Source organism: Pelophylax lessonae (genome assembly GCF_965119305.1).
Source record: "Pelophylax lessonae genome assembly, chromosome: 3".
NCBI lineage: Eukaryota > Metazoa > Chordata > Amphibia > Anura > Ranidae > Pelophylax > Pelophylax lessonae.
In genome coordinates, this window is record NC_138770.1 from 241,722,574 (window position 1) to 241,844,469 (window position 121,896).

General features: G+C 44.4%; 1 protein-coding gene across 1 annotated transcript; it reads left to right on the forward strand.

Moving 5' to 3' along the window:
- The first annotated feature begins 60,466 nt into the window (after positions 1-60,466).
- On the forward strand, positions 60,467-111,103 carry LOC309551873 (cysteinyl leukotriene receptor 2-like). The gene is made up of 2 exons (XM_082252587.1): positions 60,467-60,523; positions 109,857-111,103. Exon 2 carries the CDS (start codon positions 109,857-109,859, stop codon positions 110,892-110,894), a length of 1,038 nt encoding a protein of 345 aa, XP_082108713.1. The 5' UTR covers positions 60,467-60,523; the 3' UTR covers positions 110,895-111,103.
- The last annotated feature ends 10,793 nt before the right edge of the window (positions 111,104-121,896 follow it).

Sequence of the window (121,896 nt, forward strand, 5' to 3'; positions counted from 1 at the left end):
TTACTTTTGGTCCCTTAAAAAGTGGGAGGCACATATACAAACTGTTGTAATTCCTACACCGTTCACCTGATTTGGATGTAAATACCCACAAATTAAAGCTGAAAGTCTGCAGTTAAAGCACTGTTTCATTTCAAAACCATTATGGTGGTGTATAGAGCCAAAAAGATTAGAATTGTGTCGATGTCCCAATATTTATGAACCTGACTGTATACCAGGTGGGATCACAGGCTTTAGGAACGTTCGAAGTTAGAGTGGTACAAACTGCGCTATGATCTGACAAAGTGATAGGAATAATCGTAGAAGAATGGATTTCAGGAGCCATGCCGGTAGAAAGGAGGATATGATCTATCGGAGAAAAGGAATTATGTGGATGTGCAAAATGAGTATATCTCCTTTCGGTTGGATTAAGTTCCCTCCACGAGTCAACAAGGCTGTATTATATGAGTAATTGAGCTAAAGAGAGTCTTTTGGAGTTCAACGAAGGAGCTGCTGGGGATTTGTCGAAAAAAGGTGAGATAACTTAGTTTGAATTACCAGCTAATATTAATGTACCAATTTTATGGGAGTCAACCACCTGTAAAAGATGAGGTAGAAAGGGTGCAGGATTTTTATTGGGGGCATAATAAGATACAATGGTGACCGCCGTGTCCATGAGATGTCCAGTGAAGATCAAGTACCATCCATCAGGATCTTTTATCTCCCTCAGGAGCGAAAAGGGAGTGTTGCGGTGGAAGGCAATTAGTACCCCACATTGTTTGGTATCGGCTGAGGCCATATAAACCTGTGGGAATTTGGGGCTGAAAAATTTGGGGGTGGAGTTAATCAAAAAGTGGGTTTCTTGTAGACATAGAATTTGGGCCTTCAAGGAAGAGAATGTACGGAAAGCCTTAGTGCATTTATGGGGAATATTAAGATCTTGGACGTTTAATGAAAGAATCATCCATGATAAGGTGTCTGGAGACGTGCTATTAAAGGGTAATACCCTGAAGAGGCAAGCCCCATTCCCAAGATCCAAAGAAGAGAGAAAGGCAAAGTAGAGAGAAAAGTGGAAAGCAGGAGAAGAGTTAAGACACAAAATAAAAATAAGCTATAAGACAAAGACATATGTAAAATCATACATAAATGGTTTCCGTTGGTGGGTAAACAAGGGTTCCCCATCAAGGGAAGAAAAGTCAGCGTCAAGAGACCCATGTCTCTATGTTGAATGGAACTCTCAAGGGCAACCGGTGGGAGTGCATGGAGCAACCCATGAGGGAGCAGACAACCAAACTATATAGTAATATCATATAATAAACCAGAAGGGCAGAAGAGCCCGAACTATGCCCGCAGACCCCCGATACACCTGGCGAGAAGCCCAGGGGGGACCCAACCAGCCAGCGGAGGGTCTAAAGGCATAAATTAAGTAACTATAGGAAATAGTCATGAGAGTAAAAAAAATAAAAATAAAAATGAGGCTGATTAGTATGCAAAAAAGAAAAACTGAAGTTCCCAAAGCATTTTGACAGGAAGGGGAAGTCTGTCATAATAGCAAAACAGCATAGTGAGTTGAATATACGGTGGGTCCACGTAGTTGGTGAGGTCAAACAGGCATAGTAGTGTAGTAAACCCAAAGAGAAGGGAGAAACCACAGCAAAGTGGGACTGAAATATATACCGCTGGTGGTATCAGTCCATAGAGTCCGCCAGGTCAGGAGCTGGAGAGATGAAGCGACCACGTTTATGTGGGCTTTGCCTGTCTTTTCTTCCGTTGATTTGTGGATGTTTCTGTGGAAAGCCGGAGGTAGGTTTCAGACAAGGAGTTTTGTTAACTTGTGGAAGGTCTGTAAAATGTAGGTCCTGAAAGGTGGACTGTAGGTCCTCCGCCAAGCGACAGATGTACTTGGTGCCTTGGAAATGAAAGCGGAAGAAGAAGGGGAAACCCCATGGGTAGGAGATTTGGTGTTGCAATAAAACTTGGAGTAGAGGTTTCAAAGCTCTGCATTTGTTGATGGTGAGAGGAGAAAGATCGGCAAAGATTTGATAGGTATGACCCTGAAAGTTCAAAATATTTTTCTCTCCAGCTGCAGATAGGAGTTGCTCTTTCGTGCGATAGAAATGGAATTTAGCTATAATATTGCGAGGTGGACCGTCAGGTTTCTAACCGATAGTGCACGATGGACCCTGTCCATTTCTAATCGCTCAACTGGGATAGCTGGTTCCAGCTCTTGAAAAGTGCAAGCATGGTGGCATGTACTGTAAATCAATCACAGTTTCAGGTATGCCCCGAATGCGTAAGTTAGACCGCCGTGCACTATTTTCAAAATCTTCCAGGCGAGAATGTAACAGAAGGTTTTCTTCTTTAAGATTCTCTATTTCTGCAATGTAAGTTTGTTTATTATTCTCAATGCCATCCACTCGTGTTTCAAAGTCAGATAGTCTTTAATAGGGGTGATCGAACGGTTCGGGTCGACCATCGGTTCGGCCCGAACATTGGGTGTTCGAGGTTCGGCCGAATTTAGAACTTTTTGCCCAAAAAGTTCGGAATTCGGCAACCAGAACCGCCCAAAATGCAATGCTTCAGGAAATGGGCTTTAAAAGCCCGTGATTGGACCAGAACCATTAGCAAAAGCCAATTGAGGGGGCAGGAGAATTCTAGGAATGTGATTGGAGTGACTAGGGGGTCCCTAGACCAATCATTAGTGAATACGCCCCCCAGTATATAAGATCGCCCCCGCCATATTCCTAGCATTGTTATACTGGACATGGAAGAGAGTGGAAGCAGTTCTGTTAATTTTACTTTAAAAGTGTCATTTAGCTATTTTTAGTGTGAGGAAAGGGATATCTAGTGTAGTTAGAGTGCTCCTTTACACTTAAGTTAGCTTCAAAAATTTAGTTTCTGTAGGGAAAGTGTTAAGTGTAAGGGGACCGTAGTGTAGTGTAGGGTTAACTGGCAGTGACTGCTATGGCAGGGTGACAAAACCCTTCCATAGCAGGGTGACCGCTATAGAGAAATGATAATTTCTCTGAATTGCTTCGGCACACCCATATGGCTTCTCACCAGCCAAGCATTTTTTATGCTGCAGGGGCTGCCACTGCCAGTGCTTTTTTGAGGAAATGTTTGATGTCAGACATCTGAACATGTGTATAGGGGGTATATATACACATATATGTCTGAATATATATCCCTAGACATATATAGGTGTGATAGTAGCAGAAATAAATGCTTGCGCTAATGAAATCATTTACAGTAATATATTTCTGCTACTATCACACCTATATATGTCTAGGGGTATATATTCAGACATATATGTGTATATATACCCCCTATACACTTGTTCAGATGTTTTGCCTGACTCAAAAGAACCCAAAAAAATGACAAAAAAAACGCTAGCGTCAAAAAAAAATGCCCTGGTGTGTTTTTGCTGGCATTTTTGGGGGGTTTTGGAGGCAGGCAAAACATCTGAACTTGTGTATAGTGGTGTATATACACACATCCATATATTTATATACACACCTAGACATATATAGGTGTGATAGTAGCAGAAATATATGCTTGCGCTAATGAAATCATTTACAGTAATATATTTCTGCTACTATCACACCTATATATGTCTAGGTGTGTATATAAATATATGTATGTGTGTATATATACCACTATACACAAGTTCAGATGTTTTGCCTGCCTCAAAAGAACCCAAAAAAATGCCAAAAAAACGCTAGCGTCAAAAAAAAAATGCCTAGGTGTGTTTTTTCTGGCATTTTTTGGGGGGTTTTGGAGGCAGGCAAAACATCTGAACTTGTGCACAGTACCACTATACACAAGTTCAGATGTTTTTCCTGACTGAAAAGAACCCAAAAAAATGCCTGCTTTGAAACCGGCAAGGTGTGAAAACCGAGGAGAGAAAGTTTTCTAATACACACAATCCTTTTTTTTTCTGGTTCTGGACATGCTACAGAGCTGAAACTTCACAGGTACACCTTTTAGACCCACCAGACACAAAATCACACAAAAAAAGTTCTTAAAAATTGTAATTTTTGATAAAAAAGCCAATTATTGAAAAAATTAAAAAAAAAAAAAAAAAAGAGATTTTTCGATTTTTACTTTGGATTTCAGATCTGGGGGTCTAAAAAGTGTACATGTCAAGTTTCAGCTCTGTAGCATGTCCAGAACCATAAAAAAAAAAAAGATTGTTTGTATTAGAAAACTTTCAGATCACCAATATGGCTTCTCGGTTTTCACACCTTGCCGGTTTAATAGCAGGCATTTTTTGGGGTTCTTTGCAGTCAGGAAAAACATCTGAACTTGTGTATAGTGGTACTGTGCACAAGTTCTGATGTTTTGCCTGCCTCCAAAAACCCCCAAAAAATGCCAGCAAAAACACACCTGGGCATCTTTTTTTTGACGCTAGCGTTTTTTTTTGGCATTTTTGGGGGTTCTTTTGAGGCAGGCAAAACATCTGAACTTGTGTATAGTGGTATATATACACACATAATTATATGTATATAGCCACCTAGCTGATCAATACGTGCCATTGCCAGAAGGTTTGATGTTTCTCCCAGCACAGTCCAGAGCATGGAGGTGATTCCAGGAGACAGGCAGTTACTCTAGTAGAGCTGGACAGGGTCATAGAAGGTCCTTAACCCATTAGCAGGACCAGTATCTGCTCCTTTGTACAAGGAGGAACATGATGAGCACTGCCAGAGCCATCCAAAATGACCTCCAGCAGGCCACTGGTGTAAATGTTTCTGACCAAACAATCATAAACAGACTTCAAGAGGGTGGCCTGAGGGTCCGACATCCTCTAGTGGGCCCTGTGCTCACTGCTGGGCACCGTGGAGCTCAGTTGGCATTTGCCATTGAACTCCAGAATTGGCAGATCTGCCACTGGCGCCCTGTCCTTTTCACAAATTAAACCACTTTCACTCTGAGCACATGTGACAGACGTGGAAAGGTCTGGAGAATCTGTGGAGAACATTATACTGCCTGTAACATCAATCAGCATGACCGGTTTGGTGGTGGGTCAGTGATGGTCTCAGGAGGCATATCCATGGAGAAATGCACAGACTTCTACAGGCTAGACAATGGCACCCTGACTGTCATTAGGTATCGGGATGAAATCCTTGGACCCATTGTCAGACCCTACTGGGTCCTGGGTTCCTCCTGGTGCATGACAATGCCCAGCCTCATGTGGCAAGAGTATGCAGCCAGTTCATGGGGGATGAGGGAATTGACAGTTTGACACTATTGTATATCGCCTGACCTAAATCCAATAGAACACCTCTGGAACGTTATGTTTCGGTTCATCCAACGCCACCAGGTTGCACCTTAGTCTGTTCAGGAGCTCAGTGATGCCCTGGTCCAGATCTGGGAGGAAATACCCCAGGACACTATTAAGAGCATGCCCCAATGTTGTAATGCATGCAAAAAAGTATGTGGGGGCCTTACAAACTACTAAGTACAATTTGGCATTGCTGCAACGAAATTTCAGCAAAATGCACTAACCTGCTGCATCCTTTTTTTACTTTGATTTTTGGGGTGTCTTTGAATTCAGCCCTCTGTAGGTTAATAATTTTAATTTTCAACTGATGTGGCATCCTTTCGTCCCTAACACATTACCCAGTCCATATAAGTAAAGATATCCAGCATGATATGTTTTCCCATTGCAATCTGATGTGCTTTCAAAGTGTTCCTTTAATCATCTTTGAGCAGTGTATATACGTTGGGTTAGATGAACAACCCGTGAATTAAACCCAGACACGTCTGCTTATTCCTAGTACTGTACACAGCTTCCTGCAAACATCTCTGCAGGAGTTACGCAGACTATTTGCTCAGTGAATGTTAGTCTAGAGCAGGGATCACCAAACTACGGCCCTCCAGCTGTTGCGAGACTACACGTCCCATGAGGCATTGTAAAACTCTGACATTCACAGACATGACTAGGCATGATAGGAATTTTAGTTCCTCAACAACTGGAGGGCCATAGTTTGGAGACCCCTGGTCTAGAGAATTGTAAGTTACCAGGCAGGCTTAATTTTCATACATACTGCCCTAGGTAACACCCACATGTAATGCTGAGACTCTACTAAAGAACTAAAATCCAGTAAATTGAAGGAGTGGGCCAGGGACAGTAGTAGGGTAGATGATGCTTGACGTCTTTCAGACAGGAAGTGGTCCTATCTGACTTGTTGCAGCTTATAACACTGCAGGAAGCTCAAAGTAATCATTGAAATTAGAATAGGCTATTTCTGTAAAGGATGGGAACTTGAACAACTGTGTAAGACTGAAAGTAGTTCTAAAGGTAAAATTTTTGGACTTTAATTCATTAAGTAAAAAAAATAAACCCTTCTGTGTGCAATACCCCCCCCCCCCCAATTCATACTTACCTGAGCCCAATCTCCATCCAGCATTGTGTCCAAGAGCAGCGTCTCGCTCTCTCTCACTGGAGATTGAGGCAGCAGTGGGATCCATTGGTGCCTGATGCTGTCAATCACAAATAAACGTGACTGCAGCACCAAAAACAATCTGAATACAAGATGTGCTAAAATATGTAATCCAAACAAGGTGTGCTGCCCCTTCAAGTGTCACTGAATCATCTTATATTTTATAAACATGAAAATACATATTCCATATAAAGTATCTAATATACATCCTAAACATCAATCAAGCAGAGATATAAAGAAAGAAGAACAAATCCCATCGCCATTTCCACTGATGATGCCTGTTTAGGAGAAAAATGTTGGGCAGGGCCAGATACGTGACATCATTACGCAAGTCGATGTTGTATGTGGCATGGCTGGTCATTGTATTTACAGTACATGCTGATTTGTCTCTGTTCTCGTAAGTGCAATTTTTAATTAATCTGTATCTTTTTTTTAATACTACATTATGGGATTTGTTCCTATTTTTTATATCTCTGCTAAGATTGATGTTAGGATGACTGAGTAATCGTGGGGTCGAAACTTGTTGTAGCTGCACGGCAGCTAGGTGCATGGTGATCTCTTTTTGAGATCTATCAATTTGTAAACACCAGCAGAATGGTTCTTGGAGCACATTTATTTGCTGTGTCAACATAGCAAATGATGAAGTTGGTGTAGATTGCCAATGAAACGCGTCAGTTTTCCCATCACCAGCACTGACGTGACCTCGGGTTATGAACGGCCAACATATACCCTTGCAGCTGTTTGAGCGGGAGGTGGTTACTGGATGGAAGAGAGACGGCGGCAGCATCAGCACAACACGGCTCTTGGAGACAAGCACCAGTGTGGCACTTAGCGGAGGTCTATAGGGGAGAGTGGTCACCTACATGCCTGCATTACCCTGATACTCTGAGATCCACATTTGTTCTCTGAACATGTTATCTACTAGGGACTATTGCCCACTTGTACAGTGACCCCCCCCCCCCCCCCCCCCGACGCCAAGCCTCTCCTGCTGACCACGAGTGTTCTCCATATATATATGCTGAGTGCTGATATGCTAACCTATTACTAGCCACTGGTTTGGTTATCACATAACTGAGAACTGTTATCCATCATGAGCGGATGGATGGATGATAGATGGATACATAATCTGCTCCAAATTCTTACATTGTGGCTGAAGTATCTTCCTTGTTACTATCTATGAACTGCCTGCCATCCACAATTCTGGGATTCTTATCCATGAGCGGATGGATGGATGATTAATGGACACTTAATCTGATTATTATCTACATGTTGTAACTGAAGTGCCTCCTCTGCCACAATTTTTGGACTACTTGTCATCTGCTACTATGGTAAGTTGTCATTATCAGCAATTTCAATAATTAACTGCTCAGATATTGCTCCAGAGGGGGACCTCCCCACCTCCCAGTGACTGAACAGCTACCTTGTTCTACCTACATCCACATAATCCAAGACTGTTTATATGTTTTATCCAGATTCAGATTATATTGGCCCATACTGCGGTGATTGGTCTATGTATGGACTTGGGTAAAGTATGAGCAGCTGCTGGTCTTTCCCTTATCCCTATTAGACAACGTTGTCTTTTTTAACTTCCCTGGTTCACTTTGACATGCTGTGGTTGTGTCTTTTATTATTCAATCAAGGTTTCAATAAAGGTCTGTTTTAAATGCTCTGTGTGTCAGCTATCAACCCACTTTTTCTTGTGTACACCCTTTTTTCATATAGCAACGCTGGATTTTTTATGCTGATCAATTGCAGGATTTTTTCTTCACTTCTGGGGACTTTTTGTTCACCCTATTTTTATTTGTGCACATTGCATGATATATGTGTAATAGATACTTGATATGGATTATGTTTGTTTATAAAATATGAGATTATTTAGTGACATTTAAACGATCAGTGCACCTTGTTTGGATTACTTATTTTAGCATATGCTGTCAATCACAACCATTGGGAAGAAAGGGGGTGGGGGGCAGGGCCGAGCCACACTGTGTGTGTCAATAGACACACACAGTGTGGCTCAGGAGCGAGCCTGCTTGAATGTCCCCATAGGAAGCAGCTTGCTATGAGGACCCTCAGAAGGCAGTAGGAGGCAGGAGTGTTGGCAGGGGAGGATTGGGGCTGCTGTGTGCAATTCATTTCACAGAGCAGGTACGTATATCATGTTTATTTTTAATTCATTTTTAATTTTTTTAATCCTGGAGTTCAGGTTTAGGCTTATTTTCCTTTATTTTTAACTGATGATTCTGCCAGCAACATATTTCCTATATTAGGGTGACAACATTCACTCAACATGCTGTATCTATAGACAAATGTGTTGTCACCCTGCTCTCCTGATTCGTACTAAATGCACCCCTCCCTCTCCTCATCTTAATTATTTAGGAGAAGATGCTTGTAGTTCCAGAGTTGTATAAAGTACTCGAAACCCATACTTGAGTAAAAGTACAAGTGCTCGATCAAAAAGTGACTTGAGTAGAAGTGGAAGTGCTCGATCAAAAAGTGACTTGAGTAGAAGTACTAAAGTATTCAACATTTTTTGTACTTAAGTATTGCAAGTAGTTTTTTTAAAAATTTTGCTACTCAAGTACTGAAAGTAAAAGTACAAGTACTGTGTTATGTAGTTATTAAAGAAAGAAGTCAAAAGTTTGAACATCATATGGTTTTTTATTATTTCAAATGCAGCTTTTATTTATGCATACAGTAGCATTTATTTTCGTATGCGCTGATAATACACATGTTTTGAGCTTCATGAAACCTGCCATCTACTGTTCCAGCAGTGGTAATTTTTATAATTGTAACGAGTAACTATGCAGCACAAAAAAAAAATATCGGAGTAGAAGTATTGAACTCATTGAAAAAATGTAGTGAAGTAAAAGTGGAAGTAGGAGAAATAAAATTCTACTCTAGGAAAGTACAGATACCGCCTTTCGGTACTTAAGTACAGTAGTGAAGTAGTTCTACTTAGTTACTATACATCTCTGTGTAGTTCACATTTAATAGTTAGGAAGGTCAATAAGATTGTTTGAGATTTAAGTTCAGTACACAGGAGGTTACAAGGACCTAAGCTTTCTAGAAGGATTAACTCAATGAATGTTTCATGTTGACCTTTGTAGTATGTAAAATGACCACCAGCAAAAAGTAGAAATTATTGTATCAGTCTTTACGCTTCTCTTCTTGGGGCTGTCTAAAATGACTAGATCAAACATTTCACCATTATATGGGTAAGGCAAAAAAAGATCTGTTGATGTTGTTTGTTTTATAAATTGTTATTAATTTTCAATTCATTATAAACAAACAGGTATAAAAATACTACAAAAATGTCAGCAAAGACCTTTTCCCCCTGAATTTCTTAACCCCTAAACCCTAGACATTGCATATCTAGATTTTAGTAAGGCTTTTGACACTGTCCCACATAGAAGACTTATCAATAAACTGCAGTCATTGAGCATGGACTCCCATATTGTTGAGTGGATTAGGCAGTGGCTGAGTGACAGACAAGAGGGTTGTAGTCAATGGAGAACATTCAGAACAAGGTCATGTTACCAGTGGGGTACCTCAGGGATCTGTACTGGGACCAATTTTGTTTAATATCTTCATAAGTGATATTGCAAAAGGCCTCGATGGTAAGGTTTGTCTTTTTGCTGATGACACAAAGATATGTAACAGGATTGATGTTCCTGGAGGGAAACGCCAAATGGAAAAGGATTTAGGAAAACTAGAAGAATGGTCAGAACTCTGGCAACTGAAATTTAATGTGGATAAGTGCAAGATAATGCACCTGGGACGTAAAAACCCAAGGGCAGAATATAGAATATTTGACACAGTCCTGACCTCAGTATCTGAGGAAAGGGATTTAGTAGTAATTATTTCAGAAGACTTAAAGGTGGGAAGACAATGTAATAGAGTAGCACGAAATGCCAGCAGAATGCTTGGATGTATAGGGAGAGGTATAAGCAGTAGAAAGAGAGAAGTGCTTATGCCGCTGTACAGAACACTGGTGAGACCTCACTTGGAGTATTGTGCGCAGTACTGGAGGCCATATCTCCAGAAGGATATAGATACTCTAGAGAGAGTTCAGAGAAGAGCTACTAAACTAGTACATGGATTGCAGGAAAAAACTTACCAGGAAAGGTTAAAGGACCTTAACATGTATAGCTTGGAAGAAAGAAGAGACAGAGGGGATATGATAGAAACTTTTAAATACATAAAGGGAATCAACTCGGTAAAGGAGGAGAGCATATTTAAAAGAAGAAAAACTACCACAAGAGGACACAGTTTTAAATTAGAGGGGCAAAGGTTTAAAAGTAATATGAGGAAGTATTACTTTACTGAGAGAGTAGTGGATGCATGGAATAACCTTCCTGCAGAAGTGGTAGCTGCAAATACAGTGAAGGAGTTTAAGCATGCATGGGATAGGCATAAGGCTATCCTTCATATAAGATAGGGCCAGGGACTATTCATAGGATTCAAATATATTGGGCAGACTAGATGGGCCAAATGGTTCTTATCTGCCGACACATTCTATGTTTCTATGTTTCTCACCCCCCCATTTTTTTAACCCTCTTTTCCTTTAAGGCTCGGTTCACATTTATGCGATGCGGGAAGGCTACGAATTCGCAGCCTGTTCCCGCATCGCACACGCACCCCCGGCAGTTCACACTGCCATATGCGATCCGCTGGGGGTGTCAATGTAATCTTAACGACACCCCCAGTTTGATCGCATATCGCTGTGCGATCGTGCAGTTCGCACAGGATCGGATCGCACAAGTGTGAACTGCTGTGCGATCCGATCCTGATGCGGCTGCAAAAATGCCTCCTGTGCGTGTTTGCTGCGGGTGCGATGCGAATTTAGCCATACAGTTTGTATGGCTAAACTCGCACCGCACAGCCGATCGCATGTAATGTCGGAGCAGTGCGCTCCGACATTACATGCGAACCCCGCACACGCACAAGTGTGAACCGGGGCTTAGTGTACCTCTTCTCCCATTTCTCCAATTGCCCAACTTTTCAATTTCACCCCTGATCTACCCCTCTTTTATGTATTTGTTGGTTTTATTTTAAATCTGCCCATTTTCTCCATGTATCTGAAAAGCTCACTACTTGTTCCTTGTCTCTACTACTAAGGTACTCCATATTGTATATATATATATATATATTCGGTTCTTTTAAACCTCTCTAGGTGTGGGACTTTTTTTTTTTTTTTTAGTATATCCCCCTTTGCTGCATTTAGCAGGTTTGGAACTATAGTGTTTTTATACTGCTTTTGTGATTTATCTGTTTTGTGAAAAAGGGATGTCCAAGCATCATCCGTGATGGTTACTCCTGTAATTTCCCTAATAAACTGTTGTACCTTATGCCAGTAATCACAGATCGTAGGGTAATCCCACCAGATATGATACATTGTGCCCAGCACATTGTATCCCCTCCAACCCAATTTTGATTTCTCTGGGTGGCATTTACAGTCAGGTCCATAAATATTGGGACATCAACACAATTCTAATCTTTTTGGCTCTATACACCACCACAATGGATTTGAAATGAAACAATTACAACAGTTTGTATATGTGCCTCCCACTTTTTAAGGGACCAAAAGTAATGGGACAGATTAACAATCATAAATCAAACTTTCACGTTTTAATACTTGGTTGCAAATCCTTTGCAGTCAATTACAGCCTGAAGTCTGGAAGGCATAGACATCACCAGACACTGGGTTTCATCCCTGGTGATGCTCTGCCAGGCCTCTACTGCAACTGTCTTCAGTTCCTGCTTGTTCTTGGGGCATTTTCCATTCAGTTTTGTCTTCAGCAAGTGAAATGCATGCTCAATCGGATTCAGGTCAGGTGATTGACTTGGCCATTGCGTGACATTCCACTTCTTTCCCTTAAAAAACTCTTTGGTTGCTTTCACAGTATGCTTTTGGTCATTGTCCATCTGCACTGTGAAGCGCCGTCCAATGAGTTCTGAAGCATTTGGCGAATATGAGCCGATAATATTGCCCAAAAAACTTCAGAATTAATCCTGCTGCTTTTGTCAGCAGTCACATCATCAATAAATACAAGAGAACCAGTTCCATTGGCAGCCATACACGCCCACGCCATGACACTACCACCACCATGCTTCACTGATGAGGTGGTATGCTTTGGATCATGAGCAGTTCCTTTCCTTCTCTATACTCTTCTCTTCCCATCACTCTGGTACAAGTTGATCTTTGTCTCATCTGTCCATAGGATGTTGTTCCAGAACTGTAAAGGCTTTTTTAGATGTTGTTTGGCAAACTCTAATCTGGCCTTCCTGTTTTTGAGGCTTACCAATGGTTTACATCTTGTGGTGAACCCTCTGTTTTCACTCTGGTGAAGTCTTCTCTTGATTGTAGACTTTGACACACATACACCTACCTCCTGGAGAGTGTTCTTCATCTGGCCAACTGTTGTGAAGGGTGTTTTCTTCACCAGGGAAATAATTCTTTGGTCATCCACCACAGTTGTTTTCAGTGGTCTTCTAGGTCTTTTGGTGTTGCTGAGCTCACTGGTGCATTCTTTCTTTTTAAGTATGTTCCAAACAGTTGATTTGGCCACACCTAATGTTTTTGCTATCTCTCTGATGGGTTTGTTTTGTTTTTTCAGCCTAATGATGGCTTGCTTCACTGATAGTGACAGCTCTTTGGATCTCATATTGATAGTTGACAGCAACAGATTCCAAATGCAAATAGCACACTTGAAATGAACTCTGGACCTTTTATCTGCTCCTTGTAAATGGGATAATGAGGTAATAACACACACCTGGCCATTGAACATCTGAGCAGCCAATTGTCCCATTACTTTTGGTCCCTTAAAAAGTGGGAGGCACATATACAAACTGTTGTAATTCCTACACCTTTCACCTTATTTGGATGTAAATACCCTCAAATTAAAGCTCAAAGTCTGCAGTTAAAGCACATCTTGTTTGTTTCATTTCAAATCCATTGTGTTGGTGTATGGACCCAAAAAGATTAGAATTGTGTCAATGTCCCAATATTTATGGACCTGACTGTATGTGCTTTTACAGGCGTTACGTACCATCTCAATAGGCATTTGTAATTAATTTCATTAGTGTTTTCATCTATCGCAGAATGATGTGTGGCTCTCAGCACAGCTGTTGCTTGGGACAGTCATATTCAGTAAGGCCATGCAAAGAACCATGACAATTTCCAAAGTGCAGTAACCTAATCATTTAATTGGAAATTGTGTTTTAATTAACTAGTTTAAAAAAAAGTTAAATCTAATTATTATTTATTTTTTATTATTTTTTTGCACATAGCCCATACCATATACTTGTGGTACTCTTTAGTACCTACACAGTTTCAGAGATGAAGACAAGACAACAGACAAAAAAAACGATTACTTTTTAAAATTATATGTTTTTTTACTTACTATGTAGCAGTGTAAAGTGGACACACCAAAACATTATTTGGCTGATACAATTTCAGTAATGTCAGAAAATGTTTCTGTATTTCTTTAAAATTCATGTCAGATTCTAAAACCCTGATCATTGTGAGTTCAAATAAACTGTGTGTTACGCAAGCTGTTATTTAAAATGTTTATTTCCTTCCCTTTTCTGTTATTATTTTGAAAGTAAATTCAGTTTCTCATTTTGCTATAATTAACTAATTACAAACTTAAAACTCTCATTGTGCAGGGTTAGACTTAGAAAATGTAAATTCTGAACTTGATTTTGTCCATATTCCATCCATTTAGGAGAGTATGGATCCTTTCACACAAAGCGGTCCACTCGGCAGACTCTGCTTTGCTCAGCAGGGGATCACTTCGCTCACTGTGAAAAGCGGAGACAGACAGAGTCCTGCTCCCCCTATCGGGATATTGGGTGAAAACCAACTGCCTGTCCGTTTTCATCTGATCTTATCTGATCTGTTCCTCCAGACAGATGGAAAATAGGGTCACCATCCATCTGGATTTGGGGGACAGGATTGTATCAGATAGCAGTGGCTGTCAGCGGACATGTCACTGCTGACATCCACCGCTCCAAAGGGGTGAATGGGGGGGTCCGATCAGGTCCGCCTAAAAAGCTGACAGGCGGACCTTATTGGACTACCTGTGTGAAAGGACTCCAAAAAGAGGAGATGACATTTTTAAGCAGCACTTATTGCTGATTTACCAGGCCTGCGCTTGCAATCTAGACAGAATAAAGCATCATTTTTCATTGCCCCATGTTCTATTTGTATATTTTGGTGAAACTCCTGGTAGGCTAAGGTCTGTGGAAGATTAGAGTCCCACTCCAGGCTGCTGTCACTCTCAGAAGGTGGGCAGGCATTTGGTGTCCTCTAGCACACTGAAGGGCTTTGGTGGAAGTGATGATGTCAGTATAGCTCCCAACTGTCCCTGATATTGAGGGACTGTCCTTGATTTGGAACAAAATCCCTCTGTCCCTCTCTCATCCTCATTTGTCCCTCATTTTGGTTTGATCTACAGTATCTCACAAAAGTGAGTACACCCCTCACATTTTTGTAAATATTTTATGATATCTTTTCATGTGACAACACTGAAGAAATGACACTTTCCCGCTACAATGTAAAGTAGTGAGTGTACAGCTTGTATAACAGTGTAAATTTGCTGTCTCCTCAACACACAGCCATTAATGTCTAAACCACTGGCAACAAAAGTGAGTACACCTCTAATCAAAATGTCCAAATTGGGCCCAAAGTGTCAATATTTTGTGTGGCCTTCATTATTTTCCAGCACTGCCTTAACCTTCAGGTTGCCACTGGAGTCCTCTTTCACTCCTCCATGATGGCATCACAGAGCTGGTGGATGTTAGAGACCTTGCACTCCTCCACCTTCCCTTTGAGTATGCCCACAGATGCTCAGTATGGTTTAGGTCTGGAGACATGCTTGGCCAGTCCATCACCTTCAGCTTCTTTATCAAGGCAGTGGTCGTCTTGGAGTTGTACTTGGAGTCCTTATCATGTTGGAATACTGCCCTGCATCCAAGTCTCCGAAGGGAGGGGGTCACGCTCTGCTTTGGTATGTCGCAGTACATGTTGGCATTCATGGTTCCTTCAATGAACTGTAGCTCCCCAGACAGCCATGCAAACCAATTAGTTTGTACATTAAGCGTTTGTGCGGAACTGTATTAAATGACTTTGCAAAATCCAGATACACCACATCCTCAGGCCTTCCTTTATCTAGATGGCAGCTCACTTCTTTATAGAAGGTTGATAGATTGGTCTGGCAAGAGCGATTTTCCATGAATCCATGCTGATTTCTACTAATGATATAATTTTCATTACTAAAGTCTTGTATATAGTCCCTTATCATCCCCTCCAATATCTTACAGACTATTGATGTTAGGCTAACCGGCCTGTAGTTCCCAGGGATATATCTCTGTCCTTTTTTAAATATTGGTACCACGTTGGCTTTTTTCCAATCAGCTGGTACCATTCTCGTCAGTAGAATATACATAAAAATTAGTAACAATGGTCTGGCTATCATCTGGCTGAGTTCTTTAAGGACCCTCTGGGGTAAGCCATCTGGTCCCGGTGACTTATTTATGTTAAGTTTTTCAAGTCTAGTTCTGAGTCTGCCTTCTGTTAACCATGAGGGTGCTTCCTGTGACATGTTATAAAATTTAACATTACAAGCTGGGTTAATGTAGCCCCCCAATTCATTTGTGAAGATTTAAGAGAAGAAGTTATTTAGCACTGGGTCTGCAACTAACGATTATTTTCATAATCAATTAGTTGGGCGATTATTGTTTCGATTAATCGACTAATCGGATAGAAACCTCAACAAAAAAAGGTTGGTGTATAATTTAGTTAATGTTCTTGAATATCTAAATGCAGTGGTAAATATAAATATCCAGCTATATAGTTGGATATTTAATCCACTCGGAGACAGAAATATGTATTATTGGAGATTTAAATTAGGGTCGACCGATTATCGGCAAGGCCAATATATCGAGGACTGATATTGATTTTTGCCAAAGTATCTGTATCGGCCCCCGGAACTGGCAGATATTGCCAATATTCCAAATATTGCTCACGTAAGGGTAAAATTATGTCACATAGCATAATTCTGTTTACAAATGTTATTGAATATGCCACCCACATATGTACAAATTAAAGATATAAGCAATTCCACATTAGCAGATCTGCTGGCAGATCGGTATCTCTCATCCACTTGCCATAAGTGATACCTGGGTAATACCGCTTTGTTCGGCATCCACTCAATCCTGCTCTGTCTCTCACCAGCTCCATCTCCCACCCACCCGATACCGAACCGATATATGTCTGGCATACGATGAGGATCTCAGAGGTCACGTGGTCACGCTGGGCGTGACCACGTACGTGACCTCCAAGGTCGTATGCCGGACAAACAAATCTTCAAATAGTGTATGTGGTTTTTTGCTCAGGAGTTATATTCATTTTAAAATTGAATGTTAAATGCAAGTGGAATTTTCAAACAACACTTGTCCATTCAACAAATATACAAATAATTTTTGTATAAATATAGATGCAAATATTTTTGTCCAAAAATCCAATACATTTATGGGCAGCATAAGACATTTAGTAGCAGCAGCATGCTTTTTTTTATCACCTGTCATGATGGGGTAAAAAAAAAAAAAAATAGCCCTTTATAGTAAAAAACAAAACAGCAGATTATCGCTACTGTAAAATAATTATAATTTCTACAGTGATACAATGTGTATGTATATAAAAAAAAATATGCCCAGAAGTCGGATATGCAGGATATTTTAACTGGGAGTCAAACATGAAGCTATATGAAGGGTGGAGGGGGAAAAATAACATTTATATATTAAAGTAGTACTAACAGCTGAGACTTTTTTCATGGATATAATAATAATAAATATAATGCACAATACTAGTATACTAGTAAACTTTTACTCTAAATGTAATTGTAATGCCTTATATCACCTCTAGTCTATTAGCCTCCATCTTCTCTGGGTTCAGATGCTGATCTTCCCTGCACAGAGCCCTTAACGTGATTGTAAGCAAGGTATATGCAAGGTAAAAAAAAAAAAAACCCTCTGCCTTTAGAATCACTTGGTTCCTTCTCTTGCCCAGGACTACATTTCCCATGAGGCATTGCTTCTCACACATTCACAAGTTCTCTGCCATCTACTGACATATATGGACCGTGTACTAAGCTGTATATGCATTCTGTATGCAGGACAATCAGCTGACAGATTAATCGATTACAAAAATAGTTGACAATTATTTTCATAATCGATTAGTTGTTTCAGCCCTATTCAGCACCTTAGATCTGTCCTTTGTAGCCACATTCCCTTTGTCATCCTTTATGGGGCCAATGTGTTCTGGCCTCACTTTCTTACTCTTTATATACTTAAAGAATTTCTTGTTTTTTTTTTTACTCTCTTCCTCTATATGCTTTTCATGTTCTATTTTAACTGCCCTGATTTCGCTCTTAAATTTCTTATTGCATTCTTTGTAATTCTGGAATGCTGCCAATGAACCCTCAGCCTTGTATTTTTTGAAGGCCTTTTCTTTCGTTTTTTATGCATTTCAACATTGGAGTTTAGCCACCTGGGGTTTATTTTAGCTCTTTTAAACGTATTCCCTGTTGGAATGCACTGGCCAATACCTTTATTTAGGATGTTCTTAAAGCACTCCCATTTTTCCTCCGTGTTCTTTGTTCCTAGGATTTTATCCCATTTAATATCGTTTAGCATAGAGCACAGTTTAGGGAAATTGCCTCTTTTGAAATTCAGTGTCCTTGTATTACCCTTGTGTTTCCTATTCCTATGATTTATACTGAAACTATTTGACGTATGGTAGCTGTTTCCTAAGTTGCTCTATATTTCTACATCCGCAATCAGGTCTGTATTATTCCTAATCAGTAGGTCTAGTAATGCAATGTCTGTCGTTGGTGTATTCACCATCTGACCTATGAAATTGTCCTGCAAAACAATTAGGAAATGGCAAGCCTTAGATGTATGCGTGGTTCCTTCTGCCCAGTCTATATCCGGATAATTGAAATTCCCCATTATAATGACATCCCCCATCCTTACTGCCATTCCCAGCTGTGATAGGAGGTCCGCCTTCACCTCCTCTCTCTGGTTGGGGGGCCTATAGCAAACACCCAATATTACTATCCCTGAAGTATCTTCCCTTTGAAGCTCTACCCATAGGAAATCCACCTCCTCCCTAGCTCCATTAGTGAATAGTGATATCGTCCCTCATATTCACTTGTAGATTGTTCTTGATATACAGGAATACCCCTCCTCCTATTTTACCCTCTCTATCTCTGCGATAAAGGGAATACCCCTGAATAGTTGCCAGCCAATCATGAGAGCTGTCAAACCAAATCTCCAAAATTCCCACAAAATCAAAATCCTCCTCATACATTACCAAGAGGGGGTTTGTTTTGATCCTGTAGCAGAGCAGTAGTTTTTTGCCTCCGTCCCTATGTATCTAAAATGGGGGAAATTGCTTGGTGCCTCGGGCCAAGAAGTGGGGTGGGACTTTTACGGGCAAGTGAGTTACATACAATGTATAAAAGATAATCAAAAATATTTATTTATGTACAATGTTAGGATACATTTATTTGTACTTATATCCAGTGCATAGGTGTTTGGGTTATAGACCCAAAGTGTGTTTAGAGGAAGGTAAAGTTTTGGAAAAATATCCGTGACATAGGTGAAAAAGGGGTGACTTTTGTTTTTGGACGTTTGTTCTCTGTTTTTTCCAGGCTTGTTGCTTGGAAAAATCTGTTCACAGAGATCCAACTATGGGTCCAAAGCGTGTTTATCCAACGCGTTTCGGCTACTGGGTAGCCTTTTTCAAGGATTATATGGTTATCACCAGTTCTGTGGAAGTAGTGATAAATATTATTTTTATCCTTTATATATATTTATTAGTATATTTATTGTTTATTTATTAGTATATACATACTTTCTCTGTCTATTCTTGCGAGCCTCTTTGTGTCTGGATGAGTTTGCAGCAGGAACCACTATGGTGCAGCCTGAGGGATATATATATATGTATACATTATGTATAATGTATTTAGTAAGTTTCTATAGGTTTGAATTATATGTCTGACAACTTACTATATGGTTGTCTTCCAATGTTCTTACGGTTATTGAGTGCAGGGGTTGGTATCCTATTCTTTTGCTGAATAGATCTAAGGATACATGTATGTAATATCAATGATTGTATCGGGTATAGGAGTAGGTTTTTTGGTTGGTTTCTAAGGTACTTACAATCAAAGTAGCCTGTTTCACCTTAATATAGATGTTTTGGATGTTTTTTCTTTTTTCTTTGGTGTAAGGTACTGAAAAATATTCCCAGATCTTTTGTAAGAATACTTGTATATATATACGTATTTGTACATGCATATATACAGGCATAAGCATATAGGCTTACTCTTATGTAGTAGATATGTGATCAAGGGGTGAAAAAGCCTTTGTCCTCCCGTACAATCATTGAGAGCATAGTAGTCATAGGTATTCAGTTTGGTAGACTTTCTGTTATAAAATAAAGTACAGTACATAAGGTCCAATAAGCTTGTAAGTGCAAGTTTATTTGTGGGTGACTTGTGATATTTACAGTGGATGGTGTATCATCCTTTGAAAAAACTTACTATTTTTGGGTGGTTTGTTCCTCGTGCTGCTGTTCTGTCTTCTCCAGTCCCTTCAGTGTGAAGGAGTGGAGAGACGCTGGTTCCCCGGCCTTATAAAGCCCGTCGCGCAGGCGCCGTAGGTCCCGCACGTACTAGGCTTCTTGCGCAATAGACGCGATCTCCGGTTACTGCGCATGCGCCCGAGGGTGCGCGCGCATCCGGTGGTCCGTCTTCGCGTATTGGCCGCCGACACGGAGAGGAGGAACCAAGATCTCCAGAGGGGGGATCTTGTTGAGGGAGATGGTTTGTCCCAGAGTTCCATCTTAACCCCTGGCTATCCAGGGGTTTACCGTGCCGGGTGCGATTTGACCAGGCGGGTGGGAGGCTCAGAGTGGTGACAGAGTGCAAATATATGGTCAAGAAGAAGTCATAAATAGTCATATTTATACAAAAGTAATAATAGATAATATAGTCAAACGATCTTCAGTTTAGTTTTAACAGCAGTTTAAAAATATATTCATTCTCTGGTTTGTATGTGGGGCGATCAGACTTAGGGTGTATTCTGGGAAGCGAATAAGAGGGGTATGGGAAGGAAGGGGAAGGGGGGGGGGGTTGGGGAAAGGGGGGGGGGGGAAGAGAGAAAGGGAGGGGGGAGGGGAGGGAAGGGGAAAGAAGAGGGGGTTTCTTGTTATTAAATGACAGTTAAAAGTTCAATGTTCCTATATATATTTCTTATATATAGGAGATTTGGTTTGGATAGGAACATTTGCAATTATGGTATCCTGTAAGGTGGATATCACATTGTTTTTTCATTTTTCATTTTTCATTCCCCTAATGAAAAAACAATGTGATATCCACCTTACAGGATACCATAATTGCAAATGTTCCTATCCAAACCAAATCTCCTATATATAAGAAATATATATAGGAACATTGAACTTTTAACTGTCATTTAATAACAAGAAACCCCCTCTTCTTTCCCCTTCCCTCCCCTCCCCCCTCCCTTTCTCTCTTCCCCCCCCCCTTTCCCCAACCCCCCCCCCCCTTCCCCTTCCTTCCCATACCCCTCTTATTCGCTTCCCAGAATACACCCTAAGTCTGATCGCCCCACATACAAACCAGAGAATGAATATATTTTTAAACTGCTGTTAAAACTAAACTGAAGATCGTTTGACTATATTATCTATTATTACTTTTGTATAAATATGACTATTTATGACTTCTTCTTGACCATATATTTGCACTCTGTCACCACTCTGAGCCTCCCACCCGCCTGGTCAAATCGCACCCGGCACGGTAAACCCCTGGATAGCCAGGGGTTAAGATGGAACTCTGGGACAAACCATCTCCCTCAACAAGATCCCCCCTCTGGAGATCTTGGTTCCTCCTCTCCGTGTCGGCGGCCAATACGCGAAGACGGACCACCGGATGCGCGCGCACCCTCGGGCGCATGCGCAGTAACCGGAGATCGCGTCTATTGCGCAAGAAGCCTAGTACGTGCGGGACCTACGGCGCCTGCGCGACGGGCTTTATAAGGCCGGGGAACCAGCGTCTCTCCACTCCTTCACACTGAAGGGACTGGAGAAGACAGAACAGCAGCACGAGGAACAAACCACCCAAAAATAGTAAGTTTTTTCAAAGGATGATACACCATCCACTGTAAATATCACAAGTCACCCACAAATAAACTTGCACTTACAAGCTTATTGGACCTTATGTACTGTACTTTATTTTATAACAGAAAGTCTACCAAACTGAATACCTATGACTACTATGCTCTCAATGATTGTACGGGAGGACAAAGGCTTTTTCACCCCTTGATCACATATCTACTACATAAGAGTAAGCCTATATGCTTATGCCTGTATATATGCATGTACAAATACGTATATATATACAAGTATTCTTACAAAAGATCTGGGAATATTTTTCAGTACCTTACACCAAAGAAAAAAGAAAAAACATCCAAAACATCTATATTAAGGTGAAACAGGCTACTTTGATTGTAAGTACCTTAGAAACCAACCAAAAAACCTACTCCTATACCCGATACAATCATTGATATTACATACATGTATCCTTAGATCTATTCAGCAAAAGAATAGGATACCAACCCCTGCACTCAATAACCGTAAGAACATTGGAAGACAACCATATAGTAAGTTGTCAGACATATAATTCAAACCTATAGAAACTTACTAAATACATTATACATAATGTATACATATATATATATCCCTCAGGCTGCACCATAGTGGTTCCTGCTGCGAACTCATCCAGACACAAAGAGGCTCGCAAGAATAGACAGAGAAAGTATGTATATACTAATAAATAAACAATAAATATACTAATAAATATATATAAAGGATAAAAATAATATTTATCACTACTTCCACAGAACTGGTGATAACCATATAATCCTTGAAAAAGGCTACCCAGTAGCCGAAACGCGTTGGATAAACACGCTTTGGACTCATAGTTGGATCTCTGTGAACAGATTTTTCCAAGCAACAAGCCTGGAAAAAACAGAGAACAAACGTCCAAAAACAAAAGTCACCCCTTTTTCACCTATGTCACGGATATTTTTCCAAAACTTTACCTTCCTCTAAACACACTTTGGGTCTATAACCCAAACACCTATGCACTGGATATAAGTACAAATAAATGTATCCTAACATTGTACATAAATAAATATTTTTGATTATCTTTTATAAATTGTATGTAACTCACTTGCCCGTAAAAGTCCCACCCCACTTCTTGGCCCGAGGCACCAAGCAATTTCCCTCATACATTACCAGCTCCAGTTCTCCCATCTTGTTGGCCAGACTTTTGGCATTGGTATACAAACCTTGTAATTTTGTACTGTTGCATACTGTATCCTCGTTAGATGTTGAGGCTGCACGTTCAATTTGTCAGCCTACCTACCTTGGGTTTTGGATTTCTGGTCACCCTACCGCTAATGCCCCCAATAATGCCTGCTAAACCTTGCTCCCTGCTGGCTAATTCTACATCTGGTCTGTCCCCCCCATCACCTAGTTTAAAAGCCCCTCTAACTTTTTGGCCATCTTCTCTCCCAGTACAGCTGCACCCTCCCCATTTAGGTTCAGTCCATCTCTACTAAAGAGCCAGTAGTCCAAGAACCCGAACCCCTCCTTACAACACCAGCTCCTCAGCCACTTGTTAACTTCCCTAATCTTTCGCTGCCTCTCTGGCGTGGCTCGAGGTACAGGTAGTATTTCTGAGAATATTACATTGGAGGTCCTACTCCTCAATTTATCTCCTAAGTCCCTGAAATAGTTTTTTAGAACTCTCCACCTCCCTCTAAGTTTGTCATCGGTACCCACATGTGCCATGACAGTCGGGTCCTCCCCAGCCCCACCAAATAATCTGTCCACCAGATCTGTGATGTGCCGAACCTGAGCGCCTGGTAAACAACAATCAATTTGGCGCTTACGGTCTTTTTGACAGATTGCCCTCTCTGTCCTTCTAATAATTGAGTCCCCTTCCACCAGAACCTGTCTCTCCTTACCCTTAGCCTCATTCCTGCCCTCACTAGAGGAGTTTTTCCCCTGGCAGCTAGGGGTGTCGAAAAACAACAATATCTCTCCTGCGCTCGAGTGGTATGCGGGAAGGTGAATCTTCTAGGCGGTTTTATGACACAAATTAAGTGGTTTTGCTGCCCCCCTCAGGAACAAGGGTATCCAAAAGGCACTACAAGAAAACAACAAGAGAAGGGCGCACCGACCTTGTGCATTACCACTTAAAAGTTTATTAAAATCAATTAAAATCACTCAATTAAAATCACTCAGTGGCGATTTTGGCTCTGAGGAAGAGGGTCCTCCCTCGAAACGCGTAAGCCACATCAGGTTTTGAGGACGCCATCACGCTATCCAGCAGTAGAGAAGTGTCCTGGAAGTGAGCGGTGCCCATTTCCTATATGCTTGTTCATATGCTACGTTTGTGAGTATATTGTACGCTACCCTTCTTTGATTTTAATAAACTTTTAAGTGGTAATGCACAAGGTCGGTGCGCCCTTCTCTTGTTGTTTTCTTGTAGCTAGGGGTGTCGCTCTGCTACTCAATGCTGGTCCCTGACTGGTTTCCCCAACATCACGTAACAGGGCGTATTTATTGGGAAGTTCCAGCCCAGGACCAGCCTCCTTGACTCTTTCCCCTCTACTCTTCCTAACTGTCACCCAACTACTCTGCTCTAGTGCCTGCACTCTTGTATCTCCACCTGCCTCTGTGCTTGTCTCTGCCAGTACCTGCTGGGTACGTTCCCAGCTCTCCTTAAGTATGTCGATTTTTCTCAGTGTTGCCAGTTGCTTCCCTAGATTCAGGACCTGAGCTTCCAGGGAAGCAACGTGCTTACATTTTGTGCAGCTGTATTCGCCCTCGATCAGATGATTGAGGAACGCATACATGCCACAAGAAGAGGAGGTTTGGGGCTGATCTGTGAAAAACAATTGAACAGGGCAGGTACAGGTATGTTATTTTAAAGAAACAAAAATTGGTTCAGAAGCACATTAAACAGCTTAAGAGGACCAATTTCATGGATAGAAGGAAATACTTTTTTTTAGTTTTGGATAGAGTGAGGGGAGATTCGAACACCTGACAGTTTCTACTGCTGCCTGTGCCCCCTTTAGGCCCCTTTTCACACATACAGACCAATCCAATGAAAAATGGACATCAATGCATTCCTATGGAAAAACGGATGTAAATGGACGATCATTCGTTTTCAACTGCTTCTGTCATCATCTGTTTTTTTGAACGGATGAAAGCCCTATTTTTTATCCATTAAAAAAAACGAATGGACGAAAAATGGATGAAAAATGGATGACAATGGATGAAAACATATGACATCGGATGATAAAGGATGACAACAGATGAAAAACGTATGACAACAGATGAAAAACGAAAGAAAAGCTGATGACAAAGGATGAAAACGGATGACAAAGGAGGAAAAACGGATGTGAAACAGTTCTTGACTGAAAAAAACTGATGACAAAAAATTGTGACTGAACTGATGAAATGAATGATCCGTATGTTTGAAAGGGGCCTCAGGGAGATTCACCCTCTCTATTTGTCCTGTTTACCATTTTCATCTAAAGTGAAAGTAAAAGAAAATTCCAAAGTTGGGGTTGACACCAGAACAGTAATAGAGGGGAAACTTTCCAATGCGGAAACTAGTTCTGGTGATTCTGGTGACACTCCCACTTCCTGTTTTGGCTATTGGACAGAAAGTAAAGGGAAATCTCCCCATGATACACAGATGGCAAAAAACTGACAGGGGTTATAATCCACCCTTACTCTTTCCAAAATAAAAAAAAAATTGCCTTTAGGTACACCTTAACCTATGCAGTGAGAAGGGGATTTCATTGCATGAGTAAATTTAACAGCAGCCCACAGTGGAGCTTTAACCACTTCAGCACCGGATGGTTTTACCCCCTTAATGACCAGGCCATTTTTTGTGATACGGCACTGCGTTACTTTAACCACATTAAGACCGCCCACCACAGATTTACTGTGGCAGGCTGCCTCTCCTGCGCGGACCAATGTAGCCCTACGTCGGTCACGCGCGTGGTGCTGGGGGGCGTGCTCCCTCCCCTACTAGGCAGCGGGGATGCCGATGCATGGGGCCGGCGGCTGCGATTGCCGCTGGGCACCTGCGATCGCTCCCCGCTGAGAGAGAAGAACGGTCAGCTGTTGTAAACCCCTGTGGTGGGTGGGTGGCTGGCTGGCTTCCTGTGGTGGGTGGCTAGCTGACACAGGGGATGTGGGTGGCTGGATGGTACAGGGCCTGTGGGTGGCTGGCCCGCTGGTACAGTGCCCGTGGCTGGCTGGTACAGGGCCTGTGGGTGGCTGGCTGGCTGGTACAGTGCCTGTGGTTGGCTGGGTGGTACAGGGCCTGTGGGTGTGGGTGGCTGGCTGGCACCGGGCTGCTGTGGGTGGGTGTATGGCTGTGATACACTCCTGCGAGACTAGTCCTGACTCCAGACAAAGCTGTCCAAGGTAAGGGAGGCGGCCTGAGAAGGCAGAATGACGTCACGAAAATATCGGCAATATCGGCCAGCCCCATGATCGGTCGATCCCTACTCTGTGCCTTTTAGGACTTGAGCAATACGCAGATTTGGCACTGCTTTACCTCTTCCCTGGGAGTGATGAAGTTGGGGGGGGGAGAGAGTTGGCTGGGGAGGGCGAGTTCCTGCACCTATTCTCTGAGAAAAAAAAGCCCTGTAAATAAGTGAAAGAGGCTGGTAACATTATTGGTTTTTAAGGACTCAGCAGTACTTGCACCTTTTGGCGTTCTTAAAAATTATTCAGGAAGCCGTCATGTATACTCACAGTAGTAATGCCACAATAATACATGACCTTTAGCTCTATTTATTGCCAAACAGCATTACAGGGTTCAGTTCAAACTTGCATTGAGAACCACTGTTCCCGTGTCCACCCCACTGAGCGCCAATGTCACATCTCCCCCTATGGAGAACCAATGCTCCCATCCCCCACTCAGAACCAAATCTTACCACCCTCAAGCTGATCACCAATGCCTCCTTTCCCCCCACTGGGAACCACTAACCCCCTTTCCACCTCATTTCCACCCTGTCCATCCCACTGAGCACCAATACCCATCCTGTTTACCGCACTGAGAACCTGCCTCTCAACCAGCAGGAATTGGTAGAAGACCTTTCCAACATGAAGTTAGACAAAAACAAAACACATTGTGGCATTCATATCTTTGTCACTATTTACAATTATTACATGTATAATACTTTATTTACTCTTAGCAAGTTAGTTCCAGTTCCTGTTCTAGTTATGATTTACTCAGAAGGCTGCACATGTTTTATGGATACTTGACCTTGGTAATAAACCACTCTATAACTACTTTGCCTCCCATTCTGCAGGACACAAATGGATGTGGGGCCAAGGACTGTGGCACCCAACCTGGAAGAGATCACACACAGTCTGGGATATGGTATATGATCTTATTTATTATAATAGGGTTAACATAGATGATTGCTGATAGTAGTTATAGGCACTGTTGTAAAGGCTGAAGGTTTTCTTCTGCAAGCAGCAGCCCCCCCCCCCAGCTCCACCCCCCCCCACTTACCTGAGCCCCATCTCGATCCAGCAATGTGCACAAGAGCAGCGGTAGTTGAATTCCTACTCATTGGCTGAGACAGCAGCAAGAACCGTTGGCTCCCGCTACTATCAATCACAGTCAGTGAACCAATGAGGAGAGAGTGGGGTGGGGCCAAGCTGCTCTCCATGTTTGAATGGATACACATAGCTGCAGCTCGAGAGTGAGACTGCTCAGGTGCCCCCATAGCAAGCTGCTATGAGGGCACTTGGCAGGAGGGAGGGGCCAAGAGCGCCAGGAGGGATCCAAGAAGGGAAGGATCAGAGCTGCTCTCTGCAAACCATTGTACAGAGCAGGTAAGTATGACATGATTGTTATTTAAATAAAAATCTGCCTTTAATGTCACTTTAGGCAACAAGTGGTAGGATGTTCACACAGTTGTAATATAACATACAGCGAAGGCATAGTATTGCAGCAGGAGATTATTTAGCAGTGGCACAGCATTGCAGCAGTATATTACTCAAAAATGGCACAGTACTATAACAGCTGATTTTTTAGCATTGCCCCAGTATCGCAGCTGTATTGTTCCAGACTTAGCCTGTTTTACTAGAGGACAGCTGAAGCGGTGGAAAACTGCATTGAAACAGAGATTCCATGATTGCTGGTCCAGACACTGAAATGCTAAAATGCTGACCTTACTCACTCAGGAACGTTTACCTGCCCTGATAATCCTCTCTGTCCAAGCAGGGTCTCTGTTCCTTACCTATTCACTCGCTCCAGGGGCATCCAAATGGAACGGGCACCCTCATTTTTATAAGTCCAACATCAAGATGGCTGCCAGGGGTCACCAGAAATTGCAGCGCCCAATCATATAGCTGCAACCCTTGTGACAACTACAGAGTCTGCAAACAATTTTCCTCTTAACCACTTAAGCCCCGGAGGATTTGGCTGCTAAAGGACCAGGGGTTTTTTTGCGATTTTTTACTGCGTGACTTTAACGGACAATTGCGCGGTCGTGCGACGCTGTACCTAAACGAATTTGACGTCCTTTTTTTCCCACAAACAGAGCTTTCTTTTGGTGGTATTTGATCACCTGTGCGATTTTTTGATCACGCGCTATAAACAAAAAAAGAGCGTAAATTTAGCAAAAATAACAATATTTTTCACATTTTTTTATATGAAATTCCCCAAAAAAAAAAGTAAAAATCAAAATTTTTTAACATTTTTTGGCCAATTTGTTTTATGCTACCTATGTTTGGTAAAAAAAATCGCAAAAAGCGTATTTTGATTGGTTTGCGCAAAAGTTATCGCGTTTACTAACAAAGGGAAAGATTTTTGTCATTTTTGGTGTTTTTTTTTTTAACGCGTAATGGCGGCGATCTGCGATTTTTTTTCGGTACTGCGACATTGCGACGGACAGATCGGACCCTTGACTGACATTTTTGACACTTTTGGGGTTACCAGTGACATTACTGCAGTAATCAGTGCTATACATATGCACTGTTACTGCAAAAATGACACTGGCAGGGAAGGGGTTAACTTTATTGGACAGGGAGGGGTTAAGTGTGTCCTAGGGGCGTGCTTCTAACTGTGTAGGGACATTCCTATTGGTGTAAAAGCAAAGATCCACCGTTCTACATAGTAGAACGGACAGATCTTCACTTTTACACAGGGAGAACTGACAGGCAGCTTGTTTACACAAGCTGCTCTGTCTTTCTCCCTTCACAGGAGCGATCGCAGTGTGACTGGCGGACATCGAGTCCGCCGGTCACACGCACTGACTTGCCTGTGAACGAGCCGCGGCGGGCGCGCGCCTCGGCGGGCGCGCGCCCGCCCGCGATAGGCTCGCAAGTCAGTGACAGGCGAGTGACGTACCGATACGTCACTCTGCCTGGCCGGGGCTGACCGCCGCAGTATATAGTCGTGCGGCGGTCGGCAACCGGTTAAAGCAGTATTAACCCCCAAAAGCAAACATTTATTATATTGCAGCTTACCAATTTTTAGATGTAATGGCTGTATTAGTTTTCTTATTTTAGGCTTCCCTTTATTTTTATCTTGCGATCCTGCCAGTAAGCCAGTGTTTTTTCAAAAGATCAAGCTCTCCTACATATGTAGCAGTTTATAATGTGGAGATAAACCGTGTACCACTGACAGGGGTACTTACAATAATCAGCTTTTACTTATTCATATAAAACATCTTTTATCCAAAAAGAAAAAAAAAACTGATCCTGTTAGTATTTGTGTAACTGTTTTGTGAGCTGGAGTTTGGTTTTGATTAGTGCATCTAAATCCGCAATTACACCTAACACCCTCCTCTTCCCAGACAGACAATGCTGCTGTCCATAGGTGCCCCTGTGCTCCTTCAGCTTGCGGGCACTCTAATACAGGAGGTGTGTTACTAGATAGATCACCAGGCAGGGCCGGCGCCAGCATATAAGCAGCCTAGTCAGCCACCTTAGGGTGCCAGGATGGGGTGGCAGTAAAATCCCAACCCCCTGTCCCCAGGAAAATGTAGAGTGGTGGTTAGGTTTCATATAAAAAAAATGCCATCATCATTTTGAGCTTCAGTGTAACTACAGGGATGCTGAGATTAGAATTGTCTGTTGCCACCACGAAAGTCATGGGGCCCACTCATTAACTTCTCTTTATCAGCTGAGGGTTCCCATCATTTTCTGTCCAAAAAGTAGTGCTTCTCTTTTTCATATCCCCTTTCCTCTGTGATTTGCAGTGTCAGTATATGTCAGTTATCTATCACTCTACCCTGTGACTGATTTACCTAACTTAAGTAGTGGTGAGTCAGGTTCAACTGTAATGTCCTGTAACGCTAAAGACATTTTGCAGCTTATCCAAGCAGCTTAGTTGTTCAGTTCTAATTAGTGTTGAGCGAACACGGACTGTATTATTCGTGTTCGTACCGAATAATTGGATTTTTTGTACCCGAACACGGACACGGACACTTTACTGTATGTTCGGGTAAAAATCCGTGTTCGGTCGTTTTATTTCCGGGTTTTGCATGCTTTGGCGCTCTTTTCATGGCGGGCTTTCAACAGCCAATCAACAATCGTTTAACTGGTGTGCCTTAAGCCATCCCAGCCATGCCTGCAAATGTCTCAGTAGCTGTGATTGGCCGTCTGAAGCATGTGACCAAGTCTTTATAAGTTCGAGGCAGCCGCAGCGGCGTCATTATGCTGCTTAGATTCAGGGACAGAGCACACATCAACGTGCTGGCTGCTGATTAGGGAAAGATAGGCAGGAAAAAACCATTTGTGTCCGGATAGAATTGAGGGACAGGTCGGAGTGTTTAGGCAGGGCGAGTTGTAGGCATTTTAGGGATAGAGTCTGCTGAATTATATAGGGTCAGTGTCTTCTACAAACTACAATCGATATTGCTGTGTGGGGGGTGGGGTCTGCACTCAATCCTGATCTACGATCTCTTCTCAATCCTGTTAGGGACAGAGTCTGCTGAATTTTAGGGAAACTGTGTTCTACAAACTACAATCGATATTGCTGTGTGGTGTGGGATTGGAGATAGGCAGGTGTCAGTGATCCACATCCATTTTTCTGTGTGTGAGCTGCAGTGAACACAATCTTTTTGGGCTGCAGTGAACACAATCTTTTTGGGCTGCAGTGAACACAATCTTTTTGGGCTGCAGTGAACACAATCTTTTTGGGCTGCAGTGAACACAATCTTTTTGGGCTGCAGTGAACACAATCTTTTTGGGGTGCAGTGAACAAAATCTTTTTGGGGTGCAGTGAACACAATCCTTTTTGGTGTGCAGTGAACACAATCTTTGTGGGGTGCAGTGAACAAAATCCTTTGTGGGGTGCAGTGAACACAATCTTTTTGGGGTGCAGTGAACAAAATCCTTTTTGGGGTGCAGTGAACAACATCCTTTTTGGGGTGCAGTGAACACAATCTTTTTGGGGTGCAGTGAACAAAATCCTTTGTGGGGTGCAGTGAACACAATCTTTTTGGGGTGCAGTGAACACAATCTTTTTGGGGTGGAGTGAACAACATCCTTTTTGGGGTGCAGTGAACAAAATCCTTTTTGGGGTGCAGTGAACAAAATCATTTTTGGGGTGCAGTGAACACAATCTTTTTGGGGTGCAGTGAACACAATCTTTGTGGGGTGCAGTGAACACAATCTTTTTGGGGTGGAGTGAACAACATCCTTTTTGGGGTGCAGTGAACAACATCCTTTTTGGGGTGCAGTGAACACAATCTTTTTGGGGTGCAGTGAACACAATCTTTGTGGGGTACAGTGAACAGAATCTTTGTGGGGTGCAGTGAACACAATCTTTGGGGGGTACAGTGAACACAATCTTTGTGAGGTGCAGTGAACACAATCTTTGTGGGGTGCAGTGAACACAATCATTGTGGGGTGCAGTGAACTCAATCTTTGTGGGGTACAGTGAACACAATCTCATACTGAAGGTTTGAGGGTGCTGCCTGTTCCATACTCCCCCTACTCCTCATCTAGCCTTTTAGGGGTACAAACAATAGTAATTGGGGCCTAGTGTGGTTGTGTACGTGTGATATACATACACTTTTTTGGGATCATATTTTCTATTCCGCTATTTAATCAAAAACCTTTGGGGATCAGTTAAATTGGGGGATAGTCTGTGTTGGTACGTGTGAGAGAGATCCACCTTTCCAAGTTGTTGGGGTTCATCTCATACTTCTGAAGGTTTGAGGGTGCTGCCTGTTCCATACTCCCCCTACTCCTAGCCTTTTAGGGGTACAAACAATAGTAATTGGGGCCTAGTGTGGTTGTGTACGTGTGATATACATACACTTTTTTGGGATCATATTTTCTATTCCGCTATTTAATCAAAAACCTTTGGGGATCAGTTAAATTGGGGGATAGTCTGTGTTGGTACGTGTGAGAGAGATCCACCTTTCCAAGTTGTTGGGGTTCATCTCATACTTCTGAAGGTTTGAGGGTGCTGCCTGTTCCATACTCCCCCTACTCCTAGCCTTTTAGGGGTACAAACAATAGTAATTGGGGCCTAGTGTGTTTGTGTACGTGTGATATACATACACTTTTTTGGGATCATATTTTCTATTCCGCTATTTAATCAAAAACCTTTGGGGATCAGTTAAATTGGGGGATAGTCTGTGTTGGTACGTGTGAGAGAGATCCACCTTTCCAAGTTGTTGGGGTTCATCTCATACTTCTGAAGGTTTGAGGGTGCTGCCTGTTCCATACTCCCCCTACTCCTAGCCTTTTAGGGGTACAAACAATAGTAATTGGGGCCTAGTGTGGTTGTGTACGTGTGATATACATACACTTTTTTGGGATCATATTTTCTATTCCGCTATTTAATCAAAAACCTTTGGGGATCAGTTAAATTGGGGGATAGTCTGTGTTGGTACGTGTGAGAGAGATCCACCTTTCCAAGTTGTTGGGGTTCATCTCATACTTCTGAAGGTTTGAGGGTGCTGCCTGTTCCATACTCCCCCTACTCCTAGCCTTTTAGGGGTACAAACAATAGTAATTGGGGCCTAGTGTGGTTGTGTACGTGTGATATACATACACTTTTTTGGGATCATATTTTCTATTCCGCTATTTAATCAAAAACCTTTGGGGATCAGTTAAATTGGGGGATAGTCTATGTTGGTACGTGTGAGAGAGATCCACCTTTCCAAGTTGTTGGGGTTCATCTCATACTTCTGAAGGTTTGAGGGTGCTGCCTGTTCCATACTCCCCCTACTCCTAGCCTTTTAGGGGTACAAACAATAGTAATTGGGGCCTAGTGTGGTTGTGTACGTGTGATATACATACACTTTTTTGGGATCATATTTTCTATTCCGCTATTTAATCAAAAACCTTTGGGGATCAGTTAAATTGGGGGATAGTCTGTGTTGGTACGTGTGAGAGAGATCCACCTTTCCAAGTTGTTGGGGTTCATCTCATACTTCTGAAGGTTTGAGGGTGCTGCCTGTTCCATACTCCCCCTACTCCTAGCCTTTTAGGGGTACAAACAATAGTAATTGGGGCCTAGTGTGGTTGTGTACGTGTGATATACATACACTTTTTTGGGATCATATTTTCTATTCCGCTATTTAATCAAAAACCTTTGGGGATCAGTTAAATTGGGGGATAGTCTGTGTTGGTACGTGTGAGAGAGATCCACCTTTCCAAGTTGTTGAGGTTCATCTCATACTTCTGAAGGTTTGAGGGTGCTGCCTGTTCCATACTCCCCCTACTCCTAGCCTTTTAGGGGTACAAACAATAGTAATTGGGGCCTAGTGTGGTTGTGTACGTGTGATATACATACACTTTTTTGGGATCATATTTTCTATTCCGCTATTTAATCAAAAACCTTTGGGGATCAGTTAAATTGGGGGATAGTCTGTGTTGGTACGTGTGAGAGAGATCCACCTTTCCAAGTTGTTGGGGTTCCCCTCATACTTCTGAAGGTTTGAGGGTGCTGCCTGTTCCATACTCCCCCTACTCCTAGCCTTTTAGGGGTACAAACAATAGTAATTGGGGCCTAGTGTGGTTGTGTACGTGTGATATACATACACTTTTTTGGGATCATATTTTCTATTCCGCTATTTAATCAAAAACCTTTGGGGATCAGTTAAATTGGGGGATAGTCTGTGTTGGTACGTGTGAGAGAGATCCACCTTTCCAAGTTGTTGGGGTTCATCTCATACTTCTGAAGGTTTGAGGGTGCTGCCTGTTCCATACTCCCCCTACTCCTAGCCTTTTAGGGGTACAAACAATAGTAATTGGGGCCTAGTGTGGTTGTGTACGTGTGATATACATACACTTTTTTGGGATCATATTTTCTATTCCGCTATTTAATCAAAAACCTTTGGGGATCAGTTAAATTGGGGGATAGTCTGTGTTGGTACGTGTGAGAGAGATCCACCTTTCCAAGTTGTTGGGGTTCATCTCATACTTCTGAAGGTTTGAGGGTGCTGCCTGTTCCATACTCCCCCTACTCCTAGCCTTTTAGGGGTACAAACAATAGTAATTGGGGCCTAGTGTGGTTGTGTACGTGTGATATACATACACTTTTTTGGGATCATATTTTCTATTCCGCTATTTAATCAAAAACCTTTGGGGATCAGTTAAATTGGGGGATAGTCTGTGTTGGTACGTGTGAGAGAGATCCACCTTTCCAAGTTGTTGGGGTTCATCTCATACTTCTGAAGGTTTGAGGGTGCTGCCTGTTCCATACTCCCCCTACTCCTAGCCTTTTAGGGGTACAAACAATAGTAATTGGGGCCTAGTGTGGTTGTGTACGTGTGATATACATACACTTTTTTGGGATCATATTTTCTATTCCGCTATTTAATCAAAAACCTTTGGGGATCAGTTAAATTGGGGGATAGTCTGTGTTGGTACGTGTGAGAGAGATCCACCTTTCCAAGTTGTTGGGGTTCATCTCATACTTCTGAAGGTTTGAGGGTGCTGCCTGTTCCATACTCCCCCTACTCCTAGCCTTTTAGGGGTACAAACAATAGTAATTGGGGCCTAGTGTGGTTGTGTACGTGTGATATACATACACTTTTTTGGGATCATATTTTCTATTCCGCTATTTAATCAAAAACCTTTGGGGATCAGTTAAATTGGGGGATAGTCTGTGTTGGTACGTGTGAGAGAGATCCACCTTTCCAAGTTGTTGAGGTTCATCTCATACTTCTGAAGGTTTGAGGGTGCTGCCTGTTCCATACTCCCCCTACTCCTAGCCTTTTAGGGGTACAAACAATAGTAATTGGGGCCTAGTGTGGTTGTGTACGTGTGATATACATACACTTTTTTGGGATCATATTTTCTATTCCGCTATTTAATCAAAAACCTTTGGGGATCAGTTAAATTGGGGGATAGTCTGTGTTGGTACGTGTGAGAGAGATCCACCTTTCCAAGTTGTTGGGGTTCATCTCATACTTCTGAAGGTTTGAGGGTGCTGCCTGTTCCATACCCCCCCTACTCCTCATCTAGCCTTTTAGGGGTACAAACAATAGTAATTGGGGCCTAGTGTGGTTGTGTACGTGCGAGATACATACACTTTTTTTGATCATATTTCCTATTCCGCTATTCAATAAAAACCTTTGAGGATCAATTGAATTGCGGGATAGTCTGTGTCGGTACGTGTGAGAGAGATCCACCTTTCCAAGTTGTTGGGGTTCATCTCATACTTCTGAAGGTTTGAGGGTGCTGCCTGTTCCATACCCCCCCTACTCCTCATCTAGCCTTTTAGGGGTACAAACAATAGTAATTGGGGCCTAGTGTGGTTGTGTACGTGCGAGATACATACACTTTTTTTGATCATATTTCCTATTCCGCTATTCAATAAAAACCTTTGAGGATCAATTAAATTGCGGGATAGTCTGTGTCGGTACGTGTGAGAGAGATCCACCTTTCCAAGTTGTTGGGGTTCATCTCATACTTCTGAAGGTTTGAGGGTGCTGCCTGTTCCATACCCCCCCTACTCCTCATCTAGCCTTTTAGGGGTACAAACAATAGTAATTGGGGCCTAGTGTGGTTGTGTACGTGCGAGATACATACACTTTTTTTGATCATATTTCCTATTCCGCTATTCAATAAAAACCTTTGAGGATCAATTGAATTGCGGGATAGTCTGTGTCGGTACGTGTGAGAGAGATCCACCTTTCCAAGTTGTTGGGGTTCATCTCATACTTCTGAAGGTTTGAGGGTGCTGCCTGTTCCATACCCCCCCTACTCCTCATCTAGCCTTTTAGGGGTACAAACAATAGTAATTGGGGCCTAGTGTGGTTGTGTACGTGCGAGATACATACACTTTTTTTGATCATATTTCCTATTCCGCTATTCAATAAAAACCTTTGAGGATCAATTGAATTGCGGGATAGTCTGTGTCGGTACGTGTGAGAGAGATCCACCTTTCCAAGTTGTTGGGGTTCATCTCATACTTCTGAAGGTTTGAGGGTGCTGCCTGTTCCATACCCCCCCTACTCCTCATCTAGCCTTTTAGGGGTACAAACAATAGTAATTGGGGCCTAGTGTGGTTGTGTACGTGCGAGATACATACACTTTTTTTGATCATATTTCCTATTCCGCTATTCAATAAAAACCTTTGAGGATCAATTGAATTGCGGGATAGTCTGTGTCGGTACGTGTGAGAGAGATCCACCTTTCCAAGTTGTTGGGGTTCATCTCATACTTCTGAAGGTTTGAGGGTGCTGCCTGTTCCATACCCCCCCTACTCCTCATCTAGCCTTTTAGGGGTACAAACAATAGTAATTGGGGCCTAGTGTGGTTGTGTACGTGCGAGATACATACACTTTTTTTGATCATATTTCCTATTCCGCTATTCAATAAAAACCTTTGAGGATCAATTGAATTGCGGGATAGTCTGTGTCGGTACGTGTGAGAGAGATCCACCTTTCCAAGTTGTTGGGGTTCATCTCATACTTCTGAAGGTTTGAGGGTGCTGCCTGTTCCATACCCCCCCTACTCCTCATCTAGCCTTTTAGGGGTACAAACAATAGTAATTGGGGCCTAGTGTGGTTGTGTACGTGCGAGATACATACACTTTTTTTGATCATATTTCCTATTCCGCTATTCAATAAAAACCTTTGAGGATCAATTGAATTGCGGGATAGTCTGTGTCGGTACGTGTGAGAGAGATCCACCTTTCCAAGTTGTTGGGGTTCATCTCATACTTCTGAAGGTTTGAGGGTGCTGCCTGTTCCATACCCCCCCTACTCCTCATCTAGCCTTTTAGGGGTACAAACAATAGTAATTGGGGCCTAGTGTGGTTGTGTACGTGCGAGATACATACACTTTTTTTGATCATATTTCCTATTCCGCTATTCAATAAAAACCTTTGAGGATCAATTGAATTGCGGGATAGTCTGTGTCGGTACGTGTGAGAGAGATCCACCTTTCCAAGTTGTTGGGGTTCATCTCATACTTCTGAAGGTTTGAGGGTGCTGCCTGTTCCATACCCCCCCTACTCCTCATCTAGCCTTTTAGGGGTACAAACAATAGTAATTGGGGCCTAGTGTGGTTGTGTACGTGCGAGATACATACACTTTTTTTGATCATATTTCCTATTCCGCTATTCAATAAAAACCTTTGAGGATCAATTGAATTGCGGGATAGTCTGTGTCGGTACGTGTGAGAGAGATCCACCTTTCCAAGTTGTTGGGGTTCATCTCATACTTCTGAAGGTTTGAGGGTGCTGCCTGTTCCATACCCCCCCTACTCCTCATCTAGCCTTTTAGGGGTACAAACAATAGTAATTGGGGCCTAGTGTGGTTGTGTACGTGCGAGATACATACACTTTTTTTGATCATATTTCCTATTCCGCTATTCAATAAAAACCTTTGAGGATCAATTGAATTGCGGGATAGTCTGTGTCGGTACGTGTGAGAGAGATCCACCTTTCCAAGTTGTTGGGGTTCATCTCATACTTCTGAAGGTTTGAGGGTGCTGCCTGTTCCATACTCCCCCTACTCCTCATCTAGCCTTTTAGGGGTACAAACAATAGTAATTGGGGCCTAGTGTGGTTGTGTACGTGTGATATACATACACTTTTTTTGGATCATATTTTCTATTCCGCTATTCAATAAAAACCTTTCTAGGGCAAGATCTTAAATTACAGAAATATGAGGAGACCGTCAAATAAGGGCCGTGGCCTGGGTCGTGGTGCTGCTGGTAGAGCTCCTGTTGCAAGGAGAGGACATGGTCGATCTGTGCCAGCTACACGCACAAGTGAAACACCTTCCTCAAGTGTGAGTAGGCGACAGAACCTGCATCAGTATTTGGTAGGGCATCAAACGCCCCTAGAAGTGATGAGGCCAGAACAAGTTGAGGCGATAGTAGATTGGTTTGCTGCTGACAGTGCCTCCAGTTCCTTCACATTGTCTCCCACCCAGTCTACTGCAGAAAGGTCAGAGTTGGCACCTGCAGCCAATGTCCAACCGTCTTTCACCTCACCCCCTTGCAAATCAGGCCAGCAGTCTGAGCCCCAAGCCATACAGCAGTCTCTTATTCTTTTTGAGGACTCTGTCAGCAGGGTTTCCCAGGGCCATCCACCTAGCCCTGCCCCAGAAGTGGAAGAGATTGAGTGCAGCGATGCCCAACCACTTATTTCTCAAGATGAGTACATGCAAGGATCATCGCAGCACGTCTCCGATGATGACGAAACGCAGGTGCCAACTGCTGCGGCGTTCAGCATTGTGGAGACCGACAAGGAGGGCAGGGGTGAAGACTGGGTGGAAGATGATGTGGAGGACGATGAGGTCCTCGACCCCACATGGAATGAACGTCATGCAGGTGAACTGAGTAGTTTGGAGGAAGAGGCGGTGGTCGCACAGAGCCACCAGCACAGTAGAAGAGGGAGCAGGGTGCAGAAGCGGAGCGGCCGTGCCCTAGACACTACGCCCGCTACTGCCCAACGCAGCAAGGGAACGAGCGCACCAAAGTCAGCTCAAAGGAGTTCTCTAGCGTGGAAGTTCTTTAGAAAATGTGCTGATGACAGGACACGAGTGGTTTGCACCCTGTGCAATCAGAGCTTGAAGCGAGGCATGAACCTTCTCAACCTGAGCACAACCTGCATGATCAGGCATCTAAGTGCAAAGCACGAGCTGCAGTGGAGTACACACCTTCAAAACCAAGAAACGTCTCTGGCTCATCCTGCTTCCTCTTCTGCTGCAGTCTCGGCCGCTCCAGCCACATCTGTAGTGATACCGGCACCTGCCACCCCGCAAACAGACGATCTGTCAGCAACACCACCACCTGGGTCACCAACAACCATCTCCACAATGTCCCGTGGAAGCGTTCAGCTTTCCATCTCCCAAACACTTGAGAGGAAGAGGAAGTACCCCCCTACCCACCCGCGATCCCTGGCCCTGAATGCCAGCATTTCAAAATTATTGGCCTTTGAAATGCTGTCATTCCGTCTGGTGGAGACGCACAGTTTTAAAAACCTTATGTCGGTGGCTGTCCCACAGTACGTCGTGCCCAGCCGCCACTACTATTCCAGGCAAGCCATCCCTTCCCTGCACAACCAAGTGGGGGAAAAAATCAGGTGTGCACTGCGCAACGCCATCTGTGCCAAGGTCCACCTAACTACGGATACGTGGACCAGTAAGCACAGTCAGGGGCGTTATATCTCCCTAACGGCACACTGGGTAAATGCAGTGGCGGATGGGCCTGAGGCGGATAGCAATTTGGCGCATGTCCTTCCACCACCGAGGATTGCAGGGCGCTTCAGTTTGCCTCCTGTTCCTAACTCCTCCTACTCCGCTTCCTCATCCTCTACCGCCTCCTCATCCGGACAGCGTAACACCTTCACCACCAACTTCAGCACGGCCAGGGGTAAACGACAGCAGGCAGTTTTACAACTTGCCTGTTTGGGGGACAAACCACACACCGCGCAGGAGTTGTGGAGGAGCATGGAACAGCAGACAAATGAGTGGTTGCTGCCAGCGAGCCTCAAGCCCGGCCTGGTGGTGTGCGATAACGGGCGAAATCTCATAGCAGCTCTGGGCCTAGCCGGTTTGACGCACATCCCTTGCCTGGCGCATGTGCTGAATTTGGTGGTGCAGAGGTTCCTTAAAAACTACCCCGATATGTCAGAGCTGCTGCAGAAAGTGCGGGCCGTTTGTGCGCACTTTCGGCGTTCTCACCCTGCTGCTGCTCGCCTGGCAGCGCTGCAGCGTAACTTCGGCCTTCCCGCTCACCGCCTCATATGTGACGTGCCCACAAGGTGGAACTCCACCTTGCACATGCTGGAAAGACTGTGCGAGCAGCAGCAGGCCATAGTGGAGTTTCAGCTGCAGCACGCACGCGTGAGTCGCTCTGCGGAACAGCACCACTTCACCACCAATAACTGGGCCTCCATGCGAGACCTGTGTGCCTTGTTGCGCTGTTTTGAGTACTCCACCAACATGGCCAGTGGCAATGACGCCGTTCTCAGCTTAACTATCCCACTTCTATGCCTCCTTGAAAAAACAATTCGGGCGATGATGGAAGAGGATGTGGCACAGGATGAGGAGGAGGAGGAGGATGAAGAGGTAACATTTCCAAGGCTTTCAGGGCAGTCATTCGCAAGGGGCTCCGAGGGTGGGTTCCTGCACACGCAAACGCCAGGGACGCAATTGTCCAGCAGGGGCACAGTTCTGGAGGATGAGGAGGATGAGGAGGAGGAGGAGCTGGAGGAGGAGATGGAACCATGTTCACAGCAGGGTGGCACCCAGGCCAGCTCATGGCCATCACTGGTGCGTGGCTGGGGGGATACAGAGGACACGGACCATACACCTCCCACAGAGGACAGCCTTTCGTTGCCTCTGGGCAGCCTGGCACACATGAGCGATTACATGCTGCAGTGTCTCCACAACGACCGCCGAGTTGCCCACATTCTAACTTGTGCTGATTACTGGGTGGCCACGCTGCTGGATCCCCGTTACAAGGACAACGTACCGTCCTTAATTCACTCACTGGAGCGCGATCGCAAGATGCGCGAGTACAAGCGCACGCTGGTAGACGCCATGCTGCTGGCATTCCCATCTGACAGCGGGGCCACAGTGGAAGCACAAGGCAGAGGAGGAGGAGGTCGCCAACGCAACCAGGGCACCGCCAGCACCTCAGAAGGCAGGGTTAGCATGGCCGAAATGTGGAAAAGCTTTGTCAGCACGCCACAACAAACAGCAGCACCAGCAGCTCAGATGGAACGTCTTAGCAGGAGGCAGCATTTTACCAACATGGTGGAGCAGTATGTGTGCACACGCCTACATGTAGTGAATGACGGGTCTGCCCCCTTCAACTTCTGGGTCTCCAAATTGGGCACATGGCCTGAGCTTGCCCTTTACGCCTTGGAGGTGCTGGCGTGCCCTGCAGCCAGTGTATTATCTGAACGGGTATTTAGCACGGCTGGGGGCGTTATAACAGACAAGCGCAGCCGCCTGTCCAGAGACAATGTGGACAAGCTCACGTTCATTAAAATGAACCAGGCATGGATCCCACGGGACTTTTCCGTACCTTATGCAGAATAGCAATGGATACCGACCTTACCCACCCATTGTTCCATTTTTGCTCTTTCTCACTCTTTTGGGGTGTACCCTCATTTAAAATTTGTGAAAAGAAGCAGTGTTGGCTACCTCGTCCTCCTCCTCAGGGCCAGATTAATGTAGGGGCTATTGGAGCTGCAGCTCCAGGCCCCTACCTTTTATATAGGCCCCGGGTTGGCCATATTCACTGTTACCGCTCTTCTGTCACTTGTAAACACAGAAGTCTGGCTTCTATGCTCGCTTCCCCAGGCAGCACCCTCAGAACCTCCCCACACAGCGTGAAGGCCGGACAAGGAGGGACAGTTGGCGATGCATGGATGTGTTTATGGGCTTCAGAGACAGCATCCCATGTTGAATTAGGCATGCATGGCTGCACCCTTCCTCCTCTGGGTGCATGGCAAGGCACGGCCCTAAGGCCCTTCAAAATCCTCAGCACCAAGCCCATGATGCTGTTAATCCGGCCCTGGTCCTCCTCCACCGCCGCTTCCACCTACACCGCCCATAGGTGTGCGCAGCCTATTGCATTAAGGTGTGCACCCCAAAGTTGAAATACACATGCATGTGTTTGCCAGCAGGGAGAGTAATGTATCGGGGCCATGTACCTGTAGGCAAGGAGAAATAGAGCAGAGCAGGTCCCAGGGAGATCTTTCCCATCTCCTCACTGGCAATGCTATGTGCCCTAGGTGATTAGGGTGTGCCCAGGCACACCCAGCACACCCTGTGCGCACGCCTATGTCACCGCCACATCCACCACCACCTCAACCTCCCTCCTACTCCATATGGGCCTCGTCCTTCAGAGATGAAGAAGAACATTGTTTTATTTTTCTGTTTTTTTTTGTTGTTTTAAGTTATTTCCCTATCCACATTTGTTTGCAGAGCACTTGCCATGCTCTTAATTACGTTTTGCTGCCATTTGCAGCACTCTAGCCCTTTCCTTTGGTGTTTTAGAGCCATTTTAGTGCCTTAAAGTTCGGGTCCCCATTGACTTCAATGGGGTTCGGTGTCCGGGAAAAGTTCGGTAAAAGTCCGGGACACGGACCCGGACTTTTTTTTAAAGTTCGGCCGAACCCGTCGAACACGGACATCTAGGTGTCCGCTCAACCCTAGTTCTAATGAATGTCATGAGCACACCTAGCAATAGTATCCTCATGGGCAACTCAGTTAACTTAACCACTTGCTTACTGGGCACTTTTACCCTCTTCCTGCTCAGGCCATTTCTTTTCACACAAATAGAGCTTTCCTTTGGTGGTATTTAATCACCATTGGATTTTTTATTTTTTGCTAAATAAACAAATAAAGACTGAAAATTTTGAAAAGTAAAACCTTTTTCATAGTTTGTCTCTAAATTTTGCAAACAGGTAATTTTTCTCCTTTAATGATGTGAGCTGATGAGGCTGCACCTATGTGCACTAATAGGCTGCACTGATGGGTACTGATAAAGCAGCACTGATAAGGGCGGCACTGATGAAGCGGTACTGAGGCGCACTGGTGGGTACTGATAAGGCTGCACTGATAGGCAGCACTGATGGGCACTAATAGGTGGCACTTATGGGCACTGATATGCAACGCTGATGGGCACTGATAGGTGGCACTGATGGACACTGATAGGCAATACTGATGGGCACTGGTAGGCGGCACTGATAGGTGACACTGATGAGGAGGAGGCAGTGATGGGCACTAAATGGCAGCACTTATGGGCACCTATTGGCAGCACTGGTGGGCAATGTTGGGACTGAACTGATAATCAGGACCCTGATATTCAGTGCCCTGATTATCAGCGTACATGCTCCTTTACACAAGCTGGTTATCGGATCTCTTCTCTATTCCTTGCGCGGTCAGCATGAGGAAAGGAGTACCATTAACTGGCTTCTGTTTACAGCCGTGATAAGCTGTGGTTGGACACAGCTGATCACGTGGTAAAGAGCCGCTGTTTAGCTCTTTACCTCAAGCTGTGGTCAGCAGTGTCCGAAGGAGCTGCTGATTACAGTAGCTTGTGCCCTGCAGCGGGCGCGCGGTGGCTGCGAACTAGAACTAGCCGGCCACGTTGAAGCTGTCATTCAGTTGACAAGTGGGTAATCCAGACATCATGGAATGTGTTAAGGTACTATGGATATTGATTGCCCAAAAACAGGATAAGAGGGGAAGCTTTCACGCCTTCCATCCTAATCCTAGATAGTCAACATCTACATGGATACATTCCATGATGTTTGGATTAGGGTAACCAAGTTACCCATGTGGAAATAAATGCTGGGTAAGCTCTTGACACTGATTGAACTAAAGACAAAGTTTGAAAAAGCCGTGAAACATAGTCAGCATTACTAATGGGCACTGATGGGCAGCATTGATGGGCACTGATAGGCAGCACTGATGGGCATTGATAGGCAGCATAGATGGGGGCTGCACTGATAATCAGTGCCCTGAATATCTGTGCAAATGTCCCCTATCACACTTGCCAGCTACCGGCTCTCCTCTCCTCATGCTGTGGAAGGCAAGTCTGAACTTCAATTGATTTAAGAGCTACAGTCTACCACGGAATTTCTACATCTAACACACTTCTTGGTGGTATCCCCGTGTACTGTGGTTTCTACCACCAGTCCATATTTTGGTAATGTTTCCTATAGTAACATAGTGCCTGGCAGTTGGAACCCCAGCACACAGCAGGAATAACACATCCAGAAATGATGGATGTTGAAAATTCTCCTGGAGTCACTTTAAAAAAAAAAAAAATTTTAAACTATTTATTCATGTGTTCATTACCGTATTTGTTTATTATTGACTGTTTTGTCTTTTTTTAACAGCCGTGGTTTGTAAAGCAGGCCATAGATAATTTCCTGCTAAACGAAAAAGAATGAACAGATTTCTCCATCCACACAAGCTAGGTGGTTGGAGGAATCCCACCCGCCAGGACATTGGTGTTGATTTACTTAGATTGGCGAGTGCAAAATTTGGTGCAGCTGTGCCTAGAAACCAATCAGCTTCCAGGTTTTTATGTCAAAGCTTAAGGCCCCTTTCACACAGGCGGACCGTTCAGATCCGCCTGTCCGTTTTTTTGGCGGATCTGAACGGTCCCCCCATGCATTCCTATGGGGCATCGGATGTTAGCAGAGACATGTCCGCTGACATCCGACCCGATCCGATCCGTCAAATCTGGACGGATGGAAACCCTATTTTTCATCCGTTCTGCGGATCGGATCGGATGGGATCGGGTGAGAACGGACTGATGGTCCGTTGACATCCGATTTCCCCCATAGAGATGCATGGGGAACTGTCAGCTGTGTCTCCGTACACAGCGCGGAGACACAGCTGTCCTCCAGCGGACGGAGTGTGTGAAAGAGCCCTTAATGAACAAGCTGAAGTTAGACGCTGATTGTCTACCATGCACAGCTGCACCAGATATTTCACTCTCCAGTTTTTTATTTTTTATTTTTTTTAGAGCATCCTGTTTAATTATGTCATTTTTGATATCGGTATAGTCAGGCTTCAAAAACAATTAGCCCTCTAATCTCCTTGAGACAGCAAAGCTTTTACTTACAAAAAGTGAAGTATGAAAGCATTTCACCAGGTAAACATTGCTTTAATTGATTCATTTCGTGAAAAAACAAACCAATCAAATGTTACCGTGTTCCAAACATGTAAGATCTGAGCAGTCCACATGCATTTAGTTTCCTGACACGAGGATGTTTTCATGCAAGTACTGCAAAGCTAGATCCGCCCATTTTATTTCTTGCTCTTTAGCAGTCTCCACCGCCTCGTCGTTATCATGATCAGGCTCTGGAAGTTCATTTAGTGGAACAGTCACATCTTCATATGGTAATTTATCTTCTTTCCAGGCGTCATCAACTAAATCTAAAATCCGACCGTCTTTCTTATTCTTGCTATCCATTGAAAATTTCCTCTTCAGCAGAGGTTGATCTAACTATCGAACAGGGATGGCCACAGACTGACCAAAATTAGTTTAGTCCCGCTAAATCGGCCAAATTTGAATCCATCTATTGGCTTCAGTGATCACTGTACCATTCACTGTGGAATGTCGTTCACATACGCCTGCAAGAAAAAACAGTCTATTTTAGCATGCAGACTGGCGTCTGTCCTGTGCCAGCACTGTGGAGAGGTGCCTTGTGTTGTAACAGCACAAGACTCTTGTTTGCTGGTGCAGTGTACTTTCTCAACTGCAGGTGGTGCTCTTCCACAGCAGCACTGTAGTTTGAGAGGGAGTCAAGAGGAACATAGTTTCTCTATGGTTTCCTGGGTAATGGGGGGATCTATCCAATCCACATGACTCTGGTGCCCATTTTGGATCAGGAAGAGCCTATTTAAGGCCCTGGCTCCCAGATTTGGCGAGTAGGTAGAGTAGGGACAAAGGGGGGGGGGGCTCTCTGGGGACCCTGATGTAATGAGGAGGCTCTCTTGGAAACCTGATGTAAGAAGGGGGTTCTCTGGGGACCCTGATGTGGGGTGGGGCTCTCTGGGGACCCTGATGTAAGGAGGAGGGCTCTCTGGGGACCTTGATGTAGGAGGGGGTCTCTGGGGCCCTGATGTGAGGAGGGGGATTTCTGGGGACCCCGATCTAAGGGGAGAGGCTCTCTGGGGCCTTGATGTGAGGGGGGCTTTCTGGGGACCCTGATATAAGGAGGAGGGTCTCTCTGGGAAGCCTGATATAATAAGGGCTCTCTGGGGACCCTGATGTAATCAGGGGGGCTCTCTGGGGGACCCTGATTTGAGGGGGCTCTCTGGGGACCCTGATGTAAGGGGAGGGGGGTCTCTGGGGACCCTGGTGTAACAAGGAGATCTCTTGGGACTCTGATGTAAGGTGGGGGGCTCTGGGGTCCCTGATGTAAGGAGGAGGGCTCTGGGGACCCTGATTTAAGGAGGAGGGCTCTGGGGACCCTGATGTCATGGGTGGACTCTGGGGACCCTGATGTCATGAGGGGGTCTCTGGGGACCCTGATGTAATGAGGGAGGGTCTGGGGACCCTGATGTAAGGGGGTGGCTAAGGGGACCCTGATGTAATAAAGAGAGGGCTCTGGGGACCCTGATGCATGGGAGGGTGGCTCAGGGAACCCTAATGTAAGGGGGGGTGGCTCAGGGGACCTTAATGTAAAGGGGGTGGCTCTGGAGACCCTGGAGTAAGGGGGAGGGTGACTCTGCAGTGGCATTTCCAGCTTTTATATTTAGGTGGGGCACATGGGGGGACAACTATAAAAACGCAATTTTTATAATATCTATCTATCTATCTATCTATCTATCTATCTATCTATCTATCTATCTATCTATCTATCTATCTATCTATCTATCTATCTATCTATCTATCTATCTATCAAGAATAGAATGCACTCCAGAGGCCTTGTTAAAAAATTCACTTTTGTTTTTCCCAAAATGGAAATCAAACACAAACTTGAAATATTCCTGACAACGTCCATCAAACACACAAACATGAAATATTCCTGATAATGGGAATCAAACTCATAAACATAAAGTACACCTCACAACGGGCATCAAACGCATAAACATGAAATATTCCTGACAATGGACATCCAATGCAAAAACATTAAATATTCAAGCCAAATGGTCAGGAATACTTCACGTTTATGCGTTTGATGCCCATGGTCAAGAATATTTCATGTTTGTGTTGGATGGCCTATGTCAGGTTTATGCGTTTGATTCCAAAAATGGAAATCAAACGCATAAACATGAAATATTCCTGACAATGGATATTAAAAGCATAAACATTAAATGACAATGTGGACTGACACGCTGACAGAATTTTACAGCTGGAAACTAATGGACATGTATTATACATGTTTGCCATGTTCAACTGTAAAGTTCTGTCAGCGGGTCAGTCCAATTGTCATTTTCAGGGGCGTGAGGGTGGTACAAGAAAGGAAATGTGCAGTGGACTCACTGCTCCACTTACCTGCCACCTCTAAAACCAATGTCCCCGGGCCTGCTCCTTGTGTGCTGGCTGTGTCTGGCTCCTCTGCTGCGTGCTGCTGCCTCGCCTTACCAGTGACTCCTCTGATGTTGTCCACACACTCTGGGCCTTCAAATGCATAAAACATGAAACATTTGTGGAAAAATTGGCCAAATAAAAACATAAACATGAAATATTCCTGACAATGGGCATCAGTCACGAATATTTCATGTTTATATATTTGAAGGCCCAGAGCATGCGGACAGCATTAGTGGAGTCACCTGTAAGGCGAGGCAGCAGTACGCAGCAATGGAACCAGACACAGCCAGCACACAAGGAGCAGGCCCGGGGACATTGGTTTTAGAGGTGGCACTAGTGGAGCAGTTCAGCTCAGCTGTAAAATAAATTCGGTCAGCATGTCAGCCCACATTGTCATTTTCAGGGGTGTGAGGGTGGTATGAGATGCAAATGTGCAGTGGACTCTCACTGTGAGTCCCCTGCACATTTGCATCTCATACCACCATCACACCCCTGAAAATGACAATGTGGGCTGACTGACATGCTGAGTATGCTGACAGAATTTTACAGAATTTTTCAGCTGTAAAATTCTGTCAGATCAGCATGTCAACCACATTGACAATTGTTGGGTGTGAGGGTGGTATGATGCATTGCAAATGTGCAGTGAGTGGACTCACTGCTCCAGTGACTCACCTTCCAGGCAGGCTGAGGCTGCCACCTCTAACCGTAACCCTAAATAATAGTAAAAATCCAGAAAAATTCACATTGTAAGAAATAGAAGGAAGACAAACAAGAGTAGCAGCCTACCCAGAAAGGGTAAAAGAAAACAAATAAAAAAGCACCAAAAATTTGCTATTTTTCCCTTTATTTAGATAGTTTTTTTTTTTTTTGTGTATTTAGAGTAATTGACTGTTCAATGCAGTATATCTTTATTATAAGTGTATAAGCCACACATAGAGTGAATAGTGATATGGTTGCATTTATGACATAGCAACAGATTTCAGATTTTGCAAAAGCAGAATCTCGCCATGCCAAACAGTAAACTTACTGGAAAAAAAACGATCTTACTTGAAAGCAATTGAGAACCGCTATGGTAAAACTTCAATCAAGGGGGTAAGAGAAAGAAGAGGCATAGAGGGGATAAGGGGGGGGGGGTGAGGAGGGGGGGAATAGAAAGGGAGAGGGGGGAGAGAGAGAGAGAGGGAAGAGAGACAGAGAGAGACAGAGAGAGAGAGGGGGGGGGGAGAGAGAGAGGGAATAAAGAAAGAGAGAGACAGAGAGAGAAAAGAGAGAGGGGAGAGAGGGAAGAGAGAGAAAGAGGGAATTTTTTTTTTTTTTTGCGGGGCTGCGACATTGCGGTGGACAGATCGGACCCCTGACTAACATTTTTGACACTTTTAAGAAGTACCAGTGACATTACTACAGTAATCAGTGCTATACATATGCACTGTTACTGTAAAAATGAAACTGGCAGGGAATGGGTTAACTTTATTAGAGATCAAGGGGTTAAGTGTGTCCCTAGGGGCGTGCTTCTAACTGCAGATGGGCATGGCTTTTGATGTAACCACTGAGACATACGATCCTACATAGCAGGATCGTATGATCTCTGCTGTTACACCAGGGAGAATGACAGGCGGCTTTGTTTACATTACCTCTCAGAAATCACAGTACTCCCCTCAATATGCCTTCATCTGCTTTTTCTTCCTGTAGAACAGTGTTATCCTTGTTTAGACAAATCCAGGGACACTGCTACTTCCTAGACTGAGATGGTGGCCTAAAGATGGCACAATGCAGTAGGGGCTGGTGACTGTTGTTGGCCGTGTCTACATATGTTTGAAACAGATCAGGCCCCCTGCTACAGCCTTTGATCTTTTTCCTTCCTACAAAGTGTAGTATTCTTTATTACCTTAAAATGTTACTAAACCCAGAACCTGCATTCACTATATCTGGTTTCCCACGGTACACAGAAATGCAATTATTTTAGTGATTAATGATTATAAATGGATAAATACCTTTTCTCTTTAGCAGTTGTAGCACCCTTGTGACTTGTATAATTTCCTAGTAAAGCTTGTAGGAGGAGTTTTCATTCTCCCCTGTTCCTCTGTCAGGACAGTGCTGATTGGTCCTGTGTTGATCACATGCACTCTCCCAAAAAAAGAAAAAAACTCTCTAGCAATACACAACACACTGAGCATGTGCAGCCCGTCCCCTGGCTCTGTAAATATCAGGTTATTTTTTGGAGACAGTGGAAGAAGGAGGAGGATCAGAGAAAACAGAATCAAACAAGCTTTATACACAATGCAAATGATTAACCCCTTGGGTTCCACAGTAAGTATAACAAGCATGCTTCACTGCATATACACACTGATTTTACTGTTGTGGGTTAAGTAACACTTTAAAGTATAGTATGGAAGTCTGATCACTGGAGAAGTCTGAATAAATGCTTTCTCCTGCCTGCAGCAAACTGATTAGGTCACAGCAGCCTAGAGAAAGTCACTTGTCTGGAGCTCAAAGACTGCTTTTTTTAATAATAGAAAATACAGATTCTCTATATTATAGCATGTCAGGAATTTATTTACCTTCTGAAGTTACTGAAATGTCCACTTTAACCGCTTGCCGACTGCGCACAGTATATTTACTGCGGCAGTCGGCCCCGGCCAGGCAGAGTGACGTAGGTCTACGTCGCTCGCCTGTCACTCCTTCCAGAGCCAATAGCGGGCGGGCGTTATCCATATTCTCCTAAAATAATCCATATACATCTACTACCTAATAGCCCTGTGATCAATTTTTTTGTGAAATCATTTGTTACTGTGTTTTTATGCCCTCCTTGATACCAAACCTCTCATCCCAAAAAGCAGTGCACTTTAATTGTGGTAATGCGCACTGCTCTAAGCAAATTACAAATTCCATTGTCCATTGTTCCTAGTCCATCTTGGGAGCAAACAAGAGAGGGTGGCTATATTCCTTCATATAGCGGGACCATGGAGAACAAATATAGGTTGCAATCTTCCCACACGTGATAGCCAGCTGTGGTTGCTACAGGCAACAGCATGCAGAATGGCGTACTTTTCACTGAGAGGCACATGTTGAGACATAGCACAGTATTTGGCTCCAGCCACTTTCAGGCAGCAGGAAGAATTTTTGAACTTTACATTTGCGAGAGGTCAGCATGGTTGCTATGGGCAACGACACACGTAATGGCATACTTCAACAGGTCACACAGTTCCAAAAATCAATAGAACAGCACAACTTTTCCTCTCTGGCTCGCTTGGTAACAAATTGACAGTTCTTTAGCTCGTTGGTTGCTTTGGGCGACAGCCATGCAGGTTACCATAGGAGAATTCCACAGGAGAACCCCAAATGTAGCACTTCCCCTGCAAGGGCTACTGGTAACTGGATCTATTCCTGCACAGCCAGGCAATATGCATTTCCAACTTGCATCCAGAAAAAAGAAATCAGTCCATGGGCTTTTTGTTGTTGTTTTATTTGGGAAAACAACTTGGATAGGGTATGGGGATTATGGGATGCCCAATTTGACTTGAAGAACAACAGATGAGGACAAGTTCTTTCTGATGTACAAAGAAAAGATCCCAGACTGCACTCCTTGCTAGAAAAACCCAGTCTCTTGGATCAGTGGCAAAGTCCCTTACGGGTCTATGAGCTCTCAGCCCCTTTGGAAAATAGCACAAAATATTGAAAATGTGCATGCTTTAGTATCTCCTCTCCTCTTGTAGGAAAGCTCCCAGCTACACTGCCTGCAGAAGTTACCAGCCCTCCTGGCTGCTTGTCTACCAGCCCACCCTGCTGCTCCTTGTGAATTCCTGGGTGTGCTGATGCACTCACTCTGTCCTCCTTGCTCCCACTGTTCTCATGTGAGAATCCTGTTCAAACCGTGATGCTGAATGGATCTTCCTGAGCCAGCCTAAGCTCAGCCTGGAGGCAAGGCCCCCCTCCTAGCCCGCTGGCAGCCTCGTTACCACTCCATCTTCCACTCAACTCCTCTGCTGGCATTGCTCCACCATATTTAAGGGCTGACTCAGCAACCCTGCCAGAAATTCTGACTGGGGATTGGATATGTCAATCAGCCTTCCTTGCCTCCACCCACTAACTTCTAGACCTTTCTCCAAACCTCCAGACCCAGGAGGAGGCACCAGAGACCTGCCTCTGTGAGTCACCCAGCCTATTTACCTGTTTTTTATTGTGGGTAGTGATATCAGTGTTTTATCTAACTCCTGTTGAATGCTTAACCACTTTAGCCCCGAAAGATTTGGCTGCTCAAAGACCAGGCCCTATTTTGCGATTCGGTCGTTGGACGCTGTACCCAAACAAAATTGACATCCTTTTTTTCCCATTGGTGGTATTTGATCACCTGTGCGATTTTTTATTTTTTGCTCTATAAACAATAAAAAAGAGCGACAATTTTGAAAAAAATAACAATATTTTTCACATTATTTTATATGAAATTCTCAAAAAAAATGTAAAAATCTCTTTTTTTTTAGCATTTTAGGCCAATTTGTTTTCTGCTGCATATTTTTGGTAAAAAAAATGCAATAAGCGTATTTTGATTGGTTTGCGCAAAAGTTAGAAAAATTTTTGTAATTTTTGTTTTTTTAACTAGTAATGGCGGAGATCTGCGATTTTTTTTTTTTTTTTGCGGGACTGCAACATTGCGGCGGACAGATTGGACCCCTGACTGACATTTATTGACACTTTTGGGGGTACCAGTGATATTACTACAGTAATCAGTGCTATAAATATGCACTGTTACTGTCAAAATGACACTGGCAGGGAAGGGATTAACTTTATTGGTGATCAAGGGGTTAAGTGTGACCCTAGGGGCGTGATTCTAACTGTCAGGGGGCGTGGCTTGTTAGATCATCACAGAGACATGCGATCCTATATAGCAGGATCGCATAGCCTCTGTGATGATCTAAGGGAGAATGACATACGGCTGTGTTTACATCAGATATCTGTCTTTCTCCCTCTGCTTTTGGAGATCGCGAGTGACCAGCGGCCATCGGAGCCACCGGTCACTCGTGCTAGCTCTCCAGGGAACGAGCGGGGGCGGAAGCGCACCGCCAGCGGCGTGTGCTCGCCCCCCACAGGAGGCTGAGCGAGTGATGTACGCCTACGTCACTTTGCCCAGCAGCGGCAGCGGCAGAGTGCCGCAGTATATGTGCGGTGGGCGGGGCGCAAGAGGTTAAAGTGGCTCTAAAGGCAGAAGGTTTTTTTATCTTAACGCATTCTAAGCATTGAGATAAAAAAAAAAAACTTCTGTGTGCAACAGTCCCCCTAACACTTAGCTGTGCCCCACCTAGATCCAGCGATGTTGCATGAGAGCCTCCCCACTCCTAATTGGCTGAGACAGCAGCGGTCGCCATTGGCTCCCGCTGCTGTCAATCAAAGTAAGTAAGCCAATGAGAGAGAGGGGGCGGGCCTAGCCTTGGCTCCCTGTCTGAATGGACACAAAGAGCAGCGGCTCGGCTCAGGTGCCCCAATAGCAAGCCACTTGCTGTGGGGGCACTCGGCAGGAGGGAGGGGCCAGGAGTGCCTGCGAGGGACCAAAGAAGAGGAGGATCTGGGCTGCTCTATGCAAAACCACTGCACAGAGCAGGTAAGTATGACATGTTTGTTTTTTTAAACAAAAAAAAAAAAATCAAGACTTTAATATTACTTTATTAAGTTGGTGGAACTTCTGAAATCCCAAAGAAATACAGCGACTATCAAAACAAATATTATTGATGGATGATTGGCTATAGCAGAATTCCTCAGATATATCTGTATAGTTAAAGCAGCATTGTATTAATTTGATAATATTTTATTTACATCAATATTAGCAACAGTTGTGTCAAAGGTAAAGAATTACTTATAAAGTGTATTTTTGATACTTTTAAGGTAATCTAAAGCTGGCCATGCATGAATTGAAATGTGGCTGTTGCAGCAGACCTAATGAAAAAACAGAACTCTATATGGACAGCTTAACCACTTCCAACCACAATACGTATACTGTATATACGTTGCGGTCTGCAAGTGGTTTACCAGGATTGTGGCTGAAGATATCAGCCATAACCCCAGGACCGTTTACTTCAGCCGGCGGTCAGCTTTCTTATTAAGCTGGTCCAAGCAGCTCAGGAGCAGAAGGGCCGGTTTCCGAAGCGGCAGGAGGAGACATTCCCCTCCCGCTGCTCTCCGGTGTTTCTCTGGCTTACTGTTTCCGTTGGTTCACCCGAAAAACGTCCAGCGGTGCAGCTTGCTGCTACCGTAGGCGATCAAAGAGTTAATACTCTTTGATAGACTCTATGGTCTTGGAGGACTGGAGCGACGTCATGACATCACTCCAGGTCCAGGCTAGAAGAAATTTAAAATAAAAAATTGAAGCAAAAGATCAAAAATGTTTTTATTTTTTCTTTTATCTTTTGCTTTTAAAGGTAAAGGAGAGATTTGGGGTCTTTTTGACCCCAGATCTCTCCATAAAGAACATCTGTCTTCCTTATTTCTTTTACAAGGGATGTTTATATTCCTTGTAATAGAAATCAAAAGTATAAAAAAAAAAAATTAAGTGTATTTTTCTCAAATAAATTGCATTTACAAAACCGCTATGCAAATACCTTGTGACATAAAAAATTGTAACAATCACCATTTTATTCCCTAGGGTCTCTGCTAAAAAAATTGTATAATGTTTGGGCGCTTCAAATAATTTTCTAGCAAAAAACACTCACTTGGACGGTGACTGTTCCAATGTAAAGTTCAGCAGCCTTTGTACTTTTTACCCCACTGGCCAGTGGTTAAATATAGACTAAAAACTAGAGATAGACCATACTGCTAATTTTACTCTTTTATATTCTCGGTCAGATATGTTCTACAGTGGTTGTTTCATTGCTATTAGCCTGGTCTTCCCCCCTAATTTGCCTAGTGTGTTCTGGAAAGGCCATTTACAGGTGATAAAAAAGAATAGGTGTCATTCACCTTGTTGTAACTAGTCATTTATCTATGTGTCACACATATTGTTTGCCACATAGGCATTGAATCATGTAGATAACATATTTTGATGTACATGTCACAAAAGAGTTATAAGACACCCCTGTCTGATTTTATTGAAAAGAGGACAAACATCTTCTTTTAAAGGTGCAGTCCGAAAAACATTACACTTGCGGCATGGGGAGAAGCCCTTCATGGAGCGAAAGAAAGATACATTTTTAGCCACAAGTTTTACTGGTGTAATTACCCTTCAGTCCTGTGGAGCTATTGCACAGGTTTCCGGCTGAAGAGCATTCTGTAGTATTGTCAAACAGGCAGGAGTGGCGGTACTCTATATATGTATGCATGTGTGCATGATGTGTGCATGATGGCTCGTCTTCAGCCCATGCCCCAGACAAAGTCATCTGTGATGAAACGCGTAGGGTAGGGCCTACGATGGTAACGTCCTCGCACACATGGTGTTGGATTGGTAGGCGGCCGGGTCGGACTCGCAGGAACACCATACTTCAGTTATATGCTTGTAAAGCCTGTCGCCTGCTTTTTAGATGTGAGTGTGTACTCTTATCTTTTAAATAAATCTGGCTAAATGGTTTTATGATATGAAAGTGTACTTTACATTGAGCAAATTTTATGGCACATCCTATATTAATCTTTAGAGAAGGCAAGCAAGTGGATGGGAGCTTTTTAACCCTTTAAATGCTTTTCGACCATCTGCTGACACAGGGATCAATATGATCTGATAAGGAGCTACAGTGTAATTTTTAAATTAGGTGCATTATTCACTTTTGAGTTTTTTTGTCCACAGAAAAAGCACTTTGTGTTTTTGGATTAAGAAGACAATATCACCCCTCTTCTTTGCTTTTTTTTTTAATTTCACTTACACATATTGTTTGCGGACTTTATCCATGTTCATGTATATATATTTATGTTCACTTGTTATTTTATTTTTTTTTTTTTCCATAGTTATTTTTTATTGTTTTTTTTTTATTTTCTTCTAAACTTTTTAGACACTAAGCAATTGTATGTTTTTCAATAAAGATACAATCAGAAGAAGAATACAAAAACATTTCAAAGGCTTAATCAATGCCACAGTGAAGTTTTGTATTAAAAAGTGTACTTATTATTAAAGTGATTGTAAAGTCTTGTTTTTTTTCTATAAAAATAACAAACATGTTATACTTACCGGCTCTGTGCATTTGGTTTTCCACAGAGTGGCCCAGATCTTCCTCTTCTCGGGTTCCTCTTTTGTGCTCCTGGCCCCTCACTCCTGTTAAGTGCCCCTACAGCAAGCAGCTTGCTATGGGGGCACCCAAGCCGAGTCACAGCTCCCAGCATCCATTCAGACATGGAGCCACGACCTAGCCCCATCCCCTCTCTCTTCTAATTGGCTGGCTGACTGACTTTAATTGACAGCAGCAGGAGCCAATTGCACCATGCTGCTGTCTCAGCCAATATGGAGGGGAGTCCTGGGCAGCTGAGAAACTCCTGCAACATCGCTGGATAAGGATGGGCTCAGATAATTGTTAGGAGGGCTGAGGGGGCTGCTTCACACAGAAGTTTTTTTTATCTTAGTGTATAGAATGCATTAAGATAAAAATAACCTTTTGCCTTTATAATACCTTTAAGAAGTGGAAGGTATTTGGTACAACACAAACCCTCCTTGGATCAGGATGTCGCTCCAAACTGGATGAAAGAGCTAGGAGGAAATTGGTCAGAGAGGCTACCAAGAGGCCTACAGCTATTCTGAAGCAGTTGCAGGAATTTATGACAAAGAATGGTCACAAATTCTCCTCAAATGTGGCTTGTATGGGAGGGTTGCAAGAAAAAAGCCACTCCTCAAGAAAGGCCACATGTAGTCATGACTGAGCTTTGCCAAAACGCACCTTGAAGATTCTGAGGCCACATGGAAGAAAGTGCTATGGTCAGACTAACATTTAATTATTTGGCCTTAACAGTAAACAATATGTCTGGTGGAAATCCTATACAGCTCACCATCCAAATAACACCATTCCTACAGTAAAGCATTGGGGAGGTAATATCCTGTAATGGGGGTGTTTCTCTGCAGCAGGGACTGAAGCGCTTTTCAAAGGAAAAAGAAAAATGAATGGGGCAAAATAACATCTAATTCTTGAAGAAAATCTGCTGCCCTCTGCCAGAAAGTTGTCAATGGGAACAGTGAATGTCCTTGCATGGCCTAGTCAGAGCCCGGACTTAAGAGATGTATGGCTTCCCCCCCCAATTATACTTATCTAGGTGGATGCAGCATCGGTCAGATGCTACATCTGTCCCCCAGGGCCTATGCACTAAGAACCAAGCGATTGAACATGGCCAATCGCTCGGTTCTGACAGCTCCCCGAGCAGAGAGCTGCTGACTGTCAGCTCTGCCCCCTCCTCGCTGATTGGAGAGCTGGGTTGTGGAGGGGCTTGGAGCGGCCGGCTCAGACTCTCAGCAGCTTGCTGAGAGGCTGAGCTGGTTGTGTCAGTCCAGGCACCTGGTGGTACCCAAATTCCATGGCTGTGATAACGCGATACCTGGACTGACATCTGTGACGTCAGCAGGGAGCAGACTTCAGTCCCCTCTCTGCTGAAAATGGGTCACAGGAGTGCAAAATGAATTGCACTCTTATGATCCATTGGAGATGTACAGCGAAACAAGCTGTACATCGACTTTAAACTAGGAATAGACCAATATGGTTTTTTCAGGGCAGATACCAATAACAATATTTTGGTCACATATATACAGTATATATATATATATATATATATAGTTTCATATGTGTTTCATACACATATATATACAGTAAAATCTTGGATTGCGAGCATAATTCGTTTTGGAAACATGCTTGTAATCCAAAGCACTCTTATTTCAAAGTGAATTTCCCCATAAGAAATAATGGAAACTCAGATGATTCGTTCCACAAGTCTTTCAGTTTATAGTCTATATACAAAGATTATAGCAATGTGATAGGTTGTGTAACCATAAAATGTCCATCCACAATATGCAGCCTCCGCAAGGGGATTAGAAGCAAAATCTAGCAGAGCTACAGAATATAAGAGAGGTGAGGGGCGCCTCTAAGTGTAGCAATATGGTTACATTTAATAAAGGTTCAACATTTAGCAACTCACATGGTTGATGATTAAAATAGGCACACCTAAGTATGCAGACATCCGGGGTAAAGCCGTCCACATAGACCATCTTCTGAACCACCGGCTCTCACCACTGTCAGTCTGCAATTGTGACCAGGAAGAATAGCCTGCAGTAGAGTGATCTGAAAGTGAGGCTTTGAATCACTCATGGAGTGCAGCGGGGAAGGGATGATGAAGATGGCTGTGCAGAGGATGGTCTATGTGGACAGCTTTACCCCGGATGCCTGCATACTTAGATGTGCCTGTTTTAATCATCAACCATGTGAGTTGCTAAATATTGAACCTTCATTAAATGTAACCATATTGCTACACTTTAGAGGCTCCTCTTTTCTTTTTTATACATGACACTACTTGTATATCAAGACATCGCTTGTATATCAAGTCAAAATTTATTTAAAAAATGTGCTTGTCTTGCAAAGCGCTCTCAAACCAAGTTACTCTCAAACCAAGGTTTTACTGTATATTGATTCATGTATTAATTTAATATTTATAAAGTCACTGATGTAAATTGGAATACATACTCATTTTTTTAGATAAGTGAGCTATTATCTGTTTTTGCAAACATCACACGTTTATTCAGCAAGCGCTGTAGCTAGCCCTTTGTGTTAAGGTTACATAGCTGCATTTTGGTCACAATGTATTGGTATCGGCCGATATGGGCCAATATTTTGTACAATTAAAGTTTTGAAAAATAAAGACAATTTTTGACTCAAATCTGGTGCTGAACATGCAAATTTTTGTTTAATGCTTAATGGCTGACTTGCTGGCACCCTGTGGTGGGTGGCTGGCTGACTTGCACCCTGTGGTGGGTGGCTGGCTGGCTGGCACCTTGTGGTGGGTGGCTGGCACCCTGTGGTAGGTGGGTGGCTGGCACAGGGGCTGTGGGTGGCTGGCTGGTACAGGGCCTGTGGGCAGCTGGCTGGTACAGTGCCTGTGGCTGGCTGGCTGTCTGGCACCCTGTCTGTGGGTGGCTGTCTGTCTGCCACCCTGTGGTTGGGTGGCTAACTGTCTGGCACCTTGTGGTGGGTGGCTGGCGCCCTGTGGTAGGTTTGTGGCTGGCATAGGGGCTGTGGGTTGCTGGCTGGTACAGGGCCTGTGGGTGGCTGGCTGGCTGGTACAGTGCCTGTGGCTGGCAGGTACAGGGCCTGTGGGCAGCTGCCTGGCTGGTATAGGGCCTGTGGGTGGCTGGATGGCTGTCTGGCACCAGGCTGCTGTGGGTGGGTGTATGGCTGTGATACACTCCCGCGAGGCTAGTCCCGACTCCAGACAAGGCTGTCCAAGGTGAAGGAGGCGGCCTAAGAAGGCAGAATGACGTCACAAAAATATCAGCCGATGATATATCGGCCTTGCTGATAATCAGTCTATCCCTATTTTAAACCCCATTGAAAATCTGTGGAACTGCAGTCCACAAACGGTCACCATCAAAATGAACTAAATTTGAGCAGTTCTGCAGAGAAGAGTGGGCACATATTTCAAAGTCTAAAGATAGTAAAGACATATCCCAACAGACTAAAGGCTGTAAGTAAAGCAAAAGGTGGATCAAAAAAATACTGACACAGGGGGTGAACCTTTTTCCCACTCAGTGGTTCTGTTTTTGAAAGAAAATGAAAATTTTTTCCTGACATGTTGGTGTTATATCTTTCACTTGGATGTTTTAAGTTGCACTCTACAGTACAGCTAGATAAAAAAAACTGTGTCTTCCTTCATTTCAGGCTGTAAAGCAACAAAATGTGATTATTTTAAAGGGGGTTGATTCTTTTCTATACCCTCTGTATTTTTGCACTTTCAGTGTGTTTTTGTATTATCGATGTAAAGAGTTTAGGATTTCATAGCGCTGTACTTTTTCCATATAAATATATATATACATATATATATATATATATATATATATATATATATATATATATGTGTGTGTGTGTGTATTAAGTAAAAGTATCTGAACTTCCAGTGCTGGCAGCCTGTTCCTCTGTTATATAACCTAAGCACAGTGTTTTTCCTTTTTCTTAAATGATCTCTAGTGTGTTGGTGAGTCCAGTTAAGGGCAGGTAACCACTAGGAAGGGCAGGAGAACCCAACAATAAATCAGCTCCCTAGATTATCAATGCTACACTCACATGAGATCTCAGTGATCAGATTTATTTATATTTGAAAGGACAAATTACACTTAATATGTCTGGTCAGGTGGTCAACGGTCACTATTGACATGACTGTCCATTTGGTGTGCAGTCATTTGGTTAGCAGGAACCAGTCTCTGCTTCAGCAGACAAGTTTGAATCCTTATATCCACTAGCTGCTGCTGCAACCACCGCATCTCTCTCTGCAGTCTCCTAGGGGTGGTTCTGGATTAGAGTCAAAGTGACACTAAATGATATCTTTATTTTTCAAAAACGGCCCGTACACATCTACTACTTAATGGCCCTACAATCTTTTTTTATGAAATCATACTTTACTTACTGTCTTTTTCTGCCTCCTTGTAATGTTCTCCATGAGCTACCAATCTTCTCCTTTTCACCCCACTTCCTTTACTTTGGAACGAGCAGTGCACATTAGTGGTGATAATCTGCATTGCTCTATGCATGATACACATCCCAAAACCCATAGTCCATCATGAGAGCAAGAAAGAAACAGTGGTTCTTACTTACAGTGGGGCCATGGGGAACAATTGTAGCCACACTCTAACAGGAAGTTGGATCAGCAGCAAGAAAAAAAAAAAGGAATTTGGAGATTTGGAGGAAAATAAGGTACTTTTTTGAGTTAAGAATAACTGGGGAAAGTATATTAAACTTGATTTAAGTCATTTGAGAGATAATTTGTAATGTTACAGTTTATTGGATGTATTTTCTTTCTGAACTTCCAAAGAAATGTGTACGTTGGGGAATTCTGGGTTTTGTTTCTTTTCTGTTAATGAACAGGATGTTCCCTCACTAGTTTTTTCCCATAACCTTTTAAATTAGTTCTCCCCCACTCCCTTTTTTGGATACAAACTTCTAAATTAAAATGAAAACCTTGTGGTATTATATGGAAGGAATTGCAGTAATTTCCTACCAAAAAGAGGAAGTTAACACATGTGGACACTTATAGATACAGTATATAAACATATTAAAAAGAGCTTTCCTCATTTTTGTTTTTCTCTTTCTCCAAACATTGAAAGAATATTTGATTGTCAACATTTCAGCAAAAGCATTGCTGCATGAGGAATACTTTCCAAGGAACCACAAAGTTTAGAAGGTTCAACTTCTGCATTTGTTTTAAGAACTTTGTCATATATTTTTTAATGTATCACTTGACCAAAACAATGTTTTATCTTTAAACAGGTCTTTCTAGTGAACGATAAGAGACAGTCCATTACTCCCACAAGAGGACACAAGTAAGTCTGTAATTTATTAAAAGCATTACTGATAAACTGCTTCTATATAATACCAATGTTCTTGTAATGCAGTCATTCAATTAATATTTAACTGCTAATTCTTTTTATATTTTTTGCCTTTATGACTTCATCTTTCATTTTTATGTTATATGTATGTAGCGCTACGCAGGGCCAATCCTAGGGTAACAGACGCCTGGGTGCAGAAATATTTATGGCGCCCCCACATGGGCGTGGTCATCTTTACTAACTCCTCCCCTTTTCCTAATGGGACCTGGAGGGGGGTCTCTCCAAGGAACACAGGGAGGGCCTCTGTTAGAGAGTCTGTTAGAAAGAGCCCCCCACCAGGCCCCATTAGAGACTACAATGGGGTCGTATCATGGGACCTGGAAGGGGTCTCTCGAACAGAGGTCATCTCTGTGTGCATTATAAAGTCTATGTTAGAAAGACCCCCCACCAGGACCCATTAGAGACTACAACGGAGTCTAATGGGACCTGGAGGGCGGTTTATCTTACAGAGGCCCTCTCTGTGCCTATTGGAGAGTCTCTGATAGAAAGAGTCCCCTCCATCCCCCATGAGAGTCTACATTAGAGTGTCACTGAACAATAGAAATATAAACCATATTATATTAATTAATAGCACTTTGATGCTCAGGCCCAAGACTAGAAGACTTCACTTACCTTAAATAATGGGTACTGGGGCTTGCTGCTGGTCCTAGGGCCTGGCTTCTGGGACTGGGTCCTGGCTTCTGGGGCTTTGCTGCTGGTCCTAAGGTCTGGCTGCTGGGGCTGGCCTGCTGGTACTGGGGTCTGGCTGCTGGTCCTCCTGATTCCTGGCTGCTGGTCTCCTGATTCCTGGCTGCTGGTCCTGATTCCCAGCTGCTGGTCCTGGTTTTTGGGGCTGGGCTGCTGGTCCTGTATTCCGGCTGCTGGTCCTGGGGTCCGGCTGCAGGTCCTGGTGTCTGGCTGCTGGGGCCTGGCTGCTGGTCCTCCGCTGCTGGTCCTGGGGTCTGGCTGCTGGGGCCTTGGGGCTGGCTTCTGGTCCTGATTCTTGGCTGCTGGTCCTAGGGGCCTGGCTGCTGGGGCCTTGGGGCTGGCTGCTGGTCCTGATTCTTGGCTGCTGGACCTGATTCCTGGCTGCTGGTCCTGATTCCTGGCTGCTGGTCCTGGGGTCTGGCTGCTGGGGCCTTGGGGCTGGCTGCTGGTCCTGATTCTTGGCTGCTGGTCCTGATTCCTGGCTGCTGGTCCTGGTTTCTGGGGCTGAGCTGCTGGTCCTTGGGTCTGGCTGCTGGGGCCTGGGGTCTGGCTGCTGAGGCCTGTCTGGCCCTCTTTGCTGCTGGCGCTTTGAGAGGGAAAAGGGCAAACAGAGCAGATCCTTCCATGGCCTGTTTGCCCTAAAGTAAATGGCCTTTATTATATTTGAGGGGTGATGAGTCTGGCGGTTCAGTGTCATATATGACTTATGATGAATCTGGGGGAGCAGTGTCCTATATGGGGGGTGGTAAGTATGGGGTGCAGGGAACACAGTATTATACAATGGAGTGCACCCACCTAGGATCAGTCCTGATGAGTTAACACAGGTCCGATCCTGGGCGGGTGCTCAGGGTGCACCGCGCTCAGGTGCCGCACTTACATTTAGCAGTACACTGCCTCCATGTGGCTGGGGATGTGAGATTTGGCAGCGTGTGCGCTCTTTGCTCTTGGGCTCGTGAAGGCTTCAAGGTGTATGACTGCAGCGATCGGCGCCTACACACAATGGGCATGTCAGCAGGAGCGGCTGGGGTTTTCCGGAGCCACGTAGTGAGAGGATAAGGCAAGTCTCACAATACTTTGGCTGCAGCCAGCAGAGTGAGCAATGTGTGAGCCCACTGAAGGAAGCAGCGTTTGCTCCATTTTCTGTTGTGCTTGCTTGTTTCCTGTTAATTACAAATAAGTGCTGATTTTGAAGAGGGTAGCTGTTACAACTGTATGTAACAAACAAAAGCAGTCCAAACATCCCCCCAGGCTCATCTGCAGCACAGCTACCCTCCTCAAAATCAGCACTCTGCATTTATTTGTAATTAACAGGAAACAAGCGAGCACAACACAAAATGGAGCAAACTCTGCTTCCTTCAGTGGGCTCACACATTGCTCACTCTGCTGGCTGTAGCACAAGTATTGTGAGACTTGCCTTATCCTCTCACTACATGCTGGAAAACCCCAGCCGCTCCTGCTAACATGACCATTGTGCATAGGCGCAGATCACTGCAGTCATACACCTTGAAGCCTTCCTGAGCCCAAAAGCGAAGAGCGCACGTGCCGCCAAGTCTCACACCCCAGGCCTCAGGGAGACAGTACGCTGCTAAATGCAGACATCCCAACCTGCAAAAACTAATTTCAGGGAGGTGTCACTCCACGATGCAGACCCCCACACCACCCCTCTCCCCACCAATTTAACACAACTAGAGGATGCTGAAATTAAATGGAATTAGTATACAGAGGTTTACTTCTTATGAGAGATATTAAAGGAACACTCTAACCATCATGACCACTCAGTTATTTGAAGTGGTCATGTTGGTAGGAGTCAGAAACACTGCACATGCTGGGATATTTACAATTATGTGCTGGGGCTAGGTGCACCCCTAGCCAGTGGCGGCCGGTCTATAGGGGGGCGCCGCCCCCCCCCCAATCTCCGTGGGCCAATAAAAAAAAAATAAAAAAATACAACTTTTAGCCCACTAGGGTCGCCAGACTAACTATTGGCTATGGGGGGGGGGTGGGGTTTTTCACACCACGTGCTTGAAACAGAGCCGCCGATTGGCGGCCTTCTGGGGGGCTTTACTTAGTCACGCACCGTCCCGACGTCAGAGAAGAGGGCAGCGGGTGGCGGAGGAAGAACCGAAGAGGACGTCCGGTCTGGCGGAGCGCATGGAGGAAGAAGTCGACTCCCGGGCAGCACGCCAAGGTGTCGGGACGGTGACGGGCGGCACGCATAGGGGACTCGGACTCGGAGGAAGAAGACAGCACCAGAGGTAAGTGAAGTCTCAGGGAGGGGGGGCACGCACGCACGCTGGTCTCTGCTGCATTGAAGGGGGCATATATACTGGTCTCTGCTGCATTGAAGTGGGCATATATACTGGTCTCTGCTGCATTGAAGAGGGCATATATACTGGTTTCTGCTGCATTGAAGGGGGCATATATACTGGTCTCTGCTGCATTGAAGGGGGCATATATACTGGTCATTGTGCATTGAAGGGGCATATATACTGGTCTCTGCTGCATTGAAGGGGGCATATATACTGGTCGCTGTGCATTGAAGGGGGCATATATACTGGTCACTGTGCATTGAAGAGGGCATATATACTGGTCTCTGCTGCATTGAAGGGGGCATATATACTGGTCACTGTGCATTGAAGGGGGCATATATACTGGTCACTGTGCATTGAAGGGAGCATATATACTGGTCTCTGCTGCATTGAAGAGGGCATATATACTGGTCTCTGCTGCATTGAAGGGGGCATATATACTGGTCACTGTGCATTGAAGGGGGCATATATACTGGTCACTGTGCATTGAAGGGAGCATATATACTGGTCTCTGCTGCATTGAAGGGGGCATATATACTGGTCTCTGCTGCATTGAAGGGGGCATATATACTGGTCACTGTGCATTGAAGGGGGCATATAAACTGGTCACTGTGCATTGAAGGGGGCATATATACTGGTCACTGTGCATTGAAGGGGGCATGTATACTGGTCTCTGCTGCATTGAAGGGGGCATATATACTGGTCACTGTGCATTGAAGGGAGCATATATACTGGTCTCTGCTGCATTGAAGGGGGCATGTATACTGGTCTCTGCTGCATTGAAGGGGGCATATATACTTGTCACTGTGCATTGAAGGGGGCATATTTACTGGTCACTGTGCATTGAAGGGGGCATATATACTGGTCTCTGCTGCATTGAAGGGGGCATATATACTGGTCACTGTGCATTGAAGGGGGCATATATACTGGTTACTGTGCATTGAAGGAGGCATGTATACTGGTCACTGTGCATTGAAGGAGGCATGTATACTGGTCACTGTGCATTGAAGGGGGCATATATACTGGTCACTGTGCCTTGAAGGGGGCATATATACTGGTCTCTGCTGCATTGAAGGGGGCATATATACTGGTCACTGTGCATTGAAGGGGGCATATATACTGGTCACTGTGCATTGAAGGGGGCATATATACTGGTCTCTGCTGCATTGAAGGGGGCATATATACTGGTCACTGTGCATTGAAGGGGGCATATATACTGGTCACTGTGCTTTGAAGGGGGCATGTATACTGGTCTCTGCTGCATTGAAGGGGGCATATATACTGGTCATTGTGCATTGAAGGGGGCATATATACTGGTCACTGTGCATTGAAGGGGGCATGTATACTGGTCACTGTGCATTGAAGGGGGCATGTATACTGGTCACTGTGCATTGAAGGGGGCATGTATGCTGGTCACTGTGCATTGAAGGGGGCATGTATACTGGTCACTGCATTGAAGGGGGCATGTATGCTGGTCACTACATTGAAGAGGGCATGTATATTGGTCACTACATTGAAGGGGACATGTATGTTGGTCAATGCATTGAAGAGGGCATGTATGCTGGTCACTACATTGAAGGGAGCATGTATACTGGTCACTACATTGAAGGGGGCATGTACGCTGGTCACTGCATTGAAAGGGGGCCTGTACTGTGGGGTTTGTGCTAGGGACCTGTACTGTGGGGTTTGTGCTAGGGGGCCTGTACTGTGGGGTTTGTGCTAGGGGGTTTGTGCTTGAGGGATTTGTGCTGGAGGGGTCTGTACTGTGGAGTTTGTGCCACTCTCAGTCAGTGTATCCCATAATGGGGTGTCTCTCACAGTATATCCAATAATAGGGCCCCTGCTCCCTATTATGGGATATACTAGTACCGATGGACCCCTTAATATGTGATATATTGGGAGAATTTGTTCACACAAGCAAAATACAGGGGACAAAATGGGTGGAGTCTATAAGGGGTGGGCTTCTTAGAAGTCTATAAGGGCTTCTTAGAAATGGGAGGGGTCAAAATGGAAGGGCAGGGTCTTGCGCCCCACCATCTTAAAACTTCACCAGCCGCCACTGCCCCTAGCACATGTGACTTAGGCAGACAGAAAATGTCATGTCCTCCTTCATACATGTATGATCAAGGACATGACATTTTATTATGCCAGAACACAGCTAGGTATTAACCACTTTACCACTAGAGCATTTTGCTGTCTTACGTCTGGGCCACTTTTTGCGATTCGGCGCTGTGCAACTTTAACTGACAATTGCGCGGTCATGCAATGCCGTACCCAAACGAAATTTATGTCCTTTTTTTCTCACAAACAGAGCTTTCTTTTGGTGGTATTTGATTGCCTGTGCGATTTTTACTTTTTGCGCTATAAACAAAAAAAGAGCATTTATTTTGAAAAAATAACAATATTTTTAAAAAATTTTTATATGAAATTCCCCCCAAAAAAGATGTAAAAACCAATTTTTTTTAAATTTTTTGCCAATTTGTTTTCTGCTACCCATTTTTGGTAAAAAAAATCGCAATAAGTGTATTTTGATTGGTTTGCGCAAAAGTTATTGCGTTTACTAACTAAGGGAAAGATTTCTGTCATTTTTGGTGTTTTTTTTTTAACGAGTAATGGCGGCGATCTGCGATTTTTTTTGCGGGACTGCGACATTGTGGCGGACAGATCGGACCCTTGACTGACATTTTTGACACTTTTGGGGGTACCAGTGACATTACTGCAGTAATCAGTGCTATAAATGTACTGTTACTGTAAAAATGACACTGGAAGGGAAGGGGTTAATTTTATTGGAGAGGGAGGGGTTAATGTATGCCTGGTGCTTACTAACGTGTGGGGGGGGGGAGGTGACTGAGTGAGCCAGGGACAGATCGGATGTTCAGCTATGCTGAACATCCGATCTGTCACTGCCTGTCACTTAGGAGATCCGCCCGCTCTGTTTACACAGGCGGGCGGATCTCCAAACTGGATTCCCCGACGATCAGGGCAGAGCAGCGGCGATCGCCGCCGCTCCTCCCCTGGCCCGACTCCCGCTGTGAATGAAAACAGTGGGAGCGCACCTCCGGCGGTGCGCGAGCGCCGCCTACAGGGGGAGGAGTCCAGCGACGTAGGTCTACGTCGCTGGACGATAACGAGCCACTGTGCCGCAGTAGCAGCACAGTGGCTAGTGTTAAAGTGGTTAAAAAACACATTGCAACAATTTACACACACTAATGCACATACCTTTTTTACTTATTTTGCACTTTCATTGTACTGTCTGGTACTGCTGATGGTTACTTCCGGCGGGTACTGCTGGTGGGTACTGCTGGCTGGTACAGCTGGCAGGTACTGACAATGGGTATTGCTGGCGAGTACTGCAGGCGGTTTCTGCTGGTGGTCACTGCTGGCTGGTACTGATGGTGGATATTGCTGGCTAGTACTGACAGTGGGTATTGCTGCTGGGTACTGCGGGCGGTTACTGCTGGCGGGTACTGCTAGCAGGTACTGATCGTGGGTACTGTTGGCGGGTACTGCTGGCTGGTACTGACGGTGGAAATTGCTGGCTGGTACTGCTGGCGGGTACTGACGGTGGGAACTGCTAGCGGTTACTGCTGATGGGTACTGATGGTGGGTACTGCTGATGGGTACTGATGGTGGGTACTGTTGGTGGGAAATGCTCAGTCTCAGTGTGGGTATATAATTATATGCTGGTCTCAGTGGTGTCAGTCTTTGTGGTATGCTGGCTTCCATGGTATGCTGGTCTCCGTGGTGTGCTGGTCTCTGTGGTATGCTTGTCTCCATGGTATGCTGGTCTCTGTGGTGCCAGGCTCTGTAGTGAGCCGGGCTCTGTGGTGCCGGGGTCTGTGGTGCTGGGCTCTATGGTGCTGGGCTCTGCGGTACTGGCTCTGTGGTGCTGGCTCTGTGGTGCTGGCTCTGTGGTGCCAGGCTCTGTGGTGCCGGGGCTCTGTGGTGCCGGGCTCTGTGGTGCCGGGCTGTGTGGTGCCGGGCTGTGTGGTGCCGGGCTCTGTGGTGCTAGTTTCTGTGGTTTCCCTGGCTCTATGGTGCTGGCTCCGTGGTGCTGGGCTCTGTGGTGCTGGGCTCTGTGGAGCGGGCTCTGTGATGCAGGCTCTGTGGTGCTGGGCTCTTGTGCAATATCCCGTGGGGCTGCAGCTGTCACTGTGAGAACGGCACCTCTATTTCCTCCATAGTCCCGGCTCACAGGCAGACTGATATCAAATGCACTGTGAGAGGAGGAGCTGTACAGAGAAAGCAGGCGGCTGCAGTAGAGAGCAAAGCCACTGCTTCCTTTGTATGGCTCCTCTTCTCACAGGCGGAGTGCAGTTGATATCACTCCACCTGTGAGCCGGGACTACAAAGGATTTAGCGGCTCACTTCTCTCACTGCAGCCTCGCCCTGGCACTACGCCCATAGGAGTTGTACATGTCAAGTTCCCCCACTGCTGCACAGCAAGTCACATAGCATTTCTTTCTTGCATCCGGACACAGAAAACAGTTTTTTTGCTTGTTTTTTGTTGTTTTATTAGGGGGTGATAACTTGGATGGGGTAGGAATTATGGGGTTCACATCTTGACAAACAATAAATTCCAGGACAACTTCCTCCCTAGTTACAACTTCCCCTTCTTCCTCTTGCACAAATCTTGCTCCTTTGCACAGCCCTGCTGGGATCACTCCTTTAGGAGCTAATGGTCCCTTTGTCAGCTCAGAAACAGCCCATTACAGGTTAGGAACTCGCAGTCCCTTGGAAAAGTAGCACATGTGGAGTGAACTGCATTCCACAACTCCTTCTGCTTCCCTGTATACACTGATCCCAGCTCCGCTTCTGCAGACAATGCTAGCCTACCTGGCTGCCACTTCACCAGTCCACCTGGCTGCTGCTTCTTCCCAGTCTACCCGACTGACACACTGGAGATCTCCCAGGGCAAGGGGAAGATGAAGACTTAAGCCTGGTACAAACGATCAGATTATCAGACAAATACTCATCCATTTATGCTGCATGCTAGTCTTATATCGAAAGTGAAGAGGTTACTCAATATATGAAAATTTTCATACGACAGAATACAACTTCAGAAGTGATGTCATGTGCTGAATTGTTTTGTATGTATTTAGTTTCTGAACATGCGTAGTCTTGCTCTTATGAATTTTTTCCAGGCGAAAAACTGTACTAAATAAATGAAAATTGGACGTTATGTTCATGTACGATAAACATTTTATAGCCTTTATCTTCACATTTTGTTGTTCGAAAAGTTGGATTCGGATGTCTAAAGCACTATATTAATGATCAAAATATCATCAGATCGCTCATTGTATGAAATTTTAATTCCAATTTTCTTAACGGCAGGGGTCCTTAACCTGTTCCCGACCACCCGCCGCCTTTTTCCTGCGGCAGTGCGGCTCTCCTGCGCGAACCGACTGTCAGGACTCTGGAGGCGAGCCTGACGTGCAGAGGGTAGCCTCTAGCTCACCGAGGGATGGAGCACAGACGAGTCACCCAGGCAGTAGACGCAGGCTAACCCGAGGTGCGGAATCTAAGTGCCAACCGGTCTTCACCAGAGCCTCAGATGGTGAGGTTGGATTTTGCTGCGTGTATAGCACCAGGTCGCGGTCCTCGGGGTTGCCCTGCCAGGAGGTGAACAGGTCCGGATCTGGTGGCAGATAAACAGACAAGGATAAGGCAAAAGAGTGGTCACAAACAAGCCGAGGTCAGGGCGGGCAGCAGACAAGCGAGGTGAGGGACAAGCCAGGAGGTCAAACAGGAATCAAACTGGATACAACAGGTTTCAGGTTCAGGAACACAGGAGAATTTTCAGATCAGACAGCAAAGACACTGTGCTTCTGAGGTGCTTAAATAAGGCAGCCTATTGCCAATTAATGAAATTAGTCTGAGCTAGGTTAACCCTTAGGTGGCAGATTCATGACAGCACTTTAGTGTGCACAGGGAGCGTTCCTGACATTGCCCCCCCCCCCCCTTAAGGGCAACCTCCGGGTGCCCAATAGGTTTCTCTTTTGTGGGTGACTGCGAAAGCCTGGATAGGTTCCATAGCGTGGATGTTTTGTTCAGGCTCCCAAGAGTTTTCTTCTGGACCATAACCCTTCCACTTGACAAGGTACTGTAACAGGTTTCCTCTCTTCCGGCAGTCCACAATAGCTTCTACTTCATATTCCACATCTCCATCAACGATTACAGGTTCGGTGGCTCTGAACTCCTACCAGGGAAGGTATTGGGAACTGCAGGCTTTAACAAGGAGACGTGAAATACTGGGTGAATGCGGAGTGAATTGGGTAAAGATAACTCATAGGAAACTTCATTAAGTTTCCTCTTGACCGGAAAGGGTCCAATAAACCTGGGAGCCAATTTTTTAGATGGACAGGCTAAACGGAGGTTAGTTGTGGACAACCAAACCTGGTCACCTGGTTGAAGAATTAATTCTCCCCTTCTTCTTCTATCAAAGATCTTCTTAGATGCCGTCTGTGCCTTAAGTATGGCTTCTTGCAGTAATTTGCTGTTGCGAGCAAAGAAATTAATAGTGTCCTGTACTGCAGGGACTCCAGAGTCAGACGGGATATCGGGCAAGAAGGATGGGTGGAAGCCGTAGTTTGAGAAGAATGGGGATTGTCCAGTAACAGAATGTTTAGCATTATTATAGGCAAACTCTGCGAATGGCAGCAAGGCCACCCAATCGTCTTGAACAAAGGTGGTAAAACACCGAATGTACTGTTCCAAGGTCTGGTTGGTCACAAACAAGCCGAGGTCTGCCCATTAGTCTGTGGGTGGTAAGCAGAAGACAAGGATAATTCAATCTTCAACAGACTGCATAATGCTTTCCAGAAGCGTGAGGTGAACTGCACCCCTCTGTCAGAGACAATATTTGCAGGTACCCCGTGAAGCCTAACAATGTCTTTTATGAAGACTTCTGCGGTTTCCTTGGCAGAGGGAGTACCCCTGAGGGGCAAAAAATGGGCCATTTTAGACACCACTTCGATCCACAACAACAAAAATGGCAGAGCATCCCTTAGAAGGAGGAAGTTCCACAATAAAATCTATGGCGATCATCCTCCACGGTCTATCAGGAACTGGAAGTGGTCTAAGGAGACCCCATGACTTACTTCTCGCGGGCTTGCTTCGGGAACACACAGCACAGGAAGACACGTAGTCCCTACAACTTTTTTCCAGGTCAGGCCACCAGAATGTACGCTGCAGCAAGTCAAGGGTCTTACGGACTCCAAAGTGACCTGCCAAGGGATGGTCATGACAAGAACCCAGAACCGACATTCGGACATCTTCTGGAACGAAGATCTTGTCCCCAAACCATAGCAAACCGTCCTTAGGTACCAGAGAAATTTCAGGAAGACAGGGAATACTCACAGAAGCCTGTTTAATATGACCCATCAGATTAGTTAATGGAAGAAGAAAGTTACCTTCAGACAGGATGGTGTCAGGTACAGGAATTTCCTTCGGGTCATCGAACATGCGGGAGAGTGCGTCCGGTTTGACGTTCTTGGAACCAGGTCGGTAAGTAATATGAAACGCGAACCTTGAAAAGAACAGAGCCCACCGCCTGGCGTGGTCTCAGCCGTTTAGCAGATCTCAAGTATTCAAGGTTCTTGTGGTCGGTGAAGATAAGGATGGGATGTGCTGCCCCTTCGAGTAAATATCGCCACTCCGCGAGTGCCACCTTGATGGCCAAAAGTTCACGATCGCCCACATCATAGTTTCTCTCCGCTGGAGAGAGTTTGCGGGAAAAGAAGGCTACAGGGTGTACCAAGTCTTTAACTCCCTGTCTTTGGGAGATAACAGCCCCTACAGCCACTTCTGAGGCATCTACCTCAAGGAGGTAAGGTAAGGTGGGATCAGGGTGTCTTAGGATGGGAGCAGTAGTAAACAGCTTTTTCAGGACTGAGAAGGCGGTCTGGGCTTCAGGGGACCAATGGAAGCGAATGTTCTGCTTGGTAAGCTGTGTGATAGGGAAGATGATGGTAGAGAACCCCTTAATGAATCTCCTGTAAAAATTTGCAAATCCAACAAAGCGCTGCACCCCCTTTTTGTCAGATGGAGCCGGCCCATACCAGGATAGCTGAAACTTTTTGAGGATCCATCCTAACTCCTTCGGTGGATATGATCAGGCCCAAGAACTGGATGCTTTGCTGTTCAAATTCACATTTCTCGGCCTTAGCATAGAGTCCATGTTGGCGGAGGTGGCCGAGAAGGTTCCTGACGTGCTCCCGATGCTGGTCCAGAGATGCAGAAAAGATTAAAATATCGTCTTAATAGACAATCACGAAGGTGTCAAGCCAGTCTCTGAAGATGTCGTTTACAAAATGCTGGAATGTAGCCGGGGCGTTGCAGAGACCGAAGGGCATCACCAGGTACTCGAAATGCCCAAACCTGGTACGGAACGCCGTTTTCCACTCGTCCCCTTCGCGGATACGAACCAAATTGTAGGCCCCACGTAAGTCTAATTTGGTAAACAAGACAGCAGACCTTAATCTCTGAAAGAGTTCTGGAACCAAGGGGAGAGGATATCGGTTTTTAACCGTGACTTTATTCAACTCTCGGTAATCCACACAAGGATGGAGAGAGTGATCCTTTTTTTCTACAAAAAAGATTCCTGCTCCTGCTGGTGAAGTAGATGGACGGATGAAACCCTTCTTTAAGCTTTCGTCCACGTATTCCTTAAGAACCTCCAACTCCCGTTCGGATAGTGGGTAGATACGACCAAACGGAATCTCGGCCCCTGGAAGCAGCTCTATAGGGCAGTCATAAGGACGATGAGGGGGAAGGGTCTCAGCCCCACGTTTGCTGAAAACGTCCAGAAAATTATGATAAGCCTCAGGCACAACAGAGCATAAATCTGGATCAGATTCTAGGCACAGCAAGGTTCTGGAGGAGCTGAGAGAGTCAGGCAGGCAGGAATTCAAGCAGCATGTAGACGGGAACTTGAGGACTCCAGAGGTCCAGTCAATTTGGGGGTTGTGTGCCTTCAACCAAGGTAGCCCCAAGATGACTGGAAACAAGGGGGACGCAATAGCGTCTAGGCTTATTAGTTCCTTATGGTCACAAGAGGAGATCATGAGGAGAGGAGGAGTCTCCTGGGTTACAGGTCCGGAACTGATGTGGGAACCATCAGCCAGGAAGATGGTAAGTCCTTGGGTCTTGGGTTGAAGTGGAATACCCCGTTGAACAGCGAATGACAGGTCGATAAAGCAACTACATGCTCCGGAGTCAATAATCGCGGTTACTGATATGCTACCTCCTGGAAGCTAAAACAAGACAGGGAAGGCTAGGTGAGAAGCACTGGAAGCGGATGCTGGACCACTGGATGGGGAGATGGAAAGGCACTTACGTAGCTTCGCAGGGCAGGAGCGCACGTAGTGACCGGCTTCTCCACAGTACAGGCAGAGATTGTTCTGTCGCCGGCGATGCCTTTCTTCAGTAGACAGGGCAGGTCTCTTAACCCCAAGCTGCATGGGTTCCGGGACATCCGTAGCAAGGTTTGCAGGAGCAGAGCTGGTAGGAATCGGAATTAAGGAAGGGACATTTACCGGGGCCGCGAACCGCGGCATCTTCCAGGCTGGACGAGGCTGCTGGGTGGAACGTTCTGCACGGCGTTCCCTGAGCCGGCGGTCTATCTGGATAGCCAGATTTATTAGAGTCTCTAGGGTGTCAGGAACCCCAACCCGGGCTAGCTCATCCTTCAGCCCTTCAGAGAGACCTAAACGAAACTGATACCGTAATGCAGCGTCATTCCACTGGGTGTCGGAACTCCAACGCCTAAAGTCTGTTACATAGTCTTCCACATCTCTTTGACCCCGCTGAAGCGCATGCAGAGCAGCTTCAGCGGTGGAGGTTCGCTGAGGGTCGTCATACAGCTGAGCCATGGCACTGAAGAAAGAAAATAAGTACATTAGATGAGGACTGCGCTCTTCAATAAGCCCATGAGCCCAAGACTGTGGTTCATCCAGGAGCAGGGAGATGACAAAGCCCACTTTGGTAGCCTCCAAGGAAAAAGTCTGAGGTTGCAGAGAGAAATATAATTCACATGCGTTGCGAAACGCCCTGAACTTGCCTCTGTCCCCTGAGAACTTTTCGGGTGTAGGGACCTGAGGTTCAGGTGGCAAAATCACTACTGTGGGACCTGGAGTAGGTTCTGCTGGTACAGAGGAAGAAGAATCTGTCATCACAGGGGGGTTCCCAGGTGCAGAACGCATCCGTTCCTCCAGATGCAGGTAGCCCTCCTGAAGTGTCTTTACGGCTTGAGATAAAGTTGTGAGATGCTGGCAGATCTCATCCAATGGTAAGGCTCCTCTTGCAGGCTGCGACATGGCTGTCTGATACTGTCAGGACTCTGGAGGTGAGCCTGACGTGCAGAGGGTAGCCTCTAGCTCACCGAGGGATGGAGCACAGACGAGTCACCCAGGCAGTAGACGCAGGCTAACCCGAGGTGCGGAATCTAAGTTCCAACCGGTCTTCACCAGAGCCTCAGATGGTGAGGTTGGATTTTGCTGCGTGTATAGCACCAGGTCGCGGTCCTCGGGGTTGCCCTGCCAGGAGGTGAACTGGTCTGGATCTGGTGGCAGATAAACAGACAAGGATAAGGCAAAAGAGTGGTCACAAACAAGCCGAGGTCAGGGCGGGCAGCAGACAAGCGAGGTGAGGGACAAGCCAGGAGGTCAAACAGGAATCAAACTGGATACAACAGGTTTCAGGTTCAGGAACACAGGAGAATTTTCAGATCAGACAGCAAAGACACTGTGCTTCTGAGGTGCTTAAATAAGGCAGCCTATTGCCAATTAATGAAATTAGTCTGAGCTAGGTTAACCCTTAGGTGGCAGATTCATGACAGCACTTTAGTGTGCACAGGGAGCGTTCCTGACACAGACGTAGACCTACGTTGGTCGCACGCCTGCAGCTAGGGGGCTTCCACCCCCACTCGGCAGCGGGGATGCCGATGCACGGGGCAGGCGGCTCCGATTGCCGTCTGACACCCGCGATCGCTCCCCACTGAGAGAGAAGAACGGTCAGCTGTTGTAAACAGAGTTGACTGTTCTTCTCTCGGCAATGATCACAGAGCACCTGTGATCCTGCTATATAGGAACACAGGACTATGTGATAATTTCACAAGCAACGCCCCCTGATAGTTAGAAACATGCCCCTAGGTACACATTTAACCCCTTGATCACTTACTGTGTTAACCCCTTTCCTGCCAGTGTAAATATTACAGTAACAGTGCATATTTTTAGCACTGATTACTGTAGTAATGTCACTGGTCCCCCCAAAAGTGTCAAAAATGTCAGTCAGGGGTTCAATCTGTCTGCCGCAATGTCCCAGTCCCGCAGATCGCCGCCGTTACTAGTAAAAAAAAAGAATAAAAATGACATAAATCTTTACCGTAGTTAGTAGACACGATAACTTTTGCGCAAACCAATCAAAATACACTTATTGCGATTTTTTTTTTTTAACAAAAATAAAAGGCAGAAAACAAATTGGCCTAAAATGTTAAAAAATTTAGATTTTTACATTTTTTTTTGGGGGGGGGGGGGGAATGTTATATAGCAGAATGTGATAAAAATATTTTTTTTGTTCAGAATTGTCGCTCTTTTTTTCATTTATAGCGCAAAAAATAAAAATCGCACAGGTGATCAAATACCACCAAAAGAAAGCACTATTTGTGGGAAAAAAGGACATCAATTTTATTTGGGTACAGCGTCGCATGGCCGCCCAATTGCCTGTTAAATTAACGCAGTGCCGAGTCACAAAATATGGCCTGGTCATTAGGGGGGAAAATCTTCCAGGCCAGAAGTGGTTAAGGGCCACCGACAGACTCCCTCAGCATTGCATCTCCATCTTCCACCCGACATGGCTCATGTCTATTTAAGGGCTCCTTAGTTCCCCTCCAGGCCCACTTCCTGGGGTTTGGCTAAATATGCAGAACAACCCTCCTAACCCCCGCCCACTAATTTCTAGAATAGTCTCCAACATTCTAGAACCGGCGGAGGGGGGAATGCCAGTGAGCTGCCAGGATGAGTTATCCAGCCCTGAACTCTAGTAACCCTGACCCAGATTCTGTGGCTCAGGCTTAGCCCTGAGCCAAAATAGAATTTACCTTCACTGACACTAGTAGCACACTAGAGGGTGCTACACTTATACACTGAGCCAGTCACATCAGTCTCTATACCAGAGAGGTTGTGTGTGCTGCAGCTCTCCCTCACCAGGGGGCCAGGTGAGTTACCTGGCCCACGGGGAGATGGAAGATTCTGGGGATGACCCGGGCGATGGTGTCCTGAGGGATCTGACTTGCGATTCCAAGCTTCATCTTCACCTGAAGACCTCGGCTATAGCCTTAAAAAAGGGGGATCTATCCCCGCTTTCAGACAGTGGATTGCCGATCATTTAAAGAGAATAAAGGAGGAGGAAAAGCTGGTAAGCCTGAAAGCTGACTACAGGAAAAAGAAAGCCTTGCATGATAAAGCATGGAGCAAGAAGCAACAGAGTCTAAAACCTGAGGTTAAAGTTTTGGAGGATGCCATAAAGCGCCAGCAGAACCTGGTCAAAGCGTTGAAGGAAAAGAGCGGACATTCAAAGAAAAGTTCCAGAATGAAGAAACCAGTCATGGAAAGGCATCAGCGGTGGCAGTACAAGTGGAGAGTGAGGAGGGGGCCCTGGATGCTGCCCTTGAAATCCAATCCACCTCAGGATCTGTCTTACCGGAGGAAGTGATGGCCTGTGCCTCCCTCTCACCCAGAAAGCTGGAGGAACAGCACAGAAGGGAGAGGAGAATGGAGGAGGGCTGCAAAACATTATTCTGGAAATGGTGTCTCCCTTAAGTGGAAGAACCTTTTGCTTTTCAGCGGATTCTGCAGATAAGTATGATAGTAAGAACTCTATACCCGGTCCTGTGAAGGTAAAACTTACTTAGAAGCCATGCTTTGCTAAAAATAACAGCATGGACTCAAGCATGCAGAGCAGCATGGAGAGCAGTGTTTTGGAAGGAAAACCTCCAGTGTCTGCACAAGGGTCTGCAGAGAAAATGGCTGCTGTGGCTGCAGGCATGGGCGTCCGCAGGTAGGGGCAAGGGGGGAAAAAAGTGCCCCCCCCTGGAATCTCAACTTAACTGTTAAGCCACGTTATACCATCTTGTCTGGTCTGTTTGATAATCATGCGTGCCCCTGTGTCTGTGTTTTAAAAAATAAGCCATTCTTTACCAGTTTTTATAGCGCCGAGCACCGCTTATGTGACCTGTCGGCTCTTTCCTTTCCTTGTCTGACAGCTACCTGCCGCGGGCGGGGCCGAGGATTCCTTGCTGATGTCAGTCGAGAGGGGAGGGGGAGGGGAGGAGAGAGGCGGCGGGTCACGTGAGCGGTGATTGGCACTCTGAAAACTTGAAAAGAATGGCTTATTTTTATAAAACACAGACACAGGGGCACAAAGGATTAATAAACAGACTGTAGAGGAGGGAGAGAGGACAGAGGAGGACAGGAGACCTTCGGATGATGAAGACATGTAAACTGACCACCGTGTCAGGGCTCAGCAGCCATGGTATACCATGGTCAGTTTACAGAGGGGAGGGCATAGCCAGGCAGGAGCAGCCAGGTATTTTAGGTGATAGAAGGGGCCAAATTACACAGCACAAGCACTGTGCTGTATAACATGTTTTAAGGGAACAGGATCATTTTTTTTTTTTTTTTTTTTTAGGTTAACAAATGCTTTAAAAATAAATGCTGCCATTTGCCCTTTAAAAATAAATACTCAAAATAAGTATAATGACTAAGCCCCTCCCCTTCATGACATTGTTGAAAAGGGGCGGAGCATGGGTGACTTTAAAATTATGCCCGCCCCCCGAAAAAAGTTCTGCGGACACCCATGGCTGCAGGATTAGACTGCTACTAAGATGCCCACTGACAGCCACAGTTATAGCAGTTAATGCTGAGAGGGGAAATGGCAGCTGAACTATGAGAGGTGTAGAAGTGGATGTTCACCACAAAACATGTAGAGGAGAATACACCCATGTCCAATCTCCGCATACTGTTTTTATGAATAAGTATTCATTGGTACCGATGTTAATGTACTGATGTTGGATGACCAGTCCATTTTAATATTGTAATATGTTGTATTTAATAAATTTGTATATTCTTTAACTTTATGTGATTATTGTTGAATCAAGGTACTGTTAAAGTCCGACCATCCATCCCTATTCCCTTCCTGGACACTGTTTGGGAGAAAACACTCTCCTTTCCCCAATTTTTCCCCCCTCTTTTTGAAGTATGAGAGGTGTTGCTGAAATCTCAGGAAGAGTGACAAGGAGTGGAAGACTTCTTCCAAAGAGGAGGTGAAGACAGCAGCATCTTGCGTGAGTGGGTCAGCTGGGAGTAGGAGTGCCACGGATGTGAAAATTAATGTGAATGGTAAAGCTGCTTGTAATGCTGGAAAGGTGACTGTATGTGTGTTGGTGGATGGAGTGACTGCTGCTGCTGCCTCTGATGGTGATTTGCAGAGCTGGGGTTCTGAGGCTCCTGCAACCAATAGTGCAGCTTTAAGGTCTGGAGTGTCTAATCCTGCTAATAAAACTTATGCTGGGGCTCTGGCTTGGATTGGGGGTTCACATCAGGCCAGCAGCTCAGGAGGGAGGTCTACTGCAGGTCTGAAATCGGCACCCCTGTCTTTCAGGCGGAGGAATGTAGTGCTGCTCAGGGGGGAGGGTGGGGGTGCCCCCCTATAAGGAGGTTGGCTGTGGGCAAGATTTTGGCAATGGGTTTCAAGGCTGATGACATCTTTGCTTTGATCAGTCCAGTAGGCTGCATTGAGTATGATCTGTCCTTTGTTTGCCTCCAGTCGCTCAATGTTTTTTGGGAGAAGTATGAACATGTGTATAAGGGCATGCCGGAGTGGGAGGGACTTGTCCCAAAACTTGTCTTACGCCAACCTCTTGTGAAGAATGTTACCATGCTGGTAAGGAATGAATCCATTTCTTCTGCTGACCTGTCTGTCTGACTGAGGAAATTTGGGGAGCTTTTGACCCCTCTGAAGAAGATTGTGGATGAGAGGGGCATATGGAAAGGTGGGTGGTCGGTGAAGATGAGGTTGCATGTGTGTGGGAATGTGGTCCAGCATCTTTCCTCCTCAGATTTTTATTGGGAAGGATAGGATTGTCATGTTTTATCCTGGGCAGCCCAAGCTCTGAAATAAGTTCAGTTCTCGGGGTAATTTCACCTCCTCGTGTCAAGAGATGAAGTGCTCTCTGGGCTTGGGGCATTTGGATAAGGATTACAATAAAATAAAATGCAATCTTTGTGATAAGTTTGGGCATGCGTACAGCCAGTGGCCTGAGGCCTTGCATAATGAATCTGCTTTGGTGGAAGAGTTTATTCCCCTTGACAGGGAGGAGGCAGAGGACAGGGGGGCTGTTCCAGGGGTCCCCAATGTCTCTGTCCCTGTCTCAGTGCAGTCCGTGTCTGTTGGTCCATCCAATGTTGTGTTATCCCCTTGTATCGTTCCCCTAAGTCGGTGTCCATGAATGTTGTGTCTGATCCTCCTGTGTCAGTCTCCCCAGAAGTAGTGGGGGCTGTGGAGGGAGCTGGACCGGTGTGCATGGTTGCATTGACCCCCAGTCCCTGGAGGACTGGAGGGCTTGAGGCACGGGGGGATGGAGTGAATGATAGTGAGGGTGCTAGGGTGAAGTGTGGGGGGACAGTTGTGAGTGGAGTTAGTCGGGTGGATGATGTTGTGGGTGATGGTGGAATAGAAGGGGAGGGGGCCTTGCAGTCAAAATTGTCTCATGAAGATATGGTATGGTTGGAGGCAAAAAGAAAGTCTGCGAAGAGGAACAAGAAGAAGGATGTGCCTGTACCTGAACCTGGAAGGGTGGAGGTGTCCAATAAGTTTGAGGTGTTTTCTGAGGTGGAGGATGAGGGTTCTTCAGGTGATGAATCTGTGATTCCCATGGAAGAGGAATCATAGTGAAAAAAAGAGCGTGTAGGGTCTCAGAGTAGGGAGGGAGGGTTAAGCAGGCTAAGAAACGTGTACCTCAATCATCCTGATGGCAGTCCTTTGAAGGTGGCGACCATTAATGTTGCCAGCATAAAATCAGTAAGTGCTCGTAACTAGGGATAAGCTTTGAGTTTGAGTCGAACGTAGGTTCGACCCGAACATCGGACGTTCGTATGTTCGCTGAATGGAAGTTCGCCCACCGATGAGCGCCCCATAATGCACTGCGCTGGTGCAGTGAATAAATTACTGATTGCCTGATGATTGGCCAAAGCATGCTCATGACCTGAATGCTTTGGCCAATCCCAGCACAATGTCCATGATTGGCCAAAGGCAGGGTGCCTTTAGCCAATCATGGTTCAGGAGCTAAGTCCACGCCCCACGATATAAAAAGCTGCTGCTTATACGGGAGCCGTGTATAGTGTGTTAGGCGAGATAGGAGTGAGCTTAGGCAGGTAGTTAATGGATTGTGCATTGTATCTAGTAATAGATCAGGCAGTGTAGTGTATATATATATACCACTACACTGCAAGCAGTGCAGTGTAGTGTAGGGGTGATTCTTATGACATTTAAACTTGCTCGCTGCAATACAGATAAAAAAATTAGAAAAATGGCGTGCCCCCCCCTAGCAAGCAGCCTGGCTGAACAGGATGAGGGGGGACGAGCGAGCACGCCCCCCCCCCCTCCTGGCCACTTGCCCTCAACAAAGGAAGGGTGCTTTGGGGGTGCAAGGGCCTCTTCCTGGACAACCTTGGGCCGTGGCTGTCGGGGTCTGCGGGTGGGGGGCTTATCGGAATCTGAAAGCCCCCTTTAACAAGAGGACCCCAGATCCCGCCCCCCTCATGTGAATGGATATTGAGTACATCGTACCCTTAGCCATTCACCAAAAAAGTGTACAAAAAATAAAGACAAAATCCAGTTTTTGACAAGTCCTTTATTGAAAAAATAAAAAAATAGTGTCCTCCGATGTAATTCCATTGTCAATCATGTCGCAACCGAAAAATAGAAAATGGAAAAAAAAACTCCCGCCTCTTCAGACGCCTCTTTTATAGGAAAGGGGCAGAGACACCACCCGGTGGCATCGCCCCCTCTGACGTGACGTCAGTAATTTATTCATTGCACCTGAGCAGTGCATTATGGGGTGCTCGTGGCGTCAGATTCCTATAAAAGAGCTGTCAAACTCAAACAGCTCATTACACGGGAGGTGTCTGAGAGGCAGGAGCTTCTTTTTTTTTTCTATTTTTTTGGATGTGGCGGCAGATGACATGATTGACGATGGATTTACATTGGGGACACTGTTTTTTTATTTTTATTTTTTAATAAAGGACTTGTCAAAAACTGGCTTTCATCTTTATTTTTTTTTGTACACTTTTTTGGTGAATGGGTAGGGGTACAATGTACCCGATATCCATTCATATGGGGGGGGATTCTGGGGGCCCTCTTGGCTTTCAGATTCCGATAAGTCCCCCACCCACAGACCCCAACAACCACATCTCAGGGTTGTCCAGGAAGAGGCCCTTGTCCCCATCAACATGGGGACAAGGTGCTTTAGGGGGCACCTTGGAAGGCAAGTGGCCTGGTATGGTTCAGGAGGAGGGAGTGCGCTCGCTCATTCCCCCCCTTATCCTTTCTAGCCAGGCTGCTTGCTCGGATAAGGATCTGGTATGGGTTTTGGGGGGGACCCCACACTGTTTCTTTCATGTTTTTTTATCTGTATTGCCGGGAGCAGTACCCAGACCCCCATACACTTTTATTTGGGCAATAACTTGCATTTAAGTCTTTAAAATGAGGATTTTTGATTTTTCATGTTCGAGCCTCATAGACTTCAATGGAGTTGGGATGTTCTAACAAACTTCCCCTGTTCACGGTGTTCTGATGCGAACCGAACCGGGGGGGGTGTTCGGCTCATTACTACTCGTAACACGGCCTTGTTTTTGCTCAGCAGGTTTGATGCTGATATTTTCTTTTTTGCAAGAGACCCAGTTGTCTAGTTTACCCGATATTCACCTGGCAAAGAGGGAGTGGAGGCAAGGGCCCTCCTGTTGGTCTCTTGCGGCCTAGCCTTACAGTAGAGTTGCGGTACTTTTTTCAGGCATGGTAAACTGTTGGCAGATTATTGAGGTAGAAATAGGGAGATGCATGGTCTTAGTTGTCTCCATGGGGAGGCAGTACCTGTGCCTGATTAACATCTATGGGCCCCAGACAAATTGGGACCGGAAATGCCTTTTCATGAAGATCAAGCCTTTTCTTTTTACAGCCCAACAAAATGTCTTCAGTAGTGATTTCAACACCGTCAGTAGGACTAAGGACAGGAAAGGTACTGGAGCTAGGCTAGTCTGTGACTGCTTTTTTTTTTTTAAAACAATGTGGTTGATGTGCATATACATTGCTGCCTAGTAGAACAGATAGATTTCTTTTAAAGAGAAACTCTGCCTTCTCAGCACCAGTGTGTCAGGCGGTGGAGTTTTTCTTATCACTGTATTCTGTCTGTGACTCTGAATAGCCCTGATACACCACCTAGGGGGAGGGGTACCTGGAAGCTGAATTGGGCACTCCTGGAGGATAAGAAGATGAGTCAATCCTCTGAGATTTTTTTTCAGGCACAGTTATCAATCATGGACTTTTGCAGCAGTAAGTCAGAGTGGTGAGAGCTTACAAAACGAAGGATCATTTGGTTTTTCAAGGCCATGGGAAGAAATAAACAGCTTGATCAGTATGTCACCTACCAGCGTCTGGGGAGGAAGCTTGATAGGCTTGTCTCGAATAATGGAGATCTGGACAGGATCTCTGAAGTTAAACTCTTGCTCAGGAAGTGTCAATATGACAGGCATGCCTCTTTGGTATCAGAGAGGGATTATTGAAAATCTCACTCGCCCAACCCTTACCAGAATTAAGGCAGTTACGTCAGTTGTAGGCCTGGTTGACAGTACAGGTTCCTTGACCAAGTCCAAGTCGGGGATCCTGGAAACTGCCAGGTCATATTATGCTGACCTCCTGGGTAGTAGAGACCTCGATCGGGCTGGCATGTCAAGTTTTCTGGATTCTATTCCAGGACTGGAAAATGGCATTTCTCTTGTGAGTTTGACAGAGGACATCACTGCAGATGAGGTGGTTAAGGCGATTGATAAGCTTGCCATTAAGAAGTCTCCTGGGCCAGATGGATTGACAGCCGTGTTTTATAAGCAGTTTAAGGTTACTCTGGCCCCGTATTTGGTGGAGGTTTTTAATGGCTGTCTGAGAGAGGGTTTTCTCTCTCCCTCCATGCGACAATCTGTGGTGATTCTTCTGTCATCCTTCAATTGGCGGCCCATTACCCTTCTCAATGTTAATAGGAAGATACTGGCTAAAATAATTTTCTGGCGTTTATCGCCTGTAGCAGGTAATCTACTTTCTCACCACCAGCACTGTTCGGTTCAGGGTAGAAGCACTTTTTCAGTGGTGTTAGCTATCTGGGAGGGGCATTCCTGGTGAGCTCCCTTTGAGGTTTGTGGCCTATGCTTATGATGTGTCTGTTTTAATTTCTGGGAGAGAGGAGGCAGAGGAGGTGGTCTTGGTGAAGGAGCAGTATGCTGAGGGATCAGGCTCAAAAAACATTCAGGAAAAGAGTGAAGTTTTCTGGATGGGAGACGAATGGCCTTGTAATTTGGGAAAGCAGGCTACAAGATGCAGATGCCAAGGTTACTAGCTGGAAAGAATGGAAACTCTGTTACAGGGAAAGGATTGACCTGATTAAAACTTACCTGACCCTGGTATTTCTGTATGTTAGCTTTGTCTGTGTTTTGCCAGTGTCTCTCTATGCGAATATCTACAGCTTTTTCTTCCAGCTGTTATGGGAGAACAAACTGAAACTCATTAAGAGGCCTATAACCTACCTTCCAAGGTGGATGGGTGGCCTAGGTATGATCAACCAGCTGGTGTTTTTTTCTCATTTTTTTGTTTTTGATCATTTTGGTAACATGCTGGCAGAGAAACCGCCTGGGTGGGTTGGTATTTTTCAGTTCTGGTTTGGGCCTTTTCTGCAAAGCTGGGAGAATGGTGGGCCAGTGAAAAGTCTGAGGGTCCAACATGGTAAGCTCCTGGCTTACGTTGCTCCATGCCTGAAAATGCTTAGACAGTGGCGAGTGACGGCGGGGGAAATTAAGTCTCTTCCTAGGAAGGCCCTGGATAGGAGAGTTGTTGAATCTGCCTTTAGTGAGCCACTGGCCTTGAGGAATTGGCAAGGCCCTGTTATGAGGGAGGGTCTGCATTTGATTAATCTGGATAGAATCCCTTTAAAGCTTTGGGATTTGGTCTGGCTCTCATTCCATGGCAGACTCTATATGAAGTGGAACTTGAAGCATCATTCTGCAGAGAACTGTGGTTGTCCAAAAGTGGAGTGTGGCGGTGTGGAGGAGATGATGAACCCTTTCTTGCTTCAGTGCCCCTTCAATATAGAAGTCTATAAGCGGGTTGGTGGGACTCTGGGTATCCCCTTCCTTTCCCACTTGGGTTACATGGAGTGGTCATATGGTCTTTTGATACAAATCAGGATTTTGAGACACTTTTTTTAGTTAGCTTAGTAGTCCGTTACTTCACGTAGAATGCACTGTGTCAGGTTTCCACTCAGTAAAAAGTCCTTCCTATCGATGCGGTGGTACACAGCATTCTGGGTGAGGTTGAGAAGATTTGGGGTCTTGAGAAGGACAGGTGGTGGCCGGGAGCCTGGAAAAAGGCATGGAGGAATGTCAGGTCCTTGTAGCTACTGTATGTCAGTGTCTGGTTGTGTGGTTTTTCTTTCTGTCCTTTCACATGCCCTAGGTTTTTTATAAAATCAGATTTTTGGAAAAAGGCTGCATGCATGGGTTAATTGTGTAACAGTTTCTTAGCCTGAGGGTGTGTTTAGGTGGAGGTTAGGGCTTTGTTGAGTTGGATTATGATGATAATAATAATATGAAAATGTTTCTTGGTTGGTATATTTAGTTTTCTTTATGCTTTTTTAATGGCAAAAAAAAATTCTGTTTCTATGCTGATGTAAGATATTTTTGTTTATGTATATTTTTATTTATATTGTATATATGTAAATATGTTTTTATTATGTTTGTAAGATTTTTAATAAACCAAAAATTACACTTATACAATTTTAGTTAAATGGTAATTTTAGCATTTTTGTGAATCTCAAGTAAAAATCATGTTTTCAAAGCAAGCTACGTTGCTCCACCCAATACTGATAGTTACATTTTGCAGTTTTTTTAGTTTGCAGATAAGATGGGCTATTAATTGTTTATTAGACACAGGATATTATACTTTATATCTTGTAAAAGCATAACAGGCACAAAATCACAAAATAGGTTCAAAATTGTTAACAGGTGGAAGTTAATCCTGCAATTAAATACGCTACGCTGTGAGAGGACATGTAAAGGGGCAACAAGTCCCTTCCATATGGTGATGGACACCCAGGACTGTCAAACACTTAGCGTCCTGTGGTTAATATAAAAACACTGAAGACCTGGATATCCGGGCATATTATCCACCATTCATACAGCACTGCCTGCCCAAATTATTTTGCCCTAATGCAAAGGAAATAACACTACATAGTAGATGCACTGATGTGTTTTAACCTCCCCCGTCCGCGCTACAGCCTATATACGGCTGCAGCGCGGACTCGAATTTTCGGGAGGCCGTTTTTAAACGGCCTCCCAGTGACACGCCCCCAGCGCGCTCCCGCGAGCGCGCTGCGGGGAGAATCTGTGTCGGCCGTGTCCCTTGGACACAGCCGATCACAGATCGTGGTGAATGGCCAATCACAGCGGCCATTCACCACGTGATCTGGCCGTCCAATGAGCGATGATCTCATATGTAAACATATGAGATCATCTCTCATCGCCGGCGCTCCTTCCTCACACGGAGCCTGCAGTGTGAGGAAGGAGGGGGAGCCGACAGCCGCTGGGGACACACAGCAATGTAATCAGGGCACCGATCACCAGTGCCCTGATTACTAAAAGGTAAAAACACACACACAGTGCCCCCACATCAGTGCCCACAGTGCCCGCCATCAGTGCCCCCCATCAATGCCCACAATCAGTGCCCATAGTGCTGCTAGTCAGTGCCCATCAGTGCCTGCTCATCTAGGCACTGATGAGCACTGACTGGCAGCACTATGGGCACTGAGTGTGGGCACTGATGGTTCTGCCCATCAGTGCCGCTCATCAGTGCCACCCGTCAGTGTCCAGTGCCATCCGCCAGTGCCCATCAGTGCCGCCTATCAGTGCCCATCAGTGCCGCCTCTCAGTGCCCAGCAGTGCCACCTGTCAGTGCCCAGCAGTGCCACCTCTCAGTGCCCAGCAGTGCCGCCTCTCAGTGCCCAGCAGTGCCGCCTATCAGTGCTCATCAGTGCCGCCTCTCAGTGCTGCCTCTCAGTGCCGCCTCTCAGTGCTCATCAGTGCGGCATATTAGTACCTCCTCATCAGTGCCCATAAGTGCCACCTCATCAGTGCCCATAAGTGCCACCTCATCAGTGCCCATCAGTGCAGCCTATCAGTGCCCATCAGTGCCGCCTCATCAGCGCACATCAGTGAAGGAGAAAAATTTATTTTCAAAATTTACTCGCAAAAAATAAGAAAAACTTTTTTGTCTTTATTCTTTTTTTTTGTAAAAAATAAAAAACCCAGAGATGATTAAATACCACCAAAAGAAAGCTCTATTTGTGTGAAAAAAATGATAAAAATTTCATATGGGTACAGTGTAGCATGACCGCGCAATTGTCATTCAAAGTGTGACAGCGCTGAAAGCTGAAAATTGGCCTGGATGGGAAGGGTGTTTAAGTGCACAGAAGGCAAGTGGTTAAAATATAGTTTGGATATGGGGTCCTTGTCTACTTAGACATATCATTATCTTCAATACATTGTGTCCGGATTGTTTATCTGCACTAATCCGAACACTAGCTGGTTCTCTGGTCTCTGTCCTAAGCCCTGAAGAAGCGAAGTCAAGCGAAACGCATTGGAAATTAACAGGGACCATATCCAACTGTTTTGAGACTTGTACCATCTGGCTACCTACATAGTGTTCTGTTTTTATAATATGTGGTTATCATATATGTGTGTTTTGAGGCATGGGTTTTGCCTTTTTTAATTGATTCAATAAAATGCATTTTTAAATATAATATGTGTGGCGTTTAAGTCTTTTGACCATCTGAGCCTTTAAAGCCCCACTTTTTCTCTAGTTTGTCTGCAGTTTACAGGGTGTGGCTCTTATCTTACGGCTAATTTTTTTCTTAATATAACCTGCAATTAAATACTTCTTTGTTTAAAGAAAAACATGGTAAATACTTCCTGGGAAAAAATCCCAAGGGCTTGAAGAGGATATAATTACCAAATCTTAACTAGAAAGGACATTTCACTGAAACTATTTTTTCAAAATGATAGCTGTATGAGTTTACACGGGAACTCAGGTATTTTTCTTAAACCTAACGCTAAATTATTTTAAGGGTCATAAAAAACGGCAGTCATCCAAAGAACTTACAGCTTAATATATGTTGCATGGGCTGTTGGAATGTAACTATAAGTAAATTATTTTAAACTAAAAAGTCTTAGTAGCAGTTAGAAAAGGTAGATATTGTTTTGTCTGATTAGTAAAATATAGAGCTCTCTATGTTACATACCAGCAATTAGGCAGAGATTTGAAATTGTGCAATGAAGAATTTGCAGCAAACATCTAAGATTCAAATTTGCTTTTATCAGGCAAATTTTGGGCAACTTGTCGGTGGGCAGATTTTAGCACCCACCCTTAATGCCATGTGCACCCTATTACCCTGGCCAACAGGCTCACAAAAACTAATAATAGGCCATAGTGTCAGTATGTATGTGAGAAGAGCATAGAAAGAGATTACTGAGTACAAACGTAGAGATTAGCAAAAGTTAGCACAATGCGCTTTATTTTTGTGAATTGCAGTAGTTGGCATGATATATTGTGTGCCCCCCTGTGTTCATCACTTACCAAAAAATCTTAGGACTACTGTTTGTGTCTTTTTTTTTTTTTTAAGTAGAACAATGTGACTACTGTTTGTGTCAGCGACAAGATTGATTGCTAGTTCTTGGGCAATCACCCGCTTTGCTGCTCTCTTTTTTGGTGGTGTTATTAATATTGGGGGCTTTATCTTTAACCTGTTGCAGACTTCCCCCCGCAGTTCTATGGCAGCAGGCAGCCACTCCCAGGCGAATCGCCGTAGCTGTACGTCGCTCGCTCTCTGGAGTCTAGGGGGCGAGCACGCCGCCGGCGGCACGTTCCCGCCCACGCTCGTCAGCGGGGAAGCCGATGCAGCAGGCAGACGGCTCCGATTGCCGCCTGACCCCCGCGATTGTTCCCCGCTGAGAGAGAAGAATGGTCAGCTGCTCTAAACACAGCTGACTGTTCTTCTCCCTGTAATGAACACAGAGACCCTGTTATCCTTCTATATAGGATGGATCACATGTCTCTATGGTCATTTCAGAAGCCGCGCCCCCCCCCCCCCACAGTTAGAAACATGCCCCTAGGTACACATTTAACCCCTTGATCACCCATAGTGTTATCCTCTTCCCTGCCAGTGTCATTATTACAGTAACAGCAGAAAACAAATTGGCCTAAAATATAAAAAAATGTTGATGTTTAATTTTTTTTTTTTAGAATGTCATATAGTAGAATGTGAAAAATATTGTTTTTTTTTCTTCAAAATTTCGCTATTTTTTTTTTATAGCGCAAAAAATAAAAATCGCACAGGTGATCAAATATCACCAAAAGAAAGCTCTATTTGTGGGAAAAAAAGTACATCAATTTTATTCGGGTACAGCGTCGCATGACCACTCAATTGTCCATTAAAGTAACGCAGTGCCGAATCGCAAAATAGGGCCTGGTCAGGAAGGGGGCAAATGCTTCCAGTATTAAAGTGGTTAATTTTAGTTTGTGCTTGATTTGAGGGCAACACTCTCTTTTTCAACTGACCTGCCCATACGAGGACTACTTTTTTTTCTGCAAGATTTTTCTTAAAAAGAAAACAAAAAGAAATAGTGGTCTTTTGTTTTGTTTTTTTATTTTTAATTTTTTTTTGTTGTATTTGTTGAGTTTTATGTTGACAGGAAATATTCTGGGTTTTTTTTGTTTTTGTTTTTATAAAGTGGAAGTTAACTGTTTCTGAGCACTAGAAACTGGAAATGATTTAATTCATTCTTAATACACTGCTTAATATAATTAAAGGAATACTTTGAAAACACATCAAATCTCAATGGGGAAAAATATCATGCACGAAAGGATGCCACATCGTAAATGGAAATTAAAAATATCAACCTACAGAGGGCTGAATTCAAAGACAACCCGAAAATCAAAGTGAAAAAAAATGATGCAACAGGCTAGTCCATTTTGCTGAAATTTCATTGCAGCAACTCAAAATGGTAGTTTGTATGGCCCACACGTGCTTGTATGCATGGCTGACAACATCGCAGCATGCTCCTAATGAGACGACAGATGGTGGACTGGGGTGTTTCCAACCAGATCTGGACCAGGGCAAAACTGAGCTCCTGAACAGACTGAGGTGCAACCTGGCAGAGGTTTTTTATTGGATTTAAGTCAAGCGAGTGTGGGGGCCATCAATGGTATCAATTCCTTCTACCTCGCCACATGAGGCTGGGCATTGTCGTGCACCAGGAGAAATCCAGGACCCACTGCATCAGCATAGGATCTGACAATGGGTCCAAGGATTTCATCTCGATACCTAATGACAGTCAGGTTTCCATTGTCTAGCCTGCAGAGGTCCGTGCATCCCTCCATGGATATGCCTCCCCAGACCATCAGTGACCCACCACCAACCCGATCATGCTGAACAATGTTACAGGCAGCATATCGTTCTCCACGGCTTCTCCAGTCCCTTTCACCTCTGTCACATGTACTCATCTGTGAAAAGCACAGGGTGCCAGTGGTGGACTTGCCAATTCTGGTGTTCAATGGCAAATGCCAATCGAGCTCAACAGTGCCGGCCAGTGAGCACAGGGCCCACTAGAGGACATTGGGCCCTCAGGCCACCCTCATGAAGTCTGTTTCTGATTGTTTGGTCAGAGACATTCACACCAGTGGCCTGCCGGAGGTCATTTTGTAAGGCTCATCCTGTTCCTTCTTGCACAAAAGAGTAGATATCGGTCCTGCTTATGGGTTAAGGACTTTCTAAAGCCCTGTCCAGCCCTCCTAGAGTAACTGCCTGTTTCCCAGAATCTCCTCCATGCTCTTGAGACTGTGTTGGTAGACACAGCAAATCTTCTGGCAATGGCATGTATTGATGTGCCATCCTGGAGGAGTTGGACTGCCTGTGCAACCTCTGTAGGGTCCAGGTATCGCCTCATGCTACCAGTAGTTACACTGACCTTAGCCAAATGCAAAACTAGTGAAAATCAGTCAGAAAAGATGAGTAAAGAAATAAAGAACAACTGTGCTAGTCCACAAAGAAAAAAGCAGCAACTTCAAGTGTGACCGACACCCCAAAAAGCAATAATATAATTAAGTTGCGCTAAAAAAATGAAACCTATAATGTGAATTATATTAAGAAAAAAATATAATAATCCAAAGAAAATGTCCGTGTAGATGTCCAATAGTTGGAAACGTGATGTGGGGTAACTGTGCAGGTACCGCTTACCGGAAACAAAATAAGTATATGCCAAAGGTTGCAACAATTCCAGATGCACTCAGGAACTTGAACGCGGTGGACCTCACGGTTCCCACGCAGATTGCCTCAATATGTTGATTGCATATGAAATACAAAAATATAGAACGCCATAGCGTAAAACCAAAATAACCAGTATGAAAGTAACACCCAAGGTGATGGGAGACACCAAAATTCCAAGTGATATAAATGGATCTGGTAAGTGGACGTGAGGATAGATGGAAACTCAACCACCAAGTGAAACTCAATAGGTACTCCTTACCAAAGTGTAGGAAAAAAGCAGCCAAAATTGAAAAGCCAGACACCTCCCCCGATAGGAATGCAGCTTACCAAAGTGACGAATATAGAGAACATATAAAGCTTGCAAGGGGTCCCGACCATGCAAAACCAGGGTGGACAACACCGATTCTAAATACCCTTACCGACTCCAGGTCAAGATGGGCAAAGATGGTAATATAATGCTCATAGGATCAATAATCCAATCTTCTGTGGCCTCCGCTAGGGACTCAGGATGTTGGGGAGGAGCATAAGATAAAGATTAAGACCAGCAGTAAATGATAGCCTTGGGGTGAGTCCGAATGTTCGTGATCCGGGTGCCTATATGGATAGGATCCGACCGATCCGCCTTGTGATCAGCTCGAGCCGATGGAAAAGTGGCTGTATCCGGACCCTGGGGACACTGCGGGTGATGTCGGGGCTTCCTGCGGCACACTTCCGGTTTCGGGCTAGCAACGTGGGACGTGATGACGTGATAGGCGACGTGTTGTCGGAGCATGCGCTCCTTCCTCAGGCCTCTAGGAAAAGATGAGTAGGGAAAAAAATGTCAGTGGCCTCCTGTAAAACCATTCCTGTTTGTTTAGTTTAAATTCCTCAATCTAGGTATTTTGTTTCATTAAATTTGGTTGATTCGTTTAACCGCCTGCCCCCATTAGGCAGCAGGGAAGCAGATCCATGGGGCCGGTGACCGTGATTGCCGCCGGGCACTCGCGATCACTCTCCGTGGAGAGAGAACACAGCAGACCATTGTTATCTCTGGGATGAACTCAGTGCGTCTGTGATCCTCCTATTTAGAAACACAGGTCTCTGTGTTAATTCCACAAGTCCCTCCCCCATACAGTTATAAAACACTTCCCAAGGCTCACACTTAACCCTTTGATCGCCCCTTCCCTGCCAGTAAAAATGACGGTGGTAAGAAAATGGTGGGGTGTTGCAGCTCTCCTGACCCTCCACTGGATCATGGACCAAAACTGTACAATAAAAAAAAACAAAGGAAAGAGCGTACAGCCGCCCTAGCATAACACCGTTTTATTAGATAAATGCAAAGCCATTTAAAACCTCACTCACAAGTGTAGATAGAAGTCATGCAGGACAGATCGATTCCCGGTGTTCCCAGGGAGAAGGCGAATCTCTCCTCCAAGTCCCGCCAGCCGCTCGTACAACACTAGCTGGCAGCCTCCTCTGACCCGTGACATCCGGAGGTAAGCCCTTCTGCCTCAAGTTAAGCTGTCCGATATGCGCATGCACCCGGTCCAGCCGGCGCCGCTGAAGCGAGAAGAAAGACGGACAACTGCTCAGAGGACACAGAAATTTGAGTGCACAGGGGAGAGATCTCTTGGCATGACAACAATGCGGTTGCTGTGACAACGCATTTCGGAGGCATGGCCTCCTTCTTCAGGTCTCACCTAAGGGCTTACCTCCAGATGTTACGGGTCAGAGGAGGCTGCCAGCTAGTGTTGTATGAGCAGCTGGCGGGACTTGGAAGAGAGATTCGCCTTCTCCCGGGGAACACTGGGATTCATATTCAGAATTTGTTTTATGTCTTTTTCTAATTTTCTTAGAATTTACAGATTTTTTTTGTTTGGAAACGTTTGAATCGGTACATTTTGAAACAGTCGAATCAAAAACTTTCAATTTTTTTTTTTCGATTCGAAAGGGGCAAAGTGAACAAACAAAAGAAAAATCTTCAGCAAATGAATACAATGACTCATTAAATCCTCTTTGGCTTAACAAAAACAGCAATATTTGGAAATGGTAATCTGATAACACACACAGTCCTTGATTTCAGAAATATGTTTACAGTTCGAATTCAAATTTCCTTTCATTGATTGGAGCATTCAGTAAACTTTGTTTATACTGCAATTCGGGTATTTGGATATATCTGAATCCCTGAATAATGAAAAATTAGTCCAAATATTTATTTGTAAAAAAACAAACCACACATGTCTAGCAACTACACTCCAGCTTATGTAAAAAGTATTTACACATCTGTATTTGAGGGCTTAAAGAGGAGTTCCAGCCTCACACACTCACCTGTCCAACGGTCCAGCGATGCGGCCACCCAAAGCCTCGCTCTTCTCCCTTTCTCCTCTGCGGCGCCGGCATCATTGGTGTGGGCACCCGGCTGTGACAGTTTGCGGATTCACAGCCGGGTACGCACTGCGCATGCGCGAGTTGCGCTACACGTCGTGATTGGCCGGCAATCTTCTATGACCTCTTACATGTCCCAGAAGATTGCAGGAAGGGAGGGGGAGAGGAGAAATTCCGCTCAGGGCGCCGCGGCGCTCCGAGCGGAAGTAGGAACGGGTACACGTCAAAACTAGGTACCCGCCCCCCCCCCCCCCCCCAAAAAAAAATGACATGCCAAATGTGGCATGTCAGGGGGTTAGAACTACCTAAAGCGGAAGTTCCCCTTTTGGGTGGAACTCCGCTTTAAGCTTGATTTTTTTGGGGTTGAAAAACAGCTGCCTGTGTCTTGTGTCTCTGCATTAGAGCAGGTTATACCTGTTGACAGAATGTGCTGCTGTTGGTCATGTTTGCACAGCTGTATCTGAAGGCAGTAATTATTATATATACACTGCTCAAAAAAATTAAAGGAACACTTTTTTATCAGAGTATAGCATCAGGTCAATTAAACTCCTGGGATATTATTCTGGTAAGTTAAGTAGTAGAAGCAGTTGTTAATCAGTTTCAGCTTTTGTGTTAATGAAATTAACAACAGGTGCACTAGATGGGCAACAATGAGGCAACCTCTAAAACAGGAATGGTTTTACAGGTGGAGGCAACTGACAGTTTTTTTCCCTACACTATACCTATACTATATAACTGGACTCTATAGAGGTTTGCACAGGCAGTCCAACTCCTCTAGGATGGCAAATCAATACGTGCCATTGCCCGAAGGTTTGCTGTGAAATACAGTTACCCTAGGAGAGCTGCAAAGAGCTGTAAATGGTCCTTAATAGTGTTGAGCGAACACGGACTGTATTATTCGTGTTCGTACCGAATAATTGGATTTTTTGTACCCGAACACGGACACGGACACTTTACTGTATGTTCGGGTAAAAATCCGTGTTCGGTCGTTTTATTTCCGGGTTTTGCATGCTTTGGCGCTCTTTTCATGGCGGGCTTTCAACAGCCAATCAACAATCGTTTAACTGGTGTGCCTTAAGCCATCCCAGCCATGCCTGCAAATGTCTCAGTAGCTGTGATTGGCCGTCTGAAGCATGTGACCAAGTCTTTATAAGTTCGAGGCAGCCGCAGCGGCGTCATTATGCTGCTTAGATTCAGGGACAGAGCACACATCAACGTGCTGGCTGCTGATTAGGGAAAGATAGGCAGGAAAAAACCATTTGTGTCCGGATAGAATTGAGGGACAGGTCGGAGTGTTTAGGCAGGGCGAGTTGTAGGCATTTTAGGGATAGAGTCTGCTGAATTATAGGGTCAGTGTCTTCTACAAACTACAATCGATATTGCTGTGTGGGGGGTGGGGTGAATCTGCACTCAATCCTGATCTACGATCTCTTCTCAATCCTGTTAGGGACAGAGTCTGCTGAATTTTAGGGAAACTGTGTTCTACAAACTACAATCGATATTGCTGTGTGGTGTGGGATTGGAGATAGGCAGGTGTCAGTGATCCACATCCATTTTTCTGTGTGTGAGCTGCAGTGAACACAATCTTTTTGGGCTGCAGTGAACACAATCTTTTTGGGCTGCAGTGAACACAATCTTTTTGGGCTGCAGTGAACACAATCTTTTTGGGCTGCAGTGAACACAATCTTTTTGGGGTGCAGTGAACAAAATCTTTTTGGGGTGCAGTGAACACAATCCTTTTTGGTGTGCAGTGAACACAATCTTTGTGGGGTGCAGTGAACAAAATCCTTTGTGGGGTGCAGTGAACACAATCTTTTTGGGGTGCAGTGAACAAAATCCTTTTTGGGGTGCAGTGAACAACATCCTTTTTGGGGTGCAGTGAACACAATCTTTTTGGGGTGCAGTGAACAAAATCCTTTGTGGGGTGCAGTGAACACAATCTTTTTGGGGTGCAGTGAACACAATCTTTTTGGGGTGGAGTGAACAACATCCTTTTTGGGGTGCAGTGAACAAAATCCTTTTTGGGGTGCAGTGAACAAAATCATTTTTGGGGTGCAGTGAACACAATCTTTTTGGGGTGCAGTGAACACAATCTTTGTGGGGTGCAGTGAACACAATCTTTTTGGGGTGGAGTGAACAACATCCTTTTTGGGGTGCAGTGAACAACATCCTTTTTGGGGTGCAGTGAACACAATCTTTTTGGGGTGCAGTGAACACAATCTTTGTGGGGTACAGTGAACAGAATCTTTGTGGGGTGCAGTGAACACAATCTTTGGGGGGTACAGTGAACACAATCTTTGTGAGGTGCAGTGAACACAATCTTTGTGGGGTGCAGTGAACACAATCATTGTGGGGTGCAGTGAACTCAATCTTTGTGGGGTACAGTGAACACAATCTCATACTTCTGAAGGTTTGAGGGTGCTGCCTGTTCCATACTCCCCCTACTCCTCATCTAGCCTTTTAGGGGTACAAACAATAGTAATTGGGGCCTAGTGTGGTTGTGTACGTGTGATATACATACACTTTTTTGGGATCATATTTTCTATTCCGCTATTTAATCAAAAACCTTTGGGGATCAGTTAAATTGGGGGATAGTCTGTGTTGGTACGTGTGAGAGAGATCCACCTTTCCAAGTTGTTGGGGTTCATCTCATACTTCTGAAGGTTTGAGGGTGCTGCCTGTTCCATACTCCCCCTACTCCTAGCCTTTTAGGGGTACAAACAATAGTAATTGGGGCCTAGTGTGGTTGTGTACGTGTGATATACATACACTTTTTTGGGATCATATTTTCTATTCCGCTATTTAATCAAAAACCTTTGGGGATCAGTTAAATTGGGGGATAGTCTGTGTTGGTACGTGTGAGAGAGATCCACCTTTCCAAGTTGTTGGGGTTCATCTCATACTTCTGAAGGTTTGAGGGTGCTGCCTGTTCCATACTCCCCCTACTCCTAGCCTTTTAGGGGTACAAACAATAGTAATTGGGGCCTAGTGTGGTTGTGTACGTGTGATATACATACACTTTTTTGGGATCATATTTTCTATTCCGCTATTTAATCAAAAACCTTTGGGGATCAGTTAAATTGGGGGATAGTCTGTGTTGGTACGTGTGAGAGAGATCCACCTTTCCAAGTTGTTGGGGTTCATCTCATACTTCTGAAGGTTTGAGGGTGCTGCCTGTTCCATACTCCCCCTACTCCTAGCCTTTTAGGGGTACAAACAATAGTAATTGGGGCCTAGTGTGGTTGTGTACGTGTGATATACATACACTTTTTTGGGATCATATTTTCTATTCCGCTATTTAATCAAAAACCTTTGGGGATCAGTTAAATTGGGGGATAGTCTGTGTTGGTACGTGTGAGAGAGATCCACCTTTCCAAGTTGTTGGGGTTCATCTCATACTTCTGAAGGTTTGAGGGTGCTGCCTGTTCCATACTCCCCCTACTCCTAGCCTTTTAGGGGTACAAACAATAGTAATTGGGGCCTAGTGTGGTTGTGTACGTGTGATATACATACACTTTTTTGGGATCATATTTTCTATTCCGCTATTTAATCAAATCCTTTGGGGATCAGTTAAATTGGGGGATAGTCTGTGTTGGTACGTGTGAGAGAGATCCACCTTTCCAAGTTGTTGGGGTTCATCTCATACTTCTGAAGGTTTGAGGGTGCTGCCTGTTCCATACTCCCCCCTACTCCTAGCCTTTTAGGGGTACAAACAATAGTAATTGGGGCCTAGTGTGGTTGTGTACGTGTGATATACATACACTTTTTTGGGATCATATTTTCTATTCCGCTATTTAATCAAAAACCTTTGGGGATCAGTTAAATTGGGGGATAGTCTGTGTTGGTACGTGTGAGAGAGATCCACCTTTCCAAGTTGTTGGGGTTCATCTCATACTTCTGAAGGTTTGAGGGTGCTGCCTGTTCCATACTCCCCCTACTCCTAGCCTTTTAGGGGTACAAACAATAGTAATTGGGGCCTAGTGTGGTTGTGTACGTGTGATATACATACACTTTTTTGGGATCATATTTTCTATTCCGCTATTTAATCAAAAACCTTTGGGGATCAGTTAAATTGGGGGATAGTCTGTGTTGGTACGTGTGAGAGAGATCCACCTTTCCAAGTTGTTGGGGTTCATCTCATACTTCTGAAGGTTTGAGGGTGCTGCCTGTTCCATACTCCCCCTACTCCTAGCCTTTTAGGGGTACAAACAATAGTAATTGGGGCCTAGTGTGGTTGTGTACGTGTGATATACATACACTTTTTTGGGATCATATTTTCTATTCTGCTATTTAATCAAAAACCTTTGGGGATCAGTTAAATTGGGGGATAGTCTGTGTTGGTACGTGTGAGAGAGATCCACCTTTCCAAGTTGTTGGGGTTCATCTCATACTTCTGAAGGTTTGAGGGTGCTGCCTGTTCCATACTCCCCCTACTCCTAGCCTTTTAGGGGTACAAACAATAGTAATTGGGGCCTAGTGTGGTTGTGTACGTGTGATATACATACACTTTTTTTGGATCATATTTTCTATTCCGCTATTTAATCAAAAACCTTTGGGGATCAGTTAAATTGGGGGATAGTCTGTGTTGGTACGTGTGAGAGAGATCCACCTTTCCAAGTTGTTGGGGTTCATCTCATACTTCTGAAGGTTTGAGGGTGCTGCCTGTTCCATACTCCCCCTACTCCTAGCCTTTTAGGGGTACAAACAATAGTAATTGGGGCCTAGTGTGGTTGTGTACGTGTGATATACATACACTTTTTTGGGATCATATTTTCTATTCCGCTATTTAATCAAAAACCTTTGGGGATCAGTTAAATTGGGGGATAGTCTGTGTTGGTACGTGTGAGAGAGATCCACCTTTCCAAGTTGTTGGGGTTCATCTCATACTTCTGAAGGTTTGAGGGTGCTGCCTGTTCCATACTCCCCCTACTCCTCATCTAGCCTTTTAGGGGTACAAACAATAGTAATTGGGGCCCAGTGTGGTTGTGTACGTGTGATATACATACACTTTTTTGGGATCATATTTTCTATTCCGCTATTTAATCAAAAACCTTTGGGGATCAGTTAAATTGGGGGATAGTCTGTGTCGGTACGTGTGAGAGAGATCCACCTTTCCAAGTTGTTGGGGTTCATCTCATACTTCTGAAGGTTTGAGGGTGCTGCCTGTTCCATACCCCCCCTACTCCTCATCTAGCCTTTTAGGGGTACAAACAATAGTAATTGGGGCCTAGTGTGGTTGTGTACGTGCGAGATACATACACTTTTTTTGATCATATTTCCTATTCCGCTATTCAATAAAAACCTTTGAGGATCAATTGAATTGCGGGATAGTCTGTGTCGGTACGTGTGAGAGAGATCCACCTTTCCAAGTTGTTGGGGTTCATCTCATACTTCTGAAGGTTTGAGGGTGCTGCCTGTTCCATACTCCCCCCTACTCCTCATCTAGCCTTTTAGGGGTACAAACAATAGTAATTGGGGCCCAGTGTGGTTGTGTACGTGTGATATACATACACTTTTTTGGGATCATATTTTCTATTCCGCTATTTAATCAAAAACCTTTGGGGATCAGTTAAATTGGGGGATAGTCTGTGTCGGTACGTGTGAGAGAGATCCACCTTTCCAAGTTGTTGGGGTTCATCTCATACTTCTGAAGGTTTGAGGGTGCTGCCTGTTCCATACCCCCCCTACTCCTCATCTAGCCTTTTAGGGGTACAAACAATAGTAATTGGGGCCTAGTGTGGTTGTGTACGTGCGAGATACATACACTTTTTTTGATCATATTTCCTATTCCGCTATTCAATAAAAACCTTTGAGGATCAATTGAATTGCGGGATAGTCTGTGTCGGTACGTGTGAGAGAGATCCACCTTTCCAAGTTGTTGGGGTTCATCTCATACTTCTGAAGGTTTGAGGGTGCTGCCTGTTCCATACTCCCCCTACTCCTCATCTAGCCTTTTAGGGGTACAAACAATAGTAATTGGGGCCCAGTGTGGTTGTGTACGTGTGATATACATACACTTTTTTTGGATCATATTTTCTATTCCGCTATTTAATTTAACTGGGCCTCCATGCGAGACCTGTGTGCCTTGTTGCGCTGTTTTGAGTACTCCACCAACATGGCCAGTGGCAATGACGCCGTTCTCAGCTTAACTATCCCACTTCTATGCCTCCTTGAAAAAACAATTCGGGCGATGATGGAAGAGGATGTGGCACAGGATGAGGAGGAGGAGGAGGATGAAGAGGTAACATTTCCAAGGCTTTCAGGGCAGTCATTCGCAAGGGGCTCCGAGGGTGGGTTCCTGCACACGCAAACGCCAGGGACGCAATTGTCCAGCAGGGGCACAGTTCTGGAGGATGAGGAGGATGAGGAGGAGGAGGAGCTGGAGGAGGAGATGGAACCATGTTCACAGCAGGGTGGCACCCAGGCCAGCTCATGGCCATCACTGGTGCGTGGCTGGGGGGATACAGAGGACACGGACGATACACCTCCCACAGAGGACAGCCTTTCGTTGCCTCTGGGCAGCCTGGCACACATGAGCGATTACATGCTGCAGTGTCTCCACAACGACCGCCGAGTTGCCCACATTCTAACTTGTGCTGATTACTGGGTGGCCACGCTGCTGGATCCCCGTTACAAGGACAACGTACCGTCCTTAATTCACTCACTGGAGCGCGATCGCAAGATGCGCGAGTACAAGCGCACGCTGGTAGACGCCATGCTGCTGGCATTCCCATCTGACAGCGGGGCCACAGTGGAAGCACAAGGCAGAGGAGGAGGAGGAGGAGGTCGCCAACGCAACCAGGGCACCGCCAGCACCTCAGAAGGCAGGGTTAGCATGGCCGAAATGTGGAAAAGCTTTGTCAGCACGCCACAACAAACAGCAGCACCAGCAGCTCAGATGGAACGTCTTAGCAGGAGGCAGCATTTTACCAACATGGTGGAGCAGTATGTGTGCACACGCCTACATGTAGTGAATGACGGGTCTGCCCCCTTCAACTTCTGGGTCTCCAAATTGGGCACATGGCTTGAGCTTGCCCTTTACGCCTTGGAGGTGCTGGCGTGCCCTGCAGCCAGTGTATTATCTGAACGGGTATTTAGCACGGCTGGGGGCGTTATAACAGACAAGCGCAGCCGCCTGTCCAGAGACAATGTGGACAAGCTCACGTTCATTAAAATGAACCAGGCATGGATCCCACGGGACTTTTCCGTACCTTATGCAGAATAGCAATGGATACCGACCTTACCCACCCATTGTTCCATTTTTGCTCTTTCTCACTCTTTTGGGGTGTACCCTCATTTAAAATTTTTGAAAAGAAGCAGCGTTGGCTACCTCGTCCTCCTCCTCAGGGCCAGATTAATGTAGGGGCTATTGGAGCTGCAGCTCCAGGCCCCTACCTTTTATATAGGCCCCGGGTTGGCCATATTCACTGTTACCGCTCTTCTGTCACTTGTAAACACAGAAGTCTGGCTTCTATGCTCGCTTCCCCAGGCAGCACCCTCAGAACCTCCCCACACAGCGTGAAGGCCGGACAAGGAGGGACAGTTGGCGATGCATGGATGTGTTTATGGGCTTCAGAGACAGCATCCCATGTTGAATTAGGCATGCATGGCTGCACCCTTCCTCCTCTGGGTGCATGGCAAGGCACGGCCCTTAAGGCCCTTCAAAATCCTCAGCACCAAGCCCATGATGCTGTTAATCCGGCCCTGGTCCTCCTCCACCGCCGCTTCCACCTACACCGCCCATAGGTGTGCGCAGCCTATTGCATTAAGGTGTGCACCCCAAAGTTGAAATACACATGCATGTGTTTGCCAGCAGGGAGAGTAATGTATCGGGGCCATGTACCTGTAGGCAAGGAGAAATAGAGCAGAGCAGGTCCCAGGGAGATCTTTCCCATCTCCTCACTGGCAATGCTATGTGCCCTAGGTGATTAGGGTGTGCCCAGGCACACCCAGCACACCCTGTGCGCACGCCTATGTCACCGCCACATCCACCACCACCTCAACCTCCCTCCTACTCCATATGGGCCTCGTCCTTCAGAGATGAAGAAGAACATTGTTTTATTTTTCTGTTTTTTTTTTGTTGTTTTAAGTTATTTCCCTATCCACATTTGTTTGCAGAGCACTTGCCATGCTCTTAATTACGTTTTGCTGCCATTTGCAGCACTCTAGCCCTTTCCTTTGGTGTTTTAGAGCCATTTTAGTGCCTTAAAGTTCGGGTCCCCATTGACTTCAATGGGGTTCGGTGTCCGGGAAAAGTTCGGTAAAAGTCCGGGACACGGACCCGGACTTTTTTTTAAAGTTCGGCCGAACCCGTCGAACACGGACATCTAGGTGTTCGCTCAACCCTAGTCCTTAACCCATCAGCAGGACCGGTATCTGCTCCTTTGTGCAATGAGGAACAGGAGGAGCACTGCCAGAGCCCTACAATATGACCTCCAGCAGGCCACTGGTGTGAATGTCTCTGCCCAAACAATCAGAAACAGACTACATGAGGGTGGCCTAAGGGCCCAACGTCCTCTAGTGGGCCCTATGCTCACTGCCCGGCACTGTGGAGCTCGATTGGCATTTGCCTCTGAAACCCCAGAGTTGGCAGGTCCACCACTGGCGCCCTGTGCATTTCACAGATGGGAACAGGTTCACCCCGAGCACATGGGACAGATGTGAAAGGGTCTGGATAAGCCATGGAGAACGTTATGCTGCCTGTAACATTGTTCAGCATGACCGGTTTGGTGGTGGGTCAGTGATAGTCTGGGGAGACATATCCATGGAGGGACACACAGACCTCTACAGGCTAGACAATGGCACCCTGACTGCCATTAGGTATCAGGATGAAATCCGTTGGACCCATTGTCAGACCCTATGCTGGTGCAGTGGGTGCTGGGTTCCTCCTGGTGCACAACAATGCCCGGCCCCATGTTGCGAGAGTATACAGCCAGTTCCTGGAGGATGAAGGAATTGATACTACTGAATGGCCCCCACGCTCGTCTGACCTAAATCCAATAGAACACCTCTGAGACATTATGTTTCGGTCCATCCGACACTGCCAGGTTGCACCTCAGTCTGTTCAGGAGCTCAGTGATGCCCTGGTCCAGAGCTTGAAAGAAATACCCCAGGACACCATCCGCTGTCTCATTAGGAGCATGCCCCGACATTGTCAGGCATGCATACAAGCACGTGGGGGGCCATACAAACTACTGAGTACCATTTTGAGTTGCTGCAATGAAATTTCATTTCTAGCCTGCTGCATCGTTTTTTCACTCTGATTTTCAGGGTGTCTTTGGGTTCAGCCCTCTGCAGGTTGATCATTTTCATTTCAATAAAACAATATGGCATCCTTTTAATCCTAATACATTATCCAGTCCAGATCAGTATAGATAACCAGCATGAGATTTTTCCCCATTGAGATCTGATGTGTTTTCAAAGTGTTCCCTTAATTTTTTTGAGCAGTGTATTTAGAAAGAAAATACATGTACCTTGTGTTTCCACATTTAGGCTCCATGCACACTAGCATTTTTCTAAACTCCTAGAAGCTGTTATTCACTTTTTTTTTGCTCCTAGAAGCTAGTGTTATCCTATGTGTCCATGCGCACTACTTTAGGGGATTAGCATTTTTTGAGCTTCAGCGTCCAGGAGCAAATAAAACGTTTTTGTAGAGTATCTTGGTGTTTTTCCAGCAGAAAAAAATGCTGAATGCTCCTAAACTCTCCTAACTGCTTCTAAATGCTGCTAACATGCAGGGGTGGTGCCAGGTGGGTGCTTGGGTGTGCTTTAGCGCCCCCAAAACTTCTTTAAGCAACCTCATAGTACCCTCAAAATTCAGATGCCACTTCTTGCATACTGTATGTCACCATTTTTTTTTTTGTACCTGCACATCCTCTATTTTTTTTACCTGCACATCCTTTGATGCTGGGGACAGAAGGCTGGGGACTCTTTTTTTCTTGTGGGGGGGATACAGCTGCTCCAGCCAAATAAGCTGATAATCTTTAGTTAGACCCAGTAGCCTGATTTAAGAGGCAGATTGATATACAGCCTCTCTACTGCTTTTTCAGCCAACGAGAAAGCACTGTACAGGCCCCCTTCCTCGGCCCACCTGATTTGACTTATATCAGGAGGAGGTGTCGGCAGATCAATAGGAGGGGGACAGGAGAGGAGTGGAGAGAACACATCCTGCTATGGAGGATGGATTACAAGAGGCAGATGGATCATTTCTCAGCCTCTGCAGTAAATCCATGAGTCTAAAGAAAAAGCTTCTGCCATCCCTTCATCAATTCCTCCATCCATCCACCCCCTCCATCCAACCATCCATTCCTCACTCACTCCATCCATCCCTCCATTCATCCCTCTGTACAAACCATCCCTCCCTCCATACATCCCTCCATCCAACCATCCATCCATCCCTACTCCCCTCAACCCATCCTTCCCTCCATCCATCCCTCTATCCAACCATCCCTGCCACCATCCACCCCTCCCTCCATTCCTCCATACATCCCTCCCCCATCCAACCATCCTTCCCTCCATCCATCCCTCCATCTATCCCTCCCTCCATCCATACCTCCCTCCCTCCCTCCCTCTATCCCTCTATCCAACCATCCATCCCTCAATCCATCCCTCACTTCATCCATCCCTCACTTACTCCATCCATCTCTTCATCCATCCCTTTGTCCAAAAATCCCTCCCTCCCTCCATCCATCCCTCTATCCAACCATGGCTCCTTTTCCATCCCTTCTTCCATCCATCCCTTCCTCCATCCATCCCTTCCTCCATCCCTCTATCCATCCATCCCTCCCTCCATCCATCCCCCCATCTATCCCTCCTTCCATCAATCGAGAAAACAAAAAAAGGAGTCCCACTGGGATTTTGAGGGCTTTGGCCGACCAATTGGGAAAGTAGTAGAGAAAGTAGTAGACAGTCTACTTTGATTGAAGACACACAATTTTTTCTTATTTATTATATTTTTATTATATTACTTTCTATGGCGATTTTTGGTTGCACTGCACTGTAAGAATATTTATATTCATAGACCATGAAGAAACTTCCACTTCCTGGCCTCACCCACTCACCTACCACGCCTACAGGGGCACGGTAGGTGGTGCACTTTGTGCGCCACATTAGCAACCCCACTTGTACTTCCAGCACCAGCATAGCATCCCCAAACTTTTTGGGCTGGAGTCACCCCTGCTAGAATGCTACTAACAGCTTTTTTTTTTGCTTTTATTTATTTTTTCAACTATCCTATAGCGGGTGACTCCTAATTCATGTGTCACTGCATCTGGTTACCTCTCCCATTACGATCCCACTTTCCCGGTTTGGTGTACAGGTGTGCACACTAATAGAATAATTAGTCATTAACAATATATATATAGATGTTCCATTTACTTACTGACGGCTCCCCACTTGCTGAAGAAGCCCAGCAGAGGGCGGAATGTATACAGCTGGGATGAGCCGTTACTTTGGACGTCTTCATTTGTATCAGCAATATGTGCCTATGATATGCATGTTTTTTTACACTTTTGTGCGTATTTTAATCCCTATGTTATGTTTTATCTAATAAATATTCGAAGCAGAGAGCACACTGGTTTTCTTTTATAGTTTTTTGGCTGCATATGAATGATTTGAGACCCTAAGAGGAGGTCAGTGAAGCTTTACAGACACCTTGAGAAGAAGTATCCCGGTGGCATCCTGTGGGACAATCTTTATGGTGATTGTGACTATGTAGTGGGGTCATTATCTGGAGATGAGCAGGCAATTTAGCCAAGGGTGGTGGTCACTGAATTCACTGGATTTCAATTATTTTTGGATTTCTACTTTGAACTGTCACTTTGAATTACACAGTGGTGGATTGTACACATAATTGGAACTTATTGTTCATTATTAATTGTTCAAAACTTTATTGCACTTATATTGGTTGTGCTATACTGAATATCGTATATGTTTATTTGTGTTGAGAGTTTAAGGTGGATACACTCTGTCAGGTGAGGGCAACAATTATTTTTTAGCCTCAGTTTAATTTTTTCACACAGGATTTTTGCACATAATATACAATTGGGCTGATTATACACACATTCTAAACTGCACCGGGTTGAATAAATAAATGCATGAAAAGGGTATATGAAAACGTTTCTGATGTTAGCATTGTAAAAAAAGTGCAGTGATGTAAATTACTCACTAGGTGGGGCTGAAAAGGCATAAAGTATATGTGCGTAAACACATTCTAAAAGTATCAGGAGTGTATATATATATATATATATATATATATATATATATATATATATATATATATATATATATATATATATCTCCGATGGCAATTATAATGTAAACCAGAAAGGCAAAACCATGCATATTGTAACCCTTTGACCTGGCTCACATCTTTTTCTGTTTAGGTGCATTTGACATTGTATTGTATTTCTATTGAACTCTGTGTAACACATGTTTTGATGAAAACACATAAACGCAGCAAAGAGGATTTTTTTTTTTTTAACAGCACCGTGCCTAAAATGCACCAGTGTAAATGGGGCCTTAATATAAAACTGGGGGACAGATGGCCACTTATCCTGAGCTAGAAAAATGTGAGCCTGTGGAACATTTACAATAAGAAAAATAACATTTACAAAGGACTATATTACATAATAATAAAAGAGTTCTCACATCCAGCTCCTCATTAAGATGGATGAAGTGTTAAGCCTATGAATTCAGTACATCGCTTGGCAACATAATGTTTAGAACCATTCAGAACCAGCTAATGGTAGACTTGAATTAATAGTTTCAATGGAAAACACCTCCAGACCTTTGAAATATCCACTGTGTTTCAGGGCAAAGTGGCAAGGATCACTGTGATCTAATAGGCATTTATAATGCTTCTACAAAAGTCACCAGTACTTCTACATAGGTGTTTTATAGTGTAGCCAATGTAAATAGGTCGCAGGGGAAGTGAGACCATAAACTACATGGTTTATGTAAATAAATTGTTTATTTGGATATTTTTTCCTTATTATCAGAAAAATTCTCCTGAACATATCTGAAATTGGAAGAGATAAAAGGAGAGAATAGACCCACTGGATGGTTTGAAATCGGTTTGGTCATTATTTATATATTGCCATGGGTCAGTTCTAAATCTAAGACCACTAATGTCTGTTGATGAGCAACGTGAGCATCAGATAATCCATAAATATAGTTACTGCAGTGTTGGACAAAGGAAATAACGCTGTCAACTGTGCCTTTCCATATAATGATTATAGTATGTCATCTATGTAACGACAGTGAAATATTATTTATGAGGCATAGGCTTTATTGTTCCAAGTGTAGGTGCCCTTCCAGTGGCCCATGGTGAAGTTAGCATGGCTGGGTGCATAATTTGCAGCCATAACAGTGCCATGTGTCTGAAAATAAAATTAAGGAAGGAAAAATAGCTATGTTCTATGATTAATGTTGTACAATCTAGAAGAAGTTATGCTTGTTTGTAGCTGATATCAGGCATGTTTCCTAAATTATAGTTTAGTCCCATTTCATAAAGAATCATAAAGAGCTTACATCCAGAGAGAAAGCACAGAGTATGTGGGTTAATAAGTATAGTGTTTTAAAGTTTCTGGAATTAAACTGAATCTTGTGGGAAGAGATCATAATGGGCTGTAAGAAGTGATTAATGTAGGCAATGTAGACAGAGAGCACACTGGTGAGGCTGTTCATATGAGTGATTATAGGTCTTCCTGGTAGCGCTTTTGTATTTTCATGCACCCTAGGTAGGTGAAAAACATAGAGTGTAAAGTGATCACAAAAGAGAAAAGCCCCTCATTTTCAGTGATAATGCCATTGCTTCTAATGATAATGCCATCACCTACTAGGCTAGTTGTAGTATCAACCAAACATGAATCAAAATTTGGCCAGTTCAGCATTACAGCTGAATTTCAGTCAATGTATAGGCAGGCTGGTTGTACAGAAGTTGATCTACTGATCAGCCTTTGTACAACACTTGGGTTTTTCCTGAATGATCAGGGCCGTTATGACTATAGGCAGCAGCGCTGATCAGTGTATTCTGACAATGGGGGAAGTCTTCCTGCCATCAGAACCCAATAGCTGAGCTGGAGTAATTCCCCCATCCGAATTGAATGTGTTAAATGAAAAGAAAAAATGATTACTGTGTGGCCAGCTTAAGAGTCTCTGTGCACCCCTCCCTTACCTGCTTGTTTTATCCGTGCCATTGTTTTCTGTTAATTGCTTAATGACTTTTTTCTCCAATTGTAAGGTTACTAGGTCTGTTTTTTGTTCTTAGATGTTGTTAGAGGTTTCTACATTCTAAGGCAGGCCATACACAATGTGAATGTCGATCAATTTATTGTGCGATAAACGCAAGCGGCACTCGTGTACATCACTTCGTGCTACCAAACACTATTTTCTTGTGCCAGTATAGGAAGTGATGCAATGTTGTCTTGACCTTTTAACCACACCTCCACTGGGCATTCCCCCTACTGTATAAACTTGGGTCGCGGCATTTACGAACAGAATAATCATTCCTCACAGCATACGACTGGTATACGATTCTGAAAATGCCATTCAAGAGGTATAATAGGAAGCAGAAAATGGCGGCCATGGTTATTGCATTGATAGCTCGTTCGTGTTATTACTCTTGTATTTTCCTTCCAGGTCGACCTTTTTGGGAATCATGCGCAGTTGTGTCTTGTTCTGTGGAATCGCACGACTCAACCACTAATGATACTAAATTTGGCCAATTTTCTCAGAAAAACACAACATGTTGGATATGTGAATTTTTGCTGTCATACAAAAATCGCATGTCGCACATACCACACTAACAATACGAAAATGGGTCAAATTCACTGGCGATTTGGATTTCCGTTCGAAATTTGCATTGTGTATGGCCTGCCTTATGTACTGTATATTGGTTAGCTCAGCGTAGGTAGTATAATAATATGTATCTATTAGTGGGCATTTTGAATGATAGGAAACCAAAGTGGCTTCTTATACTTAGCACTTGGTTTGAATCCTAGTGAAGACACTATCTGCACACTCCAAAGACATGGTGGTATGTGCATGGGAGATAGGAACCTTAGGTTATAAGCTTCTTGAGGGCAAGGAAAGACGTTAATGTACAGTATGTAAAGTGCTGCATAAATTGCCAGTGGTATACAGATAATCAATAGTGATTTAAAAAATGTTTGGTCAGGGACTTTAAAGCAACCAGCAACTGTTGAGACAATGAAGACTTTGTTGAGAAGTATATAATGTACAGTGTTGTGTATATAGTGCAGGAGTGTGTAATGTACCGAATGCAAGAGGCGGCTCAATCTATTCCCCCAATCCCATCCCGACTCCATCCACCACCCCAATTTCATTCCGGCTCCATCCACCACCTTGATTCAATCCAGGTCCTTCCCCCTCCTTAATCCAATCCTGGCTCCATCCCCTGATCCCATCCCAACTCTATCCAATCCCAGATATCATCCTGGCTCCATTATTCCCTGATCTCATCTCGGCTCCATCTATCCCCTGATCCTATCTCAGCTCCATTCTTCCCCCGCACCCACCCCAGCTCCATCCATCTCCCCACACTCATCCCAGCTCCATCCTTTCCCCCTCACCCATCCCAGCTCCATCCTTTCCCCCTCACCCATCCCAGCTCCATCCTTTCCCCCTCACCCATCCCAGCTCTGTCCATCCCCCCTCACCCACCCCACCCCTGCAACCTCTGCAGCAATTTTGGCAGCACTCATATGTCTATTTCCCAAAGACAACCTCTGGATATGATGCTGAGCACGCGCACTCAACGTCTCTGGTCAACCATGCCGAGGCCTGTTCTGAGTGGAACCTGTCCTGGTAAACCACTGTATGGTCTTGGCCATCGTGCTGCAGCTCAGTTTGAGGATCTTGGCAAACTTCTTATAGCCTAGGCCATCTTCATAAAGAGCAACCATTCTTTTTTTCAGATCCTCAGAGAGTTCTTTGCCATGAGTTGCCATGTTGAACTTCCAGTGACCAGTATGAGAGATTGAGAGCGATAACACCAAATTTAACACACCTGCTCCCTATTCACACCTGAGACCTTGTAACACTAACAAGTCACATGAAACTGGGGAGGAAAAATAGCTAACTGGGCCCAATTTGGACATTTTGACTTAGGGGTGTACTCATTTTTGTTCCCAGCGGTTTAGACATTAATGGCTGTGTGTTGAGTTATTCTGAGAGAGGACAGCAAATTTAAACTGTAATACAAGCTAAACAAGCTGTACACTCTGTATATGAATTCTATATATATATATATATATATATATATAAAAATTCATATATACAGGGTTTTTTTCCCCAGAAAATAGGTGCAAAAACTCCTTTTTTCACGGTCACCCCTTGTCTCTACCCCTCCCCACCTCCAAGCACCATTCCTTGGTTCCACCCGCTACCCACCTCCCAGTACAGCCCCTTTTAGAGAATACAGAACCAAGTAGCATTTGTAATTCTAGGTAATTTGTATGGAATTTGTTAACGATAATATTAAAAGCAGTAAAATAGATCCCCTGCAGCCAGCAACAACAGATCTCTCTGCAGACAGCACCAATAGACCCTCCAGCTGCCAGCAACAATAGACCCTTCCCTCATCAGTAGATCCCTCCCAGCAACAACTGACCCCCCCAGCAACTTTAAGACCCCCTTCAGCATCAATAGATTCCCCTCCAGCAACAATAGACCCTTCCCTCAACAGTAGATCCCTCCCAGCAACAACTGACTCCCCCAGCAACTTTAAGACCCCCTTCAGCATCAATAGATTCCCCTCCAGCAACAATAGACCTCCCCATCAACGATAGACAACCAATACCTCCAAAAATCCCTTCCAGCGACATTAGATCCTCAGCAGCAAAAATAGACTTCCCCAGCAACAATAACCCCTCCTTCCCCGCGAAAACAGATCCCCTCCAGTGAAATAGATCCCCTGCAGCCAGCATTAATAGACTCTACAACACAAGCCTGCACTCATTGCCATTACATACATTCAGTGCTTGCTGGATGTGCCGGAACTGCATTCCTCCACGTTCCCACTGCAAAAAAGCCCTGTATACATATGAATTTTATTTGGATGTTTATGAGCCAATTATACTTGCATGATTCATGTTTGTTTAAACACTTTATCTGTTTTCATTTGAATGAAGTATCGATATACTAACACTTTATCTTAGATAGCGCAACAACATATGAACTTTAATGATGTAGTATTTTCATGGCATTTGCATATTGAACATAACTTCTCTATAATATTTTCCTATTTTAGATGGACATCATTGATGGCAACCAGAGCAATACCAGTCATCCATGCCCTCCTGAAGATGATTTCAAGCACCCAGTGTACATCTCCATTTATATCATAGTTTTTTTTGTTGGACTTCTGTTTAATGGGGCAGCTATATACGTCTTTTACAAGATCCGAAAAAAGAAAGGCACCTCTACTATCTGTTTACTAAATCTCGCCATAGCAGACTTAATATTCATAATCTTCCTGCCTCTTAGAATAACCTACTACCTGAAGGGGGCAGTCTGGATATTTGGGGACTTCCTCTGCCGGGTTTCATCATTCTCCTTCTATTTCAGCATGTACTCAAGTATCTTCTTCTTGGCTTGCCTGAGTGTGTTTCGGTACATCTCAGTAGCATATCCTGGAACAGTTAATAAGAAAAAAATAACTATCACCTGTGCTTGTGTATGGGTTTTTACTTGTGCCAGCACTTCTCCCTTTCTGCTTTCAGGTACAGTTATTCGCAATGGAGTGACAAGGTGCTTTGAGCCCGCTCTAGTAGAGATATGGAAAAGAATAATGTACATGAACTATTATGCTCTAATTGTTGGATTTATTCTTCCTATGCTGATAATTGTTTTTAGTAATGTGTTACTCATCAGACACATCAAGTCTTTGCCTATGGAGAAAAGAAGTATTAGAAAACAGGTCACCATGATTGTCCTAGTTCTGCTTGTTTGCTGTGTCTGTTTTCTCCCATACCACATTCAGAGAACTGTCCATCTCCATTATTTAGTCCACCACCCAGATGAATGCAGCTTACACAAGGTCCTCCAAGCCACTGTTGTGGCATCATTATGTTTAGCTGTACTGAACAACTGCATGGATCCTCTGTTGTATGTGTTTATAGGTCACGGTTACAAATCATGGCTACTTACGCTTTGCAGGTCCAAGAATCCTCAGAATGTAAAACCATTCTCAACAGATTCTAGTGGTGTTAGTCAAGAAGATGCAGATGAAGTTGAAATGAATGAATATCTGCAAGTTTCCAAGAGTGAAACCAACAATGTTATTTAACAGTACCACCATAACAGTATCTGAGTGAGACCCATGAAATAAAAACGAATAAATGTTCCATAGGCTGAAATGGTTGTCAAATCAAATTCATGACCCCATGCCATGCTATGTCATACCAAGAGGGTTCTCTGTTGCACTCCCTTTTTCTGACACAGAATATTTAACTTTGCAGGACAGTCAGTGTTCAATAATTTTAATATATGCATTCATTGTGTTCAAAATGAGTACAATCAATGGCAAAAGTCCAACACTTTGCAAACCACTGACCTACTCTTTTCCTCTGTACCCTTTGCATTATCCATTATTTACCAAGTATGGTAAGCTTTGAGGATTCTGTTTATATTATTAACAAAGCAACAAGCCCAGTGTGGACAGTTCTTAGTAGATAGAATGAATTCTTTCAACATAAGTAAGAGGCAGGGGAGCCAAGGTACATGACATCTACAGGAGCACTAAGGTGCTGTGTTTGATGGTCTGGAGGACTAAAGCAACAGGCCTGAGCAGTGGTGCTGCTAAAGAGAGCCACTAGACTGAAGTCATTTATGTTTGTGTTGATGGTGGAAAGCCCTGCGTGGGAAACTGATTTTCTGTATGAACTTTGATCTGTTTTATTAATAAAAGTGGGCCAACAAACCCTTAACCTATTACAGACCACCTCCTGTAGTTTTACTGCTACAACGATTCCGCGTAGGGGACATGCGACCGCTGACCCGGCTGTGCTGTCATTCGTTACAGCGAGTCCTGGTTAATGATTTATGGCACCTGCTGATTGGCTAAGCGAATGACAGAAGAGAGCCCTGTGTGTTGGATAAGCGAATGACAGAAGAGAGCCCTGCGTTGGTAAACAACACAGGACTTTCTGCAGAGAACAGCTATGTAACTGTTTTTTTTTTCTCCCTGCAAAGCAGGGAATAAAAACTTTCACATTGCTTAGTAAAAGTAGCACACTACTCACTTTACACTTGTTAGGCACATCATTAAAGTGTTACTAAACCCACAACAGTGAAATCAGTGTGTATATGCAGTAGGCTTGTTATACTCACTGTGGAACCTTGGGGGTTAGTCCTGTACATTGTGTACAAAGGCTGTTTAATCCTGTCTTCTCTGATCCTCCACTTGTTCCATAGTCCGCAAACCATCTCCTGATAGTATAGAGCCTTGGGGGCACTCTGCACATGCTCAGTTTGATGTGTATTGCCAGGGAGGTTTTTTTTTGGGAGGTAGGGTGCATGTGATCAGCACAGGGCCAACCAGCACAGTCCAAATAGAGGGCTTAATAGGTGGGTTTAGTAACACTTTAACCCTTTGGTTGTACCTAGATGTTTCCAGCCAGTGTCATTAGCACTGATCACTGTATTAGTGCCACTGGTGATGTCAGTGTCATTTAGTCAGTCCCCACCCAGTGTTAGTTAGTGTCATTACTGGTATTAAAAAAAAATCCAGTATATATATATATATATATATATATATATATATATATATATATATACTGTTTGTAGGCGCTATAACTTGCATGCCAACCAAGTATTATATGCTTTTTGGGATTGTTTATTTTACTAAAGACATGTAGCAGAATACATTTTGGCCTAAATTTATGAAGAGATTAGATTTTTTAAATGTTTTTATTGTATATGTTTTAAAACCGAAAGTAAAAAATATGTATATTTTTTTTAACTTTCTATCTTTTTCTCGTTTTATGTAATAAAAATTAAAAACCTAATGGTGATCAAATAGCACCAAAAGAAAGCTCTATTTGTTTGGAAACAATGATGTAAGTTGAATTTGGGTACAGCGTTGCATTAGTGCGCAATTACCAGTTAAAATAGTGCACTGTTAAATAGCAAAAAATGGCCTGGTCATGAAGGGGGAGTAAAATCCTCTGGCGCTTAGTTGGTTAAACAGTACTTCTGGAGTGAACTGAACACACAGAGGAGCACTACCATTGAGCAGAAACCCCCAAACTATCACCCCAGATGATTTGCAGTATGCGCTCAGTCTTCAGAGCTGAGTAATGCTGGGAGACAATCAATCAAAAAAGACTGAAGGAATCTTGTGGTGAAGAAGAGGTTCTGCAAGGCACAGCTTCAGATTGAAGGGGAGAACTATAGCCTTAGCTGCTTTATTTAACACTGTCAGGAGGATACTTTTAAAACGGAGTTCCACCCAAAAGTGGAACTTCCACTGATCTGCTTCCCCCCCCCCCCCCCCTCCGGTGACACATTTTCAGGGTGGGCGGGAATAGGCATCTGTTTTTGATAGGTACCTTTCCCCACTTCCAGGAGACAGCGCCGCAATGCCGTCCCTCTGAAGTTTTGCCTCCTTCCCCCGCCACTGGGCCAATTAGAAAGCGCAGCGAGCTTCACACATTCGCAGTAGGGAAACAGCTGTGAAGCCAAAAGGCAAATGAGAAATGGCGGCGGCAGTACCTGACAGTCGATCCGAAAATCAGCTGGGTGCCGACATTGCGGGCTCCCTGGACAGGGAAGTGTCTATATATTAAAAGTCAGCAGCTACGGTGTTTGTAGCTGCTGACTTTTCTTTTTTTTTTCCCAGGCAGAACTCCTTTTAAACACCTTTAAGACCGCCCACTGCAGATTTACTGTATCAGGCTGGCTCTCCTGCGCGAACCGACGTAGCCCTACATTATTAAGCGCTAATACCAAAACCAAAAGCTGCCAGCACTAAATAACTGATAAACAAGTCATAAAAATATGAAGTAAAACATAAGTGCAGCGCTAGACAAAAATGACATGTGAATAAACATAATCAAATTAACATCAGATGGTGACATATTCAGTTGAAACAAATGAATGAATCAAATTAAAGTCCCATGTGAAAAAAGGTAAGTACATAAAGTCCCAAATTGTGAAATAAATCTTGGTATAAAACACAATAGTGGCTGTAAAGTGAAAGGCGTCCCATCACTAAGTGAATGAATGAAATGGGCGCTCACCAGATGCTGTGGGTCTGTATTATCATATGACAAACAGACCAACCAGACTTATATGATGATCCAGAATCCTCCTACAAACGACCAAGGATATAGTCCCAGGCTCATGGGAGTATAAGGAGAGGATGGAAATCTCTCAAGCATCAGTCCACATAGAAGCCAATAAAAAAGTGCACTAAGCGTGATATTGCTAAAATAACTTTTAATAGAAGTTAAAAGGTTGCACTTACAAAAATCGCATGGTATCAGGCAATACACAATGGCAAATTGAAGTCTACTGGAGGCTCATTGTAATCACCCCTGTCAATGATTTGTAAATTGTCACCCCTGTCAATGATTTGTATCAACCTTCTATCTGCTACATCTGCAGGACAGCTTGTTCTTTTGGAAAAAAAATGATTTTCTGGCAGGATCCCCGAGTAAAAAAAAAAAAGGCTAAAAAAGTAACTAATGACGCACACATCTAAGAATTGATAAGCTGAAATATAAAACATTTGCTTTTGGGTTTAATATTGCTTTAACCACTTAAAGCGGAGTTCCACCCAAAAGTGGAACTTCCGCTTTAGGGAGTCCTGACCCCCCGACATGCCACATTTGGCATGTCATTTTTTGGGGGGGGGAGCGGGTACCTAGTTTTGACAGGTACCCGCTCCCACTTCCGCTCGGAGCGCCGCGGCGCCCTGAGCGGAAGTTCTCCTCTCCCCCTCCCTCCCTGCAATCTTCTGGGACACGTCAGAGGTCCCAGAAGATTGCCGGCCAATCACGGCGCGCAGCGCGACTCGCGCATGCGCAGTGGGTACCCGGCTGTGAAGCCTTAAACTGTAACAGCCGGGTGCCCACAGCAGTGATGCCGGCGCCGAGGGAGAGGATCGAGGCTTCCGGCGGCCGCATCGCTGGACCGTTGGACAGGTGAGTAAATGGCTGGAACTCCGCTTTAAGCCCCGGAAGATTTTACCCCCATTCCGACCAGGGGGTATTTTGCGATTCGGCACTGCGTGAATTTAACGCACAATTGCGTGGTCGTGCGACGCTGTACCTAAACGAATTTGACGTCCTTTTTTTCCCACAAACAGAGCTTTCTTTTGGTGGTATTTGATCACCTGTGCGATTTTTTGATCACGCGCTATAAACAAAAAAAGAGCGTCAATTTTGCAAAAATAGCAATATTTTTCACATTTTTTTATATGAAATTCCCCCAAAAAAAAATGTAAAAATCAAAATTTTTAAAAATTTTCGGCCAATTTGTTTTCTGCTACCTATGTTTGGTAAAAAAAATCGCAAAAAGCGTATTTTGATTGGTTTGCGCAAAAGTTATCGCGTTTACTAACAAAGGGAAAGATTTTTGTCATTTTTGTTGTTTTTTTTTTTAACGCGTAATGGCGGCGATCTGCGATTTTTTTTGCGGTACTGCGACATTGCGGCGGACAGATCGGACCCTTGACTGACATTTTTGACACTTTTGGGGTTACCAGTGACATTTCTACAGTAATCAGTGCTATACATATGCACTGTTACTGTAAAAATACACTGGTAGTGAAGGGGTTAACTTTATTTGGAAGGGAGGGGCTGTGTGTGTCCCTAGGGGCGTGGTTTCTACTGTGATTGGCTGTGGCTCTAGCTGTAAGGACACTGATCAACGGATCTACATACCAGATCCGTTTTATCAGTGTCTTTGCAGCGAGGAGAATGACAGGCAGTTTGTTTACACAAGCTGCCTGACATTCTCCCTCTCCCCCGCCGATCGCTGAGTGGCCGGCGGACATCGGGTCCGCTGGTCACACGCGCGGGGGGGTCCGTGACCACGCGGGAGCGGGAGCGCGCCTCCGGGGGCGCGCGCTCGCTCCCTAGACCCTCACAAGCAAGCCACGTAGCCCTACGTTAGTTTGCCTGTGAGGGGCTGACCGCCGACGTAGATAGTCGTGCGGCGGTCGGCAAGTGGTTAAGGGCCTAGAAAATGGCTTTTATAAAATGTACTTACATCTGTTTATGTAAGTTGTGTTATTCTAGTCAAAAGAAATGTACAATTTCAAATGTGTAGATTGGATATTCAAGCATGTTGTAGCTTATTTGCACGATCAGAATTTTTACTGGCTTTTAAACCTACATATTTTTTTTTACTTAAAAAAAAAAACAAGAAAATTGCAAGATAAATTATAGTCCTCAAAAAGTTTATTTGATTATAAAGTTAAAAAATATATTGTATGATTGCTTGCAAAAACTACAAATTGAATATATTATATTTATGTGGATATGCTTTTTTTCCTCTGTGTATATTCTTTTTATATTCTTTCACAGAGCAACCTGTGACAAATTATTGGGTAAATCATTGTTTTCAATAAATAATATTGTTTTTTATATTTGTGTGGCTTACAAAGACAATACCTTACATTGTAAATGTTTATTAAACTGTGTTGCTTATCCAGCATCCACCTAAAACTTTAATTGCAAACCTAGGAAATTTAGCACAGGGAACTTACCACTTGTGTCCCTGTGACGTAAAGTATTCTGGAGGGTGGTACAACTTGACATTATCTGTCAAAGATGGAAAACTAAATTCTGGGTAAACTAGCTTCATATCTTCATCTCTTTCACCTTGTCCTGCTGATCCTTCTTTCTAAAGTCCTGCGCAAATGCATCCAGCAGGATCCTTCTCTTTGCATGTTGGAGATTTTTTATAGATGGGTCTGATATACATTTATTTTAGAGATTACCCAAAATTACAGTGCCTTGCGAAAGTATTCGGCCCCCTTGAACTTTGCGACCTTTTGCCACATTTCAGGCTTCCAACATTAAGATATAAAACTGTATTGACAGAAAATGCTTAAAGGGGTCGCCATGAAACAACTGCAAAAAATGTAACCCAACTAAGGATGGGAAACGCCCATGCACCCAATAGTCAGTGGGCTACTGCACTCGCGACATGGAAGACTCCAAAAAACATAAAAGGGGAGGGGCAATGTATGGGACTTTAATGGTGTCATACGAAAAATTAGTAAAGACAAATTAATAAAATTTGAAAAAAGTATTTATTACATCAAGACAAACATATCTTTAAAAAAATTACAATGAACAGGATAAACACACCCATTCAGAGGACATAGGATATAATATCACATTATTCTGACAAAAGGGACATGGAAAAGTGCATATTTTATCAAAAAAACAGAAACTCCAGTAAGTTGGTACAAGGGGTCCATGTCCGTCTGAAATACTTTACATGTTTAGACCGCTTCTTCAGAAGTTTATTATACACAATGGTCAAAATTCTCTAATGCAAAACAATAAAACAAAAACAAAAGGAAAGAAAAACAGCGTCAATGATAAAGATTCAATAATACATATTCTACTACATCAGCTCACTGATAGTAACCCATACGACCAACACCTGTGCGCGTATCCACTGTGACGCCAGAAAGGCATAGTTGGAAATAGTGATGATTGAAGGTGTGCAACCAGCCATATACAGGTCCCCAGGGTGAGTGCGGTGGCCCAGAACGAAAGGAGTGATAGACTCAGAGTAAAAAGAGATCAAGAATAAAGATAGTCACAAAGGTGAAAAATCACCATTTCTAGGTGTAGTAAAATATATACCTCTTAGATATCCTTTGATCCTCTGGAATTTTAATTTAAAAGCAAGGGAAAACCCATACTATAGTATGATGGTATGATCCTTAACCACTTAAGCCCCGGAAGATTTTACCCCCATTCCGACCAGGGGGTATTTTGCGATTCGGCACTGCGTGACTTTAACGGACAATTGCGCGGTCGTGCGACGCTGTACCTAAACGAATTTGGCGTCCTTTTTTTACCACAAACAGAGCTTTCTTTTGGTGGTATTTGATCACCTGTGCGATTTTTTGATTACGCGCTATAAACAAAAAAAGAGCGTCAATTTTGCAAAAATAACAATATTTTTCACATTTTTTTATATGAAATTCCCCCCCAAAAAAAATGTAAAAATCAAAATTTTTTAACATTTTCGGCCAATTTGTTTTATGCTACCTATGTTTAGTAAAAAAAAATCGCAAAAAGCGTATTTTGATTGGTTTGCGCAAAAGTTATCGCGTTTACTAACAAAGGGAAAGATTTTTGTCATTTTTGTTGTTTTTTTTTTTAACGCGTAATGGCGGCGATCTGCGATTTTTTTTGCGGTACTGCGACATTGCGGCGGACAGATCGGACCCTTGACTGACATTTTTGACACTTTTGGGGTTACCAGTGACATTTCTACAGTAATCAGTGCTATATATATGCACTGTTACTGTAAAAATACACTGGTAGTGAAGGGGTTAACTTTATTTGGGAGGGAGGGGCTGTGTGTGTCCCTAGGGGCGTGCTTTCTACTGTGATTGGCTGTGGCTTCAGCTGTAAGGACTCTGATCAACGGATCTACATAGTAGATCCATGTGATCAGTGTCTTTGCAGCGAGGAGAATGACAGGCAGCTTGTTTACACAAGCTGCCTGACATTCTCCCTCTCCCCCGCCGATCGCCGAGTGGCCGGCGGACATCGGGTCCGCTGGTCACACGCGCGGGGGGGTCCGTGACCACGCGGGAGCGCGCCTCCGGGGGCGCGCGCTCGCTCCCTAGACCCTCACAAGCAAGCAACGTAGCCCTACGTTAGTTTGCCTGTGAGGGGCTGACCGCCGACGTAGATAGTCGTGCGGCGGTCGGCAAGTGGTTAAGGTTATAAAACTGTAATTTTTTGTGAAGAATCAACAAGTGGGACACAATCATGAAGTGGAACGAAATTTATTGGATATTTCAAACTTTTTTAACAAATAGAAAAATTGGGCATGCAAAATTATTCAGCCCCCTTAAGTTAATACTTTGTAGCGCCACCTTTTGCTGCGATTATAGCTGTAAGTCACTTGGGTTAAGTCTCTATCAGTTTTGCACATCGAAAGACTGAAATTTTTGCCCATTCCTCCTTGCAAAACAGCTTGAGCTCAGTGAGGTTGGATGGAGTGCGTTTGTGAACAGCAATTTTCAGTTCTTTCCACAGATTCTTGATTGGATTCAGGTCTGGACTTTGACTTGGCCATTCTAACACCTGGATATGTTTATTTGTTAACCATTCCATTGTAGATTTTGATTTATGTTTTGGATCATTGTCTTGTTGGAAGACAAATCTCCGTCCCAGTCTTAGGTCTTTTGCAGACTCCATCAGGTTTTCTTCCAGAATGGTCCTGTATTTGGCTCCATCCATCTTCCCATCAATTTTAACCATCTTCCCTGTCCCTGCTGAAGAAAAGCAGGCCCAAACCATGATGCTGCCACCACCATGTTTGACAGTGGGGATGGTGTGTTCAGGGTGATGAGCTGTGTTGCTTTTACGCCCAACATAACATTTTGCATTGTTGCCAGAAAGTTCGATTTTGGATTCATCTGACCAGAGCACCTTCTTCCACATGTTTGGTGTGTCTCCCAGGTGGCTTGTGGCAAACTTTAAACGAAATTTTTTATGGATATCTTTAAGAAATGGCTTTCTTCTTGCCACTCTTCCATAAAGGCCAGATTTGTGCAGTATACGACTGATTGTTGTCCTATGGACAGAGTCTCCCACCTCAGCTGTAGATCTCTGCAGTTCATCCAGAGTGATCATGGGCCTCTTGGCTGCATCTCTGATCAGTCTTCTCCTTGTATGAGCTGAAAGTTTAGAGGGACGGCCAGGTCTTCGTAGATTTGCAGTGGTCTGATACTCCTTCCATTTCAATATTATCGCTTGCACAGTGTTCCTTGGGATGTTTAAAACTTGGGAAATCTTTTTGTATCCAAATCCAGCTTTAAACTTCTCCACAACAGTATCTCGGACCTGCCTGGTGTGTTCCTTGTTCTTCATGATGCTCTCTGCGCTTTAAACAGACCTCTGAGACTATCACAGTGCAGGTGCATTTATACGGAGACTTGATTACACACAGGTGGATTCTATTTATCATCATTAGTCATTTAGGTCAGCATTGGATCATTCAGAAATCCTCACTGAACTTCTGGAGAGAGTTTGCGGCACTGAACGTAAAGGGGCTGAATAATTTTGCACGCCAAATTTTTCAGTTTTTTATTTGTTAAAAAAGTTTGAAATATCCAATAAATTTCGTTCCACTTCATGATTGTGTCCCACTTGTTGTTGATTCTTCACAAAAAATACAGTTTTATATCTTTATGTTGGAAGCCTGAAATGTGGCAAAAGGTTGAAAAGTTCAAGGGGGCCGAATACTTTCGCAAGTCACTGTTCTTATGGAATGTGATATTTTCACTTCACCATTCTTCTCTTAAATGTCTAAGTATGAGAAAAAAAATGATCACAAAGGATGCTTTTTTAAGCTAGTATAGTTTCTTCAATTTTTAGTAAGCATATTAAAGTTGATGTAAACCAAATTATTAAAGATTATTTAAAAGTTACATGTTAAAGTGGTGATAAACATGATAGAAAAAAAACATCCCTTTAAAAGTTGCCTCTGCAGGTTTGTACCTTAATATGCTAGTATACACCACATACTAGCAAATTACCACAGACTTACTTTCCAAACAGTTCCCTCCAGTGCTGAGCTGTCACTTCTCCAGGTTCTTCCATGTTCATCCGGTCTTCCTTCCAGGTTCATGCCCTTTTGAATAGCTGGGCCACAATAATGTCATTCCCAAACACGCACTTGGGAGTCACCATATGGCACATGTGCCAGTGGTGTCATCCACTGGAGCTGATGTGAAAGAAACAAGTTTAGATATTTACAGTACCTACAGGTAAGATTTATTATAGGCTTACATGTAGGGAAAATTTTAAACTTACAGTTTAACCACTTCTGGACCAAGTCTATTTCTGACACTTGTTGTTTACAAGTTAAAACCAGTATTTCTTGCTAGAAAATTACTTAGAGCCCCCAAACATTATACATTTTTTTTTAGCAGAGACCTAATAGAATAAAATGGAGATTGTTGCAATACTTTATGTCACATCCTATTTGGGAAGCGGTCTTACAAACGCAATTTTTTGGAAAAAAATACACTTTTTTGAATTTAAAAATAAGAAAATAATAAAGTTAGATCAATTTTTTCTATAATGTGAAAGATAATGTTACGCTGAGTAAATAGATACCCAATATGTCATGCTTCAAAATTGCGCACGCTCAAACATTGGTACTTGAAAACCTCCATAGGCGACTCTTTAAAACTTTCTACAGGTTACCAGTTTAGGGTGACAGAAGAGGTCCAGTACTAGAATTATTGCTCTTGCTCTAACAATCGTGATGATACCTCATATGTGTGGTTTGAACACCGTTTACATATGTGGGCGCGACTTGCGTATGCGTTCCCTTCTGTGCCCAAGCTCAGTGGGAAGGGGCGCTTTAAAAAAATGTTTTCTTATTTATTTTACTTTTTATTTTTACACTGTCCCTGTAAATATATATATATATATATATATATATTTTTTTTTTTAATCACTTTTATTCCTATTACAAGGAATGTACGCATTCCTTGTAATAGAAATAAGCAGGACAGATCCTCTTTAATGTGAGATCTGAGGTCAAAAAGACTGAAGATTCCCTTCATCTGACAGGTGTTCTTCTCCCTCTCCACTTTAACACAGCTTTAATATAATTTCAAAACTTGTTTTAAACCTTTTTAAATCTTCAGTTTTCATTAAATCAATATCTGTGATCCTGTCATCAAGGTCTTGGCTTGGATACTTTCTGTTATAGTATGACAACTGTCTACCAATTGTGCATTATCACCCTGTCTCCGGTGCTCTTGGTTGAGACTGTACGCTGTAGGGAAGGGTTAATTCACAGTCCCTTTAAGGTAGAAGTCTCCTTAATCCTTCAAAAAAGTGAGGTGACTTGATTTCCTTTCTGGCAGGATCCTATATAAGGTTTGGGTGGAACTTTGGCAGGGTCAGTAGGCTGATGAGAATGGAGCTGCCTGCACATGGATATGTACTGAGATCTTTTTGGTGAGCAGCAGACTCCCTCCATGTAATGCATGGGAGAAGTTCCCTGTTTTGTATGGACCTCAGGTGTTACACAGACCGTCCAAGCCCTGTCCTGCACCCACGGAG

What these genes read in the sequence shown, in the direction of transcription:
- LOC309551873 (XM_082252587.1), top strand. Translation starts at nt 109,857, where the DNA reads ATGGACATCATTGATGGCAACCAGAGCAATACCAGTCATCCATGCCCT.